This window comes from Leptonychotes weddellii, chromosome 5, assembly GCF_054177405.1.
Source record: "Leptonychotes weddellii isolate Sample4059 chromosome 5, ASM5417740v2, whole genome shotgun sequence".
Taxonomy (NCBI): Eukaryota; Metazoa; Chordata; class Mammalia; order Carnivora; family Phocidae; genus Leptonychotes; species Leptonychotes weddellii.
In genome coordinates, this window is record NC_138373.1 from 106,983,242 (window position 1) to 107,112,550 (window position 129,309).

At 44.5% G+C, this 129,309-nt stretch overlaps 4 protein-coding genes and 3 non-coding genes across 15 annotated transcripts in view; 1 reads left to right on the forward strand and 6 right to left on the reverse strand.

Moving 5' to 3' along the window:
- RBMS2 (RNA binding motif single stranded interacting protein 2) overlaps positions 1-39,094 on the forward strand; it is a 68,867-nt gene extending 29,773 nt beyond the window's left edge. For 3 of the 4 annotated variants that reach the window (XM_081821897.1, XM_081821895.1, XM_081821894.1), the window contains 12 exons: positions 14,738-14,904; positions 19,885-19,943; positions 20,816-20,907; positions 22,315-22,472; positions 29,039-29,118; positions 29,248-29,357; positions 29,687-29,733; positions 29,908-30,001; positions 36,279-36,356; positions 36,688-36,798; positions 37,345-37,425; positions 38,749-39,094. In XM_081821897.1, coding sequence (XP_081678023.1) covers positions 14,762-14,904; positions 19,885-19,943; positions 20,816-20,907; positions 22,315-22,472; positions 29,039-29,118; positions 29,248-29,357; positions 29,687-29,733; positions 29,908-30,001; positions 36,279-36,356; positions 36,688-36,798; positions 37,345-37,425; positions 38,749-38,877 — 1,182 coding nt within the window. In that variant the 5' untranslated portion in view covers positions 14,738-14,761 and the 3' untranslated portion in view covers positions 38,878-39,094. Of the gene's footprint in view, positions 1-14,737; positions 14,905-19,884; positions 19,944-20,815; positions 20,908-22,314; positions 22,473-29,038; positions 29,119-29,247; positions 29,358-29,686; positions 29,734-29,907; positions 30,002-36,278; positions 36,357-36,687; positions 36,799-37,344; positions 37,426-37,970; positions 38,057-38,748 lie in introns of all 4 variants that reach the window. The other variant, XM_081821896.1, reaches the window with a different exon arrangement.
- On the reverse strand, positions 33,117-33,254 carry LOC115938799 (small nucleolar RNA SNORA8). Its single transcript, XR_004073831.1, has one exon. It is a non-coding gene; the product is annotated as a small nucleolar RNA SNORA8 (small nucleolar RNA).
- A 5,155-nt stretch (positions 39,095-44,249) lies between the features above and the next one.
- BAZ2A (bromodomain adjacent to zinc finger domain 2A) lies at positions 44,250-78,853 on the reverse strand. Of its 5 annotated transcripts, none has more exons than XM_081821883.1 (30): positions 78,667-78,853; positions 73,855-73,938; positions 63,521-63,658; positions 61,352-61,945; positions 60,284-60,469; positions 59,426-59,644; positions 58,477-58,977; positions 58,275-58,335; positions 57,121-57,229; positions 56,240-56,341; positions 55,871-56,081; positions 54,267-54,367; positions 53,846-53,911; positions 53,424-53,657; positions 53,022-53,276; positions 52,417-52,631; positions 52,038-52,112; positions 51,648-51,828; positions 51,488-51,547; positions 51,151-51,295; positions 49,994-50,643; positions 49,618-49,840; positions 49,340-49,495; positions 49,072-49,223; positions 48,604-48,893; positions 48,353-48,485; positions 48,089-48,235; positions 47,457-47,680; positions 47,199-47,342; positions 44,250-47,112 (listed from the first exon to the last, which is right to left on the reverse strand). In XM_081821883.1, exons 3-30 carry the CDS (start codon positions 63,654-63,656, stop codon positions 46,947-46,949), a joined length of 5,736 nt encoding a protein of 1,911 aa, XP_081678009.1. In that variant the 5' UTR covers positions 63,657-63,658; positions 73,855-73,938; positions 78,667-78,853; the 3' UTR covers positions 44,250-46,946. The 5 variants fall into 5 exon arrangements, with proteins under 5 accessions (XP_081678009.1, XP_081678005.1, XP_081678006.1 ...); XM_081821879.1 differs by having other exon boundaries at positions 47,457-47,683; XM_081821880.1 differs by lacking the exon at positions 78,667-78,853 and adding an exon at positions 77,424-77,529 and having other exon boundaries at positions 47,457-47,683.
- A 1,673-nt stretch (positions 78,854-80,526) lies between these two features.
- On the reverse strand, positions 80,527-87,119 carry ATP5F1B (ATP synthase F1 subunit beta). Its single transcript, XM_081821893.1, has 10 exons — positions 86,958-87,119; positions 86,306-86,488; positions 85,898-86,072; positions 84,928-85,049; positions 84,489-84,673; positions 83,815-83,973; positions 83,571-83,693; positions 82,692-82,904; positions 81,569-81,770; positions 80,527-80,793 (listed from the first exon to the last, which is right to left on the reverse strand). The coding sequence occupies exons 1-10, from the start codon at positions 87,082-87,084 to the stop codon at positions 80,696-80,698; spliced, it is 1,587 nt and encodes a 528-aa protein (XP_081678019.1). The 5' UTR covers positions 87,085-87,119; the 3' UTR covers positions 80,527-80,695.
- LOC115938798 (small nucleolar RNA SNORD59) lies at positions 84,773-84,844 on the reverse strand. The gene has a single exon (XR_004073830.1). It is a non-coding gene; the product is annotated as a small nucleolar RNA SNORD59 (small nucleolar RNA).
- On the reverse strand, positions 86,166-86,241 carry LOC145721956 (small nucleolar RNA SNORD59). Its single transcript, XR_014145992.1, has one exon. It is a non-coding gene; the product is annotated as a small nucleolar RNA SNORD59 (small nucleolar RNA).
- Positions 87,120-96,950: 9,831 nt separating the features above from the next.
- On the reverse strand, positions 96,951-120,489 carry PTGES3 (prostaglandin E synthase 3). 2 transcript variants are annotated; one of them, XM_081821899.1, is made up of 8 exons: positions 120,243-120,489; positions 103,099-103,212; positions 102,878-102,947; positions 102,285-102,383; positions 101,436-101,525; positions 99,269-99,331; positions 98,399-98,423; positions 96,951-98,107 (listed from the first exon to the last, which is right to left on the reverse strand). In XM_081821899.1, coding segments are annotated over exons 1-8 (483 nt in total). In that variant the 5' UTR covers positions 120,245-120,489; the 3' UTR covers positions 96,951-98,087. The 2 variants fall into 2 exon arrangements, with proteins under 2 accessions (XP_081678025.1, XP_081678026.1); XM_081821900.1 differs by lacking the exon at positions 99,269-99,331.
- Positions 120,490-129,309: the final 8,820 nt, after the last annotated feature.

The following is a 129,309-nucleotide window of genomic DNA, read 5'->3' on the forward strand; positions in this document are numbered from 1 at the left end:
CCATTCCAATTGTAGTTTAAGGTCTTGAGTTTGATAAAGTAGGTTAACACTTTGCTAAGGACTAGTTTTGTTCAGATCACTGTCTTTTTGAGATTTAAGGTATTTTAGGAATTAGAAGATCATGGATCCAGGACTTAGGCTATATAGACTCAAGTGTTTTAATGTTCTATCCTACTTTTTTTTTTAAGATTTATTCACTTGAGAGAGAGAGAGAGTGAGCACAAGCAGGGGTTGGGGAGAGGGGCAGACTCCCCTCTGAGCCAGGTGCCTGACACGGGGCTGAATCCCAGGACCCTGGGATCATGAGCTGAGTGGAAGGCAGATGCTTAACCGACTGAGCTACCCAGGTGCCCCAATATTCTATCCTATTTAAAAAAAAATAGTATGTCAGGTTTTTTTTTTTTTTTTAAGATTTTATTTATTTGAGAGAGAGGGAGGGAGGGAGAGAGCGTGGACAAGCAGGGGGAGTGCAGAGGGGGAGGGAGAAGCAGACTTCCCACCCAGCAGGGAACCTGACACCAGGCTTGATCCCAGAACCCTGGGATTATAACCTGAGCCGAAGGCAGACACCCAACCAACTGAGCCTCCCAGGCGCTCCGGTCAAAATTTTAAGAGACTTTTATTTATTTATTTTAAAGTAATCATGGGGCACCTGGCTGGCTCAGTCAGAAGAGCATCTGACTCTTGATCTCGAGGTCTTGGGTTCAAGCCCCACATTGGGCGTAGAGAGTACTAAAAAAATAAACTTAAGAAAAAATCTCTACACACAATGTGGGGCCCAAACTCAAGACCTGAGATCAAGAGTTGGATGCTTGGGGCACCTGGGTGGCTCAGTCAGTTGAGTGTCTGCCTTTGGCTCAGGTCATGAAATCCACGTCCCTGGATCGAGTCCTGCGTCGGGCTCCCTGCTTGTCAGGGAGCCTGCTTCTCCCTCTCCCTCTACCCCTCTGCTTGTTCTCTCACTCTCTCTCTCTCAAATGAATAAATAAAATCTTAAAAAAAGAAAAAGAGTTGGATGCTCTACTGACTGATTCTGTCAGCTGCCCCAACTTTTATTTGTTTTTAAATGGATAATAGATGTATGGACTTGGTGTAAAACAAAAGGTTCAGGCAGAGGCTGCTGGGAAGATGGCGGAGTAGGAGGACCCTGGGCTCACCTCTTGCCACTTGGCAACCTAGAGAACACCCACATTGGCATAAATAACTCAGAAAGTGACCCGAAGACTGGCAGAACAGACTCTCTGCAGCCCGGCACAGACAAGAGGCCACAGCAAAGCAGATCCATCTACTCCGATACGTTCTTGGCAAGATCCCATCAAAGCAGTGCCACAGGCCTGGCAGTGTGCAAGCAGCCCAGACAAGGGTCAGCAGCACTCCAAAGTGAGTCATGCTCCAGGGGAAGGAGAAGATAACCACACACCAGTCTGACTGTGACCCCAGCAGTGGGCTGGGGGGCAGGCAGTTGGTCTGACTGTAGGCCCCCCACACCCCACCAATAAAAGCTGCTCAGGGAACAACACAGGGAAAATGCCCTGCAGTTTGGTGCTACTTCATCTCTGGCAAACACCCGGTCTGACTCAACTCAAGCCCAAGGCGACCCCAGACCAGCCCACTAACACCACAGGCACCAGACTCTGCCTGCAACAGGGCAAAGAGAGCCATTGCAGGCTGGACTGAAGGCAAACACATCCCAGCCACAACAGGAGGGTGCACGCAACACACAAGGAGACACCCTGAAGCACTATTTTCTGGTGAAAAGGAGACATTGTACTGCGGGGCACTCCAAGACCTCTTCTTCATAAAGCCACTACTTTCAAGTGTGGGAGGCATAGCTGACTTTCCTAACATGTGGAAACAGATGCAGCAATAGACAAAATGAGGAGACAGAGGTATATGTCCCAATTGAAAGAGTGGAACAAAATCATAGCAAGAGAGTTAAACAGAATGGAGATAAGTAATTTAAAGTAATGCTTATAAAGATACTCTCTAGAATTGAGAAAGGAGTGCAGGACCTCCACGAGACCCTCCACCAAGAGACAGGAGACCTAAAAAAGAACCAATTAGAGATAATAAACTCACTAAATGAAAATAAAAATAGACCACCTGGAATAAATGGCAAACAAGAGGAAGTAGAAGAACAAATCAGCAGCCTGGAGGACAGAGTAATGGAAAGTAATCAAGTTGAGCAGATGAGAGGGGAAAAAATATGCAAAATGAGAATAGGCCTGGGGGGACGCCTGGATGGCTCAGTGGGTTGAGTGTCTGCCTTTGGCTTGGGTCATGGTCCCAGGGTCCTGGGATTGGGTACCGCATTAGGCTCCTGGCTCAGTGATGAGCCTGCTTCTCCCTCTGCTTGCCACTCCCCTTGGTTGTGCTGTGTCTCTTTCTCTCTGACAAATAAGTGAATAAAATCTTAAAAAAAAGAATAGGCCCAAGGAACTCAGCGACACTGTCAAGCATAACAGTTGCATGATAGGGATCCCAGAAGGAGAAGAGAGAAAACGGGGCAGATTTATCTGAAGAAATAATAGCTGAAAACTTCCTGAATCTGGGGAAGGAAAGAGAAATCCAGATCCAGGAGGCACAGATAGCCCCCAACAAAGCCAATCCAAAGAGTTCTGCACAAGACACAAAGTAAATAAGATGGCCAAAAGTAGTGATAAAGAGGATTTTAAAAGCAGCAAGAGAAAGGAAAGCAGTTACATACAAGGGAAACCCCATAAAGCTATCAGTGGGTTTTTCAGGAGAAACTTTTTCAGGCCAGAAGGGAGTGGCATGATATATTCAAAGTGCTAAAAGGAAAAAATCTACAGCCAAGAATACTTTATTCAGCAAGGCTTTCATTCAGTATAGAAGGTAAGATAGAGTTTCCCAGACAAAAGTTAAAGGAATTCATGACCAGGAGCAAAGCCAGCCACGTCCCCATCACACATGATGTCATTGGCCTGTGGGTCCCAAATTCACAGTCCAGCCACCCTCCTGCCCGAGTCAGTATGCATGGCCTGCCACCTGCTCAATGCCAAGTCAACACACCTTCACCTCAGATTGACAAGGACTCAAACTGACACTCTTTCCTTAAAATTCCAGCCCCTGTGCTCATGTTTGTGCACAAAAGTGGACATAATTATAATAGCAGGGGCGCCTGGGTGGCTCAGTCATTAAGTGTCTGCCTTCGGCTCAGGTCATGATCCCAGGGTCCTGGGATCGAGTCCCACATTGGGCTCTCTGCTCAGTGGGAAGCCTGCCTGCTTCTCCCTCTCCTACTCGCCCTGCTTGTGTTCCCTCTCTTGCTGTCTCTCTCTCTGTCAAATAAATAAATAAAATCTTAAAAAAAATAATTATAACAGGATGAAGCAACCCAAATAGTGACACTAATTTTGTGGAATATATAATGGATAAAAGGAGTGTGCTAGGCTGAGAACATCTCCAACAAACGCATCAAAGAACAATACATACAGCATGATTCTGGCTGGTAAAAGAAACAAACCTGAGAAAAATAAAACAAGACAAAATCAGAGAGGGAGACAAACCATAAGAGACTTTAATCATAGGAAACAAACTGAGGGTTTGCTGGACGGGAAGGGGTGAGGGGATGGGGTAACTGGGTTATGGGCATTAAGGAGGGCACTGGATAGAATGAGCACTGGGTATTTTTTTTAAGATTTTATTTATTTACTTGACAGATAGCGAGAGAGAGAGCACAAGCATGGGGGAGCGGCAGGCAGAGGGAGAGGGAGAAGCAGGCTCCCCATTGAGCAGGGAGCCCGATGCGAGGCTTGATCTCAGGACCCTGGGGTCATGACCTGAGCCGAAGGCAGCTGTTTAACCAACTGAGCCACCCAGGTGCCCCTGAGCACTGGGTATTATATAAGATTGATGAGTCACTGAACTCTACCTCTGAAACTAATAATACACTATATGTTAATTAATTGAATTTAACTTTAAAAAAAAGAACCCCCCCAAAAAACAACAACCAAAAAAACCCCCCAAAACCCAAAAGGTTCAAATGAGTATTAATGAAATATAGAAAAAGTCTGTGTTTTCACCCCATCCTCCATATACCTAATTCCTTTCTAGTAGCCGTAATTATCAGCTGTTTCTCTTGTATCTTTTTAGAGATACTTGTATGCATATTGTATTAGAATTTGTGAGGTCTTTGTGACTTGTAAAAGGCAGGCTAGAACAAGGATAAGGACTTGATACACCTGATGTATTACTGGCCGGTTGCATATATACATTTTATTTTGATCTGGAAATAGAGTAGGCACATGCACCTTTCAAATCATTGGGTTAGGCCAGTTCCTTCAGGTGTGTAGTATTGCCAGTATTTATTGTTTGGTGAATCAAAAGTATTTCTATAATGAAAAAAAAATTCTATAATGACCAGAGGAGCAGAATCTTTTCATGACTTTGAGTCTTAATAAGACCAGATCCCCAATCTGCCAATCTCGGTATTCTTTGAACAGGTAGTGTGAGGGTGGAAAAGAGGAGTGCTGGTGTTTCCTAACTTCCTGTGGGTTTATGATCTATTTCTGGCTAAAATGAAATTGTGTCAAATGATGAAAATATGGTAAATGATGAGGTATGGTAAAACAGACTATAGGCAGGCGTTCTCTTTTCCTGTCTTTTCTCTATCTGAAAGAGCTGTATGGTGGAAGAGGCAGATACACTTCTCTTTTTGAGCCATGGAGCTCTAATGATGCTGCTTATTCTTGTTCACTTTACAGTTCCTTCCCAGGCCATATATTCTGGACACAGATGATCCACCAGCCAAGCTGAATAGTGGAGTCGTTTGGTAATGCAGAATAACACTCAGTGGGGTCTCAGTTGTGTTCCACACCTATTCTTCCCAAGCAGTTGGCTGTCACGTTCTGACTTCAGCTGCTTAACCCTTAGAGATTCTTCTGTTGTCCTGAGAAGTTATTAAACTCTGCTGTACGTTTCCTGGTACATACGAGGTATTACCACACTGACATGTACCCACAAACTGGTGACATGGTTGGTTATTACTTGGGTTGCAGACATGGGCTGTGCTCCCTAAAACCACTATGTCCAAAAGGGCTCTGCCCACCGTAGAATTGCCCATATACTTCAGGGGAGGGCTCTTGCTGTAGTTGGTTTCTGTAAGCACCAGTCTATATAAGAGATTTCCTTTAGCGTATTTGAGTCAAAGTTCAAATACCTGTGTTCCTTAAATGTTCTACCCTCACTAGACATTACCTGTTGCCTGGGAACTTAGAACTCTTCTCTTTCCAGAAGGGAGAAAAACAAAGGATATAGGGTCATGTAAAAGGCTGCTTTATGTGTTTACTCAGCTGTTTGCCCTGGTTTGGGTACTTTCAGTATTTGGGTTTTCTGTACCTTGGTTCTGCTTCACAAAAAGCAAAGCGATATAACAGAGGGAATGCTGAAATAATACTGGGCCTCAGTTTCTAAGTTTCAAAAGAGAGTAACATATCCCCTGTTCCGACCTCACAGAGTTGTCAGGAAGATCAAGTGAAATCATAAATGTGAAAGGATTTAAGACACTGTTAAAGTTTAGACAGATCGACAGAGAACAGAATTCTGTGTTAAATTGTGCCTTGAGCTGGGCGCCTGGGTGGCTCAGTTGGTTAAGCGGCTGCCTTCAGCTCAGGTCATGATCCCAGGGTCCTGGGATCGAGTCCTGCATCGGGCTCCCTGCTCTGTGGGGAGCCTGCTTCTCCCTCTCCCACTCCCCCTGCTTGTGTTCCCTCTCTCGCTGTGTCTCTCTCTGTCAAATAAATAAATAAAATCTTAAAAAAAAAAATTGTGCCTTGAGGATTTTTGCACAGTGAGAAGGTTTTTTATTCAGTTTTGAAGAAAGCAGAGTTTCTCAAGAGCTTCTGACATAAATCTTCCACCCGAGTCTTCAAGGTAGAATGGTTGGTTCATCATTCAGGGTCCCAAAAGGAAACAGATGGCATATCCAAATTGAGTAATTTGAGAAAGATTTAATAAAGAGACTATTTACAGAGGGGTTTAAGAAAATCAGTGAAAGAGAGCAGAGTACCCTATGGCCAGCAATTACAGAGCCTACATTACCTCATTACCTCTAGATCTAATAAAGCAAAGTAGTGAGAGAGATTACCTCAGAATCTGAGAGTAGCTGTATGGAAAGAACTGTGGGCTTCAGTAGTATGCAGCCAAATCATGGTGCTTTGGCAAGAGCTAGGGAAATAAATACTCTGATCTCATTCTCCTCCTACCCTTTGATCTCCTACTGGTGTACATCTGGTTAGCAAATCCAGCTGGAAGCCAGAGGGCAAGGGAGCCTGCGCATGCACTCTATATGGTCAGCTGCCAGGTACACAAAGCAAGGTGGGCAAGAGTGGTGAGTGGATCTGGAAGGGCAAATGGATTCCGGGGCAGTATGCTGTGGCTATATGCTTAACTGAGGATTCTGTAGTTATTGTGGCTGAGGGTTTTTAAATATCAGTCGTGTACTTGAGACCCAGTCTGAACACCACTTGGTATAAACATAAATAACTCCCTGGAGGGCGCCTGGGTGGCTCAGTCATTAAGCGTCTGCCTTCGGCTCAGGTCATGATCCCAGGGTCCTGGGATCGAGTCCCACATCGGGCTCCCTGCTCGGCAGGAAGCCTGCTTCTCCCTCTCCCACTCCCCCTGCTTGTGTTCCTGTTCTCGCTGTCTCTCTCTCTGTCAAATAAATAAATAAAATCTTTAAAAAAAAAAAAAAAACTCCCTGGAGGCCGTATGGTTGGTGCACCTTATTGTTATCATCTTGGTAGTCAAGGGATTCGGGAAACAGATTGTTATTATAGTGGTAAGAGCCATGAAAGAGGAGGAGGAGGAGATGAGCTGGAGGTGATGTCAAGTTTACTTGAGTTAAAAGGAAAGAGTAGAAAGTGCTGACTCAGCTTTTAAAACCAGGTATGGTGGACACATGGTATGTGTTCTCTGGTTCAGGCTCTGCATTTTCCAGAGATGCCTTTTTGTTTTGTTTTGCTGTTAATATTGTTAATGTTTGTTTTTTTAAGGAGAGGAGGAATGTAGGAAATATCCATTTCTTTTTTTTTTAAGCTTATTTATTTTTTTTTAGTATTCTCTACACCCAACATGGGGTTCGAACTCACAACCCTGAAATCAAAAGTCACATGGTCTTCTGACTGAGCCAGCCAGGCGCCCTGGAAATATCCCTTTCTTGCTCTGATATGATTTAATGGTTGATCTATATTTCCACTTGAATTTTAAGAAAATATATTAATCTTAGGACTTTGCTATCTGGAAATGAAGTAGGCTGATGCCAACCTAAGCTGAATTCTGTGCTAGTTCATGCTAGCCTGTGGCTGTCTAGTATCTTAAGATGTTTTTTTTTTTTTTAAACATTTTATTTATTTATTTTTTAGAGAGCGAGCGAGAGAGAAACAGCATGAGAGGGGAGAGGGTCAGAGGGAGAAGCAGGCTCCCCGCTGAGCCGGGAGCCCCATGTGGGACTCGATCCCAGGACCCTGGGATCATGACCTGAGCCGAAGGCAGACGCCCAACCATCTGAGCCACCCAGGCGCCCGTATCTTAAGATGTTTTTAGTGGTTGGAATGCCCTCTTCTCTGCACCCATCCCCATCACATTTTTTTAAAAGATTATTTATTTATTTATTAGAGAGAGCAGAGCCAGTGAGTACATGAGTGGGGGGGAGGGGCAGAGGGAGAGGGAGAAGCAGACTCCTGCTGAGCAGGGAGCCTAATTCGGGGCTCGATCCCAGGACCCTGGGATCATGACCTGAGCTGAAGGCAGATGCTTAACCAACTGAGCCACCCAGGTGCCCACACTAATCTAATTTCTGTCTCTATAGACTTGCCTGTTCTAGATATTTCATGTGAATAGAATCGTATAATATGTGCTCCTGTGTGGCTGACTTCTTTCACTTTGCATGTTTTGAAGGTTCATTGATGTTATAGCATGTATCTGTATTTCATTCCTTCTTATAGCTGAATAGTAGTTTCCTGTATGGATATACTACACTTTATCCATTCATCAGTTGATAGACATTTGTGTTGTTTCCACTTTTGGCTATTATAAATAATGCTGCTGTGAAATTTGTGTACAGGTTTTGTGTGGGCATATGTTTTCAGTTCTCCTGGGTACATACTTAGGAGTAGAATTGCTGGGTCATGTGATGACTCTATGTCTAACCATTTTAGGAACTGTCAAACTGTTTTTCAAAGCAGCTGTGTCATTTTACGTGCCCACCAGCAGTGTAAAAGAGTTCCAGATTCTTCATATTCTCACCAACACTTGTTGATTATAGCATCAAAGTTATTTTTTATTAAAACCGTAATCTTTTTATTATAGCCATTCTAGTGGATATGAAGTGGTATCCCATTATTACTGTGATTTGCATTTCCTATGGCTCCCCATGAAAAGTTTAATATCCTACACATCCTTCAAGATACCACCGTCTTTTTTGAGAAACTTTTCCCTCGGGAATTAACTGTCTTTTCTTTCATACTCATACAGCTTTGCTTGGATCCCCATTAGCACACATATTTCATTCTGCTAGTTATCTAGATTGTAAGCTCTGGTTTGTGAATTCCTTAATGGCTCCTTGTGGGGGTGTGTTTAAATTTATTATGAAATATTTCACTCATACTCTTACGCATTTGTGAGGCTTGCACATAGTTGGTATTCAGATATTTACTGAATGACTCAAATAGTGCAAAGGGTCTCTTTCTCAGGGAAAGTGGACTTTCTCTTAGAGATATTATGATGAAACCAGGGGAATAATGTATTTTAGACAAAAATGTTCAGATATTGGGACACCTGGCTGGCTCAGTCTGGAGGGCATGGGAGAACATGGAGCTCTCGATCTTGGAGTCATGAGTCCGAGCCCCATGTGTGGAGTAGAGTTTACTTAAAAAAGAATTTTTTTTTTTTTTAAAGTTCAGGTATGTTGTATGTCCTAGAGACCACCAGCTCCAGGAACATGTCTTATAGATCATCCATATCCAAGTTGCAATAGGAATTTTGATGTCAGGCCACTGGATTGAATATCTGTGAGATTTTTTTAGGGGTTTATTAAAATGATACATGATAGCAAATCCCCTGAGTTTGTTTTACTCCTTTTAGCAAATATCCATTCCTGCATACTATGTGCCAGGAACTTAGCTAGCTCGGCACTAGACATGGGATGGGGTTTTCTCCTGCTCTGATGGTAATAAAGTTAAGGGCCCAGGATGGGGATGACTTTGATGGCAAATGAATGGATACAGGATTTTTGAATTTTATTAAACCATGCAAAATGAACACTTGATCAGAACCTAATTTTCAGAATAAAGACAATGTTTTATTACATTATAGTTTGATTAACAAATAGCTTATCTGACTGGATCATTCTTTTAAAGATCTGATGAAAACTTAGTGATTGGAAAGTCGGCATTATATCATCTCTACCATTATGATCTCTTGAAAGAGAACAAAAGGAAGAACGCTGTCGTCTCTCCCAGTTTCTTATAACTCAGCAAGACAGGAAACATAAAATTCCTGCTACAGCAAGAAGGGAGTTTGATTTTTTTTTTCTGGATGAAGATGAAGGAGTTATACATTTCTGTACCCCTATCCTACCAGCCCTTCCCCTGGTATTTATCCCCAGATATTCTCATAGGATATATCAAAGTGTATTCTCTGCACATCCTTTAAACACTGCCCCACCAATCTTTAGGCTTTTTCCTTACCTCCCTACATGTCTAATACCTCCTCACTAGTCTCACCACCTCTGGTCTCCCACCTCTCTGAACCAGCTTTGATAATGCGGCTGAGATATGTGATATCGTTTCTCTGTTTATAAACCCATTAATGTTTCCCATTCACTTCCAGAATTAAATCTCCTTCATAAGAACACCGATACCAGTACTCTTCTACTGGATAACTTTACATATTCCTTTGATACATAATATACTACCATCCTTTATTTCTGAAGGCAAATTTAATAATCTCAGGCATCTAAGATTCTAGGCCGAATGTAAGGGCCCTTGTTTAAAGAATTCACATCTTGGAATTATAGGGCATAGTACAGTTCCAAGTCCTGTTCTTTTTTTTTTTTTTTTTAAGATTTTATTTATTTGAGAAGGAGAGAGAGCGCATGTGTGCGCACATGAGCAAGGGAAGGGGCAAAGAGAGAGGGAGAAGACGACTCCACACTGAGCAGGGGGCCCAACACGGGCCTAGATCCCAGGACCCAGAGATCATGACCCGAGCTGAAGGCAGATGCTTAACTGACTGAGCCACCCAGGTGCCCCTCCAAGTCCTGTTCTCAATGGCCACTGATCCAGCTGACTTGAGGAGTTCTACCTACATGAATATGAACCAAGGTTATAAGTAAAAACCTGCCAGTTTTTCTTTTTCTTCTAGGAGCAAAACAAAACTACATGTCATTCAAAGGGATGTAGTTAGCTGATAGATGCTATAATAGATTTCTTTTTTCTTTTAAACCGATTTTTTGGTTTTTTTAAAGATTTTATTTATTTATTTATTATTTTTTAAGATTTTATTTATTTGAGAGAGAGAGAATGAGAGACAGATAGCAAGAGAGGGAAGAGGGTCAGAGGGAGAAGCAGACCCCTTGCTGAGCAGGGAGCCCGATGTGGGACTCGATCCTGGGACTCCAGGATCATGACCTGAGCTGAAGGCAGTCGCTTAACCAACTGAGCCACCCAGGCGCCCAAAAGATTTTATTTATTTGTTTGTCGAGAGAGAGCACAAGCAGGAGGAGTGGCAGGCAGAGGGAGAAGCAGCCTCCCCGCTGAGCAGGGAGCCCGATGTGGGACTCGATCCCAGGACCCTGAGATCTTGACCTGAGCTGAAGGCAGAGGCTTAACCGACAGAGCCACCCAGGCGTTCTGCTGTAATAGAACCTCGTATTTCAACTTCTAATAACCCTGGATTTGATGCTCACACGAAAATGACATTTTTTAGGACAAAGTGATAAAAAGCAAATTAGCTTTAAGATTTAGAGTCTGCTTTGGTTTATGAAATCTACCATAGTACAGGAGGATTAAGGAAATATCTTGCTTTTCAGTTTCTAGCCTAGGCCCTGACAGAGGACCAGTGACCTCCAGAGAACCATTTCAGTAGGAGTCAAGAGAGACAATCCTGCCATATCCTTCTCTCCCCCCATAAGAATATCTCAGTTCTCTGTACCGTTGTACATATTCTCCTTTTCTCTCTTATATAATAGGTAAACATAAATTCTTTTTAAAGACTATTTATTTATTTATTGACAGAGACACAGTGAGAGAGGGAACACAAGCAGGGGGAGTGGGAGAGGGAGAAGCAGGCTCCCCGCTGAGCAGGGAGCCAGATGCGGGGCTCGATCCCAGGACCCCGGGATCATGACCTGAGCCAAAGGCAGACGCTTAACGACTGAGCCACCCAGGGGCCCCTAAACATAGATTCTTAGTTTATATTAGTTATTGTGTCTGTCCAAATAGTTTCTTTTGTGAAGCCAGATAGGCTTTACTTAGGGGCTTTCTCAAGTTTTATTTATTTATTTATTTATTCATTCATTCATTCATTCATTCATTTTTACCATTTCTCTTTGGAGGCAAACCTATGTGGCAATTTCAGAAGCTGCGTAGGAATATCAAGAGATAAAAGTTTGTGGGGTTTTTTTCAACCATATCTTTTTTTTTCCTAGGAATTTTTCTGGCCTTGCAACCAGTTTATTATCAACTAAGTCATATTTTTAAGTTAAGAGCTAAGACCTCAGTATTAAAACCAAGGTTATAGCTATGTAGCAAACCAGTAACGTCTTTTCAGTTTATCTGTTTCTTCAGTAATAACCCTTGTGTTCTTGTTTGGACAGTCCTGGCATCTTTGATACTTTCTCTTAGAGATGTTCTCTCACGTTGGGAAAGGGGATAGATAAACTCTGGCAAATGGTCTCATGCTACTGGAGATGCTTTTTCTGTCCTTGTTGTTGACGTCGTCATTATCATCATCATCACCCCAGGCCTAGAATCTCCTACTAAGGAGAAAAAGTTTGGCTTTCTCAGCCAGAGGGTAAATAGTAGTAATTCCTTGGAGACAAGGAAAGACACATATTACCGAATGATCTTTAGCAGTAATCTTATTCTGACCTTGGGAGCAATCATGATTAGAATATAGGTCACAGTCTTGAATGTACTTTAAATCAGGTGGTGCAATTATGATAGTAATGATAATGAGGGGGTAGTATTTGACCCACTAGTATTTGATTATTATACTAGATTATTACTATTATTATTATTAAAGATTTTATTTATTTATTTGGCAGAGCGAGAGAGCACAAGCAGGGGGAGCAGTAGAAGGAGAGGGAGAAGCAGGCTTCCCGCTGAGCAGGGAGCCCGATGCGGGGCTCGATCCCAGGACTTTGGGATCATGACCTGAGCCGAAGGCAGACACTTAACGACTAAGCCACCCAGGTGCCCCAGTATTTGATTATTATTGCAAATCTAGTAATCCAATGGAGATTTCAATGTCATTTTTTTTTTAAGATTATTTATTTATTTATAGGGGCGCCTGGGTGGCTCAGTCGTTAAGCGTCTGCCTTCGGCTGGGGTCATGTTCCCAGGGTCCTGGGATCGAGCCCCGCATTGGACTCCCTGCTCCATGGGAAGCCTGCTTCTCCCTCTCCCACTCCCCCTGCTTGTGTTCCCTCTCTGGCTATGTCTCTCTGTCAAAAAAATAAGTAAAATCTTAAAAAAAAGAAAAGAAAGATTATTTGAGACAGACAGAGAAAGAAAGAGAGCGAGCATGAGTGGTGGGGGGGAGCAGAGGCTGAGGGAGAAGCAGACTCCCGCTGAGCCTGGGGTGGGTGGGGGGTTGCTCCATCCTAGGACCCTGAGATCATGACCCAAGCCAAAGGCAGACACTTAACAGACTGAGCCACCCAGGCGCCCCTTCAATGTCATTCTTAAAATGAGTACTGCCAAAAAAAAAAAAAAAAAAAATGAGTACTGCCATTTCTAGAGCTGAATGTATGACTTTTTGGCTTATTTGCCTTATTTTTGTCTTGTCTGAAAGTTGCTTAAAAATACACACATGCCCCCTGCACCATCCTGCCCTTATTGACTATATCACGTGACTGTCACCATCATCACATGGCTGATTGTTATCACTACCATCACATGGATTGTTCTATATGGGAAATCCTAGTATAAGTGCTGGCAAAGAGAATGGGGACAGGGTTGGGAACTATAACGGGTGTGTGAGAGCTGTAGTAGGTCATGAGTCTTTGGGCCCTCTCAGAATGTGATCTTGGGTCTCTTCTTTGCTGCAGTATAGAGCCAAGGGATAAACTGTGTTTGTGCATGTGGGTGCACATTTTTATTGTGTGTAGTGATAAAGTTAGGAAAATTCCTGCTTCAACATATTTTAGCCCAAGCAAAGATTTTATTTTAAAGTTTGCTCAAGGTCAGGGCCTTAAAATAGAAGAAGCACATTTCACATTAATTAAGATTCTTTGGGGGGGGGAAGATTTCCTCTCTTTGATATTCATGTTTCTCTTTTTCTTCTGTTAGTACTGCTTGCCCTCCACACCACCACCAAAAAGCATTTGAGAGGGAAGCAATTCCAAATAGATTAATATTATAAAGTGCTTTGAGCCTAGGGAGAACTGGAATATGAGTATGGTATATTATAGGTAACTATGCAAATTTAGGGTATTATGAACCCGATATAAACGTAAACACTAAAAGCCTGATTAGAACATAAGGATTTAGGGGCCCTGGGTGGCTCAGTCGGTTAAACGTCTGCCTTTGGCTCAGGTCATGATCTCAGGGTCCTGGGATCGAGCCCCACATCAGGCTCCCTGCTCAGTGGAAGCCTGCTTCTCCCTCTCCCACTCCGCCTGCTTGTGTTCCCTCTCTCGCTGTCAAATAAATAGGTAAAATCTTAAAAAAAAAAAAAAGAACATAAGGATTTAAAATATCCATGAGGAATGGATCCATGTTCCAGCCAACTTGGTATTTGCCTCTAACAGAAGTACCTTAAAAATGTAGCAGAGTCTGCTTGCCTGTCCTGCTAGCAGTAGTAAAAGATAAGGGATACTTGTTCCAAATCTTGGGTTTCCTTGACCATAATGTATCTATTGTTCATTCACTTAAACTTTTTAAAAATTTGTAAGCAACTTAGGACTAAATCCCTATTAGTATGGTAACAAATTTCAGTTTTTACTGGTAATTAGTATTTTTACATGGTCATTAGTATTTCATTTTATTTGTCTACGTTTACAGTAATGTTCAAGCTCCTACAGGGATTATGCAGTTCTCATATTCTACAGTGTTTTGAATCATCTACGTTAAACTTATTTATACTTTCATGATTTGATAAAGTTTTATTATTTTGGCTTCATCATTTTTAAATAGAACTTAGATTTTATTAGCCCTGTCTCATTACATAGGTTATTTAAGAGGCATACACTCTGTTCTCCAGTAGCAGTATGATAAAAACATTCTACTATACAAAGTACCTTTTTTTAAAACCTTTAACAAGCTTATTTTGGCCTCTCATTATTCATGAAAGATAGGTAAAAACAGTTGTATATGTTCTTATTCTATGGCAGAGAGGAATTCCTTTAGTTAGTTTTGTTTTTACTCTCTATTGAGTTAATTGCTGTTAAAGTTTGGACTCATTCTTCCCAAGGAGCTAGAATCTTCCTCACTTTCCAGTATCTAAATGTATAATCTTCTGACCTTCTATTCTTCCTGTCTCTCTGCAGCCCTATGTGTCATTGTCTCAGCAGATGGCACCACCTAGTCCAAGCAACAGTACCCCGAACAGCAGCAGTGGGAGCAATGGAAATGACCAGTTGAGCAAAACCAACCTCTATATCCGGGGATTGCAACCAGGCACTACTGACCAGGACCTTGTCAAATTGTGCCAGTCGTAAGTTGGGGAACATGTGGGTAGGCTTTGAGGGCCAGTACGGATTTGGTGATACTGGCTTCTTGCCAGATACTTGTGTCCTGAAATGCAGTCCTGTTTGTCACAAGATTTCTTAGCAACCCCTCTTAAAGAAATTCTACCTGCTACTAATATATAAAACCTTTATATGTTTCTCTGAGGAAAGTCAGGATGGGGCTGGCCTTTGAAGCCTAATATGTGACTGTTTCCAGTGTGCTCCCAGAACTTATGGTCTTTGTGGAAAGACTCCTGTCCTTACACCTCAAACAGCAGTGCTCAATGCCCTGGGACGCTTGAGTGGCTTAGTCACTTGAGCGTCTGCCTTCAGCTCAGGTCATGACCCCAGGGTCCTGGGATCGAGCCCTGCATCGGGCTCCCTGCTCAGTGGGGAGCCTGCTCCTCCCTCTGCCTGCCGTTCCCCTTGCTTGTGCTCTCTCTCTCTCTCTGACAAATAAATAAATAAAATCTAAAAAAAAAGAAAGAAATGCTCAATGTCCCTAAGGATACTGATTAGAAGGCAGTGAGAGCCGGCAGTAGGGATAGAAGAAAGTGGAACTAGCTAATCGAATTGTACACTGAGGAGAGTTTTTGCTGATACAGATAATCCCAGTGACCCGGAGGAGCTCTCAAATTAGTGGATGAAGGCGAAGGTGGAGAAAGAGGCTGTCACTCTGCATCTACCCCCTACAGACCTTTCGGGGTTCTTCACAGTAGATTTGAGTCATGAGGTTGACATAACTACCACGGAATTAGCCCCTTTGGGAATGCTGGAAAAATTGCAAGAGTCCAAAGATGCCAGCTCAGTTCTGTTTGGCAGAAAAATATGGGCTTCAAATGATATATTTGGGGGAATGGTTAGAGGAAGAAGTCTGGGGGTGGGGAGGGGGAAAATTGTTTGGGTAAGTGAATGGTAGAAAGAAATAGAAATAGGAACCTAGACTGTGTAATTACCATCTTTTAAAACTTTTTATTGATATATAACAAACATATAGAAAAGCGCACAAATCGTAAATATATACACAGCAGTGACTTCACAAAGTGAACATAGCCGCGTAACAGTCCCATGTGACCAGGTCAAGAAATAGAACATTACCAGCTCTTCTGAAGCCCACCTCTCTATTTCTATCCCTCCTGCCCCCAACCAGTCTACCGTTTGGATTCTAAATGGTTGGTGTGGTTTGTTTGAACTTCGTGTAAAGACAATGCTAGAGCATACATGCCCTTCTGTGTCTGGCTTCTTTTGCTCTTTTTGTTTCTTTGTTTGTTATTTGTAAGATTCCTCTATATTGTTGCGTGTAGCAAAACTTTGTTTATTCTTACTGCTTTATAGAATTCCTTCATAGGAATATACCATAGTTTATTTACCCATTCTACTGTTGCTGGACATTTGAATTGTTTCCAGTTTGTGACTATTATGAATATGAATAGTGCTGCCATGAACTTGTTCATGGCTTCTGGTGCATATGTGTACACATTTATGTTGGGTATATACCTAGGAGTAAAATTGCGGAGTCACGGGATGTACATATGTTCAGCTTTTGTAGATACTACTAAGTGATTTTCTGAAGTGGTTAAACTAATCCAGACTCCCACAACAGTATATGTAAATTCCAGCTGTCCCAAATCCTGGAAAGGCAGAACATTCTGCCCCCAAAATGTAGTTGTAGAAGTCATCAGAGATATTTTGTAAGTCCCTTATTCTTCTGAGGTTTGGTACATTTTTGCTAGCACTGGGCTGCGTAAACTCAGTTTCTAAAGGCTAGGCATACGTGTAAAACTCACCTTGCTAGAAAAGTATTTAAATGGAAGTGAGGGGACTTGGTCTAGGACTAGTAATTTTTGAGGGGAATGGGAATTGGCAGAAATGTTGATTTATGAGGGAAAAGACTATCATATCAGGCTAGTTCTTTGATTTCTGTACCCTGTGTTTCTTGTCCTAAATATAATGTGCTACAAAAATCCTCTCACTCCACAAGACAGACAAAAACTCAGTTCTACTTCACTATACTTTTATTTATTTATTTTTTAAGATTTTATTTATTTATTTGACAGAGAGAGACACAGCGAGAGAAGGAACACAAGCAGGGGGAGTGGGAGAGGGAGAAGCAGGCTTCCCGCCGAGCAGGGAGCCCGATGTGGGACTCGATCCCAGGACCCCGGGATCATGACCTGAGCCGAAGGCAGACGCTTAACGACTGAGCCACCCAGGCGCCCCAACTTCACTATACTTTTAGACTTTCATTTTGCTCTTCCCAACAGTTGCCTTACCTTAGTGTCTGAAGGGATGAGAGTACTCAGGGTCATGATATGGGCTAGAACCAAGGAGCCCGATAGGGGACTATGGAGGAGTAGAAATGAGGCAGGGAAAGACTAGGTGCTAGATGAATTATGACAAAAAAGGAGGCTGAGAAGAGCAGATGGCTGGAACCCTTATGGATGCTGTGAGCTGGGAGTTAACTTTCTAGGAAGGGTGTTTACCATGCCTAGAGGGACTTCCTGTTTTTGTCCCAGTTGTGGCTCTGGTTGTAGGGGACGTGAATGTTGCTGGATGCTAACCCCTGCTGGGCAGGCAGTAGAGGCCTGGAGTCTGAGACTGGAACCCCTGACTGTCTGGAGGGGCTTCTTCCTCTAGGAGGAAGCAGCAGCAGCCAGCTGTTGCCAGCTGCAGTGGAAGCTCTGGGCTCTAAGTCTCAGCCCACTCAGACCCTGGGGCCTTGCTAAAGATGGCAGCATATTTGTCCTCCCACCGGTCTCATGCATCCCTTCCCTTGCCTACACCTGGGAAAGAATCCAAATAGGTGGCCCTGAAGGGCTAGGAGCACCACATTCATCCCCACCGCCATTTTAATGTGTTCTTTTCCCAACCTCCAGACCACTGCTTGGCTTATTCTGTCTAATCCATTGGGTGACAGAAGCCCCACCAAAAAAGTCAGAGGCTGCCAAGGAGCAAAACAAATATATCAATCATCATAATGTTCTTTAGGGATGGGGGGAACCCCCACAATACTTGTTTGGGGTATTGGCCTCGTATTCAGTCCCTGCCAACTGTTTTCAGTTAAATCCTGTACTTCTGATTCTGTTAGTGATTTCTGTCCTCCTGTATCTTTAATATTTTCACCTTCCTAGAGTGGAATGTAGAGACTTCTTTCTGGTGGAACACTTCTAGTATAGTCCTGCCCTGTGGTACTGCACTGCTCAAGTTCGGGGAACTCCACATGCCTCTGCTGCCAAAGTATAATTTTCAAAAAGTTGAAAAACATGACTCCTACAAAGATAGGTAAACACATACTCAAGGTTTATTTCATTCATGAATAAGGGAACCAACAGGATGCTAAATGGGTTCAAAGAGCGTTTGAGGGACTGAGTGTAGGTACTGAAGAAAGAGTGTTGGAATAAGATTGCTAGGTTATAAACAAAACTGGTTCATATCCTATGGGACATTATAAAACAGTAACCTTTGGGATTCTCTTTTCTACTGGACAGAAATTATTGGCATTGGGGCACTGGGTGGCTCAGTCGGTTGATCATCTGACTCTTGATTTTGGCTCAGGTCATGGTCTTGGGGTCATGGGATCAAGCCCCACATTGGGCTCTGTGCTCACCACGGAGTCTGCTTGTCCCCTCTCCCTCTGCCCCCCCAAATAAATAAATAAATCTTTTTAAAAACTAAAAAAAAAAGAAATTTGCATTTCTACTGGACAAAATCTACAAGCTAATACGTATCTTTGCAAGGTCTGGACTCTAATCAGTAGTAAATAGTAAGTCAAAGAAACATCCCCCTAGATAGTGAAATATATTTCAAATGGGCCTTTTAGACAGTGTTCCAGAACGACACTGAAAGGATATGCAGTCTTCATTTTGTCTTATTGTCATGTTTTGGGTAATTTTACTAACACTGTTGTTGCACCTGGTCTTATACCCATTCATCTCCCTAACATGCTCGGGTCTTGACAGTGAGAAATAGAAATCTTAGAATAAAGCAAAGCAGGAGAGAGAACGGCTTGCATTAAGGTTGAGGTTCCTTGAATATAAAACAATAATAATAGCAGTTAAGAACTTCCAAGTGTTTACCATGTGGTAGACATTAGTGCTTTATATTCATGAATTCATTTCATATTCCCAACAATCCGGTCTCCATGGATGATGAGACTGAGGCCCCGGAAGGTTAAATGACTTGTCCAAGATGGCGGATAGCTACAAAGTGGCAGAACCAGGGTTTGAACAAACGCAGTTTGGCTCAGGTTAACCTTCGCCCGGGGTGGGGAACAGGGTGTCAGAGAAGAGAAGTGTCTATAGATTTTTCCTAGGAGGAATGGTGTTTCTCCAAAAGAAGGTAATTAATTATTAAGGATTATAGTTAGTCTGCAAGGAATCTAGCCAGAGCTCTGCACGTACACACTCTGCTATGTGGACATCACCAAGCTGCTTTCCCAGAAGACAATAGTCTCTTTCCAACTCATATCTGAGCCTTAGGTGGGGAAGAAGAGAGAAATGTGTTGATATTGTAAGGACTAAAGTTACCTTATTTCTTGTAGGCACCTTTGGAGAATGGGTTTGTATGATAAGCATGACATTTTAAATTCATTTCTTTTTGTTTTTATTAAGGTTTGAGTGGGAACAGTTGTGAAGAAAGGGCATGGATTCATCCAGATGTCTCAGTCTCTGTCCTGTTCCAAATTCCTGCCCCCACATCATCACTTTGCATTTTCTTTTTCTTTTTTTTTAATGCTATTGTTTTGTTTTGTTTTTTAAGATTTTATTTATTTATTTGACAGAGAGACACAGTGAGAGAGGGAACACAAGCAGGGGGAGTGGGAAAGGGAGAAGCAGGCTTCCCTCCGATCAGGGAGCCCGATGCGGGGCTCGATCCCAGGACCCTGGGATCATGACCTGAGCTGAAGGCAGACGCTTAACGACTGAGCCACCCAGGCGCCCCTCACTTTGCATTTTCTTTTCCCTCAGATATGGCAAGATTGTCTCTACTAAGGCCATCCTGGACAAGAGCACAAACAAATGCAAAGGTGAGAGAACAACTGTCTTTGGTGATGGAGAGCGACTGTGAGTGAGGCCTCCCCTTGCCTCTGCACTTCACTGCGCTGCGCTCCTAGGACCCAGTGAGGGGAGGAGTCTCTAAGGCTTTCAGGCTTAAAAGACTAGTAGATATTTAGATTGTTTGGTGACCAGAGAGCTAGAGCTGAAAATGCTATTTTGGGGACCCAAGGCTAGAAGCCTGCAGAGTGCCTGTGAGTCTCTTGAGCTTACTTTGTACTTCATGTTTCCATGAAGATGCCCCGGATTGGAGGGTGGGTATGGGTAGGTAAGCTTATTTCTACTTAGTAAAGCCTTGTAAAAGCTTGTGGTGGTGACAGTGGTGGGGTGACCTGGTGGGTGTTCCTTTGTAAGGATGAATAGCTTTGTTGAGATTTCGAGCAGCTGTAGGTGGGGATGAAGAGTGGAAGGAGGGAAAGGACCGTCTGTTGGGGTGGGGTGGGGCTTCTCGCAGGCGGCTGGCTATCTGCAGTGGAGAGGCCCTATTCGAACATGCCTAGCGTTCCTGGGATGTGGCTAGAAAACAGAAAAGAGTTCTGTTAGGGGTGGGGGCTGCGGATTGTTAAAAGAGCCTAGTTTCTGAAACCTCCAATTTCTTAGTGGGGACGGAAAAAGGCAAGAACACCACAAAGACTTCGCTGCACTTGGCATTCTTAGCTGTAAAATAGACCAAATCTCATGGGGTTTGAAGAGCACACGGATAACCACCTGAAACCTCTTAATTTCTTTCTCTCCCTACCACTTCTGTTCCATGGATCATAACTCTTCCTCTGTCTCCTGAAAAGCCTGGCCTCCTACCTCCCTTACACCCCCACCTCCCAGTGATGCTGTTTCCCTGTTCCAGGCTATGGCTTTGTGGACTTCGACAGTCCTTCAGCCGCACAGAAAGCTGTCACGGCACTGAAAGCCAGTGGTGTGCAGGCTCAGATGGCAAAGGTAAGTCTTCTGCCCCGTGTCTGTTCCCCAGAGGGCTGGTGGTTAGCACCACAGGGCCAGGTCTAAGGCTTCCTTCCAGAGGGTTTAAGGCCATGAACCTGATGGGCAAGGGCTATCTGCAGCACTTTTTGACTATCTGGCCAAAGACAGGCTGGGTCCCATGGAGTACCCCTTGGCTGCTAGAGGAAGGTGGTCTTCAAAATCTGTGGCAGGTAGCTCTGGAGACTCTGTTGCTCTCATCAAGTATTATAATGTAATCAGGTGAGAGGGTCAAGACGCTTCCCTTTCTCTTTCTCTTTCCCCATTTCCACCCTGGCCCCACTTCCCTACCAAGCAGCTTGTGGTAGTTTTGCAACGTCCTCGGAAGCAGCGACTTGTGCAGCTCAGAAGTTCAGAGCCTTGCTCTCCACCTCCCCATGCTGTTCTCCCTTGGTCCGTGTTTGGGGGATAGGGGAGGTAGGGTAGGAGAGTTGCTAGGGGTGGGGGAGAGGGAAGCCACAGCAAGGAAGGAAACTGTCCCTCCTTGTCACATCTCCCTGGAGCTTTTATTTTAATCCAACTTACTAGAAAACTCGAGGCTTTTCTATCCCTTTTTTGTGGTGGGATTGCCCCCTTGCCTTCTTGAAATCCTTGTAGAGCTGATGAGGCAGGCTGCTGGTCCCCCTGCACTGTCTGGTGCAAGAGAGACAAAGCCCTAAGGGGTTGAAGTTGCTGGTGACCCAGTGTCTAGGGCAGTGACTGCTTCAATTCTTAAAAATACAGATCTGGGAAGTTACTGCCATTTTGCACCTTCTGCCCCCTGGAGGGGCTCTTCCACCTCTTCTTGCCGGAAAAGAACCCTCTGACAACGGAGTTTAGGAGCTTTCAGAGTTCCTATGAGACTAGAGCTCTCCGGGCCGCCTGGTGACCCAGTGACTCTCCATCAGGCCCCTAGCGCAGCCCCCAGCACATCGCCTTCCCTTTCCCCTTCTCCCCCTTCCTGCTCTCTCTCCACTGGGGAGTCAACAGGCATTCCTACTCCGAGGGTTCTGCTGTGGCCGGAAGAGGAGGGAGGGAGCTTACTTAAAACAGCCGGCAGGGGAGCTCGTCCTAGAGAATCCAGCCCGGCAATAGGCTGTTGGCCATGAGGGAGGAGCGCTGCTCTGCCTCGTTCTTAAAGAGACAGCTAAAACGTCATCAGTGGGCTTGTAAAGTACTAGAAGTAGTAAGTCTGCTTTTTTTTTTTTTGGCTGGACTCAACGTACAATCCATGGTAGTGGGACTAGGTGTTATAAATAGTTAAGATTTCCTTTGTTTATGTGGGCCCCTTCCTACTATGTCTTTCCTGAGATGTCATTCTGTGATGAGGGCTGAGGGTGGGGGAGGGATAAGAGTTGTGAGCTTCATTTCCTCCCTTTTTTCCCACAGCAACAGGAACAGGACCCCACAAATTTATACATATCAAACCTTCCACTCTCCATGGATGAGCAAGAACTAGAGGGGATGCTGAAGCCTTTTGGCCAGGTTATCTCCACTCGAATCCTCCGAGACACCAGTGGGACCAGCAGAGGGGTTGGCTTTGCAAGGTGAGGGATGCCAGAATGGGAAATGATGAGGTTAATGAAGAATGTCCCTTAGAAGGTCACCAAAAAAGTCTGTGCCCCCTCCCTCAAGGGACCAGACTCTTGGCCTAACGTACTTGACAGTGAATCAGAAGTTCATTTAAACTATAGGTCACAGTACTTAAATACCCATTTGCCCTCAAAATCTTTATCCTTTCCCCACTATTTCTTGCTACTCTAGCATTTGTTCCTTTGATCCAGACCCAAGCAGAATAAAATAATTCTGTATCCTTTTATACAGATAATGAAACCAGAGTCTCCACTGTGAAGTGATTTGCCCAGGGTCCCCCAGCAGTGGGTGGTAGAACAGTACCCTAATCCTTCTGGCTTCAAGATCAGTGGGATGAAGTAGAAGATGTGTTCTTCCTTTTCAGTTCTGTTGAGACTTAGATTCTGGAACCAACCCTGCCACTAACTTGCCCCTGTGATATCAGACCTTTCTGAGCCTTGGTTTACTCTGTGAAGTGGAGAGTGATTTAGATGAGTGATTTTCTTCAAGTGTTCCCTGGAGCTGTGGAGTTCTCCAGGGTGCCTTCTGCTGAGCCTAGGTGTCATTGTAGAGCTTCGGCCTCTTCCAGCCCACTGAAGAAATGGTTCTGCTTTTATTTTAAGATTTTGTTTGAGGGGCTCCTGGGTGTCTCAGTTGTTGGGCGTCTGCCTTTCGGCTCAGGTCATGATTCCAGGCTCCTGGGATCGAGCCCCGCATCGGGCTCCCTGCTCAGCGGAAGCCTGCTTCTCCCTCTCCCACTCCCCCTGCTTGTGTTCCCTCTCTTGCTGTCTCTCTCTCTGCCAAATAAATAAATAAAATCTTTAAAAAAAAAAGATTTTGTTTGAAAGGAGACTGTTGCTTTTTCTGAAAGTTTGAAAACTATTGGAATACATGATCTGAAGGTCCCATTTTGTTTTATAATACCTTGTCTGGTCCAGGAACACTTTCTTACTCTGGAGTGTTTCTCCGGATCTTGGGAACAAGGAATAGGGCCTCTTCCGTAGCCAACTCAATCTTGGTAGCACCACCTGCTGGCAATCCCAAGTATAACTAAAAGAGAGTTCTTAGGCTTGTGGTCATCAAACTGTTTTTGCTCCCACTTTTTTAAAAATTTAAATTCAATTAATTAACATATATAATATTATTAGTTCCAGGGGTAGAGTTTAGTGATTGATCAGTTGCATATAAAACCTAGTGCTCATTACATCATGTGCCCTCCCCCATCACCCAGTTACCCCATCCCCTCCCACCTCCCCTCCAGTAACCCTGTTTGTTTCCTATTGTTAAGAGTCTCTTATGGTTTGCCTCCCTCTCTGATTTCATCTTGTTTTATTGTTCCCTCCCTTCCCCTATGATCCTCTGTTTTGTTTCTTAAATTTCACATATGTGTGAAATCATATAATTGTCTTTCTCTGATGGGCTTATTTAGCTTAGCATAATACCTTCTAGTTCCAGCCACATTGTTGCAAATGGTAAGATTTCATTTTTTTTTTTTTTATGGCTGAGTAATATTCCATTGTATATATTTACCACATCTTCTTTATCCATTCGTCTGTTGATGGACATCTGGGCTCTTTCCACATTTTGGCTATTGTGGACATTGCTGCCATAAACATTGGGGTGCAGGTGCCCCTTCAGATCACTGTTTGGCTCCCACACTTTTTTTTTTTTTAAGATTTTATTTATTTGACAGAGAGAGAGCGTGCAAGCAGGGAGAAGTGGCAGGCAGAGGGAGAAGCAGGCTCCCTGCTGAGCCAGGAGCCCGATGCGGGGCTCGATCTTAGGACCCTGGGATCATGACCCGAGCTGAAGGCAGATGCTTAACGACTGAGCCACCCAGGCGCCCCACCTCCCGCACTCTTTTAAAGCAGAGGTTCTCAACCTTTTTCAGTTCATGACACCTTAAGTTGTGTCAATAATTTTTTTTTGCTCTAGACCAAAAGAAATACTTAAGGGGCACCTGGCTGACTCAGTTGGTAGAGCATGTGATTTTTGTTTTTTTTGTTTTTTTTGTTTTTTTTTTTTTTTAAAGATTTTATTTATTTATTTGAGAGAGAACACATGAGACGGGGGAGGGTCAGAGGGAGAAGCAGGCTCCTCGCTGAGCAGGGAGCCCGATGCGGGACTCGATCCCGGGACTCCAGGATCATGACCTGAGCCGAAGGCAGTCGCTTAACCAACTGAGCCACCCAGGCGCCCAGAGCATGTGATTTTTGATCCTGGGGTTGTGAGTTTGAATCCCACATTGGGAGTTGAGTTTACTTAAAAAAAAAAAGAGGGGCGCTTGGGTGGCTCAGTTGGTCAAGCATCCAACTCTTGATTTTGGCTCCAGTCATGATCTCAGGGTCATGAGATCAATCCCTGCGTGGGGCTCTGCGTTCAGTGTAGAGTCTACTTGTCCCTCTCCCTCTGCTCCTCCCCCCACTGGCTCACTTGCTCGATCAAGCTCTAAGTAAATAAATGAATAAAATCTTAAAAAAAAAAGAGGAAAAATATTTTTATTCCATTCTTAAATAACTATATTTTCTATACTTACTAATGGAATATGTACCTGTTGAACACTTCACAGCTTCTCAAACCTTGGAATCAGATTGGACACTTACACCTTCATTTCCTGTCACACATTGGTTTTCTTATGGTATTTGCTTTTGTCGTAGCAACCGTGGAAAAAACAGCTTTGCAAAAATACATTATTAAAAGGATCGTAGCGTGATCCAGTGTTGAAATGGTGACCTTTTAGAGTTAGTAGTCCACACAGTATCCAATAGATGTTGCTGTATTTTCTTCAGAAAGTTAAAAAAATCCCCTGCCTGTGCCTCTGTGAGCTCACCACAATGGCACGGGGTGCCTCGGAGCCCAGTTTGGAAACTGGTTTTGAAGAGTTGAAAACCCGTGAAATCTTTTGCATGTTCCTATGCTACTACCTGTACATTTTCTTCATACATTTAGATCTTGGGAAATCTAATTTCCAGCAAATTACAAATATCGACATTTTAAATAAAACTGTCGGGACGCCTGGGTGGCTCAGTGGGTTGGGTATCTGCCTTCGGCTGGGGTCGTGATCCCAGGGTTCTGGAATCGGGTCCCGCATCGGGCTCCCTGCTCGGCGGGAAGCCTGTTTCTCCCTCTGCCTGCTGCTCGCCCTGCTTGTGGTCGCTCTCTCTCCCCAAATAAATAAATAAAATCTTGAAAACAAACAAATAAACAAAAACTGTCAAGTTGGGACGCCTGGGTGGCTCAGTTGTGAAGCGTCTGCCTTCGGCTCAGGTCATGGTCCCAGCATCCTGGGATCAGCCCCACATCGGGCTCCCTGCTCGGTGGGAAGCCTGGTTCTCCCTCTCCCACTCCCCCTGCTTGTGTTCCGTCTCTCACTGTGTCTCTCTCTCTGTCAAATAAATAAATAAAATCTTAAAAAAAAAAACTGTCATGTTATTTGTAAATATATCCAAATAGATCTAAATGTCATAGCAGTTTGATACACAAAATCATCCATTTAAAAATACTTAGGACTAGGGATGCATAAGTGGCTCAGTTGGTTAAGCATCTGCCTTCGGCTGGGTTCGGGATCCCAGGGTCCTGGGATTGTCCCGCATCAGGCTCCCTGCTCAGCAGGGAGCCTGCTTCTCCCTCTGCCTGCTGCACCCTCCGCTTGTACTCTCTCTCTGACAAATAAATAAATAAAATATTTAAATAAATAAAAATAAAAATACCTAGGGCGGGGTGTCTGGGTGTCTCAGGAAGGTAAGCATCTGACTTGATCTCAGGGTAGTGAGTTCAAGCCCTGTGTAGGGCTCCAGGCTGGGGGTGGAGCCTACTTAAAAAAAAATACTTAGGACATTTTTTTTTAATAGTCATAATTCATATAATTTTTATTATAGTGTTCCTTTTTTGTTCTTGATCTTGTATTTCCATTCTATTTCCTTACAGAATTGTATTCAAGTATAGAGTATTTTTATAATTGAAAGTTTTTTTATGGATCATTCTGTCCTACTTCTCTGCAACAAAAATACGTATATACAATAAATGAGAACTTTTTCCTGTGGTTACGAAACTGTACACATAAAGTAAAATTTTTTTTTTAAAGATTTTATCCATTTATTTGACAGAGAAACATAACGCGAAAGGGAACACAAGCAGGGGCAGAGGGAGAGGGAGAAGCAGGCTTCCCGCTGAGCAGGGAGCCTGATGCGGGGCTCGATCCCAGGACCCTGAGATTGTGACCTGAGCCGAAGGCAGACGCTTACCAACTGAGCCACCCAGGCACCCCACATAAAGTAAATTTTATTGGAAAAGCTTACTCCTATGACATGGATAAGTTTTATTTTGTTTAGGTTTTTCTAATTAGGTCATGTAGTCAACAATGACTATTGTTTATTGCTATAATATCAATTCTGTTCCTGTTTTTTATTTTCATGCTGAGAACCTTGTTCACATAAGTAAATGGGAATAGGAAGAGTTTTGTTAAAATAGGAATTCTTTGAATTTCTTCTCAGTTATAAGCCGAGAACCAAGGTGATCGATCTGTCAAAACTGATTTTTTTATGCATCGGTTAGCAACCTGTTGAGTCATCCAGCTTGCTGAAAGAATTAGAAACATCTGACTTAGAAAAAGACTTAAAAAGTCAGGCATCGGGCGCCTGGGTGGCTCAGTCGTTGAGCGTCTGCCTTCGGCTCAGGTCATGATCCCAGGGTCCTGGGATCGAGTCCCACATCGGGCTCCCTCCTCGGGGGGAAGCCTGCTTCTCCCTCTCCCACTCCCGCTGCTTGTGTTCCTGCTCTCGCTATCTCTGTCTCTGTCAAATAAATAAATAAAATCTTTAAAAAAAAAAAAAAAGTCAGGCATCATTGCCTCATGTTGAGTTTGGGGAGACGTGCAAAGGAAGGGCAGAGCAGGGGCTGTGAGAGGGCCCTGGACCATCAGTGAGCACGAGCTGTCCTCAGGTAGGCCAGTTTTAGGAAAGAGCTTATGAGGAAGTGGAGGTTCTGCGAGCAATTCTCTTAAAACTCCTCAGGCCTGCTCACACTCTTGGAAGATTAAGGAGTAGAAATAACCCAGCTAAAGACTGCTGCTCTGGGATACCTAGCTCATGGGTTTTCCCTAAAAGGTTCCATGTGAGGCCTCTTTTTAGTGACCACCTTCATGGGACCGGTTCATATTTTTAGTGGTTATTGGCATAGAAAATATAATGAGACTTAATTTAAATGTGGAAGGAGGGAGGGGCGCCTGGGTGACACAGTTGGTTAAGTGTCTGCTAAACGTCTGCCTTCGGCTCAGGTCATGATCCCGGTCCTGCTTAGCAGAGAGCCTGCTTCTCTCTCTCCCTCCCCCTCTCCCCCCAGCTTGTGCTCACTCATGCACTCTTTTCTCTCAAGTAAATAAATAAAATCTTTAAAATAAATAAATAAGGAAAGAAGGGGGGGAAGATACTGTACCTTGCGTCAGATAGACCCTTATAATTTTTAGAACACATGTAAATACATTATCTCATTTGATCTGTAGTAGGGTAGATGGATGTTATATCTAATGCAGAAATGAGGAATGGATCTGATGGGGTTTTGTGCAGGTCCTAACTCACAGAATTTTGGGTGACCTGGTGCAAGAATCTAGATTTTCTGATTCCTTACTCAGTTGTCTTTCCCCAACAAGATACTTTAACTCCGCAGTTCCCAACATTGTTGTTTCTATCACTGTAGACCATGAACTCTTATTATTCTTTCCTCCTCTAGTTTCAAGAAATCTTAATATTACTAGTAGCTAATTAGACCTTGATAATCATAACCAGAAGCAAAAAATAAACATTGGCAAGTTCTTAGCTTGTGCAGTTTTATTGGAGTGAGGGAACAATTTCCATGAGGAATTTTGTAATAAAAAATAATGGTGACATGGGGCACCTGGCTGGCTCAGTGGGTAGAGCATATGACTCTTGATCTCAGGGTCATGAGTTCAAGCCCTACATTGGGTGTAGAGCTTACTTAAAAAAAAAAAAATGATAATGATGATGATAGCCACTGTTTATTGTATTCTTGTTTCTTTTTTTTTTTTTTAAGATTTTATTTATTTATTTGACAGAGACACAGTGAGAGAGGGAACACAAGCAGGGGGAGTGGAAGAGGGAGAAGCAGGCCTCCCGCTGAGCAGGGAGCCCGATGCGGGGCTCGATGTGGGGCTCGATCACAGGACTCTGGGATCATGACCTGAGCCGAAGGCAGATGCTTAATGACTGAGCCACCCAGGTGCCCCTGTATTCTTGTTTCTTGTTTAAGAACCAGACCTAATAGTAGGCCCATCCATCAGTGTCTTTGGAATATTCATAGCTTCACTTTTCTTTTCAGGAGCCCTACAGGAGCCAGTTGAGGGAACGTTCATTAGAAGCTAGGGTTGCCTCTTCAAGATACCTTGAATTTGTGTGGAGGAAACTGTGTTTCTATAGTCACAACTTTTGGAGTATTTGTGGGCTGGGAACTTAGAGCTTTCTCTTTGAATGTAGGGGGAGTGCAGATCCTGGAGAAGCTAGAGCCTAACCCCTCTTGTGCTCCTTAGGATGGAGTCCACAGAGAAGTGTGAAGCCATCATCACCCACTTTAATGGAAAATATATTAAGACACCTGCTGGAGTCCCAGGTGAGGCATCTGGGAATCAGGCTGAGAGAGCCACAGATTGTTACTTCCAGTGAAGATTCTGGAGGCATTTTGCATGAGTGTGAGTGGACTCAGAGGGTGAGACTCAACTGTGTCTTTCTTTCTTGGCAGCCCCATCTGATCCCTTGCTTTGCAAATTTGCTGATGGTGGTCCAAAGAAACGACAGAACCAAGGGAAATACATGCAAAATGGACGGGTCTGGCCAAGGAATGGAGATATGGTAAGAGGACCTCTGAGGAGACAGGAGTACTAAGGACATTAACATGGAATGGAATTTACCAGGGCCCGATTCCTGTGAGTTTAAGCGGCAAGTTTGAGAGTTAACAGTAACTGAGAGATGACTGGCTGCTTAACATGATCTTCAGTGTGGGTCTTTAGTGGGATTTTGCAGCTTGCACAACCAGGAAAACTCTGGAATGGCTGTAGTAGGACCTGTCCAGACTTGACTTTAATCTGTTGAATCAAATATGTCCCAGTCTTGGCACTCTGGGCTTCCTCCTGTTCTCCCCCGAGGGCTCGCATTATGAACACTGTGTTCTTCCTTTATAGGGTGGTATGGCCTTGACCTATGACCCCACCACAGCTCTTCAGAATGGGTAAGGGTGTTTTATAGAATTGGGCTACCCGAAAATGACAACGGCCTGTCCAGGCACTGGGATGTTTCATCTTGATTTTTAAATAGCAGCTAGTGGGAAGTGGCTGTGTCTGTCAGTGGGGCCCTAACCTTGTGGTTTCCTGTGGCTCCTTACTGATGAGGTTCCTTCCTCCAGGTTTTACCCGGCTCCTTATAACATCACCCCCAACAGGATGCTTGCTCAGTCTGCACTCTCCCCGTACCTTCCATCTCCTGTGTCTTCCTATCAGGTACGTTCATGCCCGAAAAAAGTGGTGGGTGTGGTAGTTTTCCCTGTCACTGTGCTTTAGGTAAAGGAGCATAAGGCTGGAAACTCCGTATTTTTTAGTTTTTCCTTTATACATACTGCTCACAGATAATTTTACATGAAAGCATAACGTGTGATCCCATGACATATATACAGACTGTTGTGGTGGCATCCTCTTACTCTGTGTCCACAAGTAAGCCTATATTACTATATTTTTAATTTCCTATTATTCCATATATTTCAGAAAATTCCAGATTTTTCTTCATGTGCATATATGCATATGTATATAGTTTTGGAAGTCATTGTTTATTTTACAAAAATCTGGCCAGATTAAATATATTTTTTACACTTCACTCTTCTCACTTAACAGTATCTTAAACCAGTGAGTCTCAAAGTTTGGTGCCTGGATGAGCAGTATCACCTGGGAATTTCAAAAAACATAAATTCTTGGATTCCACCCCAGATCTGCTGAAGTGGAAACTCTGGGGATGGGTCCCAGCAATCTGTTTTTTTGTTCACCATCTGTCACCATACAAAGTTATTCTAGTATTATTGACTGTATTCCCTATGCTGTGCTTTTCATCCCTGTGACTCACATATCTTCTACCTGCTACTCTGTACCTCTTAATCCGCTCCTGTTTCCACTGTCCCGTGTCCCTGCCCCCACCAGCTGAGTTTTTTAACAAGCCCTCGAGGTGATTCTGATGTAGCTAATGTTGAGACTTTTTGTTCTAATTATTTCTTTTTTAAACAGTTGCATTATATTTCATGCTGCAGAGACCAGAATTCTTCCACCCTACCTCCGTGAAGGGTATTCAGTTGGATTTCAGGGGTTTTCTGGTACAAATAATACTTCCATCCATATATTATTCAATCTAGCAGTCCCATTCCTTGGACTCTGATCCCCAGAAACAAACATATGTAAAGATCCTTATGCCTACATTCTCAAATCTGAGTACTGTTCTTTCTGGGGGCTAGAGTCCAAGGAGTGGGCTTGCTAGGTTGGATAATATATGGACGTTTAGTTTTACAGATGTTGCCAGATTGCTTCCCACAAAGGCTGTGTCAGTTCACATTTCCACTAGCAATGTCTGAATGGCCATTTCCCTCCAGCCATAAGTGACATTGGTCTTTTTCAGTTTTTCCTATCTCGATAGGTGTAAAGTGCATTGTTACTTTTTTTTTTTTTTTAAAGATTTTATTTATTTATTTGCGAGAGAGAGAATGAGAGACAGCACGAGAGGGAGGAGGGTCAGAGGGAGAAGCAGACTCCCCGCTGAGCAGGGAGCCCGATGCGGGACTCGATCCGGGACTCCAGGATCATGACCTGAGCCGAAGGCAGTCGCTTAACCGACTGAGCCACCCAGGCGCCCAAGTGCATTGTTACTTTAATTTGCATTTCCCTGACTACAGTCAAGTTTAAGCGTGTCTTTTTATGTTTGTCATATTTATTTATTTTTATTTTTTTAAAGATTTTATTTATTTGACAGAGGGACACAGCGAGAGAGGGAACACAAGCAGGGGGGAAGGGTAGAGGGAGAAGCAGGCTTCACGCTGAGCAGGGAGCCTGATGCGGGGCTCGATCCCAGGACCCTGAGATCATGACCTGAGCCGAAGGCAGACTTTTAATGACTGAGCCACCCAGGCGCCCCTGTTTATCATATTTTGATTTGCTCTTCTCTGATTGTTCTTGATACACTTGGCCCATTTTTCTGTTTGGTTATTCGTTTCCCATCAACTTACAAAAAGCATTTGCATATTATTTATTTATTTATTTTTAAGCTTTTGTTTATTTATTTGACAGAGAGAGACACAGCGAGAGAGGGAACACAAGCAGGGGGAGTGGGAGAGGGAGAAGCAGGCTTCCCGCTGAGCAGGGAGCCCAATGCGGGGCTCGATCCCAGGACCCTGGGATCATGACCTGAGCCGAAGGCAGACGCCTAACCGACTGAGCCACCCAGGCGCCACCACATTTGCATATTATTAAAGTATCAATCCTCTGAATGTTATCTTTCTTACAAATATTTTTTTTCCAGATTTAATTTTTGTCCATTGACTTTGTGTTGTGGTCCTCAAGCTTGAGCTGTCTATCAGAATCACTTGGAAAGCTTATCAAACCCAAATTACTGGGCACCACACAGAGAATTTCTGATTCAGTAAGACTAGGCTAGGAGGCAGGAATTTGCATTTCTGTTTCCAGATGCTGCTGCTGCCCCTGCTGCCTGTCCAGGGACCATACTTTGGGAATCACTCATTTGCACCACAAAAAACCACAAAAGTTTAAAATTTGTGTACAGTTAAATATGTCTGTGTTTCCACTAAAGCTTTTGAATTTCTTAATTAAAAAGGTCTTCCCAGTCCCTATATTATACATATGGTCTCCAAGATTTATTTTATTGTTTTACAGTAAAATTTAAATATGTAATCATCAGGAATTTATTTTTGTATGGGGCACCAGATAGGCATTTTATTTCATTCTTTCAGAATGTTTTAACCGGTTGTCCTAGCACCAAATTATTAAATCATATTTGAATTAATGGATTATTAATACGGTGAATTAATTAAAAATTAAACAGTGGTGAGTTAAAATGCCACCTATAATAAATACTGGGGTTTGTTTCTGTGTCCTTGATCCTCTTCCAGGGCTCACTGTGTCTGTCCTTACTCTGGTGATACATTGACTTGATCGCAGTGGCTTTCAGAATGTCTTCTAATATATTTTTTAAATATTTTATTTATTTTTTTGAGAGAGACTGAGAGAGAGCACGAGAGGGGAGAGGGTCAGAGGGAGAAGCAGACTCCCTGCTGAGCAGGGAGCCCAATGCGGGACTCGATCCCAGGACTCCAGGATCATGACCTGAGCCAAAGGCAATTGCCCAACCAACTGAGCCACCCAGGAGCCCCAGAATATCTTCTAATATTATAAAAGACAAAACCTTTTCCCTACTCTTTCAGACTTTATGCTGTTTTTTTGGCATTTACTCTTCTTCTTCTTCTTCTTTTTTTTTATTTTTTTTATTCTTATGTTAATCCCCATACATCATTAGTTTTAGATGTAGTGTTCCATGATTCATTGTTTGTGCATAACACCCAGTGCTCCATGCAGAAATAAAAATACCAGGTTTAACATGCACAAAGCCAAGAAAACCAACGATGCCAGATACTGAGTTTCTATTGCACTGTCTCTTGAACACCCAGCAGGAATGACCTGCTGAGGGCAGATACCATGCAGTGCGATCTCCTTCTTTTTTTTTTTTTTTAAGATTTTATTTACTTATTTCACAGAGAGAGACACAGCGAGAGAGGGAACACAAGCAGGGGGAGTGGGAGAGGGAGAAGCAGGCTTCCTGCCAAGCAGGGAGCCCGATGCGGGGCTCGATCCCAGGATCCTGAGATCATGACCTGAGCCAAAGGCAGTTGCTTAACCAACTGAGCCACTCAGGCGCCCCGGCATTTACTCTTCTGTATAAAGTTTATGATATCTAATTTTTGGAAATCTGACAATTTTAATTGGAATTTCATTAAATTTATGTATTAGTTTAAGAGAACTGACCTTTTTTTGAGAATTGACCTTTTTTTAGAGATTTATTTCTTTTAGTTGGGGGGTGCAGAGGGAGAGAGAGAAATAGAATCTCAAGCAGACTCCACGCTAAGTGTGGTAACCCCACGACCCTGAGATCATGACCTGAGCTGAAACCAAGAGTTGGATGTTCAATTTACTGAGCCACCCAGGTGCCCTGGGAATTGACTTTTTAAGAACTATTCTTTTCGGGGTCCGTGGGTGGCTCGGTCGGTTAAGCATCTGCCTTCTGCTCAGGTCATGATCCCAGGGTCCTGGTTTTGAACCCCACATCAAGCCCCACATCGAGCAGGGAGCCTACTTCTCCCTCTGCCCCTCCCCCTGCTCATGCTTTCTCTTAATCTCTCTCTCTCTCAAAAAAGTATTCTTTTCACCCAAGATGTAGTATTTCTTTTCATGTTTTTAAATCTTTTTTTATGCCCTTCAATAAGATGTTAGTGTTGTTTATATAGATCTTATGCTTTTCCTGTTGAATATATTTGTAAGTGTTCTATAATTTTATAAGCATTTCTAGATGCTATAGATACACTGAAGAAAGACTTGGTTTATGTTCATGTATCTTGTGTGCAGCTAATGTACCAAATCCTTATTGCTACTAGCATTTTTTTTACTGAGTCTCTTAAGTGTTCTAGGTATATAGTTGTATCATCAGTGCAAAAATCATAGTTTTCTCTTCCTTTCCAATTTTATGCCAGTTGTGTTCTTATCTAATTGTATTTGACCCTACTGTAAGATATTATAATTATTATAAATGCAGTGGTTTTAGTATTTCTTTGTTTAGGTTAATGTTAACAGCTAGGTTTTGGTACTAGCCTTTAATATGTAAGTAGTTTTTTTCTATTTTACTGTTTTTTGGGTTTTTTTTTTAATAAATTGCTGCTGGATTTTATCAAATGTCTTTTTGTCATCTTGTATTACACTCTGGCTTTTTCCTTCGATTTTGACTTATGTTTATAGAGTTTCTGATCTTGAACAATCTTTACATTTATGAAATAAACCTACTTGTTTATTGTGATACATTTCTAGCTTCTCATTGCTCTTTTTCTTTTTCTTTTTTTTTCATTTCAAAACTGAGATAATTCAGGGGTGCCTGGGTGGCTCAGTTGGTTAAGCCTCATGATCTTTGGCTCAGGTCAGGATCCTGAGGTCCTGGGATTAAGCCCCGCATCGGGCTCCCTGCTCAGCAGTCTGCTTCTCTCTCACCCTCTCCCTCTGCTGCGCCCCCTGCTTGTACTCTCTCTCTCTGTCGAATAAATAAATAAAATCTAAAATAAATAGATACATAAAATTGAGATAAGTCACATACCATAAAATTCACCTACTTAAAGTATACAAGTCAGTAGTTTCAAGTATATTTTGCAAAGTTATGCAGCTATCAGCATTATCTAATTCCAGAACATTTTTATTACCCCAGAAAGAAGCTCTGTCCCGGTTAGCGGTCATTGCCCATTCTCCCTCACCCATACCCCCTGGCAACCACTGAGATACTTTCAATGGCTATAGATTTGCCTCCTCTGGATACTTTGTATAAATGGAAGCATGCAGTGTATGTCTTTGGGGCCAGGCTTCTTCCACTCAGCATGCTTCCGAGGTCTATCCATATCATAGCACGTAAGCAGTACTTCACTCTTCTTTATGACTGATTCAGTCCCCTGCCATTGTATGAGTATACCCGTTTGTTCTCTACTTAGTAGTTGATGGCCTTTCGGGTTGTTTCTACCTTTTGGCTATTAGAATAATGCTGCTTTGAATATTTGTGTACAATTTTTGTGTCAACACATGTTTTAATTTCTCTTGGGTATACACCCCCTGTGGACTTGCTGGGTTACGTAGGAACAATATGTTTAACTTTCTGAGGAAATGCCAAACTGTTTTCCAGAGCTGCTGCACCATTTTACATTCCCGCCCACAGTGTATGACACTTGTTATTCTTTTTTTTTTTTTTTTAAGATTTTATTTATTTGTCAGAGGGAGAGCGAGCACAAGCAGGGGGAATGGCAGACAGAGGGAGAAGCAGGCTCCCCACTGAGCAAGGAGCCCAATGCGGGACTTGATCCCAGGATCCTGGGATCATGATCTGAGCTGAAAGCAGATGCTTAACCGACTGAGCCTCCCAGGCGCCCCCCTCCCCTCTTTTTAAGATGTATTTATGTGAGAGAGAGAGGGAGAGAGTTGGGGGGGGAGGGGGAGGCAGAGGGAGAGAATCTCCAGCGGACCCCCTGCTGAGCAAGGAGCCTGATGCAGGGCTGGATCCCAGGACCCTGCATGACCTGAGCCGAAATCAAGAGTCAGACACTTAACCTACTGAGCCACCCAGGCGCCCCTACTCTCTCCTTTTAATTACAGCCATCCTGGTGGGTGTGAAGCGGCATCTCATCACGGTTTTGATTTGCATTTCCCTGGTGACTAATGATGTTGAGCCTTCCTCGTGTGCTTATTGGCCATTTGTATATCTTCTTAGAGAAGTATCTATTCCTATCTTTTGCCCAATTTTGAATCGGGTTATTTGTTGACGTGTGCGAGTTTTTAATAGTTTTTGAAGAGTTTATTCTTAATGTTTCTATTTTGTGAGGGGGCACTCCAACTTTTTTGGGGTTTTGCTGAACACTATCAGATCACTGGGAGAAACAGTAGTTTCTAGGCAATTAATGTTTTTGTCTATTTCTTTGGTTTGCCTTAGAGAGTAACTCAGACATCTCCTCTACAAGCACCTAACCCGTCGTGGATGCATCACCAGTCATACCTCATGCAGCCTTCAGTGAGTGTTCAGGAGTGGGCAAAAGCCAAAGAGTTTGCTGTAAAGAAAAACAATGCGATCTGATGATAGACGATGTGGGTGTGAGTTCTGGCTCAGTCCCTTGTGCAACGCAGCTGTGTGACCTGAAATTCTGTCAGTTTGTTATTCTTAAGAGGAGGACCCCTCCACACTGACGGGCAGAGCACCTGTTGCTGTTGGGCAGCTGGGTCACTACTCACCTATCATTTCCCAGGACTTTTAAATGTCTGTCCTCAGCGGTCCTGGTAGGCGTGAATCACTGCGGCTTAGTTGGATGCTGCCAGCTAACCCTGTCCTTTGTTGCCGCCTCCAGGGTTCCGTTCTGCCGCCGGGGATGGATCACCCCATTTCTCTGCAGCCTGCCTCCATGATGGGACCTCTTACCCAGCAACTGGGGCACCTCTCGCTCAGCAGCACGGGCACGGTAAAGCCAAGCGGGCTGTTTCTGATTTCAGACTCCGACTGAGCAGGGGGTACCGATGCAGAGCTCTTCAGCGAAAATGCCTGTGAATGAGGGTGTCAGTCACTTCAGTGTCACTGAAGGCACGGCTCAGACCCCGACTAGGAGATAAACAGAATATCGCCATGCCGCTCCCCTTTTAACCGATTCCTACTCACGAAACTAAATAGTGCTTCTGTCTACGCCGCAGTTTACCCAGGAGCTCACACACATTTCCTAGAAATCCTTCCCAACATGGTGACCAGAAGAACGGGTGAAGCTCAGCAGGTTTCTTGCGGGTCTGCTGCACTGTGGTGCGCAGGCCGGAGGAGGAAGGGAAGCCCCGGGGGCACACGTCTCTATAAGCCTGTGTACTTAGCAGCCCCTGGAGCGCTCCGGAGAAGGGACAATTAAATGCCACTCTCTGGGGATGAAACCTAGGCATTAGTCGTTTTTAGAGCTCCCCGGGTGCTTTAAATGTCGCCAGGAGTCCCCTCCCTGCTCTGAGCCTGTGGATGGCTTTCATTCTAGTACGTGCCGGCGGCCGCCCCGCTGCCAGGAGCTTACATCGCCCCGTACACCCCCGTGCCTTCCGCCGGTGTTGCAGCCGAGGTAAGAGCTTTCTGGTCTCGCGGAATCGCGCGTAGGAAAACGCACAGAGGGAGGTTTGACCCCGATCAAGATCTTCCCCTAGCAGGGCGCCTGGGTGGCTCAGTTGGTTAGGTGACTGCCTTCAGCTCGGGTCGTGATCCCGGCGTCCTGGGGTCGAGCCCCGCATCGGGCTCCCTGCTGGCGCGAGGCCTGCTTCTCCCTCTGCCTCTGCCTGCAGCTCCCCCTGCTTGTGCTCACTCAACATTTTAGGGGAAAAAAAAAAAGATCTCCCTCTAACAGTGATGCTGATTCCGCGCGCGCGGTCAGCTGCTGGGCGTGTGAGTGAGCGTAGGAAGGAAGAACCTCGTCCGTCCGTGCCCTTGAACGAGGCGCTCGTTGAGGCCGGCCCGTACTGAGCCGCGTCTCGCCAAGAGGCTAGGGTGCGCTGTGTGTCGGGGAGGTGCTGCTGTGTGCGCGTGGGAGGGGGAGGGGGGGCAGGACACCCCACTCTGGGGGGGGGCCACAGGCGCGCCCAGCTTGACCCTCGGGCCTCGGCTGCGGTGCAGGAGAGCGGCGGCCAGCAGACTCAGGTGGCGGTGGAGGCGCCCTCAGACCACGGGCTCTACTCCTTCCAGTTCAACAAGTAGCAGCGGTAAGCGCGCCCCCCCCCGCCCCCCGCTTTACGCCTCCTCTAGGGTTCCCCTCCCCCTCTTGCGGGCGACAGTCATCCCTCTTTTTCTCGTGCTTTACTGAGCTCTGCAAATATTGCCTTTTTTTTTTCTTTTGGTACAAATTGCAGGTTTGTGGCCACCCTACTTTCCCTGCTTTAAGCCAGGCTGTCAGTGCCACTGGCATTTGCTCGCTTTGTGTCTCTGTGTCACATTTGGGTAATTCTCAAAATAGGTCAAATTTGGGGGCACCTGGGTGGCTCAGTCGTTGAGCGTCTGCCTTCGGCTCGGGTCATGATCCCAGCGTCCTGGGATCGAGCCCCACATCGGGCTCCCTGCTTGGCGGGAAGCCTGCTTCTCCCTCCCCCACTCCCCCTGCTTGTGTTCCTCTCTCTTTCTCAAATAAATAAATACAATCTTAAAAAATATATGTCAAGTTTTTTATTGCATTTTTATGGTAATCTGTGATCAGTGACTGTGACTTGCTGAAAGCTCAGGTGATAGTTAACAGTTTTAACAATAAAGTATTTTTGAATTAAGGTCTGCCTATTATTTTTTGAGACCTGCTATTGCACACCTAGTAGGCTACAGCGTAGTGTAAACATACTTTTTATATGCACTGGGAAACCAGAAATTTCATCTGACTTGCTCTGTTGTGGTATTTGCTTTCTTGCAGTGGTCTGGAAGCGAACCTGCATCGTGTCTGAGATGCGCCTGGACGCCTGAATCATCGGAGAGGCTGATGCTCCCGAACTCCAGAGGGCTGACGGGATACAGACCCGCGGAGGGCCCTGCTAAGGACTAACACTTGGGCAGCGCTTTTCACAGGCCTGCGCCTGGAGAAAAGAAATCTCTGCACTCCTGCCCTCTGCTTCTTCCTCCATTCCTGGGGAGGCCTGGGGGAACCGTCACTTTTTCTGTGTGCTGCATTCAAGGAGATCAAAAGAACTTTTTTTCTTTCTTTTGCAAAGAAAGTTTTATATTTGGTTTTTAACTGCAATATACTCTTTCCATATCCCAAAGAGACATAGTGCCTTGAGCTTCTTCTCATCTTTATGAAAAACAGTTTTTGATGTGTTGGACTTATCTGAGGAGGCTTTAAAAAATTTTTGTTATTTCTTTTAAAAAAAGAGAAAAAAGTGCAGTGAGAGAACACTGATGAAGGAGTCCTACGGTGGGCCCTTATGTGGAGTTTAGTTATGGGCTTATTTTGGTGTGTGGGTGTGTGTGTGTGTAGGAGAATATACAGACTTTACAAATTTTGTTTTATAAAGCTCTTAGCTCACACATCCCATCTCTTCTTCACACATTTTATTCCTTCTTTCTCTCATCCAGACTGTTCTTTTTCTCTTTTTTATACAGCAGAGCCTGCCGACTTTGCTTTTTTACAGTTTTTAATTTTGTGAATTTCTTTTTTGAATGAAATTTTCTAGGGACTTTTTTGGGGGCTGGGCAAGGAGCAGGTAGAACACTAAGCAGGAAATGGAAGTGGCTTTTCCTCCCTCTGCCTTGCCACATCCTGGGAGAAAAGACCAGACTTTGCCTTCAGGAAGCAGAGATGTGACGTAGGCTCATTAAGAGACACTCCCACAGTCTTTGGAAGCCATCCTTGAGTCAAATTTAGATGAAGAGTAGGTCTTCCCTGGCAAGTTCCGGAAGGGTGGCCTTTTGACTTCTGACTAATTCTTCTCACCACTGAGGCCAGCACCGTCTGAGGGGAAGTGTCTTCTCCAGCGACAGCTTTTCAGGAGTCCCTGCTCCCCTGTTTCCTGGAGGGTCTCCTTTTCGGCCCTGGGTCCCAGGGCCCCTGTCTTCCCTGCCCACGTCGCGGTGCTCAGAGCAGCCTTTGCAGTTATGACTGTGCTGTGGGAGATCAGCTGCTTCCTCTGGGCCAGTGGTTCTCAGGAAGGTGGTTTTATCCCCTAGAGGCCACTTGGAAATCTCTAGAGACATTTTTGATGGCCTTGCTTGGGGCTGAGGGCTGTGTGCTACCGGCGTCTAGTGGCTGGAGCGACAGGGACGCTGTTACACATCCTGCAGGTGCACAGAACAGCCCCAACTCCCCGCCCCCCGAAGAATTATTTGGCTCCAAATGTCGGTGGTGCCAAGGTTGCGAAACCTTGACGTAGACAGTGTTGTTACTGCCTCCGGTGCCAGAGGACCTGGTAAATTCCCACCCCAACCCTGGACGTGCAGGGCCTTTTGATACTCAGTGTAACTGGTTGAGAGGGACAGAACTGGGGTCCTTGAATTTTCCCCAGGCTTTGACCTTGGATACCTGCATACCGCGCGAGCCGTCCTAGAAAGGCTTGTGCTGTTGTGTCCATGCTACGTGCGCGCGCACGCGCGCGCGGACACACACACACACGCGCATTCAGCAGGGTCAAGGTGTGGGGACTGTTGGGGGTTGTGCGCCGTGCAGGGGTGGGAAGGGACAGAGCTCTCTGTAACTGCCCAGGGCAACCTGCTCTGCCCTGATTTGTTTGGATCCCTTTTCCAGGGACCCAGGACGTTAAAAATAATGTTCCTTCTTGTGGAAGGATGACAGGGAGTTGGGACGGAAAAGGGCAATAAACCCCATCCCGTTATTTACAAGGTCAGCCATCCTTAAAAGCCTGTATTTCCCTCCGGAAGGCCCCGTCCACCCTGGCGCCGTGCCCGTGGGGACAGGAGGAAGCCTTCGCCCCTGTCCGGGGAGTGAGGTCCCGCGGCTGTCCGCTCCGGTCCCTCGCTCCCGCGCCGGCAGTCCTGCTCCCCTGCACCGCAAGGTCAGGTGCTTTTCACCCGGCGGGCAGAAAGCCAAAGAGAGACGATGGAGAACCCGGTGTCTGCTAGGGCAGCTGTCGGGAGAGGAAGGAGAGGACACGGAGGGAAAAGCAGCTGAGGTAGCAGTGCTCGGACAGAGAGCTCGCAGCCAGCTTTCCCTCCCCGAAGTGAGAGTCCCGCGCTCCCTGCCCCTAGGCTGCCCTTTTGTGCGGTCCTGGAGGCAGGGGAGGTGGCTACGGGTAGGGTGTCAGGTGTGGAGGACAGAATTCCCACTCTTCGTTTCCTCATGGCCACTTCCCACCTCCAGAAGGGCTTCTCCCTTGTAGAGCAGCCCCCGATCCGGTCGCGTTCTAGAAGGGTATGGCTGGGCAAGTAGCTCTTGTTTCTGAGTCTCCAGCCCTGAGTCGAGGAAAGTGTACCATAGATTTCTTGTCAGTGGCCTTGAAGAAGAAGAGAAAACAAATCCAGAATCCTGTTCCTCTGATTGCTAGTTTGGAGGAGGCTTGCTGGGCAGGCCGCTGACAGCCCAGTGGCGTGGGGACCTTTCGGGTATGGAGACTTGTTCATGTGGCGGTTGCCTCTCCTTTGCCTCCCAGAACTTTTTTTTTTAACTTTATTTTTTTCCCCCAGAACTCTTGATTCCATTGTCTGTTTTTGCTTTTTTTTTTTTTTTTTTAATGTTTAAATGGCCAGGATTTTGCTTTGTTTTAAATAATGGAGTTACCTTTTGTGTGTTCTTCTCATGTGACTCTCCCTAAGGGTTCTGTCGAGTGTTTCTGGTTTGGACAGGTTTGGGCACGGGAAGGGATGGGGAGCCTCGAGTTACTTTTGTAGTAGTTAATGGCACTGTAGAATTTTTTGGTTTTGGGGTTACGCTCCTGTTTTTCCCCTAGTTGTTAGTTCACGTCTAACAGTTAGTTGCTAAGGTGAGTGAGGGAGTGGGGAAAGGGGAGACCGGAATGAGGGATGCTTTTTCTCTCACGAAATAGCCTGTTGGCGGCAGTAGTGCCAGGGGCCGTGTAGGGGGCCTGGGGCCGGGCTCTCTAAACGCTGTGCTTAGCGTCTTCTCAGTTGTCTTCATGGAGCTGCGTCACCTCTCACACCCCCACCCCCACCCCCACCCATTAACAGACGCTTGTAACATCCTTAAGATACTTTGTGTTCTGTTTCCGTGCAAGTAGAGTATGTCCCTTCCTCAGATGGAGGCTCAGAGCCTGCCTGTCCCATCTCAGGTCAGTGTTCTTACTGTTCCCTTCACTCTCTGAGCTGATGTTCAAACCCTAAGCTGAGTAGACCTTTGGAGGAGGGTGTGGGTGGAGGGTAAGGAAGATGTGGGAATGATGATAAGGAGAGATGTTATTTTTTAAGACTGTGGTTAACCAAAGAATTTGAAGAGCTGCCAAGACTCGGAAGCCCGGTGGCTCTGAAGAGGCAACGGCCCTTGGCAGGATCACGTAGGTAGGGGCGGTAGGAGGACATTACACTCGCTGAGGGTGAAGACTGGACTCGCTGCTCTACCCGCTCGTCCCGGGTTGGGCCACCTCAGCCCAGCTCCAGTCCTCTTCCTTCCTGCACTCTCTGGTCAGTGAGCTCGTTCACCCCGGTGGTGCCTGCGGCGCTCACTCCCTGCTCCTTTGGTGCCCACCTGAGTACGGCCTGTCGCTTTGCACCGAAAGGCCCTTGACAGGCCGAGCTGGCACGGGATGTTGCAGGGATCTGGCAGTTTAGTCTTTGGGGGCGGGACCATTGCTGCTCCGTTGTGCACAGGCTCCACCTTCTGGGGGAGCAGCGGCACTGCACCTGGGAGGGCTACTTGACCTTCTTAACCAGTGGCAATGAACTTAGGGCTGTGATCAGGTCTCAACTCGGCCGCAGAGAAGAGGGTGGGGGTGATGCAAGCCGAGGTGTCAGGGCCACGCGTTCAACTTGTGCCTGCTCGCACTGAGTCCTCCTTAAACCAACTACTCGATTTCTGTGTACCTGCATTTTAGGTCCTTCCGAGCATGAGCAGAGCCCTCATATTTCCTCACCTTTCATTTCCCACTTTCTTTTTAAAGGAGGGTCTTCCTTCAGCCTCCAAGGCCGGCCTGGGCACTGTCACCCTTCTGATCTCTGCTGACCTCAGTAGCAGTGCTCCCCACGATGTGCTCGTGACAAAGCGAGGCGCCCTCCTGCCCATCACTGTTGCTGCTTCTCCCTGCCGTAGCTACTGCAACCATATCCCAGAACTTTTGTCCTCGTGACACATCTACCTCACAATTTCACGTTCAGCGAGGGCACGGGCACCTGGTTTACCTCCTTCCTTCCCGTCATGAGCTGGGGGCTAGGAGGGGTTCATGATCAAATGCACTTAACTTTTGGTAATTTCTATTTCTGGACTGTCGTCTTTGGGACTTTTTGCTCATTATGCCCCCTAGAGTAGTGTGACCTCTTCAGTTGGGTCTCACTGTGGGAGGCCGGGGGCCGGGGGTGGGGGTGGAGGTGGGGGCCCTGAATGATCGCCTAGGATCTTAACTAATGCCTGGGAGCCACCCCTAGGACCACCACCATGGGCACCCGCCCATCTCAGAACTTGAGGCTTAAGAGAGTTGGCCAGTGGCCGCCGTGTAGCTGCGAGGTAAGCAAGTACCGAAGAGGGAAGCTGGTGTCCCTGCACCCGGTGTCGTCTGAGGGTTCACCGAAACAAAACTTGCAACCTGGAGGGTGGTATTTCGCAGCCTGAGTAAAGAAAGTCCTCACGCCACTATTGGTGTCCCTGTCCCAACACATTTCTTGGGTGGTGAGTGCTTTCTTGCATGCACTTGTCATCTTGAACAGGAAATATTTAAACGCACACATTTTGTACATTTTTTATCCGGAAGCTTCTAGTTTTATACTCTTTTCATGTCTATGTCAGTGCTATCTACCCTTCTAGTTTTTCTCCCTTTTTGACCCTTGGTTATTTTCATGTTCCTTCCCTACAACTTGCTATAGCTCCGTTTTGTCTCATTTCAACTTTTGTCTTGAAATAAAACACGTAAGTCTACCCCCTGGTGTTTTATCCATGGGCAGAAGTTGGGAGGTTGGTGATGGGCCCGTATCTGCTACTCTGGGAACACAAGTGGCAGCTTAGGAAGCCAAGGTGGCGTCTCACAAGGCAAGGGGGAGGCACCCGGAATGGCACTTTGCTCAGGCGCCAGGAGCACTAAGAACCCGTTCCCTCCACATAAGCAGGAACTCCGCCTTGGATGCCTCTTGTACGGCAAGGGCCAAGCTTGGAGGTTTAGGGACAAACCTTGGAAGTTTAGGAGCAGGTTGCTCCCCTGCCACCTATCTCCTACACCAGACGAGTCATCCTCGCCCTAATACCCAGTCTTCCCCTTAAGCAAGTGTGAGAACCTATGTTGAAGGGAAGATAAATACACAAGAGTCTTTTGAATCTCTATCAAATGTGGTTTTTATTTCAACTGACAAGCACTTTTCTACAGCTGCACTTGTGGAACATCACATGGCAAAAACAGGAGGTTTTTTCTCTAGACCTTTTTTTTTTCTTTTTTAAACCTTATTAAAAATGAGATTGGTCCTAAAAATATAGAAAGAAATAAATTTAAATTCACAAAAAACTGTACATTATCAAAAAGTCACTAAAACACCACATTTGGTTATATAAAAAGTCAAGTCCCTTTTGTTGTAAAAGGAACATGGAAACTTGTTGGTGTTGATGGTGTGGTTTCTTCCTGTTACCAGACTGATAGAGGGGAGGGAAAACAAAGGGGCAGGGGGTGGGTTTTATTATTTTTTAACCTGCCTTCCCTACCAAATACTCTTATTTGTCAAGAAGAGAAAATCCACCTAGCTCGAGGGGCGGTGAAGATGAGGAAAGAACATGAGAAATGGCCCCTTTGATCATGCCCTACCCCTACCCCCCCTTTCAGCCCCAACTTCTTCAAACTGAGGCTAGGACTCCACCCCATCTTAAGAGTGCCTGGTCCCTAGGGAAAAGAGATGGAGCTGGGAGAGGAACACAAAGAAGGAACATGGAGATTTCACTCCCCCGTCCACCTCGCTTCCAACAATAAAATTAATCTAGTACATTTTATACCGGGGAAAACTGCCATGGGGAAAAAAGAAGAGCCCCCAACTATAACAGTTCCAAACGTTTGACTGACACAAACTTTGTTACAGCGCAGTTATTTAGATAAAATATAAATATTTATGCATAATATAAAGTCAATTCAAATATTCTTCAATCCACCTCTTTAAAAGCAAAAAAAAAAAAAAAAAATCTCAAATAAAATTAAAAGTTTTGAGGTTTATCTGACAGAAAAGGCGACTTTAGAAATAGGCCATGGGGGAGAAGGGGGGCATAAAGGAGTAAGAGAGGGGCTGCCCCAGGACCTCCCCACACCGCCCCCCACCCCCTTCAGTGGCTATCCAGTGCTGCCAGAAGTACAAGGAATGCTCCACCTCGCCTGGCGCCCCCTCCCCCACCAATGGAACATTTCTTGGACGCCTCAGCTCTCTGCTTGGGCCGGCCAACAGCCACCTCCCCAGTGCAAGTACCCGTAATCTCTGATGGGAGGGGCGCTGCTGAGCAGGAAAGCAGGGGGGACAGGGGCCCATGGCTGTAGCTGGGAGTTAGCAGCTTTCCTCTCACATGCTGGGGCTTAACTTGGGCATAGTCACATGTAGGGCAGTGGTGGACCCAGAACCCCTCTTCCCTACTCTCTTGTGCTCTGGGGTCTCTGCTGCTGCTGGGGAAGGGGTCCCGGGTATGAAGTAGATAAGGAAAGAAAAGCACAACTAAACCCACAGAAGCTCATGGGATTAGGGAAAGATCCAGTTCTACCCCTCTCCCTACAAAAGCTTAAGACTCAAAGCTATTGAAAGGAGAGGGAGTTCCTGCTGAAAGATTGCACAGTTTGAAGAGGCTGGAACAGAAATGCCTGGGAGAGAGGAGACAGAGCCTTGTACCCAGAAAAACTGCTCCTGTGGTTTCCCAAGGACAAAAATGTGATGGTTTGAAACACTAGGGAAGGTGGGAACAAAAAGATACTTGGGGAAACTGGATGCCATCAAACAGCACAGGGGCACAATCACAGCATCCTCCCTCCCCCCCACAAACACACACACACACAGACACACACACACACGCACACACACCTCTCTCTGAGGCCAGCTGATTGCTACCTGGCCTCCATCTTGGGAGTGCGCCCAAACTCAGCAGTAGTTGTCCCTGAGGAGTTCCCAAGAGGGAGGTTTGGGTAAGAGGTGGGGAAGGAGGCTGGAAGGCCCAGGGTCCAGGGTGCCTCCCTGCCCTCTCCCCAGCTACTGAGTTTCAAAAAAAGGCTAGAAACTCAGCATGTGAGGAGTATCCAACATTACAGAGGGGGTAGCTATTGGCAGGACGATGAGGACAGAGAGAAAGACAGGGACCTCTGAATTTCTATTTCCTTTGAGGGGAAAAAAGATTTGGGGGGAGAGAAAAGGGTAGAGGAACCCGTACACGATAGCTTTACATTATTGGATGAGAGAAAATCTTAAAAGTAGGGAGAGGAGGGAAAAGGAAAAATTGAGAAAGTGGGAAGCAGGGAAGGGACTGAACATGGAAGCAGCATGTTCAGGGCCCGGTGTCCGGCTCGACACACTTGGGAGTTAAGTCCACTTTACTGGCCGTCACTGCGGGTCCACACACAGTACAGAGTGTTTTTCGGTTTCACACATTCACTAGAACTATTGCTATTGTTAAATAGCCCCAGAATGCTGGGGCACGTACAGGGAAGGAGAAGAAGGTGGGAGGAGGAAGCAGGGACTTCCTTCCTCCTCCTCATTTTAAATTAGGAAATAAAACAGAAAGGAAAAATTCTTTCTTTCTTTCTTTTTTTGGCTTTCAGTCCAGAAGGACCTCATCTCTGCCCCTCTTATTTGAGGAGCAAGAAGAGGAAAGGGGAAAAGGGGTGCAGGTAGGGGTAAGAGGATGTAGGGCGCTGCCAAGGGTAAGGTCAAAAATCAGGCTGAGATCTCTGACTTGAGTCTGGACCCAGGGCAGCATCAGCAGGTGAGAATGGCAGGGTTTTTGTTTGGAGGGCAGGGGGAAATGCCACGAGGTGACTCCCCACCTCCCTTGCCTCACAGATTGGCCTGTTTTCCCTGATAAAACTCCTCCCAGCGGCTCTCGAAGAAGCGGCGCATGATGTGCCCAGCCTTGCCCACTTCAGAGTCATCCTCATTGAAGGTCTGGCAGTTGTCAAAGACCAGGAGCGCATCCGCTGCAAACTCCTCTGAGCTGGTATACCTGGGCAGAGGGGGAGGCAGAGCTGTGAGCCCGGAGGAGTCACGGGAGTAACACAATAGCCAGGAGACATGCTGATGTCCACCTACCCTCCCCGGAGCAGCCGCTCCCGCATGGTGGAAAAATCCATAGGGTTTTTGATGATGCGCCGGTACCCGCTCACCAAACGTGGGTTCACGGGCTCCAGGAATGGCCAAGCTGCGTCATGGGACTCCATCTCCATCAAGATAATCCTGTCATTAGAGGGACAGGGATGGCTGCATCTCGGGACGCAAATCCACTGACCCCTCCTAGTCCTTACTACGGCAAAGGTGGAGCCAGTTGTGCCCAGAATTCATTCGACTCACTCGCAAAATGTGAGATCACTGTGGTGGTTCCGCATGGAGAAGCGCCGCCGCTTGGCGGGGGACAGCCCTTCTTCTGAGTACCGAGGCACTGCTGGGCTCTCTCGGCCCCTGGACAGTACCCGGCGTCGGCGGCCATCACCCTCCGCGAAGTTCAGCTCGTAACTGCTTTTCCGCTTCTGGCCTCGTTTCGGGAAACCAGGCTTCTGAGTGAATCCTCCCTCTACCTGCTGAGGATGGGAAAAGGGTGAGATCAGTAACAGCTGGAGATGTACTCTGCTTGCCTTCCAGTTCGTTACCATCCCTATTTGTCTAAGTGTGACTGAGGCTTCAAAACACTTCCACGCATCAGCCAGCATGTGCATCTACTCACATAGTCCAATAAGGTAGGTAAAAGGGAAAATACAATCATTCCCCCTGTACAGAAGAAAGCAAGCGAGGCTACAGAATTTAAGTGACTTGTTCCAAGAGGGACCAGAATCCAGGTCTCCCAGCACCTAACCTGGAGCTCTTTCCAAGGGGACACTGAGGCATGGTAGGAAGTGCTGCTATCTGCAGGATTGGTGACAAATGGGATGAGAAAGAACACCTCTGACTTCTGCTTGGGAGTGGGAATGAGAAAGCAGAAGCCTTACCTGGGCCAAACATACGGCACAGAACCAATCTCCTTCTGGGACAGCCTCCATCTTGGGCCGATGGCAGTAAATGTGGCAGCCACGATCACATCCATCGCAAAGCAGAAGAAACTCATCGTTGTCACCCTTCCGGCAGACGAGACAGGTCTAGACCAAGGGTATGAGGAGGCAAGGTGAGCCCTCAAGCCTCTGCCTGTCGGTGACCCCACTCCCCCCATGAGCTGGCTGCCCCCTCAGCCTTCCCAGGCTCTCCCAGCCTCTTACCACTTTGTTGACGGACTTCTCCCAGGCAATGGACCTCTCCAGCTGGCCCAGGCACAAGCACACCTGGGCTGCACTCCGGCACCGCTCAAGTGTCTGGCGCCAGGCCCGAATGCGAGGGGTGATCTCGTAGGATCTGGGAGGTGGGGGGGGGGGGGGCGGGGGAGAAAAAGTGGTGATCTTTGGATGAGGAGCAGGATCCATTAAACGTATCCCTTCTCCCCAAGACCAAGAATGGGGGTTGGGGCACTCACATCTCTGTCGTGGTGCACTGGGGGGCACCACTGGGCGTGCTGAGCAAGGCCTTCTCCAGTACAACCTCATGAGCTGGCCACAGGGGCTCCCGTAGATACCGCCGCTCCACATTCTGCTCAAGGGCAGCGAGGCGCATCACAGCCAGGTCCAGCGGGTTGGTGGTTTTACGCTGGGGTGCCAGTCCTTCCCTACCTCGGCCTCTCCAGGTGATATCCTCCTGGGAGTCAGGCAGATGCTCACAGTAGGCCAAGTCTTCCCGAGTAGAGTCTGGGTTGGGACATGTCCAGCCCTGCAGGTGGGAGACAGGAATAAAACTCATTGTAAAGGAAGAAAATTAAGTGTAGAAAAAAATCTAGTGTCATAAGAAATCACTTGTGAAGTGAGGACCCAGGGTTTTTCCTAACAGAGTACAAGCGATGACCGCCTCCCCCTCAACAACTTCCTCCCCAGTGCCAGCCCTAGTGTACCCGAATCTGCAGATCAGACAGGATAACCCGTTGTTCCAGCTCCTCTACCCACTGAAGCACAGCCAGGTCTGTCTCATAGGTCTTCTCTTTGGGGGACCAGCTCATAATCCCTTCTTGAAAGGCAGGTAGCTGACTAGGCTCAAAGATGGGGTCTGAGAACACAGAAGGCAGAGGGAAAGGCCCATCAATGAGGCCACTGTCCGCAACAGCAGCTCAACATTTATCCCTGGGCTCTTTAGCTCAGGCTGGGTCAAAGTATTTATCTTACCTGTAGAGGGCCGCAGGCAGACTTCCTGTAAGAAGTCCCTGTGCTTGTTGAGGTGTTTGTGAAGTGCCTTTTCTCGGATGCCTCGGGGGTGCAGGGCCTTGAGCGTAGCATCCAGTGTCTCAGGATCTTGGATGCACCACCAGCCAGAGCACATCTCTGTGAAGAGTTCACATATGTGGGGAGGGGGGTGGGGGTGGGAACCAGCTATGAATCCTATGGCCCATATCTGATGCCACTCCTACCTATACTCTCACCCATGCCACCTCAAGGGCACTCACCAGGGGGGACAGGCTGGGCTGTCAGCTGGGTTAGATAACGCTGTTCCATCTGTTTGAAGAACTTACTGGGGGGTCTCCCTCTCCGTTTTGGCTGTCCTAGCCCTGTGAGACTCTGTGATGTGCCCCCAGGGTCTCCTGTTCGTCTCTTAGAGGCCATCCCAGGTAAGGGGGTAGAAGAGAGCTGTACTGGAGAACAGGGGTTGGCCGCACTGGGTCTATTCATCTGTGAGATGAAACACAAGATGAGGGCATTTTCACATTTATAGGACCCTAACGGCCCTATCCCTTCCCCCAGCTTCAGCACAAGCCTGCACCCAGGCACTACAGCCTGTGGCAAGATGAAGTCAACTGCCTACCACTAATTCTGGCTACTTACTGGCTTGGAGGAGGCAGGCTGCTGAGGGGAGAGAGCAGGCTGGTCCTCAGAAACTGCTGGGGGTGGTGTAGGGGCAGCATTGCAAGGCATCTGGGCTGAGAAGTTAAACCAGGGAGCTTGAGAATCAGGGATGGACTCTGCCTCATCAGGCTCTGGCTCCTCCAAGGGTTGTGATGGGGTTGGGTCCAGTTTTCCAGGGCTGCTGTCAGGTGTGAGGACTGAGCTGCTCAGCAGGGAGCCGTGGCTCTGAGTCTGGCTCAGCCAAGACAGGAAAGCTGACTGGCTGAGGTCATGCTGGCTCTGACCCAAGGACAAGGGGGAGCCTTCTGGCTCCAGGAACCCATTTTGGGGCTGAGGATGGAGCTGAAGCTGGGGTTGGGGCTGGAGCTGGGGCTGAGCCTGAAGCTGAGGATGGGGCTGAATCTCGGGCTGAAGCTGGGCATCGGGCTGTTCTGAACCCTGACCCCGGCCAGGGGATTTCAGGTGCCTAGGTTGCAGAGACCCAGGCTTAGTTTTCCGAGGTCGGCCTCGGGCCCGGGCAGGAGTACTGGCAGAGGTGCTGGAGCCAGTTAACTCCTTCTTCAGGGAGAAGGGGGCTGGGCTGGGAGCTGGATGGGAGTCAGTTTCCTGCTTTATCACATCCTCAGGAACTGTAAAGAGAAGTGAAGAGTTTAAAGCATCACTAATACATAAGGGGAAGGAAAGAGGGTATATAAATACAGGATAGACATTTTCTTTTTCTCTTGGACTTAATCCGCCCCTTTGAGATTCAATTGGGAACAACTTAGATGCCAATGAACCAAGTATCTGGGAAAGAAACACTATTCTCCCAAGTAATCAAGAAGCAGCAGCATAGTCATAAGCTAACATTTATTAAGAACCAGATAGATGTTAAACACTATCCTAAGAGTATTAACTCATCCTAATCCTCTCAACAGCCCTATGAGGTATACCTATTATCATCCCCACTTTATAAATGAAGAGACTGAAGCACACAGCAGGTAGGTGGGAAGTCTCACCCCACAGCCTGTTCTCTTAACCACTATGCTACACTGATTCTCATAAAATGAAAGAAACTCAAAAAGACTTGACAGAGAAAAAGGAACTGGTTAACTCTGTTAGATAGGACTCAATTCAGGCTCCCATGAAACACCTACATAAGCTCTCCTCTGTTCCTTCCACAAAGATACCAGCCAAATAGGGCAACACCCAGTAGCGGCGTCTATAGCGGTCCTGACCCAAGGAGACGGCCCGAAGCATCTGGGATGAGTGAAGCAGCTTTTTTCGAAAGAAGAGCTGACGCTGGGTAGGCAAGGGAAAGAAAGAGGTATAAAAAAACACATTTCCAAAGAGTGACTCTGTCCAATACACGGGAGCTGCGCAATGGCTCTCAGCTTCCCTAGAAAATTGATCCCATCTGGGGCCCAACTCACAAGGTGATAAATTCTCTCCCAGCCCACATCCCCAGATCCTGGGAGGTTAGAAGCACAGTACCTTGCTTAGTTTTTCTATCTGGCGCTCTAGCTCTGGGATGCTTGATGCTGTGGCATCAACCTGTAGAAGAAGCAAATGGACAATGAAAGGGAATTATTAGATTCAAGAAAGACAAATAATCTATTTCCAACTCCCACTGTCCTCAGTGTGGGGCTAGTACCTCTCCATCTCTTCGCCCCCTGCGGCCATGGACAGTCGCTACAGTCTCTTCCTCTTCCTCTTCTTCCATGCCACTGGTCTCCTCCATGATGCGAGAACTGCGCCTCCGCCCCAGGCCCTCCTCTGGCCCTTGCATCTCCACCTCAGGCCGCCCAGTTCGTTTGGCCAGAGCAGTTTTCAGTCTTAAAACAGAGTAAGGGAAAAATTGCGGTGAGGAACGGGAGACTGCCACAAAAGGAACACCTGCAATCTAAGCCATCCTGAGCCCTGGGGTCAGGTCCCAACCCCATGGGAGAGGCTACAGGCATCGGTTCCAGGGGCAAGTTCTGGCTACGCTTTACTCTTTTGCGCCTTCTCTCCTCTCTAGGCCCCACCCTCTGCCCACCCCTACCTCCGGAGCCGGCCTTCAACAATCCACTTGTTTTTCCTGTAGCTGGACATACTCTCCAGAGTCTTGTCGATCTCACTGTAGAGGAATAGGGAATGAGATTTTGAGGTAGAAGTGGTAGCACAAACAGAAAAGAAGGGAGGCTCAAGGGTAAAGGGGCTGCAGCTGAACAGGAGTTTCATCCTAGGGCCTAGGCTGGATAAATGGCAGAGGAAGGCTTAGATTCTCCCTGGAAAGGTACTAAGATCCAGTCCCCAAGTCGCTCTAGCATCTCCAGAGCATGGCAGTGGACACATCACCCCAGGATTTCTGGAAGGCTAAACCCTTCCCCTTCCCATTCTGACCAAAGCATACAGTAACCATCCCCACCCCAGACCCTCACTTGATGATGAGGGTGGAGCCATTGAGCTCATGCACAAGGAAGGCCAAGACAGCAGCTTTCTGTTGGGGGGGCTGGGCCTGAAAAGGCTGGGTGCGCAGGCTGTCACAGAGGGCTGGCTCCACTCCATATGCCATGAGGAAGCAGCGCAGGATCTCAGATACATTGTCTCTTGTTAGTGGGATCTCCGACACCTTCTCCCCCAAGATCTTTAAGGACTGTTTGGAGGAGAACAGAATGGGAGTTAAGATAAAAAGTGAAATAACACAGGTTGGGTGAATCTGGAACAAGAAAATACACTAGAAGAGAACTATGGGGTGAAGACATAAGAATCAAAGTGCTAACGCATGACGAGAGAAGACAAAGGAAAGGTACAAAAGAAAAGGAGTAAAATAAAGGAAAATGAACAAAATAAGCAGAGGGAAGTCAGAAGAAAAACAGAAGGGAAAAATATAAGGAAAACATAAACAGGAAGAAACCAGATCTCCTTTCACTTATCCTGATCACTTCAGGGAGGGACTTTTGTGTGTTTAACTTAAAGACAAAGCAAAACTGAGACACAGCCCTGGATCCCAGGCCCTCCCAACCTACCTGGGGAAGGCCCTCACCTGACAGTAGGAGGGCAGGCCAGGGTCATAGAGCGCAGCCTTCAGGAGCCGCACCAGCAGATCTTGCACCTCACCCAGGCTGTCACCTTGACACAGGAGTCCCTCCTGCAGGACCCCCAGGCTGGGTACATCTTTGGCGGGGTCAAAGCCCAGCACCTTGCCGAAGCTGTGCAGGAATTCCACGATGGTCAAGCAATCTGAGAAGGCCCCACTGGGCAGGATCAGACCAGGGATGCGTGAGAAGTCAGGTAGGGGCTGTAAGGATAAAAGTGGTACGGTTTTCAAACATACCTGAAGGCAACAGTCTGGATATCTAGGAGGTTCTTCTTTTAGTGGAAATGTCTTCACAACTGGCCCCTCCAGGACCCAGGGACCCAGGACCTGTTACTCTCCCCTCACTACCTGGTGATCAGTCAGACACATATCCTCTGTGGGCTTCTTCATCTCTTCCAAGATCATCTGTTGCCTCTGCCGCTCCTCCAAGCGCCTCTGCATGGCCAGCGTTTTTTCGGCTTTACAGCCTGATTTGCCTTTGGCCACTTCCTCCTTTTCCTTCATTTTTACCTTCTCCTTCTTCTCCCTCTTCACTTTTTCCTTCAGTTTTTCCTGCTTTGTCTTTACCTTCTCCTTCTCAGCCTACTCACCCAAAGGAGAGAGGGACCAAGAGTTCCATAAAGATTCCAGTCACCATCCTTCCCTGGTCCCCACGCCCCCCCACCCTTCAGGAGCCCACAAGTGTGGCTATAAAACAAGACCAACTCATATATGTCTTGCAGAATCAGTTTGGTGACTTCAAAGTTGTACTTGTGTGTACATGCACCTACCTTGGATTTCTTCTTAGCTTCCTTCTGCTTTAAGCTCTTGGTCTCTTGTTTCCGCTTGTTTCTGGCCTGTAAACCATAAGGGAAGTCATTTCTCCTCAAACTCTGAAAGCATCTCTGCTTGGGCTAGGATTCAAAAACAGACAAGGGTGCTGGGGAGGAGAGGTGAGAGATGGGATGAGGGGTTGGCAATGGATCAATTCTCTCACCCTGGAGATGCCCACATGATCCTTGAACAAGCCCAATTCTCTAAATCAAGCCCCCCCCGCCGCCCCCGCCGCAAATTCCAGGTACGAAGGTATGCTGCTACATGAGGGGAGGCGGGGAGATGGGGAGGTGGCAAATGTAGGAGAAGGAAGAAGAGATGATGAAGCGGACTGTAGGAAAAGTTAACCCACTGTGTAATCTCTCTGATGTCCCTCACCTGCCCTTGGATAGTAGGCTGACACTCTCCTCGTTGTACCTTCTGCTTCATCTTCTTCTTGATTTTATTCATCTTTGCTTTATCCTCCTCATTCAGTGCTTCTGTGAGGGCAGAAAGAGAAATGAAGAGTGAGGCAGGCAGATTGATCTCCAGCATCCAGAGCAGCACATTCCTGTCACAAAGCTGACTTCCTAAGCAGCTCCCTGAAGAATCTAGTTTTGTTTTTTGGTATATATAATAACATGTTGGGGAGAAAAATGTTGAAGAGACACCTGCTGTGGGGTAGCACAAAGAACTCAAAACTCTCCTGCCCAGAAGTCCCAGCCCCTGGAACAGATTAGACTACTTTAGAAGGGGTCTTAGAGGCCGCAATGGCAGAATAGCCTTGTAACCTGTCTCCTTCCCAGGCTACCTGGCAGGGGCAGCAACCCACAGACTGATTTCAGAGCAGAGAAAGAAAACAAAACCAAACTGCCAGGGAAAAAGGGTGGTCTCCAAAGTTGGAAGCACCAATTAAAAAGAATGTGCCAGAAAGAAAGGGCTCAAATAACGGATACCTCAGTACAATCGGATCAACACTGACATAGCTATTGCTTATGCTCAGTTCTTATGCCCTGCTCTACCAAAAAAATATAAATTTCTCTGCTTTTGGAAGACTGAATATTGAAATGGAATGCTGAAAACAACAGTGTGTGTTAGAATTGATGTTTTTGATAGGATAGTACCTATTCTATTCTGGCATGGACACACCACCACCATGTCCATACAGCAACGCCCTAAGTTAGACAGATACTACCTACAGATAACCCAGTATAGGCTTCTAGTACAATGTAAGTGTCTTGCTCCAGGTCATATGGTCAGAATGTGGCAGAGCTGCAACTCTGAATAGGAGTGAGAAGACTCCAAATTTTTTCAAACTCTTCATACTATATCAGGGTAAATGCAGTATCTGCTGAAAAATTACACATTTCCTACCTGTCTATCCATTAAAACAGTGCCAATTATCTTTGGATTCAGATGTGAATTCTGAACCTCTGTGATGGTAGCAATGAGTAAGGGTAAAGTGCACAACACAAACCAATAAGCCAAGGAGCTGAAAAATGGCAAGAAAGGACATGGAAGCCCTCTCTTCCCCTATCAACGTCTGGGGACCAACCACCCAAGGCTCCACTAGTATAAGCAATTCAAGAAGAAACAGGCTGCTGAAGTACCACAAAAGTGCTGGGACCTTGGTGCTGCTTTCTAGGGAGGGGAAGGTGATTCAGATTCATTCTTTCCAGATAATTAATGTCAGTCATGCTCCTGGGAAACCCAGGCATTAGTAATTCCTCAACATTTCCAAAACTTCAGGGGCACTGGGTGGCTCAGTCGGTTAAGCACCTGCCTTCAGCTCAGGTCATGATCCCAGAGTCCTGGGATCGAGCCCCGCATTGGGCTCCCTGCTCAGTGGAGTCTGCTTCTCCCTCCCCCTCTCCCTCTGCTCGTGCTCTCTCTCTCACTCTAATAAATAAGTAAAAATCTTAAAATAAAAAAACAAACAAAAAAACGCATTTCCAATACTTCACAGAGCAAGCAGAATCCTAACATAAGAGACACCACTGTACCTTGGGCCTCCAGTTTCTTTATGAGGCGGTTATCTGTCTTATTCAGCAGCTCAGTGATTTTGACCTTGGGTGGCCGACCTCGTCCCCGTTTCACCTTGGGGACTTCCTTAGTCTTGGCCTTCTCAGTGTTTCGAGGTCGGCCCCGTTTCCCAGTAATTGCCTGAATCCTGGATGGGATCTCCTCTGCTGAGAGCTGTACCCACTGCAAGCCCTAAGGTAATGAAGAAGACTATTACAACGTGAGGGTGCAAGCCACCATATCCTCTGAGTCATTTAATGCCCCAGACCCTCCAAACCCCACAAGAAGCTACAGCTTCTCCACCGACTCTTTCTCAGAGACAAAAGCATATTTAACCCTGGGGTGCGCACCTCTGGCGTGTCTCTCTCTTCAAAGAAATCTCCAACAGGCATACGGGGACTGAAACTGAAGTGCTCACGGCGTACATTGTGTACCACGTTGCGGCTCAGGTACTAAAAGGAGGAGGCAAAGTGGCATTAATGAAGTCACAGCCCTATCATGCCTTTGTCCAGCAATAGCACAAACAGAACAGGCCAAAGAGCAGAAAATGCTAGCCTGTTGCCCCTGGGCCCAAGAAAGGAGTCTGTGCTTCCATTAAAATGCCCATGAAATGGAACACAAAGCTTCAGCAAAGCTTGAGTAGTTACATCCTTGTGAAAAGGCATTAAATTATTTCTGTATATTATGTAGTAGGTCCCCTCACTTCTTAGAGAATAGCAAATCTAGCTGCTTTGTACAAACGAAGAGCTTATCCAAAGATTTTCTCCCTTTACCTCATATTTCTTAGAAATTTAATGTGTATACGTTTTCTGTTTTCCTATGACTTTTAGCTCAAGCAACATATATATCAGTACTTTTTCTTTCTTAGATGTAGTAAAAAAAAAAAAAAAAATTCTGTTTAAAGACAGAAAGGGATTAAATTTTTTTTTTTTCCCTAAAGCTTTCTTGAAGGTCAGGGGCTTTCTCTATGAAAAAGTAGTAAATAGTTCCTGTAACGTTCACTGAAGCCGTAGCCGGCCTTAAATCATCCTTTCTGGCTAAGGGTAGAATAGCGAATACTAGTATATATTGTTCGGGCTGCTTTTAGTTTCTCTTAATCAAAATTTAATTAGATGATAGAATTCAAAAACTTGTATACATGTTCCTACTTGGTGTACTGATAATCATTTGAAAGTAAAGACTTTGTCATACATTACAAAGAAAAAAAAAATGCCCATGAAAGCTACATTACCTTGATCACTTCTGGAAACTGTTTCATCCTCTTCCCACAGGGGCCATAATACCATGTCTCCCCTTGCCATCGGTGGCTACCCTTCTTGATGCGCACCTCTCTCCGCCACCTGCCAGAGAAGCACACGTGCCCTGCTGCCAGGTCACACCCCTACCCACAGCCAAGCCATCCCAGGAGCCAAGCCCAGAGATGACCCTCCCAGCATCTATCTTACTAGAACTGCAGGTAGATGCAAACACAGCGGGAGACACAAGCTTGGCAGGCAGGCAGGCCTGAGCTCTACAAATCCCTCAGAGCCTGGGAGGTGGGGGTAGCAATACACCAAAATGCACAGGCCCAGAAAGACCTCCACCCTGCCTTTACAAGGTCAGCGTGATGAGCAGCCAGGAATCCCCCCCCAATGCCATTCAAGGCAATTGCTGGGTTTCCGATGAAGAGGATGAAGACTTGGAATAAAGGCAGAAAAGACGGGGGGGGGGGTGGGCAAGCAGAAGGATAAACTTGCTGCTGACTCCATAAAATGACTCTGTAGGCCAAGGTTTAGTAAGGAACTCTGTGTTCTGAGAAACAGATTATTCTAAGACTAAGCCTTATCTTTCTCTCAAAACTTTAAGCAGAACTCAGACTTGGTGACCACAAGTTGCCTAGAGGGGTGGGGGTGGGGACAATCAGGAAGGCAGTCATTCTTATGAGGCCTTTGGTGTCAATTGGCTTGCTCATTCTGGTCACATACTGTTCCTGTCCTTACCTTGCCAAAGAGCATTTAAAAAAAAAAAAAATCCCAATTCATCAAGACTTAGCCACTCCCCACTCACTGCTATCCCTTCTCTAAGCATATAAAACACGTCAGCTAATTTGGGTATCTGAGCTCTAGGGTCACCAGCTGGGTTTGGAAAAGATAACAGCTGCAGCCCCTGGAGCAAAAATCCGAATGGCCACAAGGTGAGGAAAGAATAGGTGAGGGGAGGCAGATCTTGGGAGAAGGAGGAAAGCCTAAGAATCTCAGGCATTATCATTGCAGATAACTGTCTTTAATCCATTCTTGCCTAGCCCATTCCTCTCCATCTCAAATGAGATGACCTCTCTTCCCTTCTTCCTAAAGTCATTCATTAAATTTGTCAAGGTCAATGTATGTAGCAAACTAGAGCATTTACCCATGTTGGAGGGGAAGACGAACTTCTTCTGGGGTAGCAATACGTCTCCTCAGGACATCACCTTGAGAGGAAGATAGGGGATACCCAACTTAAGAATTCAAGCAAAACAGTGAAACTGGCCAGCAGGGAAGGGCTAAATGCCACACAGGACAAAAACTTTTCTTTAAACTGGCTAGGAATGGAACAGAATCTGGACACTCACCACTACCAGAAGTAGTGACTCCTTCTCCAGTGATCTCTTCCAGGTCAGTGGTGCTTTCAGGGAAGGTGTTGACATCCTTATCTGCTGGGGAGGCTGCTGGGAGGACAGCTACTGGGGAAGCTGCAGGGGACACTTTTGGGGAGGTCACTGGGGAGCCTGTCAAGGAGACTTCTGAGGAGACTGGTGGGAGGGCTGCTGAGGAAGTTGGAGAGACAGCTGGGAAGGCTGCTGGGGAGATGACTGGGGAAATTTCCGGGGAGACTGCTGGCGAAACCGCTGGGGAGACTTCTGGAGAGATTTCCAGGGAGGCTGCTGGCGAAACTGCCAGGGAGATTGCCGGGGAGGCTGTTGGCGGGACTGCTGGTGAAGTTGCTGGATGGAGCTGAATAGTGGATGACTGGTCAGAGGCTGGCTGGGTCAGAGGTGGTGGGAAGTCTGAAGCCTGAGTCTCCATTTCTTCCTGTTCTGCATCACTACCATTATTCAGGTCAAAGCTGTTATCTAGAATGCAAAGGGACAAAAATGGGTAAGGAAAAATGGTGTCCTACAAAACAAGAGAATCTACTCAGTCAAACCTGGACTAACCTAAACAGAGTTACTTAAGAGGACTTTTTCCTAGGGTTGGAAAACATGAAGTAGCCTCTGGCTGTCGCCCCAGCCATTCATGAAGGTTAAAGGGTAAAAGCTGCTGTATTCACTGTGTGAAGTACCTTTTACCTGGAGCCAATAAGTAAGGCCTTTGGCCACCTTTTTACTGCAAACTCCAAGTCCTACAGGTTCTGGGCACAGGGCAGACAGAAGTCAGAGTGAGCAGCCTGTGCCTTTTTTAGTCCCACGATAGCCCCCTCTCCTCCCAGTAAGGCACCCACCCCTAAGACCCTAACTATGGAACTGGTTCTCTCACCTGTTCTCAGGCCAAAGACTCTTTGTCCTACCTCTCTTCACTTACCTTGCAGGACAGACTCCCCAAGGACAGGTGGAGAGGTGGGGCTGGCAAAGATAGAGGCTGAAGTTTGACTGTCATCTGCCAGGAGACTGAAGGCAGTGGCGTTATTGAGGGAAGGGCAATCAAGGGCAGAAATCACAGGGCTGTCCTCAAGAGGCAGCTTGTCCTCTGCACCCATCAGCTCCGTGTCATCTATACCATAGAGTCCTCCACTCACTGGCTCTTCAGGAGGTGGAAAAATCAGAAAACAAGATTTAAGAAATACTGGTCTCACTATATCCCAATTCTAGTTAATTCACATCATGTTAAGGTTCTTTCTAATATTAAATTAAGGAAATTTTACAACTCTCTCCCTGAAACAGTAAAGTCACCAGGCTATAGGGATTGTAAAAGCTTGAAGTAGAAATGAAGGGCAAAGCACTGGCTCAATATCAACCCAAAGATCAACACAAAATTCTAGCATCCATCTTAAAATCGGCCTTTCTTATATTTCAGTGGGGCAAAAGGTAATTGTTCACTGGCAACAGTTTTCTATTAGAGAAATCTCTATTAGAAATAGTTAGACCCAAACAGCCCAACTGTGTGGTAATAAGTCCTTATCCAGTGATTTATTACAGCCCAGGGCTCCTGGCCAAAAGGAACACTGGGAGAGAACCTGGGAAATGAACCAATTCAGCTCAGAGTGCAGTTGGCCTAGTCAGCCAATGGGATGAAACTGTGGTCGGCCACAGGATTATTTGGATTTGGGCCCCAATGCTCCAAATTCCTCAATACTTTCCCTGGTTTACTATCTCTTCTAGGTGATAGAAGCTGGCTACCTTTTGCATGGACAAATTGAAGGGAGCCAGCCTCTAAGCCTACCCGGTGCCAGAGGGTTGAAGGGCTCCAGAGAGACTTCACTGAGGATTGGAGTGTCTTCCAGTTGATCAGGAAGATGTGAAGGATCATCTAAGCAGCTCACTGTGGGGTCAGGGACCAAGACTGAGACCTCCTGGTGTAATGATTCCACAGAAGGGACAGAGCCATTGTAGCCACACATCTTCAGTTCTAGGAAATCCCAGAAAAGAGCAAAAGTCAAAATCAGTGCCTTCAACTGGCTCATTCAGCTGTAGTAGGCAGGCAGTCTTTGCTAGTGGGATGTTCATTCTTCAGTAATCCTAAGTTATCAGTCCTATGTTGGGTTCCAATCATACCAAGATACTGTAGTGAGCAATGCTAATAAAACCCTATAGCAGGTAAAGAGAGGGGAAAGGAGAGCAGGGTCTGAGACAAGAACCCCATCATGTTCTCAGCTATGTTCCCCATCCAGTGGGAACAGGTGGTAAACAGAGAAAATACCCTGTGATTTTATAGGGTGGTCGCCCTTATATTTGGAATCAATGCCAAAATAAGCATTTATAAATTTTGAGGAAAGAGGAGAGGAACTGTCATATGTACCAATGCTAACAACAACAACAACAACAACAGGAAACTGAGTAGACAAGCAATGTTATGCTATGCCTGCTTCCTTCCCTCCTTCAGGTGCCAATCACTACTAGGGCTCAGCCCACTTTAGCAGCCCAGTCTGGCCTTGCCATAGTCAAGTCAAATTGGCTTCAATGCCCTCTGCTAATGCCCCAACCCCTTCCTATATTTTGGAAGAAGCCCTTCTCGATGCAGGGTGTCTGTTGGGGCTGTTTTGGGCTCGCCCACCTGCCCTCTCCAGGCCAGCAGCTCTGCATGAGCTTGAAATAATTTGCACTCCCACTCGCGCGAGCTGGTGCTGCTGCCACAAAAACACCAGCCACTTGGCTCTGCTAATCACCAACATGCAAATCAGCCTCCACTGCAGAGAGCTGGAAAGACAAGTTTTCCTCACCTCAAAAAGCCACTGCCCCCCATAGCCCCATTTTTCCTCTCCCAGCCCAGCTCACAGACCCAGAGTTATACCTGGCTGCTCTTCTTCCAGCTCCAGGCTGCCTACCAAGCCAGTGCCATTCTCTGCCACAACTGATGTCAGCTCCTTTTCTGCCGCCTCATCAGGATGGATACCACTGCCTACTTCCTGGGAGGGTGCAAAGGTCTGGATGCTGGATCCCAACATAGGAGAAGTCTGTGGGGAGGTGAAAAAACTAGGGGGTCCATTGGGCATCACCTCAAAATTCTGGTCAGGAAAGGAATCATACAGTTCCTGTGAGTCAAAGTTAAGCCCCATGGGACTCTGGGTACCGTTGGCCCAGAACTCTTGGCTCCCAGCCCGAAGGTTAGTGTTGTGACTTGGGGATGAAGGTTGCCGGCTGCCCCCAAGGATGCCGTTGAGTGGGTATTGTCCCCCCGAGAACTGGGAGAGAAGGGGTGGGTCCTTGAGGTTGCTGCCAGGATTGGCAGATGGGTACTGTGAGTAGTTCCAGAGACAGTCGTAGGCCACGCTGGGGTGATGGAGGTGTGAGGTGCTGGAGGAGTGGGGAGCAGAGTTCAAAATCCCTGAAGTAGTAGTGTGAGATACAGTAGATAAGCCATTAACATTCACATCCCCATTCAAACCTGGCAGAGAAAGAGGGAAAAGGGTCAGTTACAGATATGTACGCAAGAAATTCTACCACTTCTACCAAAAGCACAGCACTGACTAGAAAAAGGGAAGGTGAAGGGGAGGGGGATTCCCCCTCTGCTATATTTATAGCTTTTCAGTCTCCAGGGAACACCAAACCCAGATGCTCCTGGATGTAAGCTTAGCAACTGCTTCTGAGGCTGCTGAGTAGGGGGCTGGGGAGCTCTCCTGGCCTATCACAGGAGCGACCAGTAGAGAGCTGGCTGCTGCTGATGCTCAGGGCTTTTTATTTTTTTTAAATGAAGCTGCTTGCAGACTCCCTACAGTGACTTGCATTCTTCTCCACCCTCACTCCCTAGAGGAATTCTTCCCTTGGAGTGGCATGACTGAATTCTCCAGGCCCCCCTTACCCCAGAGCCCGTTTGGTCCTGCAGTGGCACCAGAAGGGACAGCCTCCACCTCACTGGCACATGCAGATCCAGCACTTTGTGCTGGGCTAAGAATAGAATCTGCAGTCACCACAGCGGCAAGATCCCAACTCAGAAGGCTGGGCTTGGCCCCTCCCCATAGAAACTGGAGGGTAATATTGCAGGGGAGAAATGACTGCATGACCAATACCACAGACTTCAGGTCTCGACACCAATGGTAACCTCTGGACTGGAGGACAATTCAAATAAAAGGAACCGAGATACTAAAGAAACTGAGGGGGAGGGGGTCCTCCAGTGAAATAAAGGAGCTTCTATCTATCTGCAACCCCCTTAGGGAGAAGAGAAGGCAGAGGTGGTTAAGTATAAGCCTATGGCAGTATTTTTCTGCTGTAGGAAAGGAGGAAGCATTTGGGCTTCTCTCTGCTTCCAAGTATAAAGTACCTGAAATCCAAGCAAGATTAGAGAAGTACTTGGCAGAGCAATGTACAGAGCAACTGATAAGCCAAATCCAGGAAAAGACCTGATCCTGGCAGCAATACTTCCGTCTGGAATTATAGATGCTTCTCTCTAGGGACCTAGGTAAAAACTCTCTCTGTCCCTCTCTCCTACTCTCAAGGACAGGGGTGGCACAGACTTCAAGTATCTGCGCTCTTCTCTTATTACACAAATTTAAAGGCAAACACATCCCAACCTTCACCCAACCCCTCCACCCCCAATCCTAGGGCTGGCTTCTCTAACCTTTAAAAACAGCTTTTCAGAGGGCCGGACCTTTCTCTCTCTCACGGGTCCATAAGTGGGTACCGGAAGCAGTAGCCACCTCACCGCTCTCTGGCAGTAGCCAGGGAACAGGGCTGACAGAAGAGCAGACCAAGATGAAAAAGCCAGTATGTTTTTCTAACCCCTTCCTACCTAAGTCAAGACTAAGAGTGCTGCTTCCATAAATCCCCAGAACTTATTCTTAGAAACTTGGTTTCTCTCCAGCAGCTGGAGTTCTGAGGATTTACTTCCTCCCTCCCCACCTGGCAGGAAAAAAGACCTGTTGTGAGGTAGCTAGCCCAGAGGGGAGCCAAATCTTGTCCCATCAACCTGCTCTAAAGGAAGGATGCCCACTCCCTCCCCAGGCCATGTGGCCCTCACACTCACTTTTCCCTTGCTGGGGGAAGTTCATGGGAGACCCGTTAGTGTAGAGGCCCTCCCCTGAGGAGGGAGAGGGTTTCAGTCCTGAGGCAGCAGGTGCAGGGGGAAGGCCAGTAAAGTTAAAATGGTCGTTTGCCTCCATTTCTGTAGGAGGGGAGAGAGGGGAAAAAAAAAACACTGGCGGTTAAACAAGATTATATCACCTGGAATCTTCCAGAGGGAATGCCCCCTCCCTTCCCTCTACTTACCCTTCTCCTACCTATGTATTGGGGGGTATTTCGGGAAGTACAGGTTGAAAAAAGAGAAGAGGAGGAGGAAATATACCCGTAACCTGGGCAATGACCCTAGAGCCTGGAGTAATCTTCCCCCTGTGTAAACCCCACACTCTTAACTTCTAGTCCAGGTTATCCCTCTATGTTAGATATGATATTATTAATCCTCTATTATAACATTTAACCTTTTCCATCCTTTAGTTTTCCTTCCCCTCAAGGTAAGGCCAGAGTCCCACTTCCATGGGCCACAGAAGGTTCTCAATGCCATCTTTTTTATAAGAAGCCATGGAGATGGGGGTATTGGCAGGAAAAGCATATTTGATACATATGCTGCTTTGTTTTATCATTATACTTGAGTTAAATAATTTCCATCTTATCCTATCCATAGCCCTAGGCATCTAAAGAAGATAGCAATTACCTTGACAAAGGGATTTGAAAAGAATACATTTAGGAAAGGTGACCATAATGGCAAAACTCAAATCATCCAGCAACACTTCTATTCTTTTTCATGATTTTCTAAGAACACAACTCAGAAACATGTCAGAGCTGGAAAACTGACTAGAGGGTGTCCCAAGGAATATTATTCTGTTATACCTATTATGGTTACTTCCTAGTGTTTTGGTTTTGTAGCTTAAATGTAAAGAGTCATGGAAAGAATAGCTGGACATCTTACATTTGTAAAGGTAGTGGCTCCTTGGAGGGGTAGTATGGTTAAAAAGCTTTTCACCCTGTCCTGAATATGAGGTGATAGAGTACTAGGAATGAGAAGAAATGAAGTCCTTGGTCAGAATATAGTTGACGAAGATAAAAGGGAAGAAACACAGGAAGCAGAAGCCAGAATTATTGGTTAAGTCTGACATATCAATCAGAAACTTATGATGTACTAGTGCATACTAATTTGATATGTAAGAAACATGATCTTCATATAGAAAAAGCAACTCCTTGGGTTACTATGTTTTTAAAAAGGGCAGAAGAATTCAGGTAGAAAGATTTCTTTATCAAGCTCCCAAGATAAGGCAATAAGACCTAGATGATGTTTTAAATAACCTCTTTTTAAAAAGAATCAGAAGTAAAGCTGTTTAAAGAATGAATAAATTGATTAAGAACAGGGGCGCCTGGGTGGCTCAGTGGGTTAATCGTCTGCCTCTGGCCCAGGTCATGATCCCATGGTCCTGGGATCTAGCCCTGCATTGGGCTCTCTGCTCAGCAGGGAGCCTGCTTTTCCTTCTCCCTCTGCCTCCCCCCCACCCCGCATGTGCTCTCTCGTTCACTCTCTCTCTCAAATAAATAAAATCTTTTAAAAATAAATAAGGGGCACCTGAGTGGCTCAGTCGTTAAACGTCTGCCTTCGGCTCAGGTCATGATCTCAGGGTCCTGGGATCGAGCCCCACATCGGGCTCCCTGCTCCGCAGGAAGCCTGCTTCTCCCTCTCCCACTCCCCCTGCTTGTGTTCCCTCTCTCGCTGTGTGTCTTTCTATCAAATAAATAAATAATCTTTAAAAATAAATAAATAAATAAATAAATAGATTAAGAACATGTATGACCACTACCTAAGATTTGTAAGAATCATGTTCCTAAATATGCTAGATGATGCAAACTAGACACATTAGGTGTTCCGAACATGAAATATAAACTCTGGGGCGCCTGGGTGGCTCAGTCGTTAAGCGTCTGCCTTCGGCTCAGGGCATGATCCCAGAATCCTGGGATCTTGCCCTGCACCAGGCTCCCTGCTCTGAGGGAAGCCTGCTTCTCCCTCTCCCGCTCCCGCTCCCTCTGCTTGTGTTCTCTCTCTCTGTCAAATAAATAAAATCTTTAAAAAAAAAAAAGAAATATAAAACTCTGTATTTATGACATGATAGCTATAAGATTTTCTAGGCTAAATAGCCTGTCTTTACCTTTATCAATTTTAACTGAAATTAAAAAAAAACAATAAAAGCAATTCATATTTTGTTGACATAAGGGGAAGAAGTTTTTAGGATCGAGTGATTTCCCATCTTCACTCTAAAATAAGCAGCAGAGCTAAACCTGCTGAGCATCAAAGAAACTGGATTTCTACAGAGAAAGACCTCAGGATCTCGGAGGATTTTCCTATCCTACAAGGGCCACTCCTCAGTAATAAGGGGTCCGAAAAATAAGCATCTTGGAATAATAAGCTTCTGAAATGAAAGACATCAGGGGGAAAGTTCATTCCCTAATCCTCTAGGTTAGGTTCCTTCCAAAGCTTACATCACAGAGTAAAGAGGACATGCAATAATTCATTTCGGAAGTCCTAGAAATGCTATTCCTGGAGAGCCAATCTCATCTGATCCCCACCTCTTCCCTTCCCGTTTTATGCACAGCCACACCTCCCATGTGTGTGACATATACACCTTCTCTCCTATGTGCACCAAACTATATCCTTCCACTCAATGACAGGCCACAGTTCATTTTTCCATTTTCTATTTGTTTTTTTTGTGTTTTTTTTAAAGATTTTATTCATTTGAGAGAGAGAATGAGAGACAGCACAAGAGGGAAGAGGGTCAGGGGAGAAGCAGACCCCCCGCCGAGCAGGGAGCCCGTTGCGGGACTCGATCCCGGGACTCCAGGATCATGACCTGAGCCGAAGGCAGTCGCTTAACCAACTGAGCCACCCAGGCACCCTTCCATTTTCTATTTGAATCTGTGAGGAAACTAGTGACCTTCTCCTCTCTGCTACTCTGGGAAAGCACAGCATTTCCGGTCTCATAAATTACATACTAATAAGAATAAATGGATGGCTCACAGAAATCAGTTAAGTAAAAGGAATGGGAAGTTATCTAGTGCCTGAGGTCTGTTTCCCCACTAGCCTCTACTGAAGGGTCATCAGAACCACAATCACTTCATTGACAAGAAGCTTCCTAGAAATATAAAATACTCTTTGTGCTGTACAGTGAAAATAGCACAACATAGTGGGCTCTACGTTCAAATCCCAGCTCTACTACCATTAGCTGTGTGACCCTGGACAAGTTACTTAACATTGCTGAGCCTCAGTTTCATCATTAGTAAAAATTTTAGTACCCACCTCCAGGGCCTGGGAGGATAAAAAGATAACCAGACCCAAAAGATCAAAATATAAATATAACTTAAAACCATTACTGGGGGCGCCTGGGTGGCTCAGTCAGTTAACCATCTGACTCTTGATTTTGGCTCAGGTCATGATCTCAGCACTGTGGGATGGAGCCCTGAGTGGCACTTAGAGCAGAGTCTGCTTGAGATGCTCTCTCTCCCTCTGCCTCCTCACTCCCCCTTTCTGGCTCTCAAATAATAAAATCTTAAACAACAACAACAAAACCACACACACACACACACACACACAAACACCCCAAAACCATTACCAGTACTACAAAAGTAGGAGTAATCCTCCCAGCCACACTTCCTTACACTTGACTCTTAATTTCACATGCACTTAACTATGGGATCACTTATGGCAATGCAAAAATGTGGAGAGCTATTCTAAGCAATAAACCCAGGGTTATTTCATTTTAACCTTCCTACCCAAGATGCTTTTCACAATAATGCCTGAAGGTAAATTATGACCTCCCATCTATGCCCTCCCTCCTACTAAGGAGAACAGGTAAAGCAAAGGAGAATATCTCCCTTAGAACTAATAGGATTTTGGCCAAATGAAAAAAGAAATCAGGGCACCTGGGTGGCTTAGTTGGTTAAGCGACTGCCTTCGGCTCAGGTCATGATCCTGGAGTCCTGGGATCGAGTCCCACATCAGGCTCCCTGCTCAGCAGGGAGTCTGCTTCTCCCTCTGACCCTCCTCCCTCTCATGCTCTCTGTCTCTCATTGTCTCTCTCACAAATAAATAAAATCTTAAAAAAAGAAATCAGTCAGCACCCAACCCCCAGAATAGCAGACAGCTCTCATGACCAGGAAGAACAATCAGGCCAGTACCCAACCCACTCCCAGTAGTGTGTAAATGGATCTCCTAAGAGACTCTGTGCTTCATTTGTAAGAATTAAGGGACATTGCTCCTTGAGCTTGAAGCAGTAAAGCCCTTGCCACATGGCCAAATAAGGCTGTTTTTCTCAGTCCCAATTGAAGAGCTACTTACTCTGTGGACCTGTGACATGGTTTTAACACAAAAAGGCTGACAATGCACCAAGTGTTGAAATAAGTATTACAGATTTCAACACTGTTGCAGGTGCCCTGGCCAATCCTAACACTCAAGACTTCTGAGGCTAACCCCGAAAGACAAGACACATTAACCATCCAGCCAGAACTTTGGCAGTATCTGCAGCTCTTTGGTTCATTCCTCCCATACAGTATACCAAAGTTCCAAAAATAGAGAGGTTCCTACATTTGGGAGGGGGGGAGGGAAGAGGTGGGGAGAGCTTTCAAATGTTTATCTTTATGAAACAGGAAATGCCAATTTTACTGTATAGTAAATAAATCATACCACTATGTTTTAGCTCCATAATTGTGAATATTATAAAGGATATTTCTCAACTCTACTCATCTCTGGATTCACGAACCATACTCTCATATAGTGGTTCCTAACCAGGGGTGATTTTGCCTCTGGGGACATTTAGTAATGTTGAAAGGTATATGCTACTGGCATCTAGTAAGTAGAAGCTAGAGATGTTTCTAATGATCCTGCAATACACAAGAGAGCCCACCACAACGAAGCCTCATCTGGCTCAAGACAGCATTCGTGCCAAGGGTGAAAAATCTTGCTATAATAAAAAGCTGCCCCATTCCCCAGTTCCTATCCCCACACCCTGAGGGAGTTAAAAGATGTTCTGAATTTTATATCTAAAAATCCCTTCCTAGAGAAGCTGTCTTCCTCCACCAATACAGAGTTCAAAATGCCAACCCATGTCTTCTCCAGCGCATTCTGACAGCCTTGGTAACAATCTGCCCTTGGAACTCTGACAGCCTACAGCATGTACAGACTGAGGCTCATTCTCTCAAAATGTGCTTTCTTTAACCCCCTTTCATAGTCAGGGCAATGAGGTAGGAGAATGATGAAAAAAGACTACATAATCTAAGAGCGGCTACTCAAAGACAACTGCCATGTCTAGGCTGCTCAGAACACAAAGATGATTGTTCTCCATTCTTACTTCTTCCAAACTGTGTAGGTTCTACAGCATCAATTGGATATTATGTTGTACCATTATATGTTCAGCACCTAATTTAGGGCTAAGTACATAAAAGAACCGAAGGAAATACCTAGACAAATGAATGAGTAAATCTATCTTTTCTGCCACTGCCAGCTTACTCATCCAATAAAAGTTGTGGCTTTTGCTCAGAGAACCCAAAAATTCAGCTTCATTCTTCACAGAGGTAACAATTTCTAGAGGGAAGAGAGGCCCCAAATCTTGACATATTTTAGACAGTTGTCCCCTACAGAAAACAACGCCTAGAAACAGAGAAGTACTGAGAATGTAAGGGGCAGTAAATTTGAGCTCTAAATTAGTAAAATGTTTTGCTTGATTTAACTGAACGCTTAAGGTACACAGTAGGTTTTAAAATATGTGTTGACTGAATAAAGGATATATGATGATCTAGATTAGGTTTTCTGCCACAGTTCTCACTAGTCACTTCACTGTCAGAGGAATGGAAATGCCTCTGAAATTACAGGACAGTAAAAGCCACATTCCAGAGGTTGTAACAAGGTTATTTCCCTCGTTCAGCCCTAATTGTTTCTCAGAATTTCAGTTCTAACAGTTAAGGACTCAACCCTTTCCTTCAAGAAGATATCCCACCTCCCCCCGCCCCCCCACCCAAAAAAAACCCTGAGCTGAGCAAGCGGGTTAAGAATCCCATTTAGTGAGACAGGTCATGGAGAGTTCAACCCAAGTAGACCAAAAGTAGTGAGACCACCTTTCTCTTAAGAACCCTCATGTCTTAGTTTTTTGATCAATTTTTGGTAAGGTTAGATTATCCTTTTAGTTTGTAAAATGCCCTCTTAATTATTCTCTGTAACTAGAAGGACAAAACACTAATTAACATATTAACACAATGCTACTTTTACTGCCAGTGACCCAATCTAAGAACAATCTCCAGAGCTCATCAAAGATAGGTTTTCTATTGTGCAGAATTTCATAAATTTCAAAATGATACGGACCAACAAGCTGGTTAAAAAAAAAAAAAGTCCTTCTGGAGGCACCTGGCTAGCTCAGTAGAGCATGCAACTCTTGATCTCCGGCTCCTGAGTTCAAACCCCATGTTGGGTGTAGAGATTATTTTAATAAAGTCCTCTGACCCATATGCCACTATGCTGATAAAGTATTATTCTTGGGCTATGGGGAATATGAAGACATCCATATCTCAAGAAACAAATTAGGAAGACTATCTGCCCCAGGAAATACCTCCTGAGTTTTATACTTCACTCTATGTCCTAAGACATAAAAACTTTGGCATTATTGCCTTACTGTACACATCAGAAACAAGGTCAAACATCATACCAATTATTGGACTAACTTCTACACGATTTAACAATAAAAGAATATAATATAGCAAACCTCTTCAGAGGTAATCAGAAAGGTCAATGGCAGCAAGACACAGTCACCCTAACAAACTTTGCTTCTCTCTTGGCAACACCTGATTCCAGAACCACAAGACTGCAAGATGAGCCTCTCAGGGCATTCTAGATTTCTGACTGGCTCTGAGGTCAACCCACCTAGTTCTCTCTATACCTCAAAATTATTTCCTTTATGAAGGAAACAAAAACAAAACACTCAATACTAAGAAATCCACTGCTCTGATAGAAAAATGCATCCATTTTACAAGAAGCACATGGAAAAGTTTGCTTCATTCAGCTTTCTGATTAATCATGTACCAAATGAATCAAAATCAAGTTTCTCAAAATCAACTTCTATTTCCTTTAGAGTGGTCTTTTTCCTGCCTTCACTTTTTTTTTTTTTTAAAGATTTTATTTATTTATTTGACAGAGAGAGAGACAGCGAAGAGGGAACACAAGCAGGGGGAGTGGGAGAGGGAGAAGCAGGCTTCCTGCGGAGCAGGGAGCCCGATGCGGGGCTCGATCCCAGGACCTGGAATCATGACCTGAGCCGAAGGCAGACGCTTAACGACTGAGCCACCCAGGCGCCCCTGCCTTCACTTTTCTTAACCCTCAACAGGGAAAATCAATTTACTATTCTGTCAGGTCCCAACTTAGTAAACAAAGGTTGAAGAAAGGGGAACTTAAAATCAGTGTCAAATCAACCCTATCAGAAAACAACTCAAAAGAACCAACCAATCAAGCAGAGACAAGAAAAAAGACAATGACATTGGACTTGTTTTTATTACTTCCATAATATCAACCCCAACAGCTCCAGTGAAAACAGCAACAATGCTATCTTAACTGTGATGATGCTGCTGTCACATAATAATATATCCAACTATTCCTATCTGGACCTCTAATCTAGGAATCTACAATTCAGGTGGGAGGTTTGCGACTGGAAAATACTGAAAAGATAAAAATGCCAGCCTTAAGCAAGCAGTTTTTAGGATAGTCCAAATGATCTCAATATGTCACTTCTCAAAATATAAAATCCTGTCGCCAACTCCTCTAACCAAACCCAGTGTCTAACAAAGTGCCTGGGGACACAGTACAAACAGTCTATCACTATATGCTATAGTAGAAATCTTCTGCAGTTATCAGGTGGGAGAAAAGGACAATCTGAACACATGACTCTGTGCAGAATAGAGGAAAAAAAGCTCACCACTCTCCAAGAAGGGTAATGAGAAGATGTCTTTTATGGATTGAAGAGTAAGTCACATGACAGCTAACTCTCATCAGCTGGTTCTGCAGAAGGTAAACCCTCCAGCACCCTACATCAACTAACAGGCTTCCCACAGGGACTATCCTTAGGCTAGAATCACCAGTGAGGAATAAGCCCATCACCTTCACTCTGCAAATCAGTTCCTACCCCAACACATAAATTCCATTCCCTCTTCTTCCACTTCTCAGAATCTACCCTTCTTCATCTCACAAGCTCACTTGACAAGGTGCTCTGCAATACAGAGTTATACACTTAAAGAGTATATTAAGCAGGACCCTAAAAAGTCACTCTCATGCCACAAAAGAGCCCAAGTCTTCCTGGCGGCTCTCTTTGCTCAGAGATTTTGCATCACTAGTATTCAAAGTACAGCGGGGCTGGTTGATGACTGAGTTTGCTTCTCTATGACCTCTAGCTCAAGGAAAAAAAAAAAAAATCCAGACGGGGAGGCAGAGATGCTCTGGAGTGGGAGGAGGGGCTTGGTAGATGGGGATTCAGTGAGTCAACTGCAGTGACTACACTTCCAGTTGACAAATGAAGTTTACAAAAAAAAAAAAAAAAAAGTCGAACGAAAGGACTCCCAAGACCACATGGTTGGCAGGATCCAAGCTTGCCCAGAAGGCCTCAGAAAATGAAACCAAATCTGATTAAAATGGACATTTCAAAACAACAAGAGACGCAGCAGCAAACGCACAGCTGCCATTTCCCGGCCACTTCCTGCAGGAGGCTTGGGGGAAGGGCTGTTTGTGTACAGATGGAGGTGGAAGCTACCCCCCCCATCGCCCCCCGAAGGATGCAAATCTCGCACTCCAATAAATCCTACAAAGGATGTCTGCTATTGGCATTGCCTTTCCTCTGAAAACTGGGAACATTAGGAAAGAAAGGGATGATACCGGATCATCCTTTCCGCCACGGAAATGGGGATCCCCTTAGTGAGGGATCCCCTTGCAGGGGATCCCTCTTTATTCTTCCCTTCAGCCCCTAAAAGCCCAGTCCCCCAGAGGAGTCAGCATCAGCCCAATCAACCCCCTCCCTGGAGTGGGAGACTCCCGAGCCCCTCGAGGGCCCCAAGCTACGCACAGCACCGCTCCAGCAAGGCCCTCTCCTGCTCGCCACGCTCAAGAGAACGTGCACCCCTCACCGAGGGAGACACCCTGAGACCCCTGGAAACCCTTTCTACCCTCTACTCGCCACTGCCAAATCGCCCCAATCCCCACAAACGGAGTGTTTAAACCGCCCAGGGAACCCCCTCACCCACCCTTCGCACTCGGGCAGTCCCCACCCCCACCCGAGGAGGTGGAACCCCTCCCGGGGATTCCATCCGAGTCCCCCACAGGAGTCATCACCAGCCAGGCGGCTTCTCCGCCTCCTCGTCGTCGTCGTCGTCGTCGTCGTCGCCGCCGCCGCCGCCGTCGTCGCCGGGAGCCTCCACAGCTCCTCCCGCCCCCGCCGCCCCAGCCCGGGTCTTCAGCAGACCCTCCAGCCCCCTTCTCCTCTCAGCCCCTTGGGCAGGGAGACCCCCGTCCCAGGCTGGGTCCTAACAGGATATAAGCTCGAGTCAGCTTCTCGCCCAAGGCGAGGCTCCTGGCAGCACGGAGCCTCTGTTCCCTGAGGGAAGCCTCGGATGAAAGCGGGGCTCCCTCCCCGCAGGCCCCCAGCCACAGACCCAACAGACCTGAGGCGGCGGCGTCCAGCCCGGCTCGGGGCTTGTCTCTCCCCGGGGGACGGGTGGTTCACATGGCCGCGCTCCGGACGCCAGGAGGGGAGGGGAACCGCGGGGGAGGGGGTCTGGGGTCCGGGAAGGGGGAGGGGGACGCGGCTCAACCGCGGGGCCCGAGCGGAGCCAACATGGCCGGCGGGGGAGGAGTGAGCCGAAGCCGGAGGGGGCGGGGAAGCTGCGGCCGAGAGAGAGCCGCCCTCCTCAGCCTCCACCACCGGGTCCTAGCGCCGGGCATCTTCGGTCGCCCGACCCGGATCTGGGTCCTAGCGCCGCGGTGTCCCCTAGCCTACCCAACAGCTCCCTCTGCCTAGTCTCATTGTGGGCGGTAGTCCTGTTTCACACTGAGCAAACTGAAAGGCGTGCCATGATCCCAAAGGTTACCCTAAAAGACTAGACCAAAATTTTAGGACCAAGGCATCTGCCATTCCCCTAACAGGGGTGGGGGTAGAGGTGGAGGTGAAAATTTCAAGGGCAGTTATTTCCCAGGCTGGGTAGTTGGAAAGTGGAAGTGTGGAAGTGGAAGGGTTAGTCAGGAAAGTTCAGTCCAGAAAAGGGGTGGAGAAAGGCAAGGGCCTGCAGCATCTGCTGCCCACTCACCTCTGTCCCGTGGGGGAAGCCTCGTCCTGCTGGATCACCACTTTCCCAGCGACATCTGCAGGATTCTGGGGGTTGGGAAGATTCCTGTGCATAGGAAAAGGAAGCTCGGCTCTGGAACCGGACAAGGAAGACCTGAGTCTAGCCTACACCTGGTCAGAGTGGCAGGGAATTAGCCGGAAAACTGACACAGCAAATAAGATGTCCCAAATGTCCACCTATTCTATAACCCCAATACTTTTTTTGATAGGGCTAAATGACTGTGTGAAATCTGAGAACAGGAAAGAAAAAACTAGCAGAGGACTAGAGTTTGGCTCTCATCTAAAATGTCTATTGTGGGGCCTCACGATGGAAAACAGTGTCTATATATATAATGTTAGAATTTAGAAAATTTCTGGCTCAACCTGCTCTGGTTTGGCAGATGAAGAAATTAAGGCCCAGAGAGGTTAACAGACTCGTTCAAGGTTAAACAGTGGACAAAATGTGACTAGAAACCAGGTCTGTAACTCAACAGACTTTGCAGGCTTCAAGATAATTCCTATTCAATGCGATGCAGTTCTACAAACAATTGCAAAACTCAGGCTGAATATTCTGGAAGAGGAACAGAGTGTGGATAATGAAACTGGCAGGTTGAAGGGTCAACAAACACCGTTCCCTTTGGGGGTCTGGAGAGGAAGAAAATCTGAAAACTGGATGGGGATAGGGCAAGGCAGGGCCAAATACATCAGTCTGGATTGGATTTCCTTACTCCACAGAGGAGTGGGCTCTTCCTCAATTTGGCGAACAGACTCTACTCCCCGCTACAAATGGTTCAGAGAAGCTAAGAAGCGAGCTTCAGAAAGCCTTAAAGTGTGTGGGCCAGAAGGAAGAGGCTAAGAGGGTTAGAAGGGTTTCTCTCCCGTTCCTGAGAAAAGTAGATTACCAGGGGAAGGAGTAGACAGGTATAAATCAAAACCCTTCTCTCCTCCCTAAGTAACAGATCTATAGGTCACCATTGAGAAAAAAATAAAGACCCTAACAGCCTACTGACCTTAAGTTTCTGAGTTAAGTGGGGGCCACACTCAGGGGATAGGGGTCCTTCCTTCTGGAGAAAGCAGGGATCGAGTAAACTTCAGCTAAGGAATTCCCCACCTTCTCCAAAATAAAAAATAATAAAGGCAGATGAAGAGAGCTCAGGGATTGAAAGTGGCTTCCTAAAGGGCCAGGGAAGAGAGCTAGTATCTCTTTTTTCTCTTCCCTTTTCCAGGGCAGATGAGGGATAATCTTCCTCCCTCCCGCCCCCAATCGTAGAGCTGGCCAGTCAGAGACGGGAGGCAGGGGAGGAGCCTGCGCCCGTCAGACGGGTGTAGCCACGCCCCTTCCCCCACCACCACACACCCACACACACCCACCCGCTGGCTCCACTACGCTCCGGAAGAGCCGGTTACTCCTGTGCCCCACTGACTGCCCCCACCCCTTCCGAGCCCAAGGCCTAGTCTCCAGGGCAACCTCTAGGACTATCCCAGCCAGGAGCGGTAGGGAAGAGGGGTGTTGGATAGGAGGGCCACCTGGGCCACCTGGGATTAGAAATGAAAGTGGGGCAGGACCCGTTCTTCCCATCTGGTGCAGAAGGACTTCAATTACCTTTCTCCCTGAAGGAGACCCCCTCCTCATCCCATCTAACCAGAGATCTTGCTTGTTCTTTGAGCAAGGATGAGGGTAGGGTGTCAATATGCCCAACAGCTGGGTATTTACTTCTAGTCAGAAGCCACCCCAGGCAGCAGCTGTGCTTCTCCCCCCATCCAGACGACAGAGGGCAGACTGACCCCATATGTCTCCAAACATTCCTCAGTCCCATCAGATGTGGCCAATCACCCACCCCATCGCCCTTTAGGAAGCTACTAGAAAGGGGAAGAAGGGGCAAATGGTCATCTTTTCAGCCACTTGTGAGAAGGATATCTAGGGAATACTCTGAACCTCTCAAGCCAGGTCAGTGGGCGGATAATGAAGAAAATGAGAAGGGAGAAATTAGCACCTGCTTCCCCTTTCTCACCCTCCCTGTGTTTCTGCTGCACCACCCTGACTCTGGGGTCAGCTGCCACAGTGCCTGGCTCCACTCTGAAGCCAGATGGCTGGGGCTGGGAGGGGGAAGAAAGAGAAAGGGAGAAAGAAGGGGATTCGTTTGCATCCCTTTACCTCCCACTCTCCCTCCCTCTCCCCCTCCAGATACTCCTGGAATTCAACTCCAACACCACAGCCGACCACCCCTCTCCTCCACCCAGCTCTCTTCCAGGCCATGGAACATGACTCAGAGTCTGAAACAAATCCAGACACCCTGTCCCCTCATTCTGGAGTGGAGGATCGAGAAGGGGAAGGATGAAAGCACAAGAAGAAAAGGGGCTCTTTTCTAGGGGCACAGCTGGACTTGGAGGGAGGGGGAATTCCCCAGTAGAGGTGAGGTCATTATTAAAGATTTTCCCTGCCCTCCCTGGCTGAATGGATTATAGTGTTAATAGGGTCTAGAAGGGAGATATCCCTCCAACCCCCTAACCATTCCAACTTGCTCCCTTCCCTCTCCAGGTTCCTGCAAAATAGTCTCCTCCCCCTCCATATTTTGGGGAGGCTAGATTCTCCTATAACACATCAAAAGGACCATAAACCCTCATCCTCTTCTCTCCAAGTTGGTATGTGCCCCCTCACATTCACCCACAGACCGGTTTCAAACTCCCCAATGAGCTTCTCCATGGTAGTCTTAGATGCGGGCGCAGAAAGCCCTCAGGAGTGGGGACTCCCTTTGCATCTGAGCAGAGAAGGTTAAGATTCACTCTCTTCTCCCAGCACCCTAACACCTTTAGAGGCTGAGTTCCAGCCCCTCACCCACTATCTCCCAACAGACCCTTAAGCCCAGAATCACAAGATTCTGGGTGTGCCCCCCTCCCCCTCCATTCCCTGACTCTGGAGTAGGAGTGTTCCTAAGCTGGACCGGCCCACCCCAGGTCCGAGAAGAGGGACCTTCCCTTCCCACCAGGGCTGCTCGGCGGGTGCTGAGGTCCGACCCCCAAACTCCAGGAGAGGTGGGGTGGCGTGAGAGCTACAGAGAAGCTTTAGATGGGGCTTAGTTGAACTTGAAGGTCTAAGCAGAGCAAGGCCCGAAAGTGTCTATAGGCTATGCTAAACCTCCAACCCCCACTTACTACGGGGAAGGGAGAGGAGTTGGGGTGGCGGTTATTCCCCCTCCCATTGGAGGTTAGGATGGCGTGGGAAAGCTCTGGATCCAGAGGGGAGGAGGCGAAACCCAGACCGCGGGAGATTTTTCTGGCGAGGAAGGCGTGGGGGAGGGGGAGATCCTGGGTCTAGAATAGGAGGGGTACTCGGGAGAGGTTGGCGGAGAGGAGTGAGAAGCCTCCGGATTCCGGTCGCAAAGGACAGGGGAGAAATGGGCGAGTAGATAGTGCGGGGGAGAGAGGAAGGGCAGCTCCGGCAGGGGGAGAGTCAGATCCTGAGTCTCGGGCAGCGGGGATCCCCGGGGCAGGGGACCACAGGAGCGGCCCTGCCCGGGGACTCTGGTCCGGGGCGGGGGTGCCGGGCCTCACCTGGAGCAGGGCCGGGCCGCGGGCGGCGGCGCAGGTGGCCCGAGCCGGGTGGCGGCGGCGCCTCCTCCCCCAGCCCTGGGCCGCCGGCGGAGTGTTGGAGGGGGTGGGGGGGTAGCACTTAAAGGGGCAGGAACTACTGGGGTAGGGACAAGTGCTTGGGTAAGGCGGTCGCGAAGAATCCGCTGGGGGAGGGGGAAGCGGGTGGCGTCTCCTAGGGGCCAGAACCAGGAAGGATCCCAGATGGAGGAAGAGATCCCAGGAAGACGACAAACTTCTCTGGTGAAGTGGGGGAGGGTGGTGGGTCCGAACTGGAGGACTTGGGAGAGAGCTCCGCCCGCGCTCTCGGGACTCCGGCAAAGATCTCCTCACAAAGAGAGTCCCAAGGACGCCAAGGAGGAGTGGGGGTGCCGGAGGAAGGCCGCGGCTGCTGGGGGTAACGCACAGCGACCCTGCTATGTGAACAGGTTCCCTGGTTTTCAGCTCCACAAGGCCCCATTCCCTACAGCTGTGGAAAGGCACAGCCTCCTTCCCCTAGCACTACTCAAGTTTAAAAGCCTCTGGAATCAGGAAGCCACGAGGGCGAAGACCTCCTAGGCCTTTCAACTTCAATCCTGCCTCTCACTCAGTGTTAGTGACTGGAGCTTGGGGTCCGCCAGTAGCAACCCTAGTGGGACTGCTGTGGGACCGTGAGAATCGGCTTTATTTCAGTTTTCCCCCAACCACCACCAGCCTTGCAGCAACCTCTGGGGCAACAGGAAGCAGCTGCTCAGTGCAGCCCCCACCTGGTGGTGGGTCGCGGTGGGGGAGGAGAGAAGACAGGGACTTAAAAGGCCTGGGAGAAAATAAGGGGAGGAGAGGCACCTTAAAAATCCTCCAACGCAACAAAAAGTGGGTTTTACTTTTGGGGGGAAGGCTAGCAATGAATACTGTAAAATATTACTTGAATCTCAGCAGCTTAAACGGGGAGGAGCAAGGGGTTGGGGCGAGGGGTGGGACGGTGAGGTGGGGGGGAAGCCCCCACCTAAGGTGCAGAGTCTCAGGCTCTTCCTGGGAACCGGAGCTTGTCAGTGCTCTTGATCCCTTGGTCCGCAGACTCACCACCTGAGCCCTGTGCCCCTATAGACCCGTTTTCCCTTCTTCACCCCCCAAAAGAGCAAAGGTTAGGCCCCACCCCTGCTGAGTCAGCCAGGGAGGGAGGTAGGCATCCTTCAGGCCTTCCCCGGGGGCCGGTCCTCATACTTACCCATGTCCAGCTGGCAGGGCTCCAAAGCTGGGACCACCCAGCTCCTCACTGTCCTTGGTTCCCCCTTCACGTGAAGGCTGGTGTTAGATCCTCCTAAACTGTGAGCTGGGAACTAGCACGAATCAAAAAGCCAATGTATGCTTCCTGCGAACCACAGCCTGAACTGCTGTAGGGTGATGTCCCTGTGTGACAGACTGGGGTGGGGAGGGAGGAGGGAAGGGCGGGGCTTTCTCTGGGTGGAGAGGGAGGAGGAGGTGAGGACAGGGCAGAACCAGGAGAAATATGGAGGAAGGTTACATCTGTGTTGACACTCCAGAGGCGTGGTGGAAGAGAGTGGTAAAGGGGGAAGGAAATAAATAGTTGCATCTAGTGAGAGGAAGAAGATTCTCGATGAATGCTGAGACACGTAAACGTGTGGGGGAGGGGATGGAGGGATACAAACGACCTTAAGGATCAGTTACCGGGTCTGCATCTGGGTAACATGGGAAAACAAAGCAGAAAGAGCTGACCCCATATCTTGGGGCCTTTCTGCACCAGCTTCTTACCCACTGGAGTCAGGACCTAGAGGAAATGCCCCCACCCCCATAACTCAGCATTTCCCCAAATCCAGGCTTTTCTGGGAGCAAAAGACCAGGCACAGTCGGCTCAGGGGCTCCACCTTCTGTCCAGATCATGACACAGGAGAGACTAGTGCCAAGGACGTCATAGGCAGATGGGAGGAAACTTACAGGCCCCTACTCCACCCCTGGCACCTTTCCCAAGGCCCCTCCCCAACCTCCAGCCCCCAGGGGCCTCTGAATTGGGATCTCAGTTTGTCCCCGCCCTGCTTCGACCCAACTTGAATGCCTCAGGGGTGGAGCCTACAGATGCAGGCTCCTCCTCAGGACAAAAGCCCCAGCTGGTTTGTAAACAGTCATTAGCTAAGAACCACATCCCAGCAAATGGCCTTTATGGATTTCAAAATGGTGAGATCAGAGTTCTTGCAGTCTCCAGTCCTACCACCAGAGGGCAGTAGGAGATGGCCCTAGCTCAGGAAAGAACACTTAATAGGGCACCAAACGGACTTTGCACTGTAAGGCACTTGTTTCACACTGAAATGGGTGTACTTTTGAGTACTCCTTCTAACCCTGCACTTTTAGTGGCTAAAATGAAGGGGAAATTCTCTAATTCCATCATTTAGTTCAGAAGCACAATCCCACAAACCCTGGAAATTGCTTCTCCTTGTAAGATTCAATCTCCCCAGCTTTCCTAAAGGATCTCAGCAGAGGTCAGGAAAGGCCTGTTTTTTTACACCATGCACTACCTCAAGGAATCACAACTCTGGGCTTGCCCAAGATATAAATCAGCAGGCAGTAGTAAGCAACACTTTCTGAAAAAAGGTGGGGGAGATTGGCATGGAAAAAAAAAGCCCAGGTTAAGACAGAGGGGGCCCTTTTGACTAGATTTTTGCAGGTTATTAATCCTTCAGAAGCAGCATCATTTCCTAAATTGGGTTCATTCAATTCACTGATTGACCCTTGTTTTGCCTTAGGATAGCAGTTCTCTATAGACCCATTTTTTCCCAATATGCTCTTCTAAAAATAGCCCTATTGCTTTTTAACCAAGCAGGAATAATATATAGAATATTCAAAATCAATCTGTCTCAACAAATAAAAAGACCAAAGCTGAGGCTCTACTACTGAGGTCCTATCATCCTCTACAGGGAACCCTTCATAAGACCCACAGCTATCCATCAAGACAATGGCTTTTCATTTCTGATGACCCCATTTGAAACATATGTGGACTACTTTGTACTATTTCTTATGGCCACTCTAAAATTCAGTATTTGTCATGTTGTCAGGACCAAGAAAAATAGACCAATTCTGAGGGGTGTACATTTTATTGGAAACCTTAAATACTCTTCAGACAGACAACGTCTTCAAACAAGGCTCTCATATTGCCTACAGAGCAAACCGAGATTTTTGGATTAGGGGCAACAAGAAGCACAGCACGCAAGACAACCAGTGCTTAGTTTGCCAAAAGGACCTCCTCATGAATGCTCTTCAGCCAGCTTATCAGCTTTTGCCACAGCTTCTTCAATGGGTCCCACCATATAGAAGGCCTGTTCTGGGAGATGGTCATATTCACCTGTATGGAAAAAAAAAATCCACTGGTAAGAAGTGGAAAGATACATTTTTTGCAGTATATACATACTTCACCACTTGGGGCCACCAGTCAGAATGTGATGAATTTGTCACCCAAGAAATCTTTTCTTAACAAACTTCCGTCCCAAATCTAATTTACAAGACATCATACAGTATGGATTAAGAACAAATGGTCCCAGACATATAACCTGGATTCAAATTCTTGCTCTCTACTTTGGCTGGAGATCAGGACCAGTTATTTTAAACTTTTCCCTAATTTGTAAAAACAAAATAATGCCTTCCTTACAAGGACCTGTAATTCACTAGAAGAGCAGATAAGACTGAAAACACTCAGTAAATGTTGAATGACGTTTCACTCTCAGAAGTAAATAGAGTATTTCCAAAGAATCCTGATGAAAAATAGCTCATTTTAGGGCGCCTGGGTGGCTCAGTTGGTTAAGCGACTGCCTTCGGCTCAGGTCATGATCCTGGAGTCCCGGGATCGAGTCCCACATCGGGCTCCTTGCTCGGCAGGGAGTCTGCTTCTCCCTCTGACCCTCCTACCTCTCATGCTCTCTCTCATTCTGTCTCAAATAAATAAATAAAATCTTTAAAAAAAAAAAAAAAAGAAAAATAGCTCATTTTAAAAACTATGTATCTAGGCACAATATACTCATATATTGCTTGACGGTTGCTGGAATGGGAATATAGAACAATGGGCATCAAGAGATTTCAGCTTCTCTGCCATTTTACATTCAGCTTTATACTCAAAATCTCACCTGCCAAAATCTGCTGGAATCCTTTGATGGTCTCCTTCAGAGGTACCAGCTTCCCCATATGACCTGTGAAAACCTCAGCTACCTGGAATGGCTGAGACAAGAAACGCTGTATTTTCCGTGCACGGGACACAGTCAACTTGTCTTCCTCAGAAAGTTCATCCATACCCAGGATGGCAATGATGTCCTGGAGAGATTTGTAGTCCTATGAGAAGACAAGAGAAGTCTGAGTATTTATATTACTTTTCTTCTTTTTATTTAAGTAGGCTCCACGCCTAATGCGGGGCTTGAACTCACAACCCTGGTATCAAGAGTTGGATGCTCTACTGAGTCAGCCAGGCACCCCAAAATTCACATTTCTTTTAAATTTGGACAAAAACCTAAGGGTTACTACCACCTTGTATTCACACCAAGCTTTGTACAAAGCATTTTAGCACCTTACCTCACTTTGTAACTGAAACAAGTTAGTGGTAAAGTTACATAGTCAGGATCACGAGGGCCCTCAGCTAAGATCAGGGTCTTATCCTCCCTACTTCTTGTATGGTGCCATTAGAAAAAATTAGATTCCAAATCTAAGTACCTGGAAACCCAAGAGACCTCATTCACACTAATAGAAACTGCTGGTCGGGGTGCCTGGTGGCTCAGTGGGTTAAGCGTCTGCTTTCGGCTCAGGTCATGATCCTGGGGTCCTGGGATTGGGCCCCTCATTGGGCTCCCTGCTCAGCGGGGAGCCTGCTTCTCCCTCTCCCTCTGCTGCTCCCCTGCTTGTGCTCTAATAAATAAATAAAATCTTAAAAAAAAAACCCAGAAACTGCTGGTCTTGGGGCGCCTGGGTGCCTCAGTCGGTTGGATATCTATCTGCCTTCGGCTTGGGTCATGATCCCAGGGTCCTGGAATCGAGCCAGGTGTCAGGCTCCCTGCTCAGCGGAGAGTCTGCTTCTCCCTCTCCCCATTGTGTGCACTCTCAAATAAATAAAATCTTAAGGAAAAAAAAAAAACCTGCTATCTCATCTTTCCTTACTCCAAAGCAAATTACACAGGTCACCAGGAAAGATTTGGTATTAAATTAGTCCCCAAAAATCCACTGTATGACTTTATGGCCACCAATCTCACCTACAATACTCACCTGTAGGATCTTTTGCACCCCACGAGCAACATCATAATGCTCATTTCCGACAATGTTGGGATCCATGATTCGAGAGGTGGAATCCAGAGGATCCACAGCTGGATAGATGCCCAACTCAGCAATAGCGCGGGACAGGACAGTGGTAGCATCCAAATGGGCAAAGGTAGTGGCAGGGGCAGGGTCAGTCAAGTCATCAGCAGGCACATAGATAGCCTAAAGTGAGTCAAGAACCCAAGAGAAGCAACAGGAAGCCAAGTAATTTGATTTAAGCCACCCCCCCCGCCCTTTTCTAACCTCTCCTCATCATCTCATTCCATCTTAGCATTTAAGAGTCCACCTCAAAAAAGCCTTCTTACCATCCTAATACCTGCTGAGTGAGCTTATAGATGATCTGGTCCCTCCAAGCTGTGATAAAAGAATTTTCTTGTCATTCCTTTTGTTATTCATCCTACATTTTAACTCTATTGTAGTGATACCCACACTTTCAGTTAAAAACAAAAGACCGTGCATGACTACAATGGGTCACTAGGTTCATTGAAAGTTAAAACAATTTAGACACTCAAGATAATTTTACTGTGTATATATATACATGTATATATACATACGTAATATATATATTTATGTATGTATTTAACGTGTTTCCATGCAGCTCCAGACTCCACAGGCTTGAAACGACTACTTTTGTGATCTACATTCACATGTATGCCTTCAACTACTTTGAGCATTTCTTAATGTTTTAGGGTCTCTAACATGCACACATAGAATTTTACACATTATCTCAGGGAGCTCATTAACCTGGTCAAAAACATTGAGACATAAGGAACTTCTCTGTATATACCTTTATACAAATTAGAACTTCATCCACTTAATGGTTCTTACCTGTACAGAGGTAATAGATCCCTTCTTGGTGGTGGTGATTCTTTCCTGCATGGTACCCATATCAGTGGCCAGGGTAGGCTGATAGCCCACAGCAGAAGGGATTCTGCCCAATAAAGCAGACACCTTAAAAAAGAGAGAAAGACAGTAAGAACAAAGGTATTAGGGGTCTACAACTTTAGCCTCACCTGCACCATTCCATAGAAAGGTCAAATGAAAACAGGTTCTCTCAAGCCTTCTCTCTTACCTCAGAGCCAGCCTGGGTGAAGCGGAAGATGTTATCGATAAAGAGCAATACATCTTGACCCTCTTGGTCTCTGAAGTATTCAGCAACAGTCAGTCCAGTCAGAGCCACCCGGGCGCGAGCACCAGGTGGTTCATTCATTTGACCGTACACTAGCGCTACCTGAAATAATCATACACAATCAGAAAACGTGGCAGAAGAATATGGAAGCCATATACCCAAGGTCCCCAAATCAGAGGAAACTACCAAAAAACCCTCCTTCTCAGAAAGCCTCAAGATTTTGGTTTCCAAATTTCTTTTCCCTTTTAGAAATGTGGTTCAAAATAACACAATTTCTTATAATTTTAAGGCAAGATTCCTGAAATAGGAAGGAAATAAAACTAAGTGAGAGGCACAAAATAGGGTTGAGACATATGAATTACCTCCAAGTCCCAAAATTAACTTTCAAAGATGGGACTATCTACTGAAAACAAAGTCTGGAAACGTAATGTAATGTCAAAGAAGAAAGAAAATATGCGTTACTGTATTATAAGTTGCAGGGAAAACCCTGACGGGAATTTCCTTTGTAGGCCCACATGAAATGAAAATATAACACATGGCTTCAGCTAGTAATGCAGTCAACTAAAATGGTTTCCTGGCCCTACTACCATGTGGACATAAATCAGCTTATTACTTACCTTGGAGGTAGCATCTTTCAAGTTGATAACACCAGACTCAATCATTTCATGGTATAAGTCATTGCCTTCACGGGTCCTCTCACCAACACCAGCAAATACAGAGTAACCACCATGGGCTTTGGCGACATTATTGATCAACTCCATGATCAGTACCGTCTTGCCAACTCCAGCACCACCAAAGAGCCCTGGAAAAGGTTGAAAAGAAGCCAGTACTTAAGAGTTCTGTGTTCCCAAATAAGCAAACTTAAAGAAAAAAAAAAATTACCCCGGTTTTCTATCTTTTCCCTTCTCAGGAATGGCATCTGGCTTCAGCAAACTCAGAAGAACGAAAGTCAGAAGCTACTCATCAGCGAAGGATAGATCTCAGTACCCACTCACTACACGGTAGGATTCTTGTTCCCACATTAGGTTTGGAAAATATGTACCAGCAGTAACCTACCAATTTTGCCACCCTTGGCATAGGGAGCCAGCAGATCCACGACCTTGATACCAGTAACCAGAATTTCCTGCTCAACACTCATCTCTATGAACTCAGGGGCCTCAGCATGAATAGGTGCGAATCTGTAAAGGTAGGAAGAAAGGATCAGTGTCATCTTGTTGAAAGGTTCCTCTCAATTTTCAAGTCTAACCCTTTACTCATAATCTCATACAACACTCCACACAAACTGGCATCTGGCACCTCACCTAATGTTCTACAATAAAGGGGATTCCACTTCTATTATCTCAGGAAACAATAATCCCAACCCCTAACAATTTACACTGTCACAAAGATTTTCCTTTTACTAAGTCCTAACCTAACACCACTTCTTCATGTATCAATAGGTAATACAAAGACCTGCCTGTTTTGGAAACCTTACAACCTAAATCATTGGTATGAAAACTCAAATAATCAACTTGAGTCTTAAGTTTTTTCTTTTTACAATCAGAACTTCCACATCCTTAATTTTCTTCAGAAAGACTGTGGTTCTGATAACAATATATCAGCATTTTAAGCATTCTCTGCAAGAAAATTTTGCTACATTTAGAAGGTGTTGCCTTAAAAGTACAGAACCGGAAGAGGGGCCCCTGGCTGGCTCAGTCGGTAGAGCACGTGACCTTTGAGTTCAAGCGCCAGATCTGGCGTAGAGCTTACTTAAGAAAAGAAGGGGTGCCTGGGTGGCTCAGTTGGTTAAGCAACTGCCTTCGGCTCAGGTCATGATCCTGAAGTCCCGGGATCAAGTCCCACATCGGGCTCCCTGCTCAGCAGGGAGCCTGCTTCTCCCTCTGATCCTCCCCCTCTCATGCTCTCTGTCTCCCATTCTCTCTCTCAGATAAATAAATAAAATCTTAAAAAAAAAAAAAAGAAAAGAAAAGAAACCTGCAGAAAAAGCAGTTCGTTTGCATGTAGATGCAGCAAAAGGGATACTTACTGTTTGGTTTTGATGGGACCTCTCTCATCAATAGGTTCTCCAATGACGTTCATGATTCTGCCCAACGTCTCAGGACCAACAGGAATTTTGATTGGTGCACCAGAATCCAGGACTCTCTGGCCTCTAACCAAGCCTTCTGTACCATCCATGGCAATAGTCCTTACTGTGCTCTCACCTGTTAAAGGCATTGCAGGGTCATACAGAAGAACAAAGTAGGCTTCATGTTTAATGCTCAGCTAGCACGAAAGACGTTAAGTCAACCAAGACTCCTTCTCAGTACCTAAACCGTGGCTTCAGCACACTCAGAAGAACGAAAGTCATTTTGATAAAATCGTCATAGAAGGAAGACTGATTTGGGGGATATTTGGACTAAACAAGCTCTTACTATTCTTAACAAACTCTACTTACCCAAATGCTGGGCCACCTCCAAAACCAGCCTGGTCTCCCTGCCTTGCACTTCCAGGGCATTTAGGATGGGTGGTAGTCCCTCATCGAACTGGACATCCACCACTGCACCGATGACCGCCACGATGCGCCCGGTGGCAGCGCCTGCTTTCGGCGAAGGAGAGGTTTGGGCGGCATAGTCTCTGGCTAACAGACAAGAAAAATATTGGAAGATGGGGTCAGGGCAATTAATGGTCATCGGAAGCCCCGCCTTAACCCACAAGAACTAGTAAATTCGGCCCACAACCGACCTCCTCACGCTTTCAAGTAAGACGAGTCCGGAGGGAGGGCCGCGCAGGCACCCAGAAAGCGCCTGCACTATCTTCCCATGCACAAAACCCCATTATTCGAGAGCTCCGTGACCCATTCAAGGGAAGGTCAATGCACCTGCCCGAACTTTTCCGTCACAGAGAGCCTCTTTTCCAAAATAAGATCGATTAGATCGAAGAAAGCTCCCACAGGCGACCTATTCTTGTTCTCCGCCGTTAGAAGTCAGGGCGCTAGCCCTGACGTCCTTATAACACCAAAAATACCTTAGGCCCGAGTGACAATCGGCCTCCGGCTCAAGGTCATGGGGAGGCAGAAACGAACCCAGCTCCCAGAGGAAGGCACTTACCAAGCTGGAGCGCTGCCGGAGTGGCCCGCAGTAAGACCTGGGCTTGGGGTAGCGGCGCTGAAGGGCCGAGTCCCCTCAAGGCCCCGGAGGCCGAAGTAGCGGCTACACGGCCCACAAGACCCAACATGGCGGAGCCCGGGTGGAGACTAAGCGCTTGCAGAGGTCCGGGTCGCCAGCTCCCCCGCCGTTGGGGCGAGGCCTACTCTGCACTAAGCAAGTCCATTGGATGAATTTGCTGAATATCACTCTCAGTGCTGCTCCTATAGGTTCATAATCTCTGATCTTTTCAACTATTGGTCAAAACTGGTGCCAATCTGAATTCCTTATTTTTATTGGACATTGTCAGGTTAGGTGCAACCCTCAGAACCTCGGAAACATAATTGGACAACAAGGATGTCAGTTGGAGAGAGTCCGTGGCGGAATTACGTTTCGGAAAGGGGCGGAGTTCCTGTTGTGAAGCATGCGGGCTGACTTTAGCCGTCCTTGGGCTCTCACGTTAGATAGGACCCTGAGCTAAGTGACCGTCTCAGGGGCGGGGGTTAGGGAAGTAGTGGAGTCGGGAAGCACCACTGACGGTGACCTTGGGAAAGTCAGGAGCCTTCTCTAGACTCAAAACACGGTTTTTCTTTCGCAGTAGTGTAATTGGAAGCTTACAGGCAGTTCCTGATGTCAGGAATCCGGACAATCTATATCACTTAAAACTGTACAATGTAAGAAACTAATGTAACCCAGTCATTTAACAGATGTGTGCCAGGCATTGAGGAAACAAAACATAATTAAGACTTAGGACCTCCCTTTATTTTATTATTTTTTCTAAAGTAGTCCCCACGCCCAGTGTGGGGCTTGAACTCATGACCCTGAGATCAGGAGTCGGATGGTCTACGGACTGAGCTACGCACGTGCCTCAGGACCTCCCTTTTAAAGACAGAAAACAATGCAGTAAAGTGTGATGGATCCTGATTAGTACAGGGTAAAGTGGGTGCAGAAAGGAGGAGGGGATAAATTTGAATCACCTAGAGATGTAGGGGAATTGTCTCAAAGTGGAGGACATGGATATACCTGTTGTGAAACCGAGTAGAAATTCCTAGGGTAAAGTAGGAAGACTATTCCAAGCGCACGTTGGCATGACCGTATGTTCCTTTTGTTTAACTGTAGGTGAGGAAGGTTGGAGGTGAAGGAAAAAAAGAGAAGGGGTAAAGAGATTAGCAGGAGCCAGATCTCAGGGCTTTGGATGAAGTGGAGAGTGGGCTAAGGTAGGTGTGTGGAAATGTTCCTCGAGTATGGAAATCAGAAAAACCAGGGCATCCTTTTGTGTAGTATTGATTTTATTCAAAGCTATTTGGGGGTGGGTTGGAGAGACCCTTAATCTATTAGAACAAACATGGCTATATAGAGTTCATCATGGCCCTATCTCCCCAGATTTTCTCTCACCAGCTCCCATAGGTTCTCATCTTTCTACATGATTGTGAAAAAGTTTCATTTGGCATGTTAGAGCTATCAAAGAATTAAAAGAGAAAACAGGAAGAGAAGGTTAAGTTTGGGGGTGCCTATGGTAATCTTGCCGAATAATTAGAGGGAAAGAACCTGAGAAAACAGCAATATGTATGGAGCAGATAGAGAAAAATGAAACAGCAAAGGAAGCAGCAGAGGAATAAGGCCAAAGACCATGATGTGAAGAATCAGGAAAGAGAGGGGCACCTGGGTGGTTGAGTTAAGCAGCCGACTCTTCATTTCAGCTCAGGTCATGATATCAGGGTCCTGGGATCAAGCCCCACATCGGATCGGTGCTCAGCCAGGGAGTCTGCTTGTGGATTCTCTCTCCTCCCTCCTCTGCTCAAGCTCGCTCTATCTCTAAAATGAAACAAATCTTAAAAAAAAAAAAAGAGGGGCACCTGGGTGGCACAGTTGGTTGGGCATCCAACTCTTGATTTCAGCTCAGGTCCTGGTGTCAGTCTTGAGACCAAGCCCCGTGTCAGGCTCCGCACTCAGCGGGGAGTCTGCTGGAGATTCTTTCTCTCCCTCTCCCCCTTCCTCCACCCCCGGCTCTCTTTCTAATAGATCTTAAAAAAACAAAACAAAACAAAAAGCAGGAAAGAGAATGTTAAGGAGAAAGTGGTCAACAGCATCAATCACATAAATATCCTATAAAATAAGGGCTGGGGGTACCTGGGTGGCTCAGTCGTTAAGCATCTGCCTTTGGCTCAGGTCATGGTCCCAGAGTAGTGGGATGGAGCCCCACGTCAGGCTCTCTGCTGGCGGGAAGCCCGCTTCTCCCTCTCCCACTCCCCCTGCTTGTGTTCCCTCTCTCGCTGTGTCTCTGTCAAATAACTAAAAATCTTAAAAAAAAATAATAAGGGCTGAAAAGTTTGGCAACTAGGAATTCATTCCATGGCAAAGGTGGGTCAAAGATAATTTCAATGGGCTGCATCGTAAGACACGATACACATTTTTGATTTATGATCCATGTGCTTTCCATTATGCTGGGCAGCATCCCAGTTATTAGGGTCCTATATATTTTACTAGCCTCCCTCAATTATTAGAGTTGAAGTTTCTGTAGATAGGCCAAGACGCCCCTCAGAGTATTTATTGTCACTGGAGCCAGAGTGTCTAGGTTAAAATCGGTTTTGCTACTTACTAGATGTCATTGGGAAGTTAAATTGTTACTTTCCTCATCTATAAAAGAGATAATAAAATGGGAATAATCTCATAGGGTTGTTTTGAGACTTAAGATTAATAATAATGAAAGAAGTATTTAGAACAATCCCTGGCACATAATTAGTATTTTTGCTTACTGTTGACTTAGTGTTAAGATCCTTTGGTTTTGTATCACCAACTTTGGTCTTGGCAAAATTTTATTAACCATCAAACATTTATTGGTACACTAACTAAACCCAGGTGTCAAAGATTTTCATAAATTCCAGGCTCATTACCTCTTGAAATGTATCACACATTTCTTTGTCCTCTTAGCAGATTATCAAGTAATTTAACTTTTTCTTGGACATTTGGGTTATCATTAAACATCTTTGAATCACATTCCAATTCTAAATACTTTGTGTTATTAAGGTAGATGAGCTGTTTCTCCATTATGCTCAATTCTGTGAACTTATTTTTGCTGTCAATGATTGCCCTCAGCAACTTTATGTCCTATTCTGAAATTAGAGAATCTGCTAAATTTGTAAATACTATGAAAATAAAAGTAAACAAACTTGATTAGCTTGGAATGAGGTAGGCCTTTCTGAACAAACAGTGTCATCTATTTTAGAGTTCTGATATGCTTTGGTCCTATTTCATGTTTCTTGATTCCCAGATAGCCCAAGGTAAATATTTTATGTGAAATATAAGCTACTTTTCATGGGACAGTAGTAACCACAAAGACCAAATCTGGCTTCTTACCTGAAATTAATTCCAAATGACTGCATAATTTATGACTGAAAACCTTACTCATTGTAAGGTCAAAATTGGATTTTCTAACTCCTTATTTTACTGCTTTCCACAGTGGCCATGCCCCACATTCTTCCAGTACTTTGGTATTGACTATAATGTCTTTGTCTCTACATTTCTTACTATCATTTTGGGTGATTTCAAATTCATGAAAATAACCCATTCAATACTATAGTTTCAGAGTTCTTTAACTTTTTAATTCCAATTAGTTTTACATTCACATTTCACTTAAGCATGTTAACTCCTCAGTCATTCCCAAATTTTATCCTTAAAAGTTCTATCTCAGAAATCCAATATTCTCTTGTAAGACAATTTTGGTTTTTGTTTCTTTACACAATACATGAATATATTCTAGATACACAGGATAAGAATAAATCCTTTCACCAGTACCACTACCCCAAAGTCTCACTCCTTCTCAGAAATAACCACTAAAAGTTTTATTTATACCCCATTCACTTTTTAAGATTTTATTTATTTGACAGAGAGAGAGACAGAGAGGGAACACAAGCAGGGGGAGTGGGAGAGGGAGAAGGAGGCTTCCTGCAGAGCAGGGAGCCCGATGTGGGGCTCGATCCCAGGACCCTGGGATCATGACCTGAGCCGAAGGCAGATGCCCAATGACTGAGCCACCCAGGCGCCCCCCGCCCAATTCACTTTCTATCCATTCCATATACAGAGACCATATATATGCCTCTGCACCTTCTTTAAACCTCAGTGGAAGCATACTACAGAAAACTTAAGTTTTCTTTTTTCCAAATTTATTTTTTTTTAGTAATCACAACATCCAACATGGGGCTCGAACTTACAACCCCAAGACTGAGTCACATGCTCTCCCGACTCAAGTCAGCCAGGCGCCCTAGTACATTTACTTTATTGATGATGACTGTACGTTATGCCCTAAGAGCATGTAATTTATTTTTTTTTAAAGACTTTGAGAGAGAGAGCACAAGCAGAGGGAATGAGAGAGGGAGAAGCAGTCTCCCCGCTGAGTAGAGAGCCCAATGCGGGGCTCGATCCCAGGACCCTGGGTTAATGACCCGAGCCAAAGGCAGATGCTCAACCAACTGAGCCACCCAGGCACCCCAAGAATCCAAGAATGTGTAATTTATTTGACCCCATTAAAGGTCCATTTGGATTGTTTCAAATGGCTGTTACATGCAATAATGAATAAAAAAAAATCTTGTACACGTATTTGTGTACACTAATACTTCTTTCATAGATTCCAAGAAATGGCTTAAATTGTTCATTTAAACGAGATTCTGCTGAATGGTCTAAAACCATCTTGCTAATTTACCAGGTTCCCAGAATCCTTACCAAAATTTTTAAAAATGTGGCTAATCGGGGCGCCTGGGTGGCTCAGTTGGTTAAGCGACTGCCTTCGGCTCAGGTCATGATCCTGGAGTCCCAGGATGGAGTCCCGCATTGGGCTGCCTGCTCAGCAGGGAGCCTGCTTCTCCCTCTGACCCTCCCCCCTCTCATGCTCTCTCTCTCTCTCTCAAATAAATAAATAAAATCTTTAAAAAAAAATGTGGCTAATATTACATGAATGAAATTACTTCACTGATTGAATTTGCATTTCCCTGATTTCTACTAAGCTGGAACTTTCATGTTTATTGGCCAGTTATATTTCTTCAGATTACCTGTTCCTATCTTTTGCCCATTATTTTTCCTCTTGGCTTGTCATGATTAAGTGCTCTTCAAATACTTTTTAATGTTGTTATATATTTTTTAGTACATTACTTATCCTTTAACCTAATAGCATTTTTTTTTTTTTTACTCCATGCCCTGCATGGAGCCCAGCCCAGGGCTTGAACTTGTGACCCTGAGATCAAGACCTGAGCTGAGATCAAGAATTGGATGCTCAGGGCGCCTGGGTGGCTCAGTCAGTTAAGCGTCTGCCTTCAGCTCAGGTCATGATCCCCAGGTCCTGGGATCAAGCCCTGCATTGGGCTCCCTGCTCAGTGGGGAGTCTCCTTCTCCCTCTCCTTCTGCCCCTCCCGCCCCGCTCGTGCTCACTCTCTCTCAAATACTTTATATATAAAAAAAAAGTTGGATGCTCAACCGACTGAGCCGCCGAAGTGCCCCCAATAGCATTTTTTGACCTATGTTATTTTTTTTAAGACTTTAAGTATTATTATACCCAATGTGAGGCTCAAACTTACAACTCTGAGATCGAGTCACATGCTCTACCAACTGAGCCAGCCAGGTGCCCTGACCTGTTAATGTTTGTCAGATTCATTAACTTTTCCTTTGTAGCTTCTAGATTTTATGACAGGAAGGAATTCCCCATAGCATTAGGTAAGAATTTGATTAATAAATTGTTTCAATGAATGGGCCAGGAACAATCTGCATCAGAATCACCTAAATCTACTCTAGCCATTATGATAACCACTAGCCACATGGGGTTAAATTTAGAAAAATTAAGGGCGCCTGGGTGGCTCAGTCATTAAGCGTCTGCCTTTGGCTCAGGTCATGATCCTGGGGTCCTGGGATCGAGCCCCACATCGGGCTCCCTGCTCCGCAGGAAGCCTGCTTCTCCCTCTCCCACTCCCCCTGCTTGTGTTCCTTCTCTCGCTGTGTCTCTCTCTGTCAAATAAATAAAAAAATGTTTAACAAATAAAAAAAATAAATTTAGAAAAATTAAGTAAAAATTCAGTATGCCAGTCACATTAGCCACATGTCAGATTCTCAGTAACTATGTGGCTAGTGGCTACTCAGACAATAAAGATGTAGAACATTTCCTTCGTCAAAAAGTCACACTGGACTGAGCTGATCAGCAGCACGGATTCAGAATCTGCATTTTAGATCTAAAACAGTCATTCTCAAGCTTAAGAGGTCTTAAAACAGATCACTAGCCTCTACCCTCCCATTTCTGACCCAGTAGGCTCATTTGGGGGCCTAGAATTTGTATTTTTTTTTTTTAAGATTTTGAGAGAGAGAATACAAGCGGCAGGGGGGCAGAGGGAGAGGGACAAGCAGACACCCCACTGAGCAGGGAACCTGATGCAGGGCTTGATCCCATGACCCCGAGATCATGGCCTGAGGCACTTAACCAATTGAGCCACCCAGACACCGCCAGAATTTGTATTTGTAACAAGTTCCTAGGGGAGATGGATGCTAAGTCCAAAGACTACACTTCAGAAATCACTTATCTCAAGTATCAGTTAAGTGAAAATTCCTGGTCCCTGCATAGACCTACTAAAGCCTATCTAGCATTGGGACCTAAGAATCCACATTATCACAAAGCCCCATAATTTTGATATGTCAAGAACCACTGGGTTCAAAATGAACCACAGGGATACAGAAAGAAGGATCAAACTAGAGCTGTGGGGCTTAACTAGTTTTGAGAAGAAAGAACAATGGTTGGGGTGCCTGGCTGGCTCAGTCAGTTGGGTGTGCAACTCTTGATCTCAGGGTTGTGAGTTCGAGTTCCAGGTTGGGTGCAGAGATTACTTAAAAATAAAATATTGGGGGGCGCCTGGGTGGCTCAGTAGGTTAAGCGACTGCCTTCGGCTCAGGTCATGATCCTGGAGTCCCGGGATCGAGTCCCGCATCGGGCTCCCTGCTCGGCAGGGAGTGTGCTTCTCCCTCTGACCCTCCTCCCTCTCATGCTGTCTCTCATTCTGTCTCAAATAAATAAAATCTTAAAAAAAAATAAATAAATAAAATAAAATCTTGGGGGCGCCTGTGTGGCTCAGTTGTTAAGCGTCTGCCTTCGGCTCAGGTCATGATCCCAGGGTCCTGGGATCGAGCCCCGTGTCGGGCTCCCTGCTCAGCGGGAAGCCGGCTTCTCCCTCTCCCACCCCCCTGCTTGTGTTCCCTCTTCCGCTGTGTCTCTGTCAAATAAAAAATCTTAAGAAAAAATAAAATAATCTTGGGGCGCCCAAGTGACACAGTTGGTTGAACGTCCAACTCTTGGTTTTGGCTCGGGTCATGATCTCAGGTTCGTGAGTTCAAGCCCTGTGTCTGGCTTCGCAGCTGAGCTCAGAGTCTGCTTTAGATTCTCTCTCCCTCTCTCTTTGCCCCTCCCACTCGTTCTCTCTCAAATAAATCTTAATAAAGTATTTTTAAAAAGAACAATGGTTGAGGGACAAATATACTCAACAAGGCTGTTATCGTTGTAGTGGAAGCAGCTTTAGTTCTCTCACTTCTGAACTTGTGATAATTTCAACACATAGCCATGGAAATGGGATGCTAAATGGAGTATGGAAATGAAAATCACTGGATTTGAGGCTAAAAAAATTTAGGTCAAAGTTCTGGATAGGTTCTTCACATAAACAATGAAATTATCCAGACTGAAAACAGAACTTGTAAACAAGTGACATGATTTGGTTTTCACTTTAGAAAACACTGCTAAGAGCAAAGAAGACTGTACTTGACCAGCTATGTATCTCTGGAAATCTTTCTCCAGGTCCCACTGCCAGTGCGTAAGTTTACTTTTATTTATTTAAGATTTTATTTATTTGACAGAGAGAGAGGGAACACAAGTAGGGGGAGTGGGAAAGGGAGAAGCAGGCTTCCGGCCAAGCAGGGAGACCGATGCGGGGCGTGATCCCAGGACCCTGAGATCATGACCAGAGCTGAAGGCAGTCGTTTAACCAACTGAGCCACCCAGGTGCCCCAGTTTACCTTCATTTTTAACATTTGAATTACCGCATTAACTTGTTTCCTTATCTCTAGACCCACTCACAAAACATTACCCATGCTATTTCTGAAATATATTCATTCAACAATTATTTACTGAGCTTCTACCACATGTCAGGTGCTGTCCCTAACAAGTGGAGATTCAGTGGTGATATACAATGTCCCTCACTCTTCTGGGAAAACAGACCTCCAATAATCAAGTGTGGTTAATGTCTAAATTTCAGATCTACAGGCCTGAAAAGCATAAAGTAGGATAAAATAACTTAGGGAGGTAGAGCAGGCCTCAGACAAGGTGTCTGCCTCCCCTTTTTTTACTGGCCTTTATGTTCTCATGCTTATTAGTATAACGCTTGGTGAGCCATCAGTAATAGCAGCATTATTTGAGATTAGCACACAGATTAAGTTCATTATCACTTGTTTCTTATCAAAAGAATTCCCACCAATTAAAACCAGCTCAAACTAAATTGGTAGATAAAACCTTCATGCAATTATAGCAACTAACTGCCTTCCTTCCCTTCCTTGGAGGTGACTTTACAGTTTAGGAAGTTGCATATAAGCACCTTTATCACCACGTATCAAATGGACAAACTATGAGAACAGATGCTATTCAAACTTAAAATTTACTCAAGTGATCCTCTCCCCAGTAATTCTCTTTAAAGCAATAATTACAATTCAGATTTGAGATAACAAGGACAAATATTTCTCAAGTTCTGGGCTACTGATGCCGTACACAAGGCTTGGTACCTGACTCAGCAATAAGGGTTAATGAAATCCTATTCAAGTGTTTGAACACAAAATAAATTTAATTAAATTTAGAAAATCTTAGGAGACACAGGATGCAATCAGAAATCCATCAAGCTATACTTTATTGCTATAGCTTAATGGCTGGCGATAAAACCAATGAACCCTTAATGAATCTTTAACTTCTAGAATTGATTGACAAAAATAGCTTTCCAAGAGAACTACACTAAAAATGTAGTTGAACTTTTAAAAACTTTACCCTTAAGCTAAGTACTACACTTATCAATCATACTAATGCCTTTGGTATGCTCCAAAGGAGACCAAGTTTTGTTTTTTGTTTTTGGTGCAAAAAGGTGGTTTTATTAAAGCACGGGGACGGGACCTGTGGGCAGAAAGAACTGCTGCCCAAAGGAGACCAAGTTTAAAACAATAATTAAAAAAAACTACAGGGGCGCCTGGGTGGCTCAGTCGTTAAGCGTCTGCCTTCGGCTCAGGTCATGATCCCAGGGTCCTGGGATCGAGCCCCGCATCGGGCTCCCTGCTCGGCGGGAAGCCTGCTTCTCCCTCTCCCACTCCCCCTGCTTGTGTTCCCTCTCTCGCTGTGTCTCTATCAAATAAATAAATAAAATCTTTAAAAAAAAAACTACAGAAGTTCAAACATACCTTTCAATGTGAAAAAATCTAGGACTTTGAAGAAACTGCATTCCTTAACAGAACCAGAACCCATGTTATACTTCTATAACATAATAAAACAGAGTCGAATGCCAAGTGTTATGCTCAGGCCTCCTGGACAGATTTTCTAGTTGTAGCATTTCAAGAAAATGCTTTTGAGTATCACTCTGAACAGTCATGTACTTAACAGGGGAAGGGAAAAAGGTTGTGTTTTCCTTAGAAATCACCATAATGCCCTATGCAAACCTATTATAGCACACTTCCCATCTCTCAAGTTTTTGTCCAATGTTCGTCCCCCGTGCCTAACCTATGACTCCCTGCGCACAGCAAGTACCTGAAGAATTGTCTTTATATCCCCAGCACTTAATACTGCCTGTAACACAGGTCCTTAATGTCGGACATAAAGAAACACTGAAATAGGAAGCATTTCTATGTTATGACAAATACACAGAAGTTAGAGGGAATAAAAACTGCCAAAATGCAGAAACTCAAAGATTTACAGGAGGACAACACATTTAGTTTTATTTCAATCAAATCACAACACTTTCTTTTCCAACTGCTGCAAAGTGCATCTACAATTTGCTATTACAGATCCACTTTTAAAAGGTTTCCTGACATTACAGCAAGCCTTTTTTTCCCAAAGGAATACACCCAAATTCTTCCTCAAGTAAAATAAAAACTCCATTCCAGTAAATGGTAATACATGAAATTACAGTAAACCAGACACTTAAAAGGACAGCCAAAAAAGTCTTCCAACAGTTTATTAGAAAGAATGTAGACATTAAAAAAAAAAAAATCCCACTGTCATGAACATAAATTGAGGTTTTCAGCCTGGGACAAGCTGAATCAAAAAAAGAAATAAAAAATCCAATAGTGTATTAACATTTTTTTTTTCCACTCATTTGCCATACTGACAGTGCAAATACAATTTGGTCTAAATGTACAGACTCTCAAGCAACAATGTACAGCCTTTCTTCGTCCTCCATGCTAAGAGATGTAAAAGTTTAAGGGTCAAACAATACCAAATGTACAGGCTTCAAAAACCACCTAAGTTAGGGCATTCACTAGTTTTAGCTAAGATACATCTGGAACACTGACAAGTGATCACTTACAATAATGTGAAGTAAATTTTTTGAAAAATAAGAACTTTAGTGGAATAATCCTGGAGGATATACCAGAGGAACAACAAGTTACCAAGTTTAAGGTATCAACCAATTTGTTTCATCAGCCACTTTGAGTCCATTTTCTAAAATCTAAAATTTAGTTATCTTTCTTCTAAGCCAAGAGCTTCCTATCATGTCAGTATCTATGTTATGAAGTAAAGGAGACTGAGGTGAAATGTTTTTATTTATCACAACTGCTGTATCAATTGCCTAGGACCTCAACAGCATCATGGAAGTCTGGGAAAAGTTCATGCATAAGGTTATTGCCTTAGCTGACTTAAAATTGCCCCATACAATGGTACATATCAACCCTTAGTGAAGCCTTTAAAAAAACAAACAAGTTGAAAAATGGGTTAAAGGAGGCAAATACAGCATCTGCCTTTAGAGCTATCAACTCAAGAATTCTCTCAATTATGAAATCTTGCAGAGAAGTTACTTTTCTTTCTCAAAATCCGGTGGACAACATTCTTTACTCCAGATCTGGCATTTCTGAAAGATTTAAAAAAGATTAGTATGAAGTACAAGGGAACAATCTATCAACTTCCAAGTTTTATTTAAAAAAAAAAAGTCAACAGTAGTTAAATAGTTTCATAGGGAACTGTCTTTTTTAATGTAAATTTTGAATCATTCAAATTTCTGCTTTGGCTATCTTATTAGAGGCCGTGAAGAAATAATTTTTCTCCCAAGAATTGTAAAGAAGTTAACATCTCTATTTTGAGAGTTTGTGGTCTTTGATGTGAAAGATCACTGTGTAAACATCCTTTTTACAAATATACTTACTTTCATCATCACTGTCTTGTGAATCCTGCAAAAGGAAGAATTTTAAAGTTACCAAGCTGATCAAACATTACTCTGCTAACTGAACAGTTTGCCTTAAAAACCTGAAGCACTGTACTTTTATTAAAGTAGCAAAGATATGTGGTTATATCAAGCTTATGAATTTAATCACTGGACTTAAGAACAAGTTTACTTAAGATGAACAGACATACAGCTGAGGATCTACCTCCCTGTAAGGTGTGTGACTTTTGATTGGTGCTCATCCTTTAAATCCCTTCCTATCAACCTGATTGAAACTTGGTATAAAATGGTTTCTCTTGGCATTCAATGGAAGAGGAAAACGGCTCACTGTGAAAACCACGGGACTGACAGAAGACAATGAATTCCAATCCTAGCTGTTGAATTGTCTAAGTATTTTTCAAACTGTACTGAACAACTTTCTTGAAGATGTTAGCAGGATGCCAGCGGGTGGAATGTTGAGAAAGTTATCCAGTTTATCCTTCTTACAGATTCATAACGTCCATCTATTCACTCTATGGTTTCTGACCAATCCTGCTGCAAAACCCGTTTAACTTAGTCAAAATAATTCCTAAACTAACTCTTAATTGAATAAGGCATATGATGTCTCTATGCAGTGATTCTCTTGAGATCTGGTCCCTTTAAGAATGGTCCATGGGACACCTGTCCCTAGCAGATACCTATCCTTCAAAAATGAGCACATTTCAAAAATTGCTTTTCCCTGTATTTCTTAGAGAAAAAAAAAAAACCAACAAGAAGTGGCAAAAAAAGCAATCCTGAATCTATATAAAACAACCTATAAATACATTGTTTCTTACTATTTAAGTAAACAGAGAAAAGAATTTAGAGACTTACATCATCTGCTCCATCTACTTCTGGTAAATCTACATCCTCATCACCACCCATGTTGTTCATCATCTATTTGAAGTGTAAAAATTAGTTTTAAAAATGATGTTAAATTAAGCCCTAGTTATTAGGTTGCAAGCTCCAGAATAAACCTTAAGTCCACAGATTTCCACCAATAAAAAAAGCAAAACAAATGTTAAGTACCTTCCTTTCTGGAAAAGGTAGATTATATAGGTAATTACATAAAATCCTGACAACTTGTAGGAAGACTATGTTCTCACTGAAGAAAAGTGAAGTTATTAAAACTTATCCAGCAAGATATTTATGTAGGATGTAGAAATTAAACACCGAAATCCTGAATAGTGCTTACCACCTCTGGTGCCTAAAGAAAAGAATGGGATTCATTTGTAGTTGTAAAGCTTTGTATCTTAAGCTAAGTGGCATGTGTATTATAATATTCTCATTATAGTTTTAAATATTGTGAAGAACCAATAAATGACTTAAAATAAAGACCTTCAGGATGATTAGGTTGTATAAAAGGCCTGAATGCTAAATCAAAGACTAAAGAGCAATAACATGTTAAATACAGAAAATATTCATAATTCTTGAAATAAAAGGTACATACTATGGAGAATAATACCTTTGTATTATATTATAATACCTTTGTATATGTAAATACTCTTGTATACTCACAATACATTGGGACTAACAACAGAATATACTTACATGAAGTACTAATTTCTTATCTTTAGTTTCTGATCATAAAGCAAGCAGTTAATTACTTAAAAAGGTACAAATAACCAAACTAATTTATTAATAGACTGGGAGGGACTTATGTCCCCAAGTTACAACTTTTCTGTAAATTTTTTAAAATTTAAAATATTCACATATATGGTTACATATATAACTTTATAAACAAAAATTTAAAACTTCCAAAATCTATGCTTACCTGCACTTTAGAGTTAGAAGAGGCCTTTAAAAGATACCTAACTATAAAATTGCTCAGTATAAAAGTTCTGGGCAACCTAGTGTTGAATAATATGAGTAACTAGTAAAGAGATTCCCTACAGCACTGTTGAACACTTTGGTTAAGTTTCTTTGAGCAGGAAAAATGCTCAAAATGTGCTAAGCATAATGCTAACTGTTGAGGATACAATGGCAAAAGAGAACGAACTGAATACATTCAAGAACTATTAAGGAAGTAAAACAAAAAAAACAGAAGATAGCTGTTAATGCTATACTGGATACAGACAGTAAAAGAACAGTGTTAAGCTGTGTCATGCAGAGCTAGGTAAAATGGTGGCACCAATTACTACAGGTAAGGAATAGAAACAGCATAGTTGAAGAGAATCTTCATATCGTCCCTTTCCCTCTAATTTGAAATCAAGGTGCCGGAACCATGTGAAGAGATGTTGACTAAGCAGTTGCATACATAACTATTTACTACTTTTTAGCTCTTAGTTTTCAAAGAAGAAATATAAACAAAATCTAGTCAATTAAAACTTCAAATTGCCATGAAATGGATTTCATCTTCAAACTCAGAACCTAATATTCTTTTTCTAATCAGCTTTACTGCTGTACATTTATTTCATAAGGCTTATTCTACCTCAAGGGAGATCAATGATTTTTCCCTTTGGCCATCGCAATGTGAATCTGGATAACATCTTGGAAAAACAGGCTTACTTAAATCATTTCCTTGGGGGGGGGGGGGAATCCTTTCCTTGATTTTGCAAACTAAGACATCCTTACACACCACTCATTATGCACATCTCACTACCATTTTTGTGTTTAAAGGTTTATATTCATATTACATGGCTCTAAAATGCAAACTTATCCATGCTCCTAAAAAAAATCAGTTTCAATGTAAGAATAAGAACTAGCTATAAAACAAACCAACCAACACCCCCCCCAAGCTATATTGCATTGATAATACGGTTTATTTTTTGTCTGTATGCATCAACTTTAGAACTTACCACTAATTTTTTTTTTTAATTATAAAAGAATGTTAAACTTCAGGATTTAATGACCACTGTTAAGATCTTACTTTGTTTTGCTGCAGAATGACCTTTAAAGTAAAGTAATTCAGGTCTTAAATACCACTAGGTGCTTTAAAACCAAATTAAATTCACATAGAAATGTACTGAGAGGTGGCAAAATGCATTTAACAAGAACTTACCTCAGAGAAACGATCAAAATTAGACATGTCTTCATCTGAATCATCTTCCCAGTCTTTCCAATTATTGAAGTCCACACTAAGCCAATTAAGCTATAGATAATACAAACATCACCCCATGATTAGGTTAACTTAAACTTACAGGTATGTACCTTAAAACTATCTTTTTGGAACTGTGGGTTCATACTAGTACGGCATGGAATTAACATACAAAAAAAGAATAGAAAAATCAGAATGAAGTCAAATGCAGTCGTAATAGTCAAGACAGTCTCACAAAGCTTCTTCACAGTTGTTAAACAATCCTAGTTTAAAGAAAAAAAACAAAACAAAAACCCACAAACACAGAAAGAGGGGCACCTGAGTGGCTCAGTCAGTTAAACCTCTGACTCTTGATTTTCGCTCAGGTCTTGACCTCACAGTTGTGAGATCAAGCCCCTCCCTGGACTCCACACTAGACGTGGAGCCTACCTAAAAAATAATAAATGATGATGATGATGATAATAAAACAAAATTCATTCATTGGTAGGAACTATTCTCAGATGCAACTGATTTTTGTAGCACTAAAATATGCTCCCATATGATACATAAGAAACTTATAAAGCCTTCTAAGAAAAATCTGCCTCTTGAATTCAGCAAAAGATTCTGCATCAACTAGTGACTGACTTTGTTCTGACCACCTTTGGTTTTAAGTTAAAACTAATAAAACCCAAAGAAGGAAAAAACATAGAAAAGACTTTAATAACATGTAACTATGAAACAGAAACATTATATTCCTCATGCCAAACAATGTGTCTTTTATTATTTAAAATAAAAATGTTAAACTTTCCCTCCCAAAAAGGGAAAGAAACATACCTTTGCCCTTTCTTTTGTTAACCTTGGCCATGACTGGCCAGATTCGCCTTTTCGTAAACAACATAAAATTGATCTGTCCGTTCTTTTATGCTTGGAATCCTAAAAACAAAAACAAAAGCACTATCACACCATTTCTCTCTCCAATATCACTATAGAATAGAAAGTAGCTTGTCATTCTTCAACTCTCATTTCCTTTCCCTACATTTTCTCTAAACTCAAAGAAACATCCCTTAGAGTACTAAAAATTTCATTAGCTATCAAAATTGCAAAGAACTTTTCCCTCCCTGCACAAGGTGAATAAAATAAAACCTTAAAAAAATTAACTAAATATGATACAATCATAGAATAAAGATTCTATAAAGTTAGATTAAGGCAAGCCTCAAGAATACTGCCCTAAGTTCAAACAGTGATAGCAAGAACAAAGAGTATACAGAGAAGTAGTTCTAAGAGGAAAATATCACAAAAATATAAATATGCCTAGTTAGCCTCTGAACTGTTAAGAAAAACAATTACTTCTTACTGCTAAAAAGAGTACTTTATGTATGTCCATTTCCTCAGATTTAAATTGGAATTAAAGCATCAAGACTACTTACATTTGGATCAATACAGTGAAAAAGATCAATTTCATTTAAATGTTTAAAATTATCACTTCCTCCAAGACAACTGTGTAAAAAAAAATAAAAATAAAAATATGAGCCTCTTCAGAGAGATAAATATTAGTAATAACTTCAGTGAAAACACAAAACAAGCAAGCCAAAGTTAGTCAGTTGTCTAATACAAGCTTTTTACCCAACGATGTAAAATGGTAATTTACCTGAACGTAAGTTTGGATTTTTCAAAATTTACATTAACATCTTTACTGTCTTCGACACAAAATTCAATGAAGACGTAGTCCCTTCGATCGTACCACTTTGCAGAAGCAGGCTGCCTACAAAGAGATAAAATTAGACAAAATTAAGCTGGAATTCATTAAATGAGTATTTACATAACCTCCAAAGTATGGCTAATATAAGTACACCTCCACTCAAACACTGATCATTTTGAGGCAGTTTATTATTATTATTAAATGGGCTCCATGCGCATGGAGCCCAATGCAGAGCTTGAACTCACAACCCTTAAAATCAAGACCTGAGCTGAGATTAAGAGACAGACACTTGACCAACTGAGCCACCCAGGCGCCCCTTGAGGCAGTTTATTATAATTCCAAATACATCTTTACTCTTAACAGCTGCATTCCAAGTTAACATGGTGATACTGATTTCACAACAGGAAAGAATTCAAAAATGAAACAATGCTCAATAGGGTTAACCATTAGGAAGCCCTGTCAAAATTTATGTGCCACTCCATTAGAGCCTTGCTCCTAAATGTCAACTCACAGAATTAAGAAATCATACAGAACTAATCCACTGTCAATTGAAATGCTACAGTATTAGGGATGCCTGGGTGGCTCAGTTGGTTAAGCGTCTGCCTTTGCCTCAGGTCATGGTCCCAGGGTCCTGGGATGGAGTCCCGCACTGGGCTCCTTGCTCAGTGGGGAGCCTGCTTCTCCCTCTGCCTGCCGCTGCCCCCAGCTTGTGATTGCTCGCTCTCTCTGACAAATAAATAAGAATAAAAATAAAATCTTAAAAAAAAAAAAAAAGAAACGCAGTATTAAACATTTCTACTTACAATGCTAGGAACTAGGGGGAGGGGAGGGGAGATGATGGTAGAACTGATAGTTTTTTTTTGTTTTTTTTTTTTTATTTGCGAGAGAGACAATGAGAGACAGAGAGCATGAGAGGGAGGAGGGTCAGAGGGAGAAGCAGACTCCCTGCTGGGGAGGGAGCCCGATGTGGGACTCGATCCTGGGACTCCAGGATCATGACCTGAGCCGAAGGCAGTCACTTAACCAACTGAGCCACCCAGGCGCCCCAAACTGATAGTGTTTTTTAAGAAGTTCTTGTCTGTAGCTTATTTCTGACTATTATCAAGAAACCATTTTTTTGAACAATTTTCCTAACAAACTTTTATGATTCTAAATAATGACATTAAAGAATTAAGTTTTACAGTCTTATCTTCTACTCTATCTACACATGTATCTGACAGACACTATACTAGAATGAGCCTGGACTATTTGCTTTTTCCTTATTATTCTTCTGCTCCTGTCTCCTGCAATATACCTGTCTTCTTCATGGTGTCAGCCACCTAGAGCTCTACCCATCCATTAAAATTATGTTTTAGAATATGGTTAAAAACTACTAAAAGCAAATGCAGTCAAATATAGCTGATAAAGATTATTTTCTCTATTTTTTTTTTTTTTTTTTTTGAGATCAAGACCTGAGCTGAGATCAAGAGTTGGACGCTTAACCAACTGAGCCACCCAGGTGCCCTGTTTCTTTAAAACTGTTCTTTATGGGGTGCCTGGCTGGCTTAGTCGGTAAAGCATGCACCTCTTGATCTTGGAAGTTGTAGGTTTGAGTCCCACGTTGGGTGTAGAGATTACTTAAAAATATAATCTTTAAGAAAATTCTTAAATATCCTCATATGCATAAAAATTCCTAGAATTCACACACATACACACCCCAACAGGATTTGCCTCTACAGAATGAACCAGAAAGACAATGAGGGAAAGGAAGCAGAACCACATTATTCTCAATGGGTTCACTTATTTTCTAAAAATAAGCATGTTCTGCACTGATAATGTAAAAATTAAAATAACTGGCTATACAGGAATTTTTGTATTCTTTGAATTCTGTAAACCTAAAAATTAAAAAGTTAATTAGCGTTATGTTCCAGCACTACTCATAAACTCAAATGAAAGGAATTTTGTTTCCAAGCTTTGCAATTTCCAACCCTAAAGAGTAGCAGTTTAAAGTCCCTCCTATAAACAAAAAGTTGCAGCCTAGTGCTCATCAGCATTTTTATACAACTGTTAAACTTGACTAGTTATATTCCACTCTGGGATATTGATATCAGATCTAAAGTAGGTAAATTATGGATGGCAGTTTTCAAATACCAGCAAATCAGCAAGGGTAAAAGCTATTTCTTTAGGCATCTATCAATAGATTAAAAAAAAAAAAAGATTTTTTACATGCCTCTGAAGAAAAGTCTAACCAAACTTCTGCTGTTAATATGGCTAACAAACAAGTTAGGAGTTTTATGAATAGGTCATACATTATTTTTAGCTCATTTTCTTACCAAAATGGTGTTCTCAATGTGGTAAAACATGTTGGTCTGTAACTGAAAATATATGGTAACTTAATAGATAATTAAAACTTTAGTTTTAGGTTTATAGATTTTCAAATTGAAATGACCATATAGTCCTATGTTTAAAAAGTGCTCATAATAACTATCTGAACAAAGAATACCACAGTGCCAAAATACTATTTCCAACTAAAGGAACCCGGTTTCCTACAAAGAAATGGCTGACCTCAGTCCTGAGGTGGGAAATACAGATGAGGTTGGGACATCTTGTGCAAATGAAGCTATTAAAAACCATGAAGTCAGTCAAAACCAGAGGCAACAATAAGGGTCTCCCCACGTTGGCCAATGACAATTCTAGACCACCAAAAGATGCTACAACAGCTCCAATTCTCTACAAATTAGCAGTTAAAGAATTAGGCATTTTTTCCTTCTTTCCTTTTATTCATGGTAACTGAATAGGACCAGTTCATGAAGGAAACTTCTTTGCAGAATTTGAGCTTTGGAGTGGAATAAAATGAGGAAAGAGGGGGAGTGTGTCACCATTTTGCAACCCTTAAACTGATTTGGCAGTGATCAACAATGGATGAAACCATTAAAAATTATTAGATGACCAACTGATCAAGAACTTATGATCCATCTTAGAAAAGTAGGACAACCAAACATAAACCTCCCAATTTCATGCAACATGATATACTCTGGAGTAAACTTAATGCCAGTCTACAAAAAATATGAGAAAAAGAAACCGCTCAAATGATACCACGAGGAAGTGAGAAATCCAGAATACTGTTAAATCAAGGCTATAAAGAAGAGGAGGGACTGCCTCTTAAAAGAAACCTTAAGAGAGGTGCCTGGGTGGCACAGTCAGTTAGGCATCCAACTCTGGCTTCAGCTCAGGTGGTGATCTCAGAGTCATGAGATCCAGCCACGATCGGGGCTCTGCACTCAATGAGGAGCCTAAGACTCTCTGTCTCCAACCCCCACCCCCGCCCACTCTCTCTAATAAATAAAAAAGAAAAAAAAAATCTAAGAGTTATCAAACATGTACAATTGGTGACCCTTGGCTGTATCTCCATCCCAACCTAAACATAAAAAAGAGATTACTGAAACTGTGAAGATCTGAATATGGACAGGGTATTAAATATGAAAATCATTGTTAATTTTGTTAGGCATGAAAAGAATTGTTTTTATGAAAAAAAAAGTCCATTCAAGATGAAAACTTAAGTATATGGGGTTTGCTTTAAAAGACTTGAGGGGGGGCGCCTGGGTGGCTCAGTCGTTAAGAGTCTGCCTTCCCAGGGTCCTGGGATCAAGCCCCACGTCGGGCTCCCTGCTCTGCGGGAAGCCTGCTTCTCCCTCTTCCACTCCCCTTGCTTGTGTTCCCGCTCTCGCGCTCTGTCAAATAAATAAATATCTTAAAAAAAAAGACCTCAGGGGATGAGTGCCTGGGTGGCTCAGTCGGTTAAGCCTCTGCCTTCAGCTCAGGTCATGATCTCCAGGTCCTAGAATCGAGCCCTGCCTCAGGCTCCCTGCTCAGCAGGGAGTCTCCTTCTCCTTATCCCTCTGCCCCCCGCAACCCCCAACCCCGTGCTCTCCCTTAAATAAATTTAAAAAATCTTTCGAAATAAGTAAGTAAACAAATGGCTTCAGCAGGGGCACCTGGGTGGCTCAGTCAGTTGAGTGTCTGACTTCAGCTCAAGTCATGAATCTTGGGGTCCTGGGATTGAGCCCTGCATCAGGCTCTGCACTCAGCAGGGAGTCTGTTTCTCCCTCTATCCTTTCCCCTGCTCGTATGTGTGCTCTCTCTCCGTCTCTCAAATAGGTGAACTCTTTTAAATAAATAAATAAAAATAAAAGACTTCAGGAAAGGAAAAAAGGGGTAAATAAAGCAATGTGGCAAAGGCCTGCTAAGCACTCTAGATGACAGGTAGATGGGGAATTATGTTCACTGTACTTTTTAAAAAGTGTTATTAAATGATTCTGGCAGGGAATACTTTCTTCCTTTGGTGTAACCCAGTCTAATTTTGAAACTGTGTTATACTTGGTTAATGAAAAGATTCTATTCCAATACATTTTACAAATAGTATTTCAATAAACTAGGGTAAATGCTTTTGTAGCCAAACTTAGATTGTGTTTACCTTGTAAAAGTTGCATGTTAAGAGCCTATAGTAAGACTCTAATAGAGAAGGGGCACACTAATGGTGACATGGTTATTACAATAGCTATATAAAAAACCAACTAGCATATTAGCTCTTCAGTTTGTTCATACTGAGACCACTGGAACCAGAGAATCTTTTTTCTTTCCTCAAATTCACATTAAGTTATCTAGAGTTTAGATCACTGTTATGAGTTGAACTGTATCCCCCACAAATTCATATGTTGAAATCCTAAACATCCAGACTTCAAAATGAGAATGTATTTGGAGAGAGGATCTTTAAAATGAAGTCTTAGGGTGGGCCATAACTCAACATGACTGGTGTCCTTACAAAACATTAGGACACAGAGGGAAGGCCCTGTGAAGATACAGGAGAGAGCCATCTACAAGCCAAGGAAAAAGGCCTCAGAAGAAACCAACCCTGCTGACGCCTTGATCTCAGACTAACACCCTCCAGAATTGTGAGGAAATAAATTTCTACTGTTTAAGTCACCCCATCTCTGGTACTTTGTTATGGCAGCTCTAGTGAGCAAATACAATCATTTTCCAAATAACAAAATTAAATGATCCAAACCAAGGGTTGGTTCAGGAACCAAAAATGGCTTATATATATATATATTTTTTAAAGATTTTATTTATTTTTTGACAGAGAGAGACACAGTGAGAGAGGGAACACAAGCAAGGGGAGCGGAAGAGGGAGAAGCAAGGAGCCCGATGCGGGGCTCGATCCCAGGAGCCTGGGATCATGACCTGAGCCGAAGGCAGACGCTTAATGACTGAGCCACTCAGGTGCCCCTGGTTTTTATATTTTTAAAGAGTTCTAAAAACAAGCATGTGGGACAGAGATATCTATGGCTTGCAAAGCTTAATGTTTATTAGGTAATCCTGATCTAAACCATCAAAAATACAAGAGGTGACCCTATACTTAACCCTAAACCTGTAATAAACTCATATATTCACTCATGGGAACTCAATTGCTTGTGAAATCCCACTTATCACATTTCTTTTTTCTATTAACCAAAAGAGAAGCTGGTTTAGCTTTAATTCTAGCTCCTAATTTATACTGGATTTATCTCTAGCCTTACACTAACATTGGCAAAATTCATAACCACTATGCAAGTCAGTCAGTTCACATTAATAGTAAATACCTATAGAAGTAAATGAAAACTTTTCTTTTACCTCTGCATATGCTATGTCAATAATCCATTACCTAAAACAAAACTGAAAGCCCCCACAGTGGGACATTCCGTGCTTTTTTTTTTTTAAAGATTTCATTTATTTATTTGACAGAGAGAGACACAGTGAGAGAGGGAACACAAGCAGGGGGAGTGGGAGAGGGAGAAGCAGGCTTCCCACAGAGCAGGGGGCCCAATGAGGGACTCGATCCCAGAGCCCTGGGATCATGACCTGAGCCAAAGGCAGACGCTTAACCACTGAGCCACCCAGGCGCCCCCATTCCGTGCTCTTCTGACAAGAGCTTCCAAGCACAACATTAGGGCCAGGTCGGTTCAAACAACTAAATTTTGCAGAACCTGAAATTTGTTTTGAGTAAAACTTCTTAGTTTGTCTTAAAAAGACAGAGTGGAAACCATTATTTGTTCCCCAATACCATTTTTAATATGCTAGAATCTGGTGATTTTTAATTCAAATTTGTAGAGAACTACAAACACTCTTCACTTGAAAAAAATGAATGTACAGGGGATGCCTGGGGTGGCTCAGCTGGTTAAGGGTTTGCCTCTGGCTTAGGTCATAATCTCAGGATCCTGAGATCAAGCCCCACACTCAGCAGGGAGCCTGCTTCTCCCTCTCCCTGCTGCTCCCCCTGCTTGTGCTCTGTCAAATAAATAAAATCTTAAAAAAAAAAAAAGAGAGAGGATCTGAGGATCCACCAGTGCAATGGTCTGAATGCATCCCCCTGAAATGTTTATGTTGAAATCCTAACGCCCAGCGTGGTAATAATAGAAGGGAAGACATTTGGAAGGTGCTTAGGTCACGAGGATAGAGCCCTCATGAATGAGATTAATGCCTTACAAAAAGAGGCCCCAGAGAGATCCCCAACCCCCTTTTCCCTGCTGTGAGGACACAGCAAGAAGCTATGAGCCAGGGAGTGGGTTCCAGCACCAGAAGATGACCCTGCTGGTGCCTTTATCCTGGGACTTCCAGTCCCCAGAATGGTAAAGCAATAAATTTCTGTTTATAAACTACCCAGTCTGTGATATTTTGTTAGAGCAGTCCAAACAGACTAGACCACCAGCAAAGCTAAATGGAAAAAATCTGCTAAGGAACATTTCTCAAACACTGCAATTCTTTTGATAGTTTACTATGTGCAAGGCATACTGAATTATAAGACAATTAAAACACCTCGAGGGGCACCTGGGTGGCTCAGTCGTTAGGCGTCTGCCTTTGGCTCGGGTCATGATCCCAGGGTCCTGGGATCAAGTCCCGCATTGGGCTCCCTGCTCAGTGGAGAGCCTACTTCTCCCTCTCCCTCCCCCTGACACTCTCCTGGCTTGTGCTCTGTCAAATAAATAAATAAAATCTTTAAAAGCAAAACAAAACAAAAACCACTTCAAGCCTTTTGTGAATTGGAAAAACAGACATACCTAACTTGGGGTAAGTTCATAAAGCTGAAGGTTGAAAACCATGTTAGAGGGGCGCCTGGGTGGCTCAGTTGGTTAGGCGACTGCCTTCGGCTCAGGTCATGATCCTGGAGTCCCTGGACAGAGTCCCGCTTCGGGCTCCCTGCTCGGCAGGGAGTCTGCTTCTCTCTCTAACCCTCCCCCCTCTCATGTGCTCTCTCTTTCTCAAATAAATAAAATTAAAAAAAAAAAAAAAGAAAACCATGTTAGAGCTAGGTCACAGATGTCCCTGGAGACCCCCCCCCCCACACTAATGGCAGCTATCATTCCTTTAGAGCTTTGGAAATCTTGAAGGGGGAAAAAGTTCCACACAGAATTCTACATCATATGACTTGTCTCTACGACCAACACTATGGTCAACACTCCATCTTTCTTTTTCTCTCAGAATTTCCAATGTCCAGAAATTTTTATGAGCAGGTACTCCAGACCATCACAAATAGGAAATATGAAACGCCTTGAGTCTGTACATCAAAACTTAGTGAAACAAAAAACTTTTACTATTGAAGTGAGAGGCCTACAAAGTTAATACCACAATAATTCAAATTTGGCTCCCTGAAGTAGATGATTTAGAGCAATCTCATGGGAGATGTAAATATATACACACACACACACGCTAATCCTATAGGATTACATAAAATTCCACATTTCGGTGTATTCCCTAAGAAATCTTTAGTATCTTGCTGTCACATCAGTGGTCCAATGAGACTGATTTCCTTATTAAAAAGTTTCTATGGGGCACCTGGGTGGCTCAGTTAAGCGTCTGCCTTTGGCTCGGGTCAAGATCTCAGTGTCCTGGGATAGAGCCCTGTGTTGGGCTCCCTGCTCAGCAGGGAGTCTGTTTCTCTCTCTGCTCCCCCACCCCGTGTTCTCTTGATCGATCTCTCAAATAAATAAAATCTTTTTTAAAAAGCTTCCATCTGGGGCGCCTGGGTGGCTCAGTCACTGAGCATCTGCCTTTGGCTCAGGTCATGATCCCAGGGTCCTGGGATCGAGCCCCACATCGGGCTCCCTGCTCCGCAGGAAGCATGCTTCTCCCTCTCCCACTCCCCCTGCTTGTGTTCCCTCTCTCGCTGTGTCTCTGTCAAATAAATAAATAAAATCTTAAAAAAAAAAGTTTCTATCTGGGATGCATGGGTGGCTCAGTCGGTTAAGCGTCTGCCTTCTGCTCAGGTTATGATCCTAGGATCCTGGGATCGAGTCCCACATTGATTCCTTGCTCAACGGGGAGCCTGCTTCTCTGCCTGCCATTCCCCCTGCTTGTGTGCGCACGCGCATGCTCTCTGACAAAATCTTTAAAAAAATAAAAATAAATTCGAAAAGTCTCTATCAGAGGGGCACCTGGGTGGCTTAGTCAGTTAAGTGTCTCCCTTTGGCTCAGGTCATGATCCCAGGGTCCTGGGATCGAGGCTCACGTTGGGCTCCCTGCTCACGGGGAGCCTGCTTCTCCCTCTCCTGCTCCCCCTGCTTGTGCTCTCTGACATATAAACAAATAAAACAAAAAAAAGTTTCTATCATATACAAAGGTGACATCATTAGTATTGGACTCCTTACTCTAAACCATTGGAAAATAATTAGGATACTATCATTTGGTCACAAAATAGAGGCTCTTGGGGGCACCTGGGTGGCTGTGTTAAGCATCTGACTCTTGATCTCAGGGTCATGAGATCAAGCCCTGCGATGGGCTCCACACTAAGTGTGGAGCCTACTTTAAAAAAAAAAAAAAAGCTCTTTATAGCACAAATGTACTGGAAAAAATAGCAATAATGACGATTTTTTAAAAAATGCCCTACTTCTGTAAAAGTATTTAAAGGACTGAAAAATGTGATACACAGATATGTTCATTAACAATAATCGTTATGATAAAAATAGGCAAAAATTTAAAAATCTGTTTTATCTTTAACTGATGGCCTCATTTAGAAATTGATCAAACAGGAAAAAAGGGAAAATGAATATTAATTTTTTTTAAAACATTTTATTTATTTATTTGACAGAGAGAGACACAGAGAGAGAGGGAACACAAGCAGGGGGAGTGGGAGAGGGAGAAGCAGGCTTCCGGCCGAGCAGGAAGCCCGATGTGGGGCTCGATCCCAGGACCCTGGGATCATGACCTGAGCCGAAGGCAGATGCTTAACGACTGAGCCACCCAGGCGCCCCATGAATATTAATTTTGACTGAAAAGCTAACTTCTTTAAAAGTTTTTTTTTTTTTAAGTAATCTCTACACTGAACACGGGGCTGAAACTCCCGGAACCTGAGATCAAGAGTCGCACCCTTTTCCGTTTGAGCCAGCCAGGCACCCCCAACTTCTTAGAAGGACAGATCAGTTAGTCTATCCAAAACATAACCAACAAACTATTCCCAAAATAAAGAACTCACAAACAAGTCAAATGTACTTTGAGGGTATATATGGATTTGGCGGTACTTCTTTTCCAGATTTCCCCCAATACAGCAAAACCTCAATTAACAAGACATAAAATCAGATATTTAATTTACAGATGGCTTTCATCAACTTTATCTTTCAACTACTGACCACTGATCTACTTTCTACAGGAGATATAGTTGAATTTGGCTGAAATGTGATATAGCAGAATACAGGACTAATCGTAAAAACCCCTCTTAGGCCCAACCCTTACTATCATATCAAGCACCTCATGTAGCCAAGCCTAGCAGCTAAAATATACTGAGAGTTTGAATGTTATTCAGTAAACAAATATTTATTAAACATGGGGCTAGGAATTGTTCTGGGGATACAGCAGTGAACAAAACAAAGCTTACATTCAAGTTAGATGAAATTTAGTCCAAAAATCTTCTAAGAAATATGGGGGTAAAGGGATCAGATCCATTACTAACTACAGCTTATCTTTCTTAATGTGTAAATAGGTTATACATCATAAGATAACATTCTCAAAAAGAAAAAGGTAACATTCTCTGGTTATCAGGACAGCTGAGCTTTGAACAACATGTGAGTTAGGGGCACCAACACCCTAAAAAATGGAAAATCCAAGCATAACTTATGACTCCCCTCAAACTTTAATAGCCTACTGTTGACCAGAGCCTCACTGATAATGTAAACAGTAGACTAACACATACTTTGTATACTATATATATATTATACATTGTATTCTTACAATAAAACTAAAGAAAAGACAATATTAAGAAAGTCCTAAGAAAAAAATACATTTACAGGGGTGCTAGGGTGGCTCAGTAGGTTAATCATCAGCCTCTTGATCTTAACTCAGGTCTTGATCTCAGCGTTCTGAGTTCAAGCCCCATGTTGGGCCCCATGCTGGACATGGAGCCTACTTAAAAAAGTGGGGGGCACACCTGGGTGGCTCAGTTGGTCATCTGCCTTCTGCTCAGGTCATGATCCCAGGGTCCTGAGATCAACCCCTGCATTGAGCTCCCTGTTCAGTGGGGAGTCCGCTTATCCCAATCCCTCTGCCCTTCCCCTCCCATCCGCTTGTGCTCTCTCTCTCAAATAAATAAATAAAATCTTTAAAAAAAAAAAAAAGAAAAAATACATTTACAGTACTGTATTGTATTTACTGGGAAAAAAAATCTGCCTAAATGGACCCACACAGTTCAAACCAGTGTTACTGAAGGGTCAACTGTACTTAAGTAATTAATGACCATTTCCCTTGTAAGTTTATTCTTAATAGAGAATGATTATTTGTCTGAATTAAAGGATCACTTTGAATTCAAAGATAAAGCAACAGAAATCACAAGACTAGCTTTTTTACTAAAGCTTAATAATGAAGTAAATATATTCTAGGTTTAGGAATAAACATTTCTATTTAGTAGGAAGCTTCTTTAAAAGACTAGATTCACTAATCTTTTATACATCTCAGAGTATCTCTAAACATCAAGGGTTATAGAAGAAAACTCATTAAAACCAAGAAAAAGTCAGCAGTAAGAGGTTATAAAATTCAGAATTACTGATTTTTTAAAACTAAGTTTGTCAAATAGTCTATCATTTGCAAAACAGAATCAAGACACAGGTAAATCTTTTTTAGTTTGTTCTAAGTGAGAAATGATATGGAAACATGAAATTCTGGTATAAAAAGGGAAATAGCTGTTCCAGGTTCATAGGCTGAGCAGTTTTTCCTTCATCAAAAGCCTTGTCTACAAATGTCTAATACCACTCTCTTACACACATATTCTTTCCTCAAACAAATCCCAAGATACGCTTCTCATACTTTCAGATCATCTGTAGGTCAGTTGGACTACCATGTAAAACTTTCTGGAAAGGTGATCTGAATACACATGCTAGTCCCGTGGCTTCCAAATTATGTGCCAAGGTGCATCAGGGCACCACAAGAAACTTACAGGGTTACTGCAAGATATTTTAAATTTGAGAAAAGTTTAGTGATACTCAACCTCAGTCAAGACACCAGTTGGTAGGCGCCTGGGTGGCTCAGTTGGTTAAGCATCTGCCTTTGGCTCAGATCACGACCCCAGGGTCCTGGGATGGAGTCCTGCAGCATCGGACTCCCTGCTCAGCAGGGAGTCTGCTTCTCCCTCTCCCCTTCCCTCCTGCTTGTGCTTTCTCATGCTCTCTCTCAAATAAATAAGTAAAATCTTCAAAAAAAGAAAAGAAAAAAAAAGGGCGGGGAGCGCCTGGGTGGCTCACTCGGTTAAGCGTCTGCCTTCAGCTCAGGTCATGATCCCAGGGTCCTGGGTTCAAGCCCTGCATCGGGCTCCTTCCTCTGTGGGGAGCCTGCTTCTCCCTCTGCCTGCTGCTCCCCCTGCTTGTGCTCGCTCTCTCTTTCTCAAATAAATAAATAAAAAATCTTAAAAAAAAAAAAAAAGATAGCAGGTAATTCAATTTCAAAGTAGACTATACCACATCCCTCTCCATTAACTTTAACTTTTGCAAAGATAGATTTTTGGTGGTTGTGATTTAAAAAGGGGGGGGAGGGGCACCTGGGTGGCTCAGTCGTTAAGCGTCTGCCTTCAGCTCAGTCATGATCCCAGGGTCCTGGGATCAAACCCCACATCGGGCTCCCTGCTCTGCGGAGAGCATGCTTCTCCCTCTCCCACTCCCCCTGCTGTGTTCCCTCTATCGCTGTCTCTCTGTCAAATAAATAAATAAAATCTTAAATAATAATAATAATAATAAAAAGGGGGGAACCCATAAAAAAATCAGTGGGGAACAGAAATTGAGACAGAAGTATCTAATCTGAATTCAAGGTATAAGAAGTTACAGTGCCCAAAGGGCATATATATTCCATTAGTAACTGTGGTTATAAAAGAAATGACATTTTTCTTTCAACTTTTGTGTATTAACTTTTCAAAGATTACAAGGCTGTTTGGACAAATTAAGTTTTTGGACCAAACTCCATAATAAACAGAACTGCTAGGTTACTCCTTTTGGCCAACACCACCACAAAAAACCCCCCAAAAAACAACCTACTAAGACAAAAAGGGGCAAACCAAGAACATTTGTGAATCTCTGTGTTAGTTCCTTTATTTGGTAATCCCTACTCTAAAACATAAAAGCGAGGGGTGCCTGGGTGGCTCAGTCGGTTAGGCGGCTGCCTTCAGCTCGGGTTGTGATCCCAAGAGTCCTGGGATTGAGCCCCGCGTCGGGCTCCCTGCTCAGTGGAGAGTCTGCTTCTCCCTCTCCCTCTGCCTGCCTCTCTGCCTGCTTGTGCTCTGTCAAATAAATAAAGAAAATCTTTTAAAAAATAAATAAAAATAAATAAAACATAAAAATGAAAGCTGTTCTTAAAGATAGTATTTATTCCAAAACTTAGTGCCTTTCTTCCAAGCAACTCCAACCTTCCTACATTCCCTTCTTTGGCACATATCCTTTTAAGCATCTCCAAAGTAGATACAGTAATCTTTCTTCATACAAATAAGACTCAAACAAGGTCACGGTCTCATTGCCTCCATTACAAATTTCAGAGCCTCTGGGCTCTGTTACCATATGTCAAGAAGTGGCACAGGTTTTAACAGAAACCGTTTAGATAATAAAACAGAACTACAGAGACATATTTCTTTCTTTGGAAATAAAAGGATCACCTGGAAAATTATTCTCCCTTTTTGTAAAGGGAAAAAAACAAGCCTTCTGTCAGAAATCCTGAGTTCTAATCCTATCTAGGGCAGTTCCTTATACTAATTAGCACTGTCCGAATTAGTATTTGAAGAACTAGATCCTGGAACTTAAATACATACAAAAAATTTTCAGAACACCTCCCTGTAACTTGGATCCTTCCAGTACACAAAGATAATTAAAATGCTGAGTTGGAAAGGCCCTGACAAACACTTTTTAGCAATACAGTATGACAACCTATGAAGATCAACTACTGTACAGAAAATGCACAACGGCACATTATGGCTTTGGAATACAATATGGGGGAGGGCATACTACCGCTTAAGGTAATGTTTAAAGTAATTGGCATCTTCCTGAAAAACTAAAAGTTCAAAGGTGACCTAGGGAAGCAGAGAAGTCAGCCTCAATTTAAAATCTATCATTGCCAATCTACACAGTAGATGGCAAAAGTTTACTACAACACACATTGTATTTCTGTAGCAAAATACACTAGGTTCAGTAATTTCCAATTTAGGAACTCAGATATCTTAAGCATTTAAGAACTAGACTGATTCTAAACAGCCCATATTACAAAGGTATTTTTTCCTGAGAAGTGACAATCACTACCACCCAAGACCCCAAAATGATACAGCTCTGAGAAGATTTTGAAACAGAAAATACAATTAAACATGGGTATCTTAATTAACAGTTTATACTTGCCAGCACTGAACTGATTTGTCACTTCCAGTTTCAACTGCTTTCTAGTTAAAGTCTAACTAAGCACAGAGAAAAAGAAGAAAATCCAGTTACCAGGTTACACTGGTTAGGAAATCAACACTGAACAAAAGCCATCAGTTACTCTTAACTTACAGAAATTAACCATATACCATATGCTACTATTACAATTTGTTTTGGAGGCCAAAGACTGATGATTTTATTTTGGGGCCTCAATTCTACAAAACTCAGTGATGGCAAAATATTCAAGATTTTAACCAATGCTAGAGTACGTTTCTGGAGAATTTAACTCAAGTAGAAAACAACCCAAAGAATGACTTCAAAGAGATCAAAAATAAATAAAACAGGGACTCCTGGCTGGCTCAGTCAGAAGAGCTCAGCCAGAAGACCTGATCTCCAGGTCACGAGTTCAAGGCCCACACTGGGTGTAGAGATTACTAAAAACAAAAATCCAACAAAAACTTACAAACAAAAGTATAAACAGAAAAGAAAACTTTTCCTTTAAAAAACAAAACCTTTTACTTTGTATCTATTGTCAGAGTCTAAATTAGAATTAGAACCAACTATAATAGCTAATTAAAAAAAAAAGCAAACTAGCACCCCCACCTCCACGTTAGAAGACGTCCTGGGGCGCCTGGGTGGCTCAGTAGTTAAGCGTCTGCCTTTGGCTCAGGTCATGATCCCAGGGTCCTGGGATCGAGCCCTGCATCGGGCTCCCTGCTCAGTGGGAAGTCTGCTTCTCCCTCTCCCACTTCCCCTGCTTGTGTTCCCTCTCTTGCTGTGTCTCTCTGTCACATAAATAAATAAAATTAAAAAAAAAGAAGAAGAGGAGGTCTTAAAATCTGGCCTTCTCCAAAGGGGGTGAGAGATTGAGTTTTTATGTAAACTATTATAAAAACCTGATTCAAAGAAATGTATCTAGAAACTACTAAAGAGTATTCAAGTGAGAAAAAAGAGACTGTAAAACCCTTAAAATGTCCAAGCATGAATGTCTCTCTCCACCTTAAAATAAGTTTTATAGCAGGCTCAGTCAGAAGAGCATGCAACTCTTGATCTCGGGCTTAGGAGTTCGAGCCCCAGACTGGGGACAGAAATTACTTAAACAAAGAAGTTTTTAAAAAATAAAAAAATAGATAAAATAAAATGTTAATAGCAAACATCCACAAAATGAACGCTTATCTGCCAGATTCTTCCAGAACTGGATGACCCACTAAAGGTTTTTTTCAACTCAACTGATTCATAATATTCATCTTGTAAACTTATTCAAGTCATTAGTTCAAGAAGATCCCCTAAATAATTTGCAAGATGGCATTTAAAGAGGAGATTTACTTGGTCTCTTCAAAACACACTGAATGTAGCATTCTTGTAAGTTAGGACTGCTTTTTGGAATACTGATTATTACACTTTTCATCTGAGTTTTTAATCTATTTACCTAATGTCTCTTATCTCTTTATTTCATGTGACCTCCCAAAAGTATATTTCAAGTCATTTTAAGGGTACTTCTTAGTGAAAAGATACTTTGTTTGGCTACATTAGTCTATTAACAGTTGGTAGCTTCTCAATTTATTTTCTCCTCATGGAGTTTCAAAGTATAAAAGGCATTTTAAAACTGACAAACCTGTTACATTATTTGGAACAGATTTCAAAGGGAAAAGTGAAAGCTACTTTACATAAAGTATTTTGTTAGATACCACGGGGGTGGGATCCTTCCAAAATTCTAATATATCCCTTTTATACAATACTACTGCGTTCTTGCTTGCTCTTCATCATCAACCAGCTGTAGTGTATCCATTACTTATACACTGAGATGTCTAGTCCAATATACTCACCAACTGTATCATTATTTTATTAAGTAAACCTTTGAGAGTGTGTTACTTTTCACAGGAATTAAAATTGTTACTCTTCAATTACTCTCTCTACAAAACTTTTAGGGAGGAGTTAGTACCAAAAAAACCTATAAAACCGAAAATTCTCACATCTAGAAGGACGGAAATTTTCCTGAGAAGAATGTAAGGCCTGGAAGTGGGAATGCCAAAGATTCCTATTCGTTTAAAAATCACTATGGTTGGGCGCCTGGGTGGCTCAGTCGTTACGCGTCTGCCTTCGGCTCGGGTCATGCATGGTCCCAGGGTCCTGGGATCGAGGCCCACAATGGACTCCCGCTCGGCGGGGAGGGGGTGTGGGGGGGTGGTGTTGCATCTCCCTCTCCCACTCCCCCTGCTTGTGTTCCCTCTCTCGCTGTATCTCTGTCAAATAAATAAATAAAATCTTTAAAAAAAATCACTATGGTTTTTTTCTTTAGTATAATCAACTAAACTGTTAAAAAACAAAAACCAAAAAACTGTCACCTCAACGTAAACAAATTTAAGCTCTTAAAGACAACTAGAAGGCAGTTACGTACCTATTTCACCGTTAATTAAAAAAGGATAATGAAACCTCACCTCAAGTTTAATGTAGAACACAGAAAACGTCCCCAAGTATCTTTCCACTCGACACGTGAGAACTACCTGCTCAATACTAACTCCTCGCGGCCTGGGACAAGGTTGAGTTTTGGCAACCTTCACTCCCATCAAAAGACTGGAGTTAGGAGGAGGCCTGGAAAGACCCATTCCCAAAAAATCACGATCCCGGAGAGAAAGAAGTTGTGATGACTGTATGACCTCCCTGCAGTTGCCTAGCAGTACCTGTCGCTCACGGCGGAAGGCCGCGTGGTGCTCTACGAGGAGCACCGCCAGCCAGCCTTCAGGGAGCACTCACCATAGGTGCACTTGTCCCAGGGCCTGGTCCCAACATCACGGAGCCGCAGAATCAGACCACCCAAAAAAGCCAAGTGTCTATCTAAGAGGGTCCGCGCCTCCAGGGCGCCCGCATGGCAAAAAACTCACAGGAGAGGAAGGCCTAAGGCTAAGTTACGGAGTTAAAGTAACCCGGACTGGCGAACGAGGAAAAGTGGGATTTGCGGCGCGGGGAAGCCGAGGGACGGTTCAGAGGTGGGGAAAGAGGACATCTGGAGGAAAAATGTCCTCCACCCGCCAACGGTAACCGGAACATGGATACTGGACCTCCCACCACAAGAAAGAGCGACTGCCGCCACCGAGGGGAGAAAACCGAGGGGGCCGAAAGCGGGGGAGGGGTGAGGGCAGCTTCCCGGCAGCCCCCTGCGCGGCCTCGGCCTCCCTCCGGGACGACCTTCCCTCGGCCGGGTGTCGCACTCACATCGTGAACGGGGCAGGGGGACGGGCGAACGGGTGGGCGGGCCTCTCCGGCGGCAGCTGCTGGGCAGTCGACTCTTCTCCGGTGGCGACTCGGCGTTTTCTTCCCGGTCGCGGCCTCTTCTCGCTACCCTCAGCCGACGGCGGGCTCGACCTGGGTCCCCAGAATGCACTGCGCGAAGAGAGCGGCTCCTCCGGTCGGGGAGAAAAGGAAAGTGTAGGAAAAGGGGCGCGAGGACGGAGAATGAACGTGCGTGCGTGCGAGCGAGGGGTGGTGAGGCCGGGCGGCGGCTGGTGACGCAGCAAAATGCCCGGGCCTTGCCGCCGCGCGTGCGCACTCTTTGTTTTCGGGCTCCTGCGCGGTTTTCTAGAGATATCTACGGAAAGGGCGGGGCCTCCCAGCTCCTTCGCGATCCTTCCCGGCGCTGGCCCCGCCCTGCGTCGGCTCACTCGGGTCCGACTCGTTCCCGCCTCTCGTCCCGCGCTCCCCCCTCGCGTTAGAAAACCGTTGGCCACCTAACCGCCCGGCCACGCGGGTCGGGCCGTCTCCCGGAGAAACGGCTGTGTTGACAGCAGGAGGAACGCTGAGGCGGAGGGACGCAGAGTGGGGAGACTTGAAAAGTGAAACGGCTCGGTTACTATTGAGGGAGTAAAACCAGTCCGCTGAGGAAACCTTCTCCCTCAAAAAGATGTGAAAAGCCTGTGCTGGTGATACTTGCGGAAAAAGGCTAACTTCAGAATCGAAGGCCTGGGGGCACCTGGCCATTTTTCTGAAGGTTGGAGACCCCCTCCAGAGGCAACGGAAACTTGAGGTCTTTGGTTGAGGAGGAACGTTTGCCATTTGGGGCGGGCATTTGCCCCTGCTTTGAGATAATTACTGCTGTAGGTGAGACAGGGAGGTTATTTAAGTCGAGAGTCCAGGTTTGTGAGAATGGAGAGACCAGGACACTCGGTGTCTCCAAACGCATTTATTGGGGGAGGAGTTTCCCCTCTGTTTTCAACCATTCTCTCTGGAATTGCTGCTTTGTGCCTTGGACTTGGTTAGGCTCTAATGAGGGGTAGTAACCAAGAGAACGAAAACAGTACTGCCTACTCTAGAAGGCCACTTAACGGTGGAGTAAGGGACAAATACACCAGTGCACCGCTAGCTGGAACACAAAGGAAGTTGAAGTGTTCTCAGACATTTTGCAAAGTATTGGCTAAGTATTAACATTAAGGACCTAGTGGTCTATGCTGAGCAAGGCAGGTAATGGGAACTAGGGACATTGGACACTATGCTTCGTTTGAAAGGGGTGTTAAATCCCAGCTTTCAAATACTATGATTTTAAGGAGCCTACTGCCTGTTGAGGAAAACAAAATACACAAATCAAGATAGAGTGCTATAACGGAAGTACGAAAAGTAATGGGAGAATAAAAGGAGAGGTCGATATTGACTGGAAGGATTAGGTCAGGCCTTGTTAAGAAAAATTAGTCCCTAACATGGAAATAAAGCAAGGAGTGGAGGGATGACCTTTCAGTTCATACTGGGACATGGTTTAACCTGTCTCCCCAAGGATTGTTCTCTAGGAGAAGGTACCTATGTTTGACTTTGCTATTTATAATATACTTAGAGTTCAAAATTTCTGAGTGATTAAAAAGCTAACCCCAAAGTTATAGTATTATTTCTCTGTAGAACACTAGCCAGTTTTGTTTAACCTGCAGCCTTATTCTCTTTATTTTTATGGCTATAAATACCTAGTTCTTTAAATGCTCCTGAAACTGGCTTTACCATCTTACTAGTTCCATCAATGAGTTAAATAAATATTTGGCTCGTGTTAATTTTATATTTGTACGAGAATTATGTTTTTAAATTTTTTGAGAACTCTTCTTTGACAGCCTCCTAAAGGTGACAGCAGGAATGAATGGGAGGAATTTCAAGCAGGAATCTTGATAGGTGAAGAGAGAGAGAAGAGTATCTAGGTCAGGGGTTGGCTGACTTACCTTAAAGAGTCAGATAAGTTACAAGGTCTCTGTTGGCACCTTCTGAACTGCTATTGTAACATGAAATCAACCATAAAAATATGTAAACAAATGAGTGGCTGTGTTCAAAAAAAAGGAAACTAAGAATGCTGAAATTTGAATTTCTTATATTCACATGGCCCAAGATATTCTTTTCCAACCTTTTGAAAATGTAAAAATTGGGGCACCTGGGTGGCTCACTCAGTTCAGGGTCTGATTCTTGATTTTGGCTCAGGTCATGATCTCAGGGTCCTGGAATCTAGCCCTGTCTCAGCTCCATGCTCAGCAGGAAGTCTGCTTGAGATTCTCTCTCCCTCTCCCTCTCCCCCTGCCCTGGCCCCTGCACTCTCCCTGCCCCCTCTAAAAAATAAATAAAATAATCTTTAAAAAAAAATAGGGGCTTTTGGGTGGCTCAGTTGGTTAAGCGTCTGCCTTTGGCTCAGGTTGTAATCCTAGGGTCCTGGGATTGAGCCCCACATCGGGCTCCCTGCTGAGCAGGGACCCTCCTCCCTCTCCTCCCACTTGTGCTCTCTCTCTCAAATAAATAAAATCTTAAAAAAAAAAAGAATGTAAAAATCACTTGACGGCCATCCAGAAATTGGTAGTCTGCTGGATTTAGTCTGTGGGCTATAGTTTACCAACTCCTGGCCTGGGCTAGCCCAGAGTGTAGGAAAATAATTCAAGATAAAATTTAGAAGGTAGGTCATAACCAAAAAATGGTGGTACTGAATATCAGGTTGTTTTAAACTTATTTCTCTGACAATGGAAAGGTGTTGAAGTTTTTTGGAGGGGAGTAACACTTGTGTTCTAGATAAGTTTGGTAACATATAAGATGAAGTGAAAAATAGAAGAACTGAATTGAAGATAGCATTTAGAAGACTGCAACCTCAAATAACTGGCAATTTCCCTTATCAAAAGAAGTGCTATGGGAAAAACTGCTTTTCACACACAAAAAATTTTGAAAATTAAGGCCCATTGTATCCTACCTAATTCATATTTTTTTAACTATCCTCATTGGATATATTTCAAGGGATCTCATGTTAGTGTAGGTCTGGAAATGGCTTCCTCACCCTTTGTAATAAGGTTTATCCATGCTTTTACATGTTATATCAACTATTAGCGGGTGGCAACCCAAGTTGTGCCAGATTTCTTTTTCAAACTCCCTAACAAGTTCTGTTTCTAGTAGTGGGCAAAATCTAGGTTCAAATGTGTATAATTATAGTGTCAGGGCTTTTGGGAGAGAAATCTGCAACCTGAAGTGACAGGAACTAAAAAATACTTGGCAAGTATTAGATCCCATTTCACAGGTTTAATCCTAACAATCCCCTAAGAGAAAAGAAAATCCGACTGAGCCACCCAGGCGCCCAGCTAATCTACCTTTTAAAATGAAATATATTTGGGGGTGCATGGCTGCCTTAGTCAGTGAGGCATGCGACTCTTGATTTCAGGGTCATAAGTTCAAGCCCCACATTGGGCATGGAGCCTACTTAATTTAAAAAAATGAAATATATTTAAATTCTCTAAAAATGATATTCTAGGGGCACCTGGGTGGCTCAGTCGTTAAGCATCTGCCTCCAGCTCAGGTCATGATCCCGGGGTCCTGGGATCAAGCCCTGCATCAGGCTTCCTGCTCGGCGGGAAGCCTGCTTCTCCCTCTCCCACTCCCCCTGCTTGTGTTTCTTCTTTCCCTATGTCTCTCTCTGTCAAATAAATAAATAAAATCTTAAAAAATAAATAAATAAAAGGTAGATTAGCTTTTTAAAGCCTCTTCCTTCTCCTAGAGCTCTTCATGCTTTTGTCAGCCCACAGTTAGACTGGTAGCAAAACTCAGAATAGGAAAAAGCTCAACATGAGACATAGTTGTTTTTAACCCTTCCCATTACTGCCAAACCAGACTGATAGGGTATGATTCCAAACTGTGGGAAGATGATGGTATCAGAGAACATAAAGTAATTTAAGTTGCTGTATGTGATATTTAGCTAGGTGATGATGTCTCCCTTAAACTTTATGACCCAGTTTCTTATTACCTATATCTAGAACAGATTCCTACTTTGCCTCCTTCCCTTTATTTGCCTTATGAATACAAAATTAACAACCTAAGTTCTTTTTTTTTTTTAAAGATTTTATTTATTTATTTATTTGACAGAGAGAGAGAGACCGTGAGAGAGGGAACACAAGCAGGGGGAGTGGGAAAGGGAGAAGCAGGCTTCCCGCTGAGCAGGGAGCCCGATGCGGGGCTTGATCCCAGGACCCTGAGATCATGACCTGAGCTGAAGGCAGTCGCCCAACCCACTGAGCCACCCAGGCGCCCCAACAACCTAAGTTCTTATTAGAAAATCTCTGGGGTGCCTGGGTGGCTCAGTCTGTTAAGCATCTGCTTTCAGTTCAGGTCATGATTCCGGAGTCCCAGGATTGAGCTCAGCAGGGAGTCTGCTTCTCCCTCTCCTGCTCCTCCTGCTTGTACTTTCTGTCAAATAAATAAATAACTACAATCTTTAAAAAAAAAATTCCCTCATAAAACTGACTGTTCTCACCTGTTATAATTTTTTTAATGCTCATGTTAATCTATAAAGTTCTCTTTTGCTATTAGTGTCTATGGACCCACGTTTATTTTTTTATTTTTAAAGATTTTATTTATTTGACAGAGAGAGACACAGTGAAAGAGAGAACACAGGAGGAGTGGGAGAGGAGAAGCAGGCTTCCTGCGGAGCAGGGAGCCCAATGTGGGGCTCGATCCCAGGACCCTGGGATCATGACCTGAGCCGAAGACAGACGCTTAACGACTGAGCCACCCAGGCGCCCCTGGACCCACATTTAAACTCAGTCCTCAGACAAATATCAGGGAGGGGTGCCTGGCAGCTCACTTGATAGAGAACGTGACTCTGTCTCAGGGTTGTGAGCTCAAGCCCCACATTGGGTGTGGAGATAACTTAAAATTAAAATCTTAAAAAAAATACCAGGGAGAAGATTTATGCTACAATTATAATTGACAAATTGTTTCTGTGCTGCTTTTACTAATTTTTTAAAATTAGTCTCTCTCTGTCAAATAAATAAAATCTGTAAAAAAATGATATTCTAGGGGCACCTGTGTGGCTCAGTTGTTAAGCGTCTGCCTTCAGCTCAGGTCATGGTCCCAGGGTCCTGGGATCGAGCCCCACATCGGGCTCCCTGCCCGGCAGGAAGCCTGCTGCTTCCTCTCCCACTCCCCTTGCTTGTGTTCCCTCTCTTGATGTGTCTCTCTCTGTCAAATAAAATCTTTAAAAAAATAAATAAAAATGATATTCTATCCCAAATATCACCTTACAGTATATACATACCTAGAGTTCATAGTATAGAAAATGAGACTATAAAACAAGTGATATGAGTGCTATATGCTTATTTCTATGTAAATTAGCAATATTCTCTGGAATCAGAAGAAATCAGGTAATAAAGTTTTCTTTTAATTTCATGGTCTTCAGGCAAGGGAAGGTAGTATATAGTTCTTGGGTAACTCTGTTTGCCATAATACTTCATTGTGCTCTTTCCATTGTATATGGTAGGAAGTGACCAGAAGAAGGTTACATATACATATACGTTAGACGTTAGATTTTGGAGTAATATTAACACCATTTTGTTCAGCATCTTGCAGGAATATGGGATAATGGAGAAATAGAATTAGTTTCAAAGTTAAGGGGACCTTCTTTTTTTCTGATTTTTTAGTTGTTCACCTGAAATTCTTTTAATGGTCTCTTTTCTAGGAGATAAGGGCTATAAAATACCATTTGGGGGTGCCCGGGTGGTGCAGTTGGTTAAGCATCTGACTCAGTTTCAACTCCAGTCATGATCTCAGGGTCGTGCTTAAGACTCCCTCTACCCCCTCCACCACACTCTCTCTCTCTAAAACAAATTAAAAAATCTTTAAAAAAAAAATACCATTTTGAGGCACCTGAGTGGCTCAGTCGGTTAAGCCTCTGCCTTTGGCTCAGGTCATGATCTCAGGGTCCTGGGATCGAGCCCCTCGTTAGACTCCCTGCTCAGTGGGGAGCCTGCTTGTCCCTCTCCCTCTGCCCCTCCTCCCTGCTCATGCTCTCTCTCTCTCACTCAAATAAAATCTTAAAAAAAAGTACCATCCGGGGCACCTGGGTGGCTTCGGTGGTTAAGCGTCTGCCTTCATGATCTCAGGATCATGAGATAAAGCCCCTCATTCGGCTCCATACTCAGCATGGAGCCTGCTTGAGGTTCTCTCCCTCTCCTCCTGCCCCTGCCCCTGGTTGCACATGCACATGCACTCTCTCTCTCTCTCAAATAAAATAAATAAAATATTTAAAAAATAAAAATAAAATATTTTTTTAAAAAGAGCATATTCCCGACAGAAAATATAGTATATGTGAAGCAGGGGCAATGGAATTTTGAGAGATCTGTGCAGTTTTTTTTAAAAGATTTTATTTATTTGACAGAGAAAGACACAGCGAGAGAGGGAACCTAAGTAGGGGGAGTGGGAGAGGGAGAAGCAAGCTTCCTGCTGAGCAGGGTGCCTGATGCGGGGCTTGATCCCAGGACTCCGGGATCATGATCTGAGCTGAAGGCAGACGCTTAACGACTGAGCCACCCAGGCGCCCCAAGATCTGTGTAGTTTATTGTGGCTGGAGCTTAGGAGAGACTGTAGGTAAAGTAGAATGGTGAGAGTTAAGGCTGGAGAGGTGGATTCAGGCCAAATGGTGAAGGACCCAGTATGGCTGCTTACGGAGTTTGAACCTGATTCTTTAACAAAGAAATTTTTAATAGTACTGATGCTATAGTGTGAGTGCACAAGTTTCTTGAGTGTCATATTTGCCTTTTGTCATATATGTGTCTGGCAACAGATGTTTGTGGAATATAATTCACCATCTGGAGTGGAGAAAGACTGCAGACAGACCAGTTATGATAGTTTAGGTAAGAGAGTAGGCCCGGAGCTAAAGCAGTAGCTGTACAAGTGAAGAAAAAAAAAGCTCACCCAGAATTTTGATAAATTTCTGACCTTGAAGACCAATTAGAAAAGGCGAAGAGAAAAAAGAAAAGAAAAGGGGAAGAGAGGGGTGCCTGGGTGGCTCATTCGGTTAAGCATCTGCCTTTGGCTCAGGTCATGATCCCAGGGTCCTGGGATTGAGTCCTGCATCAGGTTCCTTGCTCAGCGGGGAGCCTGCTTATCCCTTTCCCTCTCCTCCTGTCTCTCCCCCTGCTTGTGCATACTCTCTCTTTCTCTCTCTGGCAAATAAAATCTTAAAAAAGGAGGGGAGGAATAGATAAGGAGGTTTCTAGTTGGGGAGATTGGATAAAATGCAACACCATTAGCTGAGACTGAAAGGGACAGATATAGGAATAAGAAGAGATTATTATATTATATATATTTAGTAGTCAAGGGAAAGGTTTTTATTTTTGTGGCTTGTTTAGGAATTAGGAGGGGGTCTGTTTTTGGTTTTGGTTTTTTAATCATGTTTGAAGGATGAGAGAAGCCAGTGGAAACAGAGGTATTAGAGAAGACAGGATAACTGAGAGAACAAAGTCTGGCATGAGGCAGAAGAGGATAAAACCCAGAAAAGAGGGAGATAGTTTAGGAAAAGAGAAGGAGATGAAAGTAAGCCTAAGGCATACATTCTAAACTCCTTCACACTTAGAAAAACTCAAGGCTTGGCTTGTAAGAAGGATGGATCTTTTGTGTATATATATATATATATAGCTAGAACTATTTTTGGTATTCTAATCCTGGAATGTTACAGTTTTGGGTTTGTGCAATGGAATGAATGTTTATGTACTCCCAAAATTCATACATTGAAATCCTAACCAAAATGTGATGGAATTAGAAGGTGGGGGTCTTTGGGAGGTAAATTGGTCATGAGGGTGAAGCCCCTCATGAATGGTATTAGTACCCTTATAGAAGAGACCCCAGAGAATTCTCTCTTCCCTTCTTTCTACCATGCAAGGATACAACAAAAAGTTGGCAGTCTGCAACCTGGAAGAGGGTCCTCAGCAGAACCTAACCATGCTGGTAGCCTGATCTCAGACTTCCAACCTCCAGAACTGTGAGAAATTTCTGTTTATAAGACACCTAGTTTATGGTACTTTGTTACAGCAGCCCAAGCTGACTAAGACAATTTGCCAAAAATGATCAGGCATATGTTAAAGTGATTATTTGATAGAGATCCAATCACCTTTGTAAAATTTTAATGATAACCAATAACAGGAACAGTGTATTTCTGATAAGAGTCCTGACACAGACTTAAGAATACTTACTACAGGGGTGCCTGGGTGGCTCAGTTGGTTGAGCGTCTGCCTTCGGCTCATGTCATGATCCTGGGATCCTGGGATCGAGTCCCACATTGGGCTCCCTGTTCAGCAGGGAGTCTACTTCTCCCTCTCCCTACTGCTCCCCCTGCTCGTGCTCTCTCTCTCTCTCTGACAAATAAATAAAATCTTAAAAAAAAAAAAGAATACTTACTACAAAAACTATATAGTGTTAGGTCAATAGCATCTCAATTTTTAAAATAATTTAAAAATACTTTGTAATCTAAATAGTAAAGTTTTGCTATTTAAATATTTTAATTTTCAAAAATAAATATTTTAATTTTCACTATAGAATTACAGTTTCCACGAAGTCAGGGATTTTGTTGTGTTGTATCTCTAGGGCCTGACCTGTAACAGTCATTTCTTTCCTTTTTTTTTTTTAATAATTTTATTTATTTATTTATTTATTTATTTATTTGACAGAGAGATAGAGAGCACAAGTAGGTAGAGAGGAAGGCAGAGAGAGAGAGGGAGAAGCAGGCTCTCTGCTGAGCAGGGAGCCCGATGCGGGACTCGATCCCAGGACCCTGGGATCATGACCTGAGCCGAAGGCAGCCGCTTAACCAACTGAGCCACCCAGGTGCCCCTGTAACAGTCATTTCTTTCATTCATTTATTCAACAGGTATTTATGGAGCACCTACTATGGCCCAGGCACTGTAGATGCTGAAAATATAACTGAACAAAACAAAAATCCTTGCCCTCATAGAGCCAGCACTCTTTGTTGTTTTGTTTTGTTTTGTTTTGCTTGGTTCTGCCAGCACTCTTTTTTTTT

Coding starts and splice junctions, on each gene's coding strand:
- BAZ2A (XM_081821879.1), bottom strand. CDS start 63,656: ATGGAGGCAAACGACCATTTTAACTTTACTGGCCTTCCCCCTGCACCT. Junction 58,336..58,476: donor AGTCACTACTTCTGGTAGTG/GTGAGTGTCCAG, acceptor CTTCCTCTCAAG/GTGATGTCCTGAGGAGACGT. Junction 52,632..53,021: donor GCCTGCCCTCCTACTGTCAG/GTGAGGGCCTTC, acceptor TCCTCCAAACAG/TCCTTAAAGATCTTGGGGGA.
- PTGES3 (XM_081821899.1), bottom strand. Junction 102,948..103,098: donor AAATCCAAACTTACGTTCAG/GTAAATTACCAT, acceptor TTTTTTACACAG/TTGTCTTGGAGGAAGTGATA. Junction 102,384..102,877: donor TTCACTGTATTGATCCAAAT/GTAAGTAGTCTT, acceptor TTTTGTTTTTAG/GATTCCAAGCATAAAAGAAC.
- ATP5F1B (XM_081821893.1), bottom strand. CDS start 87,084: ATGTTGGGTCTTGTGGGCCGTGTAGCCGCTACTTCGGCCTCCGGGGCC. Junction 84,674..84,927: donor TGCCAAGGGTGGCAAAATTG/GTAGGTTACTGC, acceptor AACCTTTTCCAG/GGCTCTTTGGTGGTGCTGGA. Junction 81,771..82,691: donor GGGTGCAAAAGATCCTACAG/GTGAGTATTGTA, acceptor GTCTTCTCATAG/GACTACAAATCTCTCCAGGA.